Source organism: Apium graveolens, chromosome 4 (genome assembly GCF_009905375.1).
Source record: "Apium graveolens cultivar Ventura chromosome 4, ASM990537v1, whole genome shotgun sequence".
NCBI lineage: Eukaryota > Viridiplantae > Streptophyta > Magnoliopsida > Apiales > Apiaceae > Apium > Apium graveolens.
This window is the reverse complement of record NC_133650.1, coordinates 310,214,963-310,359,141: the sequence shown is the minus strand read 5'-3', so window position 1 is coordinate 310,359,141 and position 144,179 is coordinate 310,214,963. Positions and strand designations below refer to the sequence as shown.

General features: G+C 35.4%; 11 protein-coding genes, 2 long non-coding RNA genes and 1 pseudogene across 14 annotated transcripts in view; 6 read left to right on the top strand and 8 right to left on the bottom strand.

Moving 5' to 3' along the window:
• The window catches only part of LOC141720124 (uncharacterized), a 1,488-nt gene extending 1,164 nt beyond the window's left edge, over positions 1–324 (top strand). The window contains exon 1 of the mRNA XM_074522479.1: positions 1–324. This exon is cut by the window's left edge and continues 1,164 nt beyond it. Coding sequence (XP_074378580.1) covers positions 1–324 — 324 coding nt within the window.
• Positions 325–1,332: 1,008 nt separating this feature from the next.
• Positions 1,333–3,584, bottom strand: LOC141720345 (uncharacterized). Its single transcript, XR_012574245.1, has 3 exons — positions 3,446–3,584; positions 3,291–3,354; positions 1,333–1,489 (listed from the first exon to the last, which is right to left on the bottom strand). It is a non-coding gene; the product is annotated as an uncharacterized LOC141720345 (long non-coding RNA).
• A 10,409-nt stretch (positions 3,585–13,993) lies between these two features.
• Positions 13,994–15,481, top strand: LOC141720123 (uncharacterized). The gene has a single exon (XM_074522478.1). The coding sequence runs from the start codon at positions 13,994–13,996 to the stop codon at positions 15,479–15,481; it is 1,488 nt and encodes a 495-aa protein (XP_074378579.1).
• Positions 15,482–16,489: 1,008 nt separating this feature from the next.
• Positions 16,490–18,741, bottom strand: LOC141720515 (uncharacterized). Its single transcript, XR_012574406.1, has 3 exons — positions 18,603–18,741; positions 18,448–18,511; positions 16,490–16,646 (listed from the first exon to the last, which is right to left on the bottom strand). It is a non-coding gene; the product is annotated as an uncharacterized LOC141720515 (long non-coding RNA).
• Positions 18,742–22,013: 3,272 nt separating this feature from the next.
• On the top strand, positions 22,014–22,511 carry LOC141720122 (uncharacterized). Its single transcript, XM_074522476.1, has one exon. The coding sequence runs from the start codon at positions 22,014–22,016 to the stop codon at positions 22,509–22,511; it is 498 nt and encodes a 165-aa protein (XP_074378577.1).
• Positions 22,512–38,319: 15,808 nt separating this feature from the next.
• Positions 38,320–39,762, top strand: LOC141720120 (uncharacterized). The gene has a single exon (XM_074522475.1). It carries the CDS (start codon positions 38,320–38,322, stop codon positions 39,760–39,762), a length of 1,443 nt encoding a protein of 480 aa, XP_074378576.1.
• Positions 39,763–45,387: 5,625 nt separating this feature from the next.
• On the top strand, positions 45,388–49,214 carry LOC141721733 (uncharacterized). Its single transcript, XM_074524796.1, has 2 exons — positions 45,388–46,780; positions 46,858–49,214. The coding sequence occupies exons 1-2, from the start codon at positions 45,545–45,547 to the stop codon at positions 46,873–46,875; spliced, it is 1,254 nt and encodes a 417-aa protein (XP_074380897.1). The 5' UTR covers positions 45,388–45,544; the 3' UTR covers positions 46,876–49,214.
• Positions 48,203–52,155, bottom strand: LOC141721736 (origin of replication complex subunit 2). Its single transcript, XM_074524800.1, has 7 exons — positions 52,026–52,155; positions 51,074–51,243; positions 50,884–50,990; positions 50,640–50,772; positions 49,531–49,813; positions 48,916–49,143; positions 48,203–48,848 (listed from the first exon to the last, which is right to left on the bottom strand). Exons 2-7 carry the CDS (start codon positions 51,200–51,202, stop codon positions 48,649–48,651), a joined length of 1,080 nt encoding a protein of 359 aa, XP_074380901.1. The 5' UTR covers positions 51,203–51,243; positions 52,026–52,155; the 3' UTR covers positions 48,203–48,648.
• An 895-nt stretch (positions 52,156–53,050) lies between these two features.
• On the bottom strand, positions 53,051–58,397 carry LOC141721731 (26S proteasome non-ATPase regulatory subunit 14 homolog). The gene is made up of 6 exons (XM_074524795.1): positions 58,215–58,397; positions 57,587–57,764; positions 56,535–56,616; positions 55,548–55,724; positions 55,290–55,457; positions 53,051–53,459 (listed from the first exon to the last, which is right to left on the bottom strand). Exons 1-6 carry the CDS (start codon positions 58,345–58,347, stop codon positions 53,268–53,270), a joined length of 930 nt encoding a protein of 309 aa, XP_074380896.1. The 5' UTR covers positions 58,348–58,397; the 3' UTR covers positions 53,051–53,267.
• Positions 58,398–60,119: 1,722 nt separating this feature from the next.
• LOC141721734 (patatin-like protein 2) lies at positions 60,120–62,955 on the bottom strand. Its single transcript, XM_074524797.1, has 7 exons — positions 62,797–62,955; positions 62,224–62,405; positions 61,939–62,131; positions 61,671–61,832; positions 61,124–61,426; positions 60,586–60,761; positions 60,120–60,346 (listed from the first exon to the last, which is right to left on the bottom strand). The coding sequence occupies exons 1-7, from the start codon at positions 62,932–62,934 to the stop codon at positions 60,250–60,252; spliced, it is 1,251 nt and encodes a 416-aa protein (XP_074380898.1). The 5' UTR covers positions 62,935–62,955; the 3' UTR covers positions 60,120–60,249.
• Positions 62,956–65,455: 2,500 nt separating this feature from the next.
• LOC141721735 (patatin-like protein 2) lies at positions 65,456–68,646 on the bottom strand. Its single transcript, XM_074524798.1, has 7 exons — positions 68,465–68,646; positions 68,191–68,372; positions 67,880–68,057; positions 67,492–67,653; positions 67,030–67,329; positions 66,766–66,941; positions 65,456–65,966 (listed from the first exon to the last, which is right to left on the bottom strand). Exons 1-7 carry the CDS (start codon positions 68,597–68,599, stop codon positions 65,882–65,884), a joined length of 1,218 nt encoding a protein of 405 aa, XP_074380899.1. The 5' UTR covers positions 68,600–68,646; the 3' UTR covers positions 65,456–65,881.
• Positions 68,647–72,650: 4,004 nt separating this feature from the next.
• On the bottom strand, positions 72,651–75,048 carry LOC141721730 (patatin-like protein 2). 2 transcript variants are annotated; one of them, XM_074524793.1, is made up of 7 exons: positions 74,738–75,035; positions 74,481–74,662; positions 74,188–74,380; positions 73,904–74,098; positions 73,495–73,797; positions 73,120–73,295; positions 72,651–73,008 (listed from the first exon to the last, which is right to left on the bottom strand). In XM_074524793.1, the coding sequence occupies exons 1-7, from the start codon at positions 74,894–74,896 to the stop codon at positions 72,903–72,905; spliced, it is 1,314 nt and encodes a 437-aa protein (XP_074380894.1). In that variant the 5' UTR covers positions 74,897–75,035; the 3' UTR covers positions 72,651–72,902. The 2 variants fall into 2 exon arrangements, with proteins under 2 accessions (XP_074380894.1, XP_074380895.1); XM_074524794.1 differs by lacking the exon at positions 73,120–73,295 and having other exon boundaries at positions 74,738–75,048.
• A 1,693-nt stretch (positions 75,049–76,741) lies between these two features.
• Positions 76,742–140,790, bottom strand: LOC141720119 (patatin-like protein 3; annotated as a pseudogene).
• Positions 140,791–142,266: 1,476 nt separating this feature from the next.
• On the top strand, positions 142,267–142,822 carry LOC141720118 (uncharacterized). Its single transcript, XM_074522474.1, has 2 exons — positions 142,267–142,730; positions 142,819–142,822. The coding sequence occupies exons 1-2, from the start codon at positions 142,267–142,269 to the stop codon at positions 142,820–142,822; spliced, it is 468 nt and encodes a 155-aa protein (XP_074378575.1).
• Positions 142,823–144,179: the final 1,357 nt, after the last annotated feature.

Below are 144,179 nucleotides of genomic sequence, written 5' to 3'. Positions count from 1 at the left end.
ATGTGGGGAGAAACTAAGGAAGTAGAGGAAGGTAGAACCTTTAACTACAAGGTTATGATTCCACCAAAGACAAAGGTGACGGTACGACTTATGGCAACCCGGGGTACTTGTGATGTTCCTTTTTCTTATACTCAGCGTGATGTCCTTTATACCGGGGAAACAGTTACCACTGAAATGGACGACGGGGTTTACACTGGCGTCAATAGCTATTCTTACTACACTGATGTCAAAGAGGAACCACTGAATATCGATCATAATATCAAAGCTGCAGGATTTAAGAGGGTTGCTAAAGTGTCACCGTCTGGTGAGATTATTCCTATCTAATTAACAATCTTGAATCAAGGTGGCAACTGGCAACATTCCAGGATGCTTTAGTGATGTTGGTTCAGTACTCTAAGCTATATACGCGTTTTATTATAAAATAAAGACTTTGTTGTCTATCAGGATTGTCATAAAACACAGTCTATATTTAAGCTGTATCTCTGTTGCTTCGTATGTTTACAACAGTATGTGTTGCTTGTGCAACTGAGCTTTGCATGCGTATGTATATTTAATTTTTCACTTGTCATTTGTCTCTGCTGTGGTCTTCAATTCAATCGCCTCCCTCCCTCTCTCTCTCTCTCTCTCTCTCTCTCTCGCTCTCTCTGTCGCTCTCTCTCGCTCTCTCTCGCTCGCTCCCTCCCTCCCTCCCTCCCCCTCCCTCTCCCTCTCCCTCTCCCGCTCTCTCCCTCTCTCTCCCATGTTAGACAGCATAGTATATTAGGAATTACAGTAACTCTGGAGTTAGTGCATATAATATCCTAGATGCTGACGAATAGATTTACGTTATAAGGTTCCATTCCACAGGATATTTGACAAATAGCTCAAGTCAAGTTTTACTCAGCATTTTATATTTTATATTTTATATCAGGAAAATTCTCATCATCTGAACAGTTAAAAGTTTTTCTGCAGTAATCTGAAAATATCCTGCATATTAGTACTATTCACCAGACTTGCAAAGGCTTTCAGCACAGAGTTTGCTTCAGTCTATGGCTTTACAGTATTAGTGATTTTCTACATAATAAGGTGTTTCTATTGGTGATTCAGACAACACAGTTTGGAGGTGCAATGATGTTGGGTACATAAACTAACACTACGCGCAACGAGCCAATTATATATATACACGATTAAGTAAGAACAGACAAAAAATCAAATAACGAAACAAAACACGAAGGTAAACAAGAATATAAATCAGTAACTGAATTAACAGAGAGAGGACATAATACTTAGCTCTAACGGAAACTTTAACAAATCTGAAAGAACTATGAACAACTGAGGCACCTAACCATTGAGAAGTCTAGAATGTTCTTGATGAAGAGATTATTGTCCCACTTACGCTGTGTTGGTTTGCAGCAATATCACTTCCAGTATACAACAAGATAGAGCAATTCGTCCACCGATACGTAAATTTTAACAGCGACCCGATCTCAGTACGCCCCGAAAACCTATGCTAATTTATATATTGTGGAGGAGAAAAAGAGAGAGATATAGCAGTTAGGGATTCACAATTCTGTGATTGACATATATCTATTCCAAACGTTTTGTTCAGTATATAATACAACACAAAACGTAAGTGAATACATTATTTTAATTAAAATAAATATCCTAACTTAAATTGCATTTAATGAAATATTTCCAGAATCAGAAACGTAACAGTCAGTATCAGGATTTGTCAAATCCTGATACAACCGGCCCATCAGGATTAACCACAACAAATTATTTTAATTTAACATGTATACTTTAATTTAGGAAAAAAAATTGAAAAATATTTTGTGAACTATCTTTTTTATTAATCTTAAAATAGACGTAAAAGTCAAAGAGACGTGTATTTTGGAACGGAGGGCGTAATATTTTATGTTAAGTGGTGTTACTCCTGAATGTTTTGGCACTAATAATCCTGAATTAAAAAATGGCAAATGCATGTCACAATATGACAACACATTATTGCGATACGTTAAGGAAGAGGGGGAGGTGAAGGGGTTTGTTAAGTTTCATGGTGAAGAGATAGGGAGCCAAGAAGACGCAAAGTTCGAAGTCCACAAGTCGGAAAATGGGAATGGACTGGTTCACATAAGAAGCTGTTATAGCAACAAGTACCTGGTGTTGAACCAGAACAACAACTGGACTGTTGCAGAGGCTGAATATTCCGAGGAAGATCAGTCCAAGCGTTCGTGTACACTGTTGAGGCCTACTTCTGTAGACAGGGATCCTAGAAAAATCCGACTTACTAATGTTCATGTTGAAAATAATCTGTGCTTGTGGCGAGCAGGTGAGCCTTATTATGGATGCGTATATGTAGGTTACTCAAATCCGGATGCCTTGTCATGTGATGTGTTTAATGTGATGGAAGAGGAATCACTGATAACTCCTTACTAAAACCACTTTGAATCAAGGGGTCAACTGGCCAGATAAACATCCCCACGCGAAGCTTTAGTGTTGTCGGATCAGTATTCTAGGCTTTTTTTATTATCAAATAAAGACTTCATTTGTTGTCTATCTGTATTGTTATTAGGAAACAATTTCTATGTTTGATTTAAACTTGTATCTGTTAGAGTATACCTTCCTCCACCACCTTAACGTTTTAGTAGGTTTTAGTACGACTGGTTACATAACATGGTATTAGAGCTCGGTTCTGGGGAGGAACTGAGGTTCGAGTCCAATAATTTGAACTAAATTAAATTTGGATTGTTATCCCAAATAATTTCTATGTTTAAGTGCTTTTATGGCAAATCTGGTGTTGCAAGCTCCTGGAGTGCAGAATGAAGATCCCCAGATGTGTATGATGCTGTTTATGAAGATGTGTTGCTGTTTAAAACGTGTTTATCGTAGGATTGTTATAATTATTTTTCTTATTTTTTTGATACATGTATGAAATTTGGATAACATATGAAAACAACCAACAAGAACCAAATGCATCAATCCAAATATTGAAGTGTGGAGGAAGTTGCAGAAGCTATGCCGGAAAAAATTTCAAATAAAAAACATGTCCGTGTACATATGCATCACATCACATTTTTCCGGTGGGTAAAATATCTCCAAAAATTTCAAAGATTACTATATATTTTTTAATTATTCATGCATGCAATGACTAGTAATCAAGGCCACTTGCGACACTGAACTAAAATGACATAAACTACATACCAGATCGGATTTGCAAAGTACGAAACAACACAGTGGTGTTTTTATAAATTACAACATATGTACATCATAATTTTATAATCAACATCCTAATAGAATTATAAGAAACATACCTTGTAATTAGTCCAACAAAGGAAGAGATGTGCAAAATCATTAGTCGTCATAGCTTGCATCCTACTGCATCTCAATTCAAAAATAAGATTTATTTTAAAAAATTAGGCTTCACTATTTAACCCCAATATAAAATTAAATCGAACTCACTACTTACCCACTTAATAACCGGGCGCATTACTTATCAAATTTAGTTTACCCACATACCAATTGAGCTTTCAAGCTTTAAAGAGTAAGGATTTGATAAGATTGTAACACCAAAATCGAAGCTGTAAGTCACAACTGAAGTCCCAGATCGAAATCCTAAATCATCGTAGAACCCCAAATTAAAAAAACAGAGTGAACTAAAAAATTAAATTAAAGAAGAAATCTTACCCATTTCTAAGAATAACATCACCCAAATATGAGAGAGGGAGAGAGTCAGAAGAGGGAGAATGAGAGATTGGGGAGACAAGGAAATGATTTTGTTCTAGTACTCTTTTTCTTGAACTTTTGGAATGAGCGGGATAATATGCCGCCTCAAAATTTCATTTCATTAGTATACTATTAACTTTATATTATTTTTTAATGGTAAAAGTGTTTAGATTTATATTTAAAAATTACATTTTTTGATTTGTTGAAAAATATTTTAGATGACTTTTTTTGAAAAAACTATAGTAAAAATATTAAATTAAAATGATTTTTTTAAAAAATTTTTGAAATAATAAAATATACAAATCTTAACATCTATACAGTTGGATTATCAAGATTGTTTTAATAAAATTGAAATGACAATCGCTGAAGAAACACTAGAACCGGAAGCGAAGCGCTATGCCGGGGGGAGAATTTTGAAGTCCCAATCATATTACTAGTTAACTATTAAAATCACAAATTAAATAATGTTTATTCTTTATGAAATATTTAAAATATCACTAAAATATGTAGACCTTGACATCTATAGAATTAGATCGTTGAGAACTATTTTTTGGAAAAGAAGAAATTATTGTTTAGTACCATATCAACCACCAGAGAAAAAAATTCAACTAATTTAAAATCTCAACACCATCATGTTTGTGATTTTAAAAAGAAAAATATGAGATAAATACGGTCCAGTCCACATCATTTGGAGAAGAGGCAAATTGTCTGATCCAACAAGTCATATCACAGTTTTAGGTTGTAAACGGTCCATAACAATCTTCGATGGCTCTCCGAATGGACCTAGAAAGCGATAAATAGGTCAAGGAAAAGGCATGTGGGCGTTCCAGACTTACGGGGAGTCATAAGGCCAGGAGGGATTCCAGTATGGTTCAAGGGGGAGCCATACCACACAATAAGGTGACAGATTTGATAGGTGTCAAGTCCGATGTGTGAAGGAAAAATTGTTAGGAGTTGTCCGTAGTTGTTTATGTGAAGCGAAGATTGCTAATATATAAGCAGCTAGTTAACCCCAATAGTATGAGACCTTTTGGGATGTGCCCAAACACAAATTTATGCGTCATTGGCCCATAGCGAACAATATAATACTAATATATATATAGCCCTGCTTAGCAAGCCTCCATTAATATGAGTTCTTTTAGGATATGCCCAAAAATAAATATATGCGGGCTCGGCCTAAAGCGGATAATATCATACAGATGTGGAGTTAGCCAGCATAGAAATCCCAAGTGGTATCAAAACTATGGTTTAACGGTTCCATACAATCTCAAGTGGGCTCCCAGAAATGGAACTAGGAAGCGGAAAATATGCTACCCTAAGATGAGTTTAAGGGGGAGGCGGATGAGCCTTTGAGTATGGGCATATGGGAGGCAGAAATCCAGAAGAATTCCAATATGGGTCAATTGGTAGCCAAGTCGCACATTCAAGTGGCAGATCCAACAGATGTCGAGCCCTATGTGTGAATGAGGAGATTGTTAGGAGTTGCTCTACATCATTTGTGGGAGGGGCAAATTACTATTATATAAGCAACCAAATAACTCAATTAGTATGAAGTCTTTTAGGAGTGAACCAAAAATAAACCCGTGTTGACTCGGCCCATATCGGACAATATTATAATAATATGGAGTTAGGCAGTTAGCCCTATTTGACATGTCCAACTATGTTGACTTAATTTTATGATGGATGGAGTAGCAGTTTCAGTACCGAAACATATATTCAGTGTTACCGTTTCTAAGTCAAAAATAGATAATGATACCATTCATATATCCAAAACGAGACCGTTAAAATTCCAAACCAAAATAAATTTATATTTTCTAAAACATTTGGAAACATATTAAATATATGCATCTTGACATCCACATCGTTGAATCTTCAAGAAAATTCTTTAAAAAATCAAAATACCAATTCGGGATGAAACACTAATTCGAAGTATTAGTCAAAATAAGTAGTTGAATGTTAAAATGCCAAACCGAATAAAAACAATATCGAATATTTTTGGACATTATTAACATTTACAGATCTTGACATCCATACATTTAGATTTCTGAAAAATATATTAAAAAAATCGAAACATCAGAAAAGGAGGTAACACTAATTAGAAAAAGTAACTAATCAATTGTATTGAAAATGGGATTATAAAACTTATTTCAACTTACACGGGTGCTTACAAAAAATTACTAGCCCTAATAGCAAATTAGTTGTGTTAAATATACTTTGAGTTTGATTAGAAAAAAAGTGGAGAAGACTAAAAAAATAATATTTTAATTTTACCAATGAATTAGTAACAAAAATCATTTTAACCGATCTAAAATAGTAACAGTTTAGTAACGGAATTAGTATGACCGATCTAAAATTACAACGAACTACCAACAAAATTACCAATGAGTAGTGTTGTTGGTAGCGCGTTAGTAATTTCTTGGTAAACCGTTGTTTCGTTACTACTCCGTTAGTACTAATCTAATGCAAATCCGTGGGTATTTTCGTCCGTAAATCTGGGCGGGAGATTTGACGCTTATTAATCCCAACCGATATTTTCGTTGGCAAACCATTTGTTGGCGAACCATTACCTATCTGTTATAATATTTTCAGATTTTTAATATTTTGATATATGTTAATTGCCAACAGATAGTTTTCCGTTGGTAATTTTTGTTGGGAAAACTCTTATAGCGCTATGTTGTCAATGCATAGTAAATTGTGTGCAAAAGTCAAATTGCCTAAGTAAATTGATATAGAGGGAGTATAAAAATATTGCAGGCAACAACTACAAAAAAGTGCTATGTAAGCTTTTTATTAAAAGCTTTAATGCCAGTTTAATAATGCCAAATTTATGTTTGTTAGGCTTTGCTTTAAGATTTTGATTTTGATGGCCCCCCTCTAATAAGGTCGAACCTATGTTTGTTAAGATTTTTTTGAAAAAAAATTGTTGTCATCTTAATCAAGTCAAATTTATGTTTGTTTAGGATCTTTATTTAAAGATTAGATGTCACGTCAAACTAATGTTTGATTAAAAAAAGACGAAGACTTCGTGTTCTGGCAAAAACCATCTTTACTCCCTCTTTGAATGTTCAAAATCTTTCAATATAAAATGGGGCGTGAGTGTTTTCAATTAGCCAAAAAATAACATATACTTTAATATATACACATTGAGAAGAAAATGAGTTCAACAGTGGTAGCGTTGCCAAGTGTTATTGCGCTCAGATCACAATATGACAACACATTATTGCGATACGTTAAGGAAGAGGGGGAGGTGAAGGGGTTTGTTAAGTTTCATGGTGAAGAGATTGGGAGCGAAGAAGACGCAAAGTTCGAAGTCCACAAGTCGGAAAATGGGAATGGACTGGTTCACATAAGAAGCTGTTACAGCAACAAGTACCTGGTGTTGAACCAGAACAACAACTGGACTGTTGCAGAGGCTGAATATTCCGAGGAAGATCAGTCCAAGCGTTCGTGTACACTGTTGAGGCCTACTTCTGTGGACGGGGATCCTAGAAAAATCCGACTTGCTAATGTTCATGTTGAAAATAATCTGTGCTTGTGGCGAGCAGGTGAGCCTTATTATGGATGCGTATATGTTGGTTACTCAAATCCGGATGCCTCAGTCATGTGATGTGTTTAATGTGATCGAAGAGGAATCACTGATAACTCCTTACTAAAACCACCTTGAATCAAGGGGGCAACTAGCAACATAAACATCCCCACGCGCGCTTTAGTGTTGTTGGATCAGTACTCATACTCTATGCCTATCAGGAAACAGTTTCTATGTTTAATATAAGCTTGTATCTCAGTTTTGTTTGTTGGAATAATTTGAACTAAAATAAATTTGGATTGCTATCCTAAGTAATTTCTATGTTTAAGTGCTTTTATGGCAAATCTGGTGTTGCAAGCTCCTGGAGTGCAGAATGAAGAGACCCAGATGTATGATTCTGTTTATGAAGATGTGTTGATGTTTAGAAAACGTAAATGTGTTCCTTGTTAAACGGTATAAGTTCATGTTCGGGCCTTCCTCTACTACCTTAGGGTTTTAGTGCGATTGATTACTTAACATTCCTAACTAGTTTCTTGTGCCTTTTTTGTATGCTTTTCTTTAACCATATTCGAGTTTTGTGATAAAACGTGTTTGTCGTAGGATTGTTATAATTATTTTTCTTATTTTTTGGTACATGTATGAAATTTGGATAACATATGAAACCAACCAACAAGAACCAAATGCATCAATCCAATTACTGAAGTGTCGAGGAATAAGTTGCAGGAGCTATGCCCGAAAAAATTTAAAACAAGACCGCCTAAAATTGTTCATCTCCTTCAAGCTGTATTTCTTATGAATGGCCTAAAATGACTAGAGTACGTCACTGGTTACCTTGCAATCAGGTCTTTATGCAAACAATCTAGCCCCAGGAAACTTGAAATGTGATGCAAAATGCTGCAGGAGAGAGCTACCACCCTTCGAAGAATCGCAGCCAATGGGGACACAAGTAAACCTAAAGAAGAGCAAGAATGGAAGGCATTGAAGGATCTATCATCCGTAATGCATGCTCTCGATAGAGAAGACGATTCTGAAGATGATGAGGCTGACAGGAGGGAAATTTGAGAAGGAATATAGTGATTGATGACACAATAGACATGACCTAATCTGTGATGGGTGCGGTGTACTTGACAAAAAGAGTAAGGACCAGCCAGCTGACTGAGTGTATATCTGTTTCTTGTGTGGTGCACGTTAAATGTTAAAAATTTCAATTTTAATGGGGGTTTATCCTGAATGCAAATATGCATGAATGTATTCTCGAATTTTAAATTTGAAACCTAAAATATATTTATACATTTATGTATATTTACTGTCTTCCTTCTCCGGGTTAAACACCTTTGATTTCTTCTTTCTTTTCTTACGGGGATCCCAACATAACCCAATTTTATGTTTTCATCTTCACTTGATGAATCATCAGACCCTAACTCATCACTAGCATAATCATTCTCATCATACTCACTCTCATCACTATCAACTGATATTTTTCTTCTTTGTACTCTAGAAGCAATGAGCTTTTCATCACTTTACTCCTCACTACCTACCTCATAATTAAGATCTTCACTGTCTCCACCACTTGACCATTCACCAATATCATCTTCCAACACATCATCTTCAACATTTTCCTTACCACTGCCAAATGTTTCTATAACATCCTTACCACTACCTGTTTCTACAACATCCTTACCACTACTACCTGTTTCTACAACATCCTTACCAGCCAATTGCGCATTATTCCCCAAATGATCAACAAACACATTCATTTTCTTAAATGTCCTAGAAATCCTAATCAACTCCCTAATTGAATCATCATCATACAAGAATCTGATGCCCCTTTTAAATGTGTGACCATCAGATTGAAAATAATAAAAGTCATCCTTACTATAATTAAACTTCTCGGCATAATCTTCAAAATTAAGAATTGAATGACGATCAGTGTCAACATCATTAATGTGTCAACATCATTAATGATATCAACCTTTCCCCTAACATAATTAGCATTAGATTTGAAGGACCCAGGGGTAAATGAGCCATGATGGTGCAGATGAATTGAAACTCTAGAACTCATTCCTATTTAAAAACGGAACAACGATTACAAAACAAAATAGAACACAAAAGAAACATAAACAACACGAATCGAAGAGGATTAAACAATTTTTTGAAAAATATGATCATGACACAAACCCCACTTTGTAGGACACACAAAACCCCTTAAAATGAAAGTAAAACATATGAATTAGAAGTGTGAGATGATTACCAGTTGTTGTATTGAGTGTACGATTGCAGAATCCTGTGAGAAATCATTGTCTCCCATCAAATCGCAAGAGGGGTTTTCAGAAATTAGGGTTGTCACATCTTCATCTTCCTCTTCATGCTTTAGAAAATTAATATTCTGATTTTCATCTGATTTTCTTTTTTCTATTAAGTCTGTCTATGCCTACATGTCATGTCTAATCAGCGCCAACTTGCTACATGTCAGCATACTAACGGCTCCGTTATTAATTACCGTTAAGTTTGACTACTTACATTTTTGACTCTGACGGATTGATTAATTTAACGTAACGAGTGACTACAAGGAGTCCGTTTTGTAGTCAGTCACCTACTTGAGTCAAATGGACGCAATGAGTCAGCTGATATTTAACCCCCCTTTACTTAATAGTTAGTTGTTTTTCAAATTAAAATTAAATTTATGTTATTTTACTTAATTTAACGTAACATAATAAAATTTTAATATAATTCATAAATTCGGTTAAACAATATTTTTTATTTATTAAAAAATATAGGCAATTGGATGGTGACTAACTAATATAAAATAAAGTTTAAATAAAGTTTGCAAATAATAGAATTCGATTTGTTTAGAAAACAAAGTTTATACAGAATATACGTAACTTATTTCACATACCAAAATTTGGAATTTTAGTATTTTGATACTTTTAGCACCAAATTATACATGATTTCGTTTACTAACAAAGAGTATATCATAAATTTGTTACTATTAAAAAATATTTTTTAACTTAAAAGTAAATAAACGTTGTGATGCACAATAACAAATACAATTGTTAAATCAATAATTTTAAGTTTAAAAGTTAATAAATGTCACTAAAGTCGTTTACTATTATTTAATTATTTTTAAAATAATTTTTATAAGCAATTTTTATCAAGTAATATAAAAATATAATGATTTTAAAATCCATAAAATTTAAAAATTTAAAAAATTCTAACTACCTAGTTAAGAAGAAATACTTATTAATTGAAAGTGTGGCATTAAAATAGAATAAATCCAAATTAACTTTTAAAAAGATATTTAAATTATTCATATTTATTATAATAAATTTTATATTTTTATGAAGAGGTTGATAAAAAAATCTTATAATAACTAAATTTATATTTTTGGGATTTTCAAATATAAGAACATGTACAATTTTGTAATTTTTAAATTATTAATTGCAATAGCTCGCCTATATGGTACGCGGCCAGGGTATTCTTCCACGAGCGTAGTCTATTTAAAAAATTCTCTAAAATATAAAGTGAGAAAGAAAAAGTTCCAAGAAAGAAGGAAAAAAATAATAACTAAATAAGGTGAAACAATTAGAGAGGAAAATGTGGGAAGAGTAAAGAAGGAAATAATAATATATTAATTTGATAAAACGGGAAAAGAGACACGAGGGAATTTGAGAGGGAGTACAGTGATGGAAGACATAATAGACATGACCTAATACTTGACAAAAAGTGCAAGGACCCCAGGTGTGGCTAGCTAGTACTTCTTCGGTCCCTAAAAACGTTTCTTATTTGTGTTGGACATGTTTGTCAATGCACAGTTTGATTGTTAATATCTTTAAATTCGTATTAGTATTAAATATAAAAATATTACTGTATTAAAGTTCTGATAAATACGAATCCAACGAGATCACTCATGACTATGTTTGATATTATAGATTACACATAAATTAATAGTCAATCGATTACCGTGAACAGTACCGAAAATTAATATAGGAAGAACAAAATGGGACGGAGGGAAAATGGGTCGGAGGGAGTAGCTATCTCTGGTATCAACTCTTGTGCGGTGCATGTTAAATGCTAAAAAATGTATTATAGTGACTTTGATTACATAATTCAGTTTTGGATTTTCTCCAATTTTTTTAGATTTAAAAGTTTTTAAAATAATAAAAAAATATAATATAAAAATTAACCGACCCAATCCAACTCTCTTTTAGGCCGATTAAATTATTAAAAAAAAACCGGATTTATTGTTGGGTTAAAAAAAATTCAAATCACATTAAATGAGTTGGATACGGGTTCAAATTAAAAGTAAATAGACGCTTAAATAAATACTAAATAATAAAAATAAAGTTTAGATAAAATAAAAGGTAATTTGCAGCTAAGTATCAAAATTTAGTAATGGGGCACTTCAATAATTTTGTACTTTAATGCAGCAATAAAATATAGTATCACATTCAATATAAATATTCTAGGTGACTGATGGATGAATATGTTGTTTGTTGTTCAGCTACACGTGAACCACACCCGCAGACCCTAAGCAATAGCCTACAAACAGTGAACCACATTTTCATTTTCGCAGGACCCTAGGCTAGCTGTAATTGAACTAGGGTTTGCTAGCTGTAATATATTATATGCAATTGTACATTATACAATATAAATATTTTCATTTATATATATATATATATATATATATATTTCGTGTATGTGTATATGATTTACGACATGATATACATTACTAAAATTTTAATTTAAGCAGATTTAAAGAATAGTAGTATAATCATAATTTCTACTATATAATATTGAATTTTTTTTTAATATAATCATTCAATCCGTTTAAACCAACCCAACCCGACCCAAACCGATGTATGACAGGTAGGGTTGGGTTATGATTTTATATTTTACTCGTATGGTCAAAAAATTTCAAACCGATTTAATTGGGTTGAGTCATAAAAAAGTTCCAAGAAAAGAAGGAAAAAAAATAATAATTAAATAAGGTGAAACAATTAGAGAGGAAAATGTGGGAGTAAAGAAGGAAATAATAATATATTAATTTGATAAAACGGGAAAAGAGACACGAGGGAATTTGGGAGAGGGAAAATAGTGATGGAAGACCCAATCCAACTTTCTTTTAGTCCGATTACATTATTAAAAAAATCGGATTTATGGTTGGATTAAAAAAAATTCAAACCGCATTAAATGGGTTGGATACGGGTTCAAGATTTTTTCGGCGAACTCAAATCCAACCCGATTTGACTTAAGCCTTATTTGATAATTTAAATATAATTTATATATTATATGCAATTATACAGTATACAATATAGATATTTTCATTTATATTTATATTTCATCTATGTGTATATGATTTACGATATGATTTACGACATGATATACTTTACTAAAATTTTAATTTAACCAGATTTAAAGAATAGTACTGTAATCATAATTTCCACTAATTGAAATTAGCAATTATATATAGTATTGAAACTTTTTTTATATAATCATTCAATCCGTTCAAATCAACCCAACCCGACCCAAACCGATGTATGACGGGTAGGGTTGGGTTACGATTTTATATTTTACTGGTTGAGTCAAAAAAATTTCAAACCGATTTAATTGGGTGCGGTCATAAAAATGCCTCTAACAAGGTTAACTTCACCCCAACCCAACCCAACCCAACCCAACCCATGAACACCCCTACTAACTATGTCTGGTTTTCATAATATATATCCAAACTCTTGTGTGGTGGATGTTAAATGCTAAAAAATGTATTATAGTGACTGTGATTACATAATTCGGTTTCAGATTATCTCCGATTTCTTTACATTTTAAAAGTTTTGTAAATAATAAAAAAATATAATATAAAAGTTAATTACATTTATCACTTTCCTCCACTACCACTTTTTTACTAAATAAAAAGTATAAATTTTAATTATACCGAATATGTGTTATTTTAGATAATTTAATATTAATTAATATTATCTTATAATTATTTCATAATTAGCTTTTTCAATATAATTTATTTAATATTAAATAATTATTGATAACAAATATTTTTCAAATTAAAAGTAAATAGACCCTTAAATAAATACTAAATAATAAAAATAAAATTTAGATAAAATAAAAGTTAATTTGCAGCTAAGTATCAAAATTTGGTAACCGGGCCCTTCAGTACTTTTGTACTTTTATGCGCAATAAAACATTGCATCACATTCAATATAAATTTTCCAGGTGACTGATGGATGAATATGTTGTTTGTTTTTCAGCTACAAGTGGTTCCTCTGTAATAGAAATTGGCCGATTTTTCAAAAATCGCCGATAAATCGCTCAAAAATCGGTCAAAAATATTGATACGATTTGAGCGATTCCCGATAAATCATCCGATTTTTTAAAAATCGTACGATAAATCGTAAATCAGTACCTCAACTGAATAATTCCGATTTACGAAATCTGTAAAACTAACCACAGCCTGTAATGCCATTATTTAAAGGACCACAGACAATTAAATTAGAATTTTGTTTAGCAACGTGAATCGCATTTGTGAGAATGAAATCTTCCAAGGACCGGCAAACAGACTAGAGAGAAATCATCCACGAGAATGTTATCTTCTGAGGACCAGCTAACCGACTAGCTATGTCTGCTACTACTCGAATACTTACGATATAAAGAGGTCTTTACATGAAGCTTAATTAAGTGCATTCTTTTATTACTCAAACATACAGTGAGAAGAAAATAATATAGGTACTCTAATATAAACACAGTGAGAGGAAGAAAATGAGTCATACAGTAGTAGCTTTGCCAAGGCTTATTGAGCTGAGGTCGCAATATGACAATACGTTATTGCGATATGTAAAGGAAGAGGGGGAGGTGAAGGGGTTTGTTCAGTTTCGTGGTGAACAGGTAGGGAGCGCAGACGCAAAGTTTGAAGTCCAGAGCTCCACAAATGGGAATGGACTGGTTCACTTAAGAAGCTGTTACAACAACAAGTACCTGGTGTTGAACGAAAACAACAATTGGATTGCTGCCAAGGCTGAAAAGCCCGAGGAAGACCAATCCAAGCGTTCGTGTACACTGTTGAGGCCTACTTCGGTGATCGGGGATCCTAAAAAAATCCGACTTACTAATGTTCATCTTGAAAATTATCTGTGCTTGTGGCGAGCAGCTGCACCCTATTATGGATGCGTATTGGCAGGCGGCTCAGGTACGGATGCCTCGTACTGTGATATTTTTAATGTCATAGATTGGCAGGCAATGGTGTTTCTTCCCAAATATGTTACCTTTGAAGGTGATAATGGTAAATTTCTCCAAGCCTGCTGGTGTGAAGGTCATGAATATCTTCAGTTTTCGGAAGCTAAGATAGATGATAATCCAATGAGGGTGGGGAATGAGATTGTGGAGACTACCAACGGTAACATTTGCATACGTAACTTGCACTGGAAGAAATACTGGAGGTTAAGCCCAAACTGGATTTGGGCCGATTCAACAACTCCCACAAGTTATGGTACAGTTTTTGAGCCAGTTCAAATCAGCGACGACACAATTGCTCTAAGAAACGTAGCAAACAATTTATTCTGCACTAGGCTTACCACCGAAGGCAAAGAAAGCTGTCTTAATGCCAATTCTGGTACAATCAATAGCTGGGCTAAATTAAAGGTATCTGAGCTTGTCATTTCAAAGAAGGTCGAAAATGTCAACTTCCGGCTCATGGATGCAAGGATCTACGGTGAGTCTATCGTCTTGATGGACAGTTCATCTAACACTAATCAAGGCAATGCAACCCAGGAGCAGATATTTGATCTCTCATATAAAGTAAAGACGTCAAGTACTTGGAGCTCGACGGTCTCACTGAAGGCGAGTATTGAAACATCTTTTAGTGTAGGCCTTCCATTAATCATGGACGGCGAAGTTAAAGTGGGGTTTGAGGTTGCTGGAGAGTATATGTGGGGAGAAACTAAGGAAGTAGAGGAAGGTAGAACCTTTAACTACAAGGTTATGATTCCACCAAAGACAAAGGTGACGGTACGACTTATGGCAACCCGGGGTACTTGTGATGTTCCTTTTTCTTATACTCAGCGTGATGTCCTTTATACCGGGGAAACAGTTACCACTGAAATGGACGACGGGGTTTACACTGGCGTCAATAGCTATTCTTACTACACTGATGTCAAAGAGGAACCACTGAATATCGATCATAATATCAAAGCTGCAGGATTTAAGAGGGTTGCTAAAGTGTCACCGTCTGGTGAGATTATTCCTATCTAATTAACAATCTTGAATCAAGGTGGCAACTGGCAACATTCCAGGATGCTTTAGTGATGTTGGTTCAGTACTCTAAGCTATATACGCGTTTTATTATAAAATAAAGACTTTGTTGTCTATCAGGATTGTCATAAAACACAGTCTATATTTAAGCTGTATCTCTGTTGCTTCGTATGTTTACAACAGTATGTGTTGCTTGTGCAACTGAGCTTTGCATGCGTATGTATATTTAATTTTTCACTTGTCATTTGTCTCTGCTGTGGTCTTCAATTCAATCGCCTCCCTCCCTCTCTCTCTCTCTCTCTCTCTCTCTCTCGCTCTCTCTGTCGCTCTCTCTCGCTCTCTCTCGCTCGCTCCCTCCCTCCCTCCCTCCCCCTCCCTCTCCCTCTCCCTCTCCCGCTCTCTCCCTCTCTCTCCCATGTTAGACAGCATAGTATATTAGGAATTACAGTAACTCTGGAGTTAGTGCATATAATATCCTAGATGCTGACGAATAGATTTACGTTATAAGGTTCCATTCCACAGGATATTTGACAAATAGCTCAAGTCAAGTTTTACTCAGCATTTTATATTTTATATTTTATATCAGGAAAATTCTCATCATCTGAACAGTTAAAAGTTTTTCTGCAGTAATCTGAAAATATCCTGCATATTAGTACTATTCACCAGACTTGCAAAGGCTTTCAGCACAGAGTTTGCTTCAGTCTATGGCTTTACAGTATTAGTGATTTTCTACATAATAAGGTGTTTCTATTGGTGATTCAGACAACACAGTTTGGAGGTGCAATGATGTTGGGTACATAAACTAACACTACGCGCAACGAGCCAATTATATATATACACGATTAAGTAAGAACAGACAAAAAATCAAATAACGAAACAAAACACGAAGGTAAACAAGAATATAAATCAGTAACTGAATTAACAGAGAGAGGACATAATACTTAGCTCTAACGGAAACTTTAACAAATCTGAAAGAACTATGAACAACTGAGGCACCTAACCATTGAGAAGTCTAGAATGTTCTTGATGAAGAGATTATTGTCCCACTTACGCTGTGTTGGTTTGCAGCAATATCACTTCCAGTATACAACAAGATAGAGCAATTCGTCCACCGATACGTAAATTTTAACAGCGACCCGATCTCAGTACGCCCCGAAAACCTATGCTAATTTATATATTGTGGAGGAGAAAAAGAGAGAGATATAGCAGTTAGGGATTCACAATTCTGTGATTGACATATATCTATTCCAAACGTTTTGTTCAGTATATAATACAACACAAAACGTAAGTGAATACATTATTTTAATTAAAATAAATATCCTAACTTAAATTGCATTTAATGAAATATTTCCAGAATCAGAAACGTAACAGTCAGTATCAGGATTTGTCAAATCCTGATACAACCGGCCCATCAGGATTAACCACAACAAATTATTTTAATTTAACATGTATACTTTAATTTAGGAAAAAAAATTGAAAAATATTTTGTGAACTATCTTTTTTATTAATCTTAAAATAGACGTAAAAGTCAAAGAGACGTGTATTTTGGAACGGAGGGCGTAATATTTTATGTTAAGTGGTGTTACTCCTGAATGTTTTGGCACTAATAATCCTGAATTAAAAAATGGCAAATGCATGTCACAATATGACAACACATTATTGCGATACGTTAAGGAAGAGGGGGAGGTGAAGGGGTTTGTTAAGTTTCATGGTGAAGAGATAGGGAGCCAAGAAGACGCAAAGTTCGAAGTCCACAAGTCGGAAAATGGGAATGGACTGGTTCACATAAGAAGCTGTTATAGCAACAAGTACCTGGTGTTGAACCAGAACAACAACTGGACTGTTGCAGAGGCTGAATATTCCGAGGAAGATCAGTCCAAGCGTTCGTGTACACTGTTGAGGCCTACTTCTGTAGACAGGGATCCTAGAAAAATCCGACTTACTAATGTTCATGTTGAAAATAATCTGTGCTTGTGGCGAGCAGGTGAGCCTTATTATGGATGCGTATATGTAGGTTACTCAAATCCGGATGCCTTGTCATGTGATGTGTTTAATGTGATGGAAGAGGAATCACTGATAACTCCTTACTAAAACCACTTTGAATCAAGGGGTCAACTGGCCAGATAAACATCCCCACGCGAAGCTTTAGTGTTGTCGGATCAGTATTCTAGGCTTTTTTTATTATCAAATAAAGACTTCATTTGTTGTCTATCTGTATTGTTATTAGGAAACAATTTCTATGTTTGATTTAAACTTGTATCTGTTAGAGTATACCTTCCTCCACCACCTTAACGTTTTAGTAGGTTTTAGTACGACTGGTTACATAACATGGTATTAGAGCTCGGTTCTGGGGAGGAACTGAGGTTCGAGTCCAATAATTTGAACTAAATTAAATTTGGATTGTTATCCCAAATAATTTCTATGTTTAAGTGCTTTTATGGCAAATCTGGTGTTGCAAGCTCCTGGAGTGCAGAATGAAGATCCCCAGATGTGTATGATGCTGTTTATGAAGATGTGTTGCTGTTTAAAACGTGTTTATCGTAGGATTGTTATAATTATTTTTCTTATTTTTTTGATACATGTATGAAATTTGGATAACATATGAAAACAACCAACAAGAACCAAATGCATCAATCCAAATATTGAAGTGTGGAGGAAGTTGCAGAAGCTATGCCGGAAAAAATTTCAAATAAAAAACATGTCCGTGTACATATGCATCACATCACATTTTTCCGGTGGGTAAAATATCTCCAAAAATTTCAAAGATTACTATATATTTTTTAATTATTCATGCATGCAATGACTAGTAATCAAGGCCACTTGCGACACTGAACTAAAATGACATAAACTACATACCAGATCGGATTTGCAAAGTACGAAACAACACAGTGGTGTTTTTATAAATTACAACATATGTACATCATAATTTTATAATCAACATCCTAATAGAATTATAAGAAACATACCTTGTAATTAGTCCAACAAAGGAAGAGATGTGCAAAATCATTAGTCGTCATAGCTTGCATCCTACTGCATCTCAATTCAAAAATAAGATTTATTTTAAAAAATTAGGCTTCACTATTTAACCCCAATATAAAATTAAATCGAACTCACTACTTACCCACTTAATAACCGGGCGCATTACTTATCAAATTTAGTTTACCCACATACCAATTGAGCTTTCAAGCTTTAAAGAGTAAGGATTTGATAAGATTGTAACACCAAAATCGAAGCTGTAAGTCACAACTGAAGTCCCAGATCGAAATCCTAAATCATCGTAGAACCCCAAATTAAAAAAACAGAGTGAACTAAAAAATTAAATTAAAGAAGAAATCTTACCCATTTCTAAGAATAACATCACCCAAATATGAGAGAGGGAGAGAGTCAGAAGAGGGAGAATGAGAGATTGGGGAGACAAGGAAATGATTTTGTTCTAGTACTCTTTTTCTTGAACTTTTGGAATGAGCGGGATAATATGCCGCCTCAAAATTTCATTTCATTAGTATACTATTAACTTTATATTATTTTTTAATGGTAAAAGTGTTTAGATTTATATTTAAAAATTACATTTTTTGATTTGTTGAAAAATATTTTAGATGACTTTTTTTGAAAAAACTATAGTAAAAATATTAAATTAAAATGATTTTTTTAAAAAATTTTTGAAATAATAAAATATACAAATCTTAACATCTATACAGTTGGATTATCAAGATTGTTTTAATAAAATTGAAATGACAATCGCTGAAGAAACACTAGAACCGGAAGCGAAGCGCTATGCCGGGGGGAGAATTTTGAAGTCCCAATCATATTACTAGTTAACTATTAAAATCACAAATTAAATAATGTTTATTCTTTATGAAATATTTAAAATATCACTAAAATATGTAGACCTTGACATCTATAGAATTAGATCGTTGAGAACTATTTTTTGGAAAAGAAGAAATTATTGTTTAGTACCATATCAACCACCAGAGAAAAAAATTCAACTAATTTAAAATCTCAACACCATCATGTTTGTGATTTTAAAAAGAAAAATATGAGATAAATACGGTCCAGTCCACATCATTTGGAGAAGAGGCAAATTGTCTGATCCAACAAGTCATATCACAGTTTTAGGTTGTAAACGGTCCATAACAATCTTCGATGGCTCTCCGAATGGACCTAGAAAGCGATAAATAGGTCAAGGAAAAGGCATGTGGGCGTTCCAGACTTACGGGGAGTCATAAGGCCAGGAGGGATTCCAGTATGGTTCAAGGGGGAGTCATACCACACAATAAGGTGACAGATTTGATAGGTGTCAAGTCCGATGTGTGAAGGAAAAATTGTTAGGAGTTGTCCGTAGTTGTTTATGTGAAGCGAAGATTGCTAATATATAAGCAGCTAGTTAACCCCAATAGTATGAGACCTTTTGGGATGTGCCCAAACACAAATTTATGCGTCATCGGCCCATAGCGAACAATATAATACTAATATATATATAGCCCTGCTTAGCAAGCCTCCATTAATATGAGTTCTTTTAGGATATGCCCAAAAATAAATATATGCGGGCTCGGCCTAAAGCGGATAATATCATACAGATGTGGAGTTAGCCAGCATAGAAATCCCAAGTGGTATCAAAACTATGGTTTAACGGTTCCATACAATCTCAAGTGGGCTCCCAGAAATGGAACTAGGAAGCGGAAAATATGCTACCCTAAGATGAGTTTAAGGGGGAGGCGGATGAGCCTTTGAGTATGGGCATATGGGAGGCAGAAATCCAGAAGAATTCCAATATGGGTCAATTGGTAGCCAAGTCGCACATTCAAGTGGCAGATCCAACAGATGTCGAGCCCTATGTGTGAATGAGGAGATTGTTAGGAGTTGCTCTACATCATTTGTGGGAGGGGCAAATTACTATTATATAAGCAACCAAATAACTCAATTAGTATGAAGTCTTTTAGGAGTGAACCAAAAATAAACCCGTGTTGACTCGGCCCATATCGGACAATATTATAATAATATGGAGTTAGGCAGTTAGCCCTATTTGACATGTCCAACTATGTTGACTTAATTTTATGATGGATGGAGTAGCAGTTTCAGTACCGAAACATATATTCAGTGTTACCGTTTCTAAGTCAAAAATAGATAATGATACCATTCATATATCCAAAACGAGACCGTTAAAATTCCAAACCAAAATAAATTTATATTTTCTAAAACATTTGGAAACATATTAAATATATGCATCTTGACATCCACATCGTTGAATCTTCAAGAAAATTCTTTAAAAAATCAAAATACCAATTCGGGATGAAACACTAATTCGAAGTATTAGTCAAAATAAGTAGTTGAATGTTAAAATGCCAAACCGAATAAAAACAATATCGAATATTTTTGGACATTATTAACATTTACAGATCTTGACATCCATACATTTAGATTTCTGAAAAATATATTAAAAAAATCGAAACATCAGAAAAGGAGGTAACACTAATTAGAAAAAGTAACTAATCAATTGTATTGAAAATGGGATTATAAAACTTATTTAAACTTACACGGGTGCTTACAAAAAATTACTAGCCCTAATAGCAAATTAGTTGTGTTAAATATACTTTGAGTTTGATTAGAAAAAAAGTGGAGAAGACTAAAAAAATAATATTTTAATTTTACCAATGAATTAGTAACAAAAATCATTTTAACCGATCTAAAATAGTAACAGTTTAGTAACGGAATTAGTATGACCGATCTAAAATTACAACGAACTACCAACAAAATTACCAATGAGTAGTGTTGTTGGTAGCGCGTTAGTAATTTCTTGGTAAACCGTTGTTTCGTTACTACTCCGTTAGTACTAATCTAATGCAAATCCGTGGGTATTTTCGTCCGTAAATCTGGGCGGGAGATTTGACGCTTATTAATCCCAACCGATATTTTCGTTGGCAAACCATTTGTTGGCGAACCATTACCTATCTGTTATAATATTTTCAGATTTTTAATATTTTGATATATGTTAATTGCCAACAGATAGTTTTCCGTTGGTAATTTTTGTTGGGAAAACTCTTATAGCGCTATGTTGTCAATGCATAGTAAATTGTGTGCAAAAGTCAAATTGCCTAAGTAAATTGATATAGAGGGAGTATAAAAATATTGCAGGCAACAACTACAAAAAAGTGCTATGTAAGCTTTTTATTAAAAGCTTTAATGCCAGTTTAATAATGCCAAATTTATGTTTGTTAGGCTTTGCTTTAAGATTTTGATTTTGATGGCCCCCCTCTAATAAGGTCGAACCTATGTTTGTTAAGATTTTTTTGAAAAAAAATTGTTGTCATCTTAATCAAGTCAAATTTATGTTTGTTTAGGATCTTTATTTAAAGATTAGATGTCACGTCAAACTAATGTTTGATTAAAAAAAGACGAAGACTTCGTGTTCTGGCAAAAACCATCTTTACTCCCTCTTTGAATGTTCAAAATCTTTCAATATAAAATGGGGCGTGAGTGTTTTCAATTAGCCAAAAAATAACATATACTTTAATATATACACATTGAGAAGAAAATGAGTTCAACAGTGGTAGCGTTGCCAAGTGTTATTGCGCTCAGATCACAATATGACAACACATTATTGCGATACGTTAAGGAAGAGGGGGAGGTGAAGGGGTTTGTTAAGTTTCATGGTGAAGAGATTGGGAGCGAAGAAGACGCAAAGTTCGAAGTCCACAAGTCGGAAAATGGGAATGGACTGGTTCACATAAGAAGCTGTTACAGCAACAAGTACCTGGTGTTGAACCAGAACAACAACTGGACTGTTGCAGAGGCTGAATATTCCGAGGAAGATCAGTCCAAGCGTTCGTGTACACTGTTGAGGCCTACTTCTGTAGACGGGGATCCTAGAAGAATCCGGCTTACTAATGTTCATGTTGAAAATAATCTGTGCTTGTGGCGAGCTGGTGAGCCTTATTATGGATGCGTATATGTAGGTTACTCAAATCCGGATGCCTCGTCATGTGATGTGTTTAATGTGATCGAAGAGGAATCAGTGATAATTCCTTACTAAAACAACCTTGAATCAAGGGGGCAACTAGCAGCATAAACATCCCCAGGCGACGCTTTAGTATGGTTTTTTATTATCAAATAAAGAGTTCATTTGTTGTCTATCTGTATTGTTGTTATCAGGAAACAGTTTCTTTGTTCAATATAAGCTTGTATCTCAGTTGTTCTGTTTCTTGGAATAATTTGGACTAAAATAAATTTCGAATGGTATCCTAAGTAATTTCTATGTTTAAGTGCCTTTATGGAAAATCTGGTGTTGCAAGCTCCTGGAGTGCAGAATGAAAAGCCCCAGATTTACGATGCTTTTAATGAAGATGTGTTGCTGTTTAAAACGTGTTTCTCGTAGGATTGTAATAATTATTTTTCATATTTTTTGATAAATGTATGAAATTTGGATAACATACAACCAACAAAGAACCAAATGCCTCAATCCAATTACTGAAGTGTCGAGGAAGTTGCAGAAGCTATGCCCGAAAAAATTTAGAACAAGACAGCCTAAAACTGTAATAAGCTGTATTTCTGTTTGAAATTCTTCATGAAATAAGCTGTATTTCTTATGAATGGCCTTAAATGACACAGGAGAACAATAATATCATTGATTTCTGTGGCTCCCAATTATACTGTCACTAATAAAAATACTACATCACGCATTTAACATCGGTTTGCAATGTCATTGATATTAAAAGTGTTAGAATTTTCAAACTCTCTAGAATCTAAAATAAATGATAGAGCTGGGTTTGTATAATAAGATAAAGTTGGCAGCACAAGCATCCAATGTGGAAAGAGAAAAAAAATAGAACATGACAACATTGAAAGTCAAGGGTGGTAATTGTTCAAAATATAAAGTCAAGTGTGAATTCTAAAATAAAGGTAGACCATTGACATGTCCTAGATATATATAACTGGATGTAGTAAGTACTTGTGAGGTAAGACATGATATAATTTAGTAATCTAAGCCTATAAATAGGCCGATCCTTTGTATTTGCTGAAATACACAAAAAAAAAGGAAGAGCAGAAGCTCAGAGATAGGAAATAAAGGTTGTAGTCTTGTACTAATATAAGTTGTAGCTTTGTTGCTATTTAAGTGAAATAATATAAAGCTATTTGTTTTATATATCTTTATTCATACGGTCCATATACACCCACATACACATCCTCTGTTTAAGTTGAAAATATTTAAACCTAAGCCCATACACGTTTCCAACAAGTGGTATCCGAGCTAAGCTTACGTTCGTGAAAAATGGCGAATATGATGCAACCCAATATTCCAAAATTAACATCCACAAATTACGGAAATTGGAGTATCCAAATGAAGGTGTTACTCGGTTCTTACGATAATTGGGAAATTGTCGAAAATGGGTTCAACGAGCCCGCTGATGCAGCCGCTGAAGCAGCACTTCCAAATGCCGAGAAGACGGCGTTAAAGGGAATCCGGAAAAAAGATAAAAAGGCGTTGTACACAATTATTCAAGGCGTTGATGAATAAACCTTTGAAAAAATTTCTGAAGCAAAAACGGCAAAAGAAGCGTGGGAGATTTTGCAAAAATCATTCCAAGGAGTTGAAAAAGTTAAAAAGGTGCGGCTCCAGGTGCTACGAGGGGAGTTCGAAAATTTAAAGATGAAGAGTTCTGAAAATATTGGTGAATTTGTTACGCGCTTGAAAGTCGTGATAAATGAGATGAAAAGAAATGGTGAAAGTCTCGACGATGTTCGAGTCATGGAAAAACTACTCCGTTCGCTGACCAGAAAATTTGATTACATTGTTACTTCTATCGAGGATTCAAAAGATTTGTCAACAATTTCGATTGACGAGCTCGTTGGTTCGCTTCAAGCCCACGAGTAGCGAATGAACCAGTATGATGATGCAATCCATTTGGAAAAGGCGTTGCAAAGTAAGGTATCCATTGGCGACAATTCTGGCAGTAGCAGTTCTGTACGTGGAAGAGGTGTCTTTAGAAGTGGCTATCGAGGTGGACGAGGTCGTGGAAGACAGTCTTTCAACAGAGGCCAGAATTTTGAAGGTTATCAACCATCTGGTCTTAGTCAAAATTTCAGAGGTCGTGGAAGAGGCGGATTTCAATAACGAGGTGACAAGTCTCAGTTTCAATGTTATAATTGTAATAAATTTGGTCACTTCAGTTATGAGTGTAGAGTACCAAAGGTGGAAGAAAGAAGTCATTTTGCAGCAGCAAAAGAAGATAAAGATGTTGGAACTTCTATGTTCCTCACTTATAAAGGAGACGAGGAGAGTAAGAAGAATGTTTGGTATCTTGACTCAGGAGCCAGCAATCATATGACTGGCCATAAAGATTTATTTACGCAGATAGATGAGAACATCAGTGGAGAAGTTACTTTTGGTGACTCGTCAAAGATTCCGGTCAAAGGAAAAGGTACAATTACGATTGTGTCAAATAATGGTGAGAAAAAGTATATAAAATGATGTTTATTATATACCTGCTTTGAAAAATAATATCATCAGTCTTAGCCAACTTGTGGAGAAAGGGTATAATATTAAGATGCAGGATAATTCTCTCATCATCGAAAATCAGGTTCGAGTATTAATTGCAGATGTGGAGATGTCAGAATCGCCTGTTCACACTTGAGATGCAGAAAAAAGTGCAGAAGTTCTTGAAATCAGTCATTAAAAATGACTCGTGGTTATGGAATTTAAGATTTGGTCATCATGGATTTTCTGGATTGAAATTATTGTCAAAGACAAAGATGGTAGACGGTTTGCCAGAAATTAACGAACCAAAAAATTTGTGTGAAGCATGTGTCAAGGGAAAATAACACAGACAAAGTTTTCCCGTTGGAAAATCATGGAGAGCTAGGAGAACATTGGAGATTGTTCACACAGATATAGCTGGTCCGTTTGATATTCCATCACTTTGAGGTAACATGTATTACCTAACATTTATTGATGATTTTAGCAGGAAAAGTTGGGTTTATATCATCAAAGAAAAATCGGAAGCTCTTGATAAATTCAAGGAATTCAAAGCACTGGAGGAAAAACAAAGTGGACATTATTTGAAGACACTCAGATCAGACAGAGGAGGCGAGTATACTTCAAATTTGTTCAGGAGCTTCTGTAAGGCACATGGCATAAATCATCAGTTGACAACGGCATATACTCCTCAACAAAATGGCGTTGCAGAAAGGAAGAACCGCATAATTCTTGACATGGCAAGGAGTATGGTGAAAGAAAAACACTTGCCAAGAACTTTCTGGGCGGAAGCTGTTTTGTGTGCAGTTTATTTACTGAATCGCTGTCCAACAAAAAGTGTCAGAAACAAAACTCCAAATGAAGCATGGAGTGAAAGCAAACCATCAGTTGGACATCTCAGAATTTTCGGGTGTATTGCTTATGCCCATATTCCTGATCAGAAAAGGAAGAAGCTGGATGATAAAGGCGAGAAATGCATCTTTATCGGATATGACAAAAAGAGCAAGGCGTACAGACTCTATAATCCCCTAACGAAGAAATTAATAATTTCTCGAGATGTCGAGTTCGATGAATCAGATTATTGGAGATGGAGCGAGGATGAAAGAAAAGTTGCTGGTTTATTTTTCAATGGTGATGACGATGACGGTGATAACCAGAATATTGAAGATGATGGAAATAATGATCAAACTCCTCCACCAAGTCCAAATCAACAAACTCCAGGATCGACACCATCCACGGGAGGAAGCAGTAGTTCAGGGGGAGCACCACGAAAGATGCGGAGTCTTGGATAATATCTACGAAGCTACAAGTCCGGTACAAACATCCTTTGATTACTCTTTATTTTGTTTGATGGCTGAATGTGATCCAGTTACATTTGAGGAAGCTTCTGAAGAAAGTAAATGGAATAAAGACATGAATGAAGAAATTGATGCAATCAAGAAGAATGATACTTGAGAGCTGACAGATCTTCCAGAAGGACACAAAGCAATAGGTCTCAAATGGGTCTACAAGACAAAGACGAATCAAGATGGAGAAGTGGAGAAATACAAGGCGATGCTAGTGGCTAAAGGCTACAAGTAGCGATATGGCATTGACTATGATGAGGTGTTTGCTCCAGTTGCACGAGTTGACACCATCAGACTTCTTACAGCAATTGCCGCTCAAAATTAATGGAAGATTTTTTAGATGGACTTGAAGTCGGCATTTCTAAATGGTTATCTCAAAGAAGAAGTCTACATCGAACAACCTCCAGGATATGTTCAGAAAGGTCAGGAAAATAAGGTCTACATGCTAAAGAAATCCTTATATGGTTAAAGCAAGCTCCGCGAGCATGGAACACGCGAGTTGATGAATATTTTCAGAGAAACGGTTTTGTGAAGAGTCCATATGAGCATGTTCTCTACACAAAAAAAATTCAGGGGGAGATATTATGATTGTTTGCTTATACGTGGATGACATGATCTTTACTGGAAACAATCCTGGTATGTTTGATGATTTTAAGAAAGTTATGACTAATGAATTTGAGATGACAGATATTGGTCAAATTTCTTACTTTCTTGGAGTCGAGGTGAAGCAAAGCAAAGATGGGATTTTTATGTCTCAGAAAAAATATGCGGAGCAAATTTTAAAAAAGTTCAGAATGGAGGAATGCAAGCCAGTGAGCACGCCAGCAGAAGCAAGCATAAAGCTCGGGATTGATTCAACGAGGGAGTCGGTAAATCCGACATTATTCAAAAGTTTGGTTGGAAGTCTGAGGTACCTAACTTTCACTCGTCCAGATATTATGTATGTAGTTGGACTGGTTAGTAGGTACATGGAAAAACCGAAGCAAGATCACTTCATGGTATCTAAAAGGATTTTGAGGTACATAAAAGGTACACTTGATCAAGGTCTGTTTACATGCATTCTAAAAATTCAAAATTAGTTGGCTACTCAGACAATGATTATGGCGGTGACTTGGATGACGGGAAAAGCACATATGGATATGTTTTTCATATTGGTTCAGCGATATTTTCATGGTCATCAAAGAATCAGCAAACAGTTGCCCTATCAATATGTGAGGTAGAATACATCGCAGCAGAAGCATGTGCATGTCAGGCTATGTGGCTACGCTACATATTGGGCGAGTTAAATATCGCAAATGAAGATCCAGTTACAATTTACGTGAATAATAAATCTGCTATTTCTCTAGCGAAAAATCCGGTGTCACACAGTCACAGCAAACACATCAACATAAAATATCATTTTCTTCGCGAACAAGTAAATGATAAAATTATGGAAATGGTGCACTACAAGACCGAAGAAAATTTGATAGATATATTTACAAAGCCTTTGAAGCCGGATGTATTTCAGAAAATGAAAAATAAGCTCGGGATGGAAAGTCGAGTTTGAGGGGGAGTGTTAGAATTTTCAAGCTCTCTAGAATCTGAAATAAATGATACAGCTGGGTTTTTATAATAAGATAAAGTTGGTAGCAGAAGCATGCAATGTGGAAAGAGAAAAAAATAGAACATGACAACATTGAAAGTCAAGGGTGGTAATTGTTCAAAATATAAAGTCAAGTGTGAATCCTAAAGTAAAGGTAGGCCATTGACATATCCTAGATATATATAGTTGGATGTAGTAAGTACCTGTGAGGTAAGACATGATGTAATTTAGTAAATCTAATGCCTATAAATAGGCTGATCCTTTGTATTTGCTGAAATACACAAAAAAAAGGAATAGCAGAAGCTCAGAGAGAGAGAAAATAAAGATTGTAGCCTTGTACTAATATAAGTTGTAGCTTTGTTGCTATTTAAGTGAAATAATATAAAGCTGTTTGTTTTATATATCCTAATTCATACGGTCCATATACACCCACAAACACATCCTCTGTTTAAGTTGAAAATATTTAAACCTAAGCCCATACACGTTTCCAACAAAAAGTAACTGTAAAATCGAACATTTTTAAAGCGATGTTAAAGATCATCTCAGATATCGTTCTCTATAGATTAGCTCTCTACACATGCAAAGACATCGGTTTGGAAAAAAATGTCTAAGGGCATATTTCTAGTAGTGTGTGTATCGGGGTGAATTGGATTTTGGAATCAGGTTTAGTACCTAGCAATCAGGTCTTTATCCTAGACACAAACAATCTAGCTAGGAAACCTGATAAGTGACGCAAAATGCTGCAGGAGAGAGCTAACACCCTTCGAAAAAAATCGCAGCCAATGGGGAAACAAGTAAACCTAAAGAAGAGCAAGAATGGAAGGCATTGAAGGATCCTATTATCTGTAATGTATGCTCTCGTGAGAGAAGGGATTGAACGATTCTGAAGATGATGAGGCTGACAGGAGTGAATTTTGAGAGGGAATATAGTGATTGATGACACAATAGACATGACCTAATATGTCATAGGTGCGGTGTACTTGACAAAAAGAGTAAGGACCAACCAACCGACTCGTCCTGTGTATACCTGACTCTTGTGTGGTGCAATGTTAAATGTTAAAAATTTCAACAAAATGGGGTTTATCATGAATGCAATACTAATCGTGAAACAACATGAGCAACATGATGTTGAAGTCCGAAATTTATATATCAAAAAGTTATATCAAATTGTGTTAAGGTTGAATACCAAAGACGCATAATTAAGAAAATTTGGAAGACATGATTTGATTGTTCACAGGTCTTTAAGATATCAATTATATTTCCTGGGGATTGGTGAGAACAAATCGACTTAATTACTTAAAATTCCAAAATAAAAATTATTTAGTCCCTTAAAAATCTGGGGGCAAAGAAGATAATTACAAATTCTAACTATGCATAGTTAACACGAAGTGCGTATATTAAGGGCGAAAGTAGCATTTTACTTTATAACAAGGTTAAAGCAAATTAATATCATGCTAAGGCATATAACAAGCCGAAGAAGCACAAAGCATAAATCTAAAAGTAAATATGCTAAGGCAAAAATAAGTGTCGAAGACACATAAAAAATATGCTAAGACTTTTTACATGAACACATTTATTTAGGCCAAATACATTCATATTTGCTCAAATATTCAAAGAAAATGAACATCAGGGAGAAGATAAGTCTGTAAGACGTCGACCTGTTACATTCGGAACTCGAGAAAAAATTGACCCGAAATACAAGTTCTGAATGCGAACATCTCAGTACCTTAAATACTTGGGGCCAAGACAATGGTTCTGAAACCGTAATAAAGCCAAAGATGCACAAACTGAATATACTATACTAAAATAACTATTAAGTACCAAAGATGCATCATTCAGTTAATTACGCTAGGTTAAATACCGAGAACGCGTAAATTAAATAAATTACTTTAGGTTAAAAACCAAAAATGCGTAAATTAAATATATTAAGCTAGATTTAAAACCAAAAATACGTAAATTAAATAAATTACGCTAGGTTTAAAACTGAAAATACGTAAATTAAATAAATTACGCTAGGTTCAAAATCTAAAAAACATAAATTAAATAAATGGCGCTAGGTAAAATACTAAAGATACGTAACTTAAAAATTACGTTTGATTAAATATCAAAGATACTTAAATTAAAAATTACTCTAGGTCAAATATCGAAGATGAGTAAAATAAAAAAAATTATGTCAAGGTTAATACACATACCAAAGATGCGTCAATTAAGTAAATTACGTAAGGAAAATGTTAAAACTAAAGGAGCATTAAAATAAATTATGTTAGATATGCACATCATCTTTGTGTGTCTAGGTATGCACATCATGAATGGCTTCTTTGCCACAATAGATTACCTACTCTTACCTGATTGGCTTCTTTTGTGATGGATATTCTTCAGCACTGTTACTTATGTGTTGGTGGTCAGGAAGATTCTTCACACCTGTTTGTTCATTGCACATATAGTCGCTTTATTTTGACTAGGTTGGCTCGTCTGTTACACCTTCCTGGTCCTGCTCAAACATGGCTTCAACTCCTTCATACTTGGGGTTCTATTTCCCACAGTGGTCTTCGCTCTCTTACTCTTCTTACATCTCAGGTTTTTGCTTATTTCATCTAGAGAGAGAGGAATGATCGAGCTCATGGTAAGGGCTGTTTAGGATCATCTACTTTAGTTATCATTATTGTCAGAGATATTAAATTTAGATTGTATAGCTCTAACTGGATTAATAGTTACACTGACCTATACTATAGCTGGCTAGATATTTAATGGGTTGATACCCTCTTATGTAACTTTCTATTTTCAATCTCTCTAGATTGATCATAGATAATCATCTCTATGGTTTGTCATAGAGCAAGGGTCAACCCCTGTTTATTCTTCTTTCCTCTATTTATATATATATATATATATGCAACTTAGCAAAATTAAATTATGTTAGATTAAAAATCAAAATTCTGAATCCGAACTATTCAGTCTCTTAAAATTTTGGATACAAGGATGACAATTTCAAATCTAGGCGGAATACACATATAAAATTTTCTAAATTATGCCAAGGCACGAAAATAGTCGAAGCATCATAAAGGAAGAAAAATTTCAAAGAACGAAGCTGAAATAACGTAAAATTTCCTTGAAATATGCTAAGACAGAAAAAGGGCCGCTTCAATTTAAATATATATTGTCTAGAGATAAACATGCTTTTAAATTGGAAAGAGCGAACGAACACCTATATAGGGGCAGCTCGAAGAAGATAGGCCCTTTATTCCTCAATCTCTAAAAAAAATTCTCCCGCACGAAACACCTATCTAGGGGCAAACCGAAGAAAATAGGTCATTCCTCCTCACAACATTTGTATCCACAAGTCTTTAAAACACAAGAACCTTCATTCGAAAAAAGGGGCGAATGAAACTTATATCCTTTCCAAAAGATGTGCCTAGTCCTTTAAAAAACTTAGGAGGAAGACCGTAATGAAATTTGAAAATTAAAAATTGCTAAAGGTAAATTAAAAATCACAATTGTTTAAAATTTCCAAGAAAAAAGCCAAAGATTCAATTGGTAAAAATTGGTAAGGCAGAAGCGGAAGAAGCCATTGCTAAGTGAAATAAAAGCCAAAGATGCAGTATTTTAAAAAAAATCCTAAATTTTGCTAAATTGCTAAGTTAAATTGAATACTGAAGATGCAATGCAAAGTACAAATTGCTAAGATAATATAAAAGACAAAAAGGCAATGCAAAAGAGAAAAAATATACGCCAAGGCAAAGAAACATCTGAACATGCAAAAAAAACACATGACATAAACTTCCCGAAAGCAAAGAGGTAATTACAGCCCGAAGGCGAAAGTTACAAGTCTGAAGGCAAGAGATTGATAAAAGAAAAATCAATTATAAGAAAGGTCTTCATCCTCTCCCAAGGAGACCAGAAGAGGACCTTCTGGGATAGTACGATCGAATGGATGTTCCATTCCTTCGTTCAAAAGAAACGTGTAATTCCACCTGAGTCAGTGAGCCTTCTCAACAAGCATAGTCAAAATTGAATATGAAACACCACTCTCTGCTCAGTTCCAGCTTCTTCCCCAGCTTGCGAAGTCCCTTCCGAAATTTTTCAGCTAGGCGTTCCTCCGGTCAATACGGCGATGAGACGTCTCTCGACCTTCTTGCAACTTTCATTTATCTTCGATCTCTGCGGATGAGCATCATATCACGATGAGTGACCTTAAGGTTTGTACCCAAAATTGGGCCACACACATTATCTACTGCCCACACACTGGTATGACCGATCGACAGGGACACATTATCTACAATGGCTCAGACTAATTTTGGTTATCAAATTAAGCACTTTTATGTTTATATATTACCTATAAGGACCATTATTGATTTTACACTGTTGGACTGAATGGGGGACAAACGTTTGTATTCTTTTCCTTGCAGGTTAGATTGAAGGACGTTTCATCCGGTCAAATGACATTTTTGTTGGAAACGTGATAAGCTTTACACACAAAATATATAAATTGTACACTAAAGATAAATACTCAAACTTTTATTACTCATTTCACTCGATATATAAAGCTACAGCTTTTTGAACACAAGGCTGCTGCCTTCCTTTCTTTCTAATGAGCTACAACTCCTTATAACAAATATATATTTTTCTCACTTCTGTGTATCTTTAAAATCTTGCTGGGTGTCCTATTTATAGGCTATGTTGTACGTGTCATTGCTTATGTCAATTTTCTAGCTTCTATTAATACATACGCGTATAGCCACCTTATTTTTAGGGCTTCATTCATTTTTCACATGACCAGCTAGTTGTTGCCTTCTCTGTTTAGATGTGCAGCCTACCTTAACTTTAGAATACAAACATATAAGTCTTCACTTCTTTAATTTCCAACCTATACACGTAAGTTGCATGTAGTCTTCTATTTAGCTTCCCAGACTGCCACGTTCCTATTTTATTTATCAGTACACGCTTTTGACCACCACCCTGTATGAAAGATAATAACATATATCAGCTTACCATATTTCCTAGGTTGACTGCTCTTATTTTTTTTTTCATGTTACTGCATTTATAAACCCAGCTGTAATTATTACTGCTTGAGAGTTTGAATTCTAACACTCCCCCTCAAACTTGACTTTGCATTCCGAGCTTCTCTTTCATTTTGAGAAATACATCCGGCTTCAATGGCTTCGTAAAAATATCAGCTAAATTATCTTCTGTCTTACAGTGTACCAGCTCCACAATTCTCTCATTCACTTGTTCTCGAATAAAATGATATTTAATGTTGATGTGCTTGCTTCTACTGTGGGACACCGGATTTTTCGCGAGGGAAATAGCGGATTTATTATCCACGCAAATTTTAACCGGACCTTCCTCTGTAAGATTTAACTCGCCCAATACGTAGCCTAGCCACATAGCCCTACATGCGCATGCTGTTGCTGCCATGTATTCCGCCTCACATGTTGAGAGGGCAACTGTCTGCTGCTTTTTGATGATCACGAAAATATCGTTGAACTAATATGAAAAGAATAGCCTGAAGTGCTTTTCCCGTCATCCAAGTCACCACCGTAATCACTATCTGAATAACAAACTAATTTCAAATCTTGAGAATACGTGTAAAACAGACCATGATCAAGTGTTCCTTTTATGTACCTCAAGATTCTTATAGATGCCATGAAATGATCTTGCTTCGGTTTCTCCATGTACCTACTAACCAATCCAACTGCATACATAATATCTGGACGAGTAAAAGTTAGGTACCTCAGACTTCCAACCAAACTTTTGAACAATGTCGAATTTACCGACTCCCTCGTTGAATCAATCCTGAGCTTTATGCTTGCTTCTGCTGGCATGCTCACTGGCTTGCATTCCTCCATTCTGAACTTCTTTAAAATTTGCTCTGCGTATTTTTTCTGACACATAAAAATCCCGTCTTTGTTTTGCTTCACCTCGACTCCAAGAAAGTACGACATTTGACCAATATCTGTCATCTCAAATTCATTAGTCATAACTTTCTTAAAATCATCAAACATACCAGGGTTATTTCCGGTAAATATCATGTCGTCCACGTATAAGCAAACGATCATAATATCTCCCCCTGAATTTGTTTTCGTGTAGAGGGCATGCTCGTATGGAATCTTCACGAAACCTTTTCTCTGAAAATATTCATCAACCCTTGTATTCCATGCTCGCGGAACTTGCTTCAAACCATATAAGGCTTTCTTCAGTCTGTAGACTTTGTTTTCCTGGCCTTTCTGAACATATCCGGGAGGCTGCTCAATATAGACTTCTTCTTCAAGATAACCGTTTAGGAATGCTGACTTCACGTCCATCTGAAAAATCTTCCATTGATTTTGAGCGGCAATTGCTGTAAGAAGTCTGATGGTGTCAACTCGTGCAACTGGAGCAAACACTTCATCATAGTCAATGCCATATCGCTGCTTGTAGCCTTTAGCCACTAGCCTCGCCTTGTATTTCTCCACTTCTCCATCCTGATTCGTCTTGGTCTTGTAGAACCACTTGACACCAATTGCTTTGTGTCCTTCTAGAAGATCTGTGAGCTCCCAAGTATCATTTTTCTTTATTGCACCAATTTCCTCATCCATGGCTTTATTCCATTTGCTTTGTTCAGAAGCCTCTTCAAATGTAACTGGATCACATTCAGCCATTAAACAAAATAGAGAATAATCAAAGGTTGGTTGTACCGGACTTGTTGCTTCATAGATATTATCCAGACTCTGCATCTTTCGTGGTGCTCCCCCTGAACTACTGCTTTCTCCCGTGGATGGTGTCGATCCAGGAGTTTGTTGATTTGGACTTGGTGGAGGAGTTTGATCATCGTCATCTTCAATGTTTTGGTTATCACTGTCATCGTCATCACCATTGAAAAATAAACCGGCAACTTTTCTTTCATCCTCGCTCCATCTCCAGTAATCAGATTCATCAAACTCAACATCTCGAGAAATGATTAATTTCTTCGTTAGGGGATTGTAGAGTCTGTACGCCTTGCTTCTTTTGTCATATCCGGTAAAGATGCATTTCTCGCCTTTATCATCCAGCTTCTTCCTTTTCTGATCAGGAACGTGGGCATAAGCAATACACCCAAAAATTCTGAGATGTTCAACTGATGGTTTGCTACCACTCCATGCTTCATTCGGAGTTTTGTTTCTGACACTTTTTGTTGGACAACGATTCAATAAATAAACTGCACATTGAACGGCTTCCGCCCAGAAAGTTCTTGGCAAGTGTTTTGCTTTCACCATACCCCTTGCCATATCAAGAATAGTGCGATTCTTCCTTTCTGCAATGCCATTTTGTTGAGGAGTATAGGCCGTTGTTAATTGATGATTTATTCCATGTGCTCGGCAGAAGCTTCTAAACAAGTTTGAAGTGTACTCGCCTCCTCTGTCTGATCTGAGTATCTTCAAATACTGGCCACTTTGTTTTTCCGCCAGTGCTTTGAACTCCTTGAATTTATCAAGAGCCTCCGACTTTTCTTTGATGATATACACCCAACTTTTACTGCTAAAATCATCAATAAAAGTTAGGTAATACCTATTACCTCCAAGTGATGAGATATCAAATGGACCAGCAATATCTGTGTGAACAATCTCCAATGGCCTCCTGGCTCTCCATGATTTTCCAACGGGAAAACTTTGTCTATGTTGCTTCCCTTGACACACGCTTCACACAAATTATCTAGTTCGTTGATTTCCAGCAAACCGTCCACCATTTTTGTCTTTGACAATAATTTCAAGCCAGAAAATACGAGATGGCCATATCTCAAATGCCATAACCATGACTCATTTTTAATGACCGACTTTAAGCACTTCTGTACCTTCGTCTGCATATCAAGTGTGAACAGACGATTCTTTGACATCTCCACATCTGCAATTAATTCTCTAACCTGATTTCTGATGATGAGAGAATTATCCTGCATCTGAATATTATACCCTTTCTCCACAAGTTGGCCAAGACTGATGATATTACTTTTCAAAGCAGGTATATAATAAACATCATTTATATATTTTTTCTCACCATTCTTTGACACAATCATAATTTTACATTTCCCTTTGACTGGAATCTTTGATGAGTCACCGAAAGTAACTTCTCCTGTAACGACCTCGTCTATCTCTGTAAATAAATCTTTATGGCCAGTCATGTGATTGCTGGCCCCTGAGTCAAGATACCAAACATTCTTCTTGCTCTCCTCGTCTCCTTTATAAGTGAGGAACATAGCATTGCCAACAACTTTGTCTTCTTTTGCTGCTGCAAAATGACTTCTTTCTTCCACCTTTGGTGCTCTACACTCATAACTGAAATGACCATATTTATTACAGTTATAGCACTGATATTGAGACTTATCACCTCGTTGTTGATATCCGCCTCGTCCTCGGCCTCTGAAATTTTGACCACGACCAGAAGGCTGATACCCTTCAGAATTCTGGCCTCTATTGAAGGACTGCCTTCCTCGTCCTCGTCCACCACGGTAGCCACCTCTAAAGCCACCTCTTCCACGTGCAGAACTGCTACTACCAGAACTGTCACCAATAGACACCTTACTTTACAACGCCTTTTCCAAATGGCTTGCATCATCATACTGGTTCATCCGCTGCTCATGAGCTTGAAGTGAACCTACGAGCTCATCAATAGAAATTGTGGACAAGTCCTTTGATTCCTCGATAGAAGTAACAACGTAATCAAATTTCCTCGTCAACGAACGGAGTAATTTTTCCATCACCCGAACATCATCGAGACTTTCACAATTTCTTTTCATCTCGTTTGTCACGGCTTTCAAGCGCATAACAAATTCACCAATATTTTCTGAATTCTTCATCTTTATATTTTCAAATTCCCCGCGTAACACCCGGAGCCGCACCTTTTTGACTTTTTCGACTCCTTGGAATGACTTTTGCAGAATCTCCCACGCTTCTTTCGCCGTTTTTGCATTTGAAATTTTTTTCAAAGGTTGATTTGTCAACTCCTTGAATAATTGTATATAACGCCTTTTTATCTTTTTTCCAGGTCTCTTTCAAAATCACCTTCTCCGCATTTGAAAGGGCCGCTTCAGTGGTAGCATCTATGGGCTCGTCATAACCACTTTCAACAATATCCCAATTATCGTATGAACCGAGTAACACCTTCATTTGGATACTCTAGTTCCCGTAATTTGTTGCCGTCAATTTCGGGATTTGTGGTTGCACCATCGTCGCCATTTTTCACGAACGGAACCTTAGCTCTTATGCCACTTGTTGGAAACGTGATAAGCTTTACACACAAAATATATAAATTATACACTAAAGATAAATACTCAAACTTTTATTACTTATTTCACTCGATATATAAAGCTACAGCTTTTTGAACACAAGGCTGTTGCCTTCCTTTCTTTCTAATGAGCTACAACTCCTTATAACAAATATATATTTTTCTCACTTCTGTGTATCTTTAAAATCTTGCTGGGTGTCCTATTTATAGGCTATGTTGTACGTGTCATTGCTTATGTCAATTTTTTAGCTGATATTAATACATACGCGTATAGCCACCTTATTTTTAGGGCTTCATTCATTTTCCACATGACCAACTAGTTGTTGCCTTCTCTGTTTAGATGTGCAGCCTACCTTAACTTTAGAATACAAACATATAAGTCTTCACTTCTTTAATTTCCAACCTATACACGTAAGTTGCATGTAGTCTTCTATTTAGCTTCCCAGACTGCCACGTTCCTATTTCATTTATCAGTACACGCTTTTGACCACCACCTTGTAAGAAAGATAATAACATATATCAGCCTACCATATTTCCTGGGTTGACTGCTCTTATTTTCTTTTTCATGTTACTGCATTTATAAACCCAGGTGTAATTATTACTGCTCGAGAGTTTGAATTCTAACAATTTTACTGTTATCGGATATTTAGTCGTAACAATTAGCTTTCTAGATATGTTTTTTTAAGAGTCTAAGAATACTCATTAATATATGTTCGATATACGTGAGTATTGTGAGAATCGAAAGCAAGACCTTTGCCCGGTTAAACAAACACAAACTATTATAGCACATGCAACCTATTCAGCACAAAATCTTGTGCTACCAGTATAGGGAAACCAAAATAGTTGGAAATAAAAATTTTATTCGAACCAGTCTGGATATTAACAAAAACGACTTTTAATGTAAATAAATAATATTCTCACTATGGCAATGCCAGAGACTTAGAGATTACACGTTAATGCCATAATATAAAGGACCACAGATAAGATAAGTATTGTTTGGTATCCCATAAATAGACAGATTGTTGTTTACCAACGTGAATCACATTTGTCAAGTTTAAGGACCAGTTAGCAGACCAGAGACATCCAAGAGAATCTTATCTTCTGAGAACCAGCTATGTCTCTGGTACTCCAGTATGAAGCTCAAGGGCATTCTATAACAAAAACATACAGTGAGATTTTTTTTTAAAGTATTATATACAGTGAGAAGAAAATGAGTCCAACAGTCGTAACGTTGCCAAGTTTTATTGTGCTCCGATCACAATTTAACAATACGTTATTGAGATATGTAAAGGAAGAGGTGGATATAAAGGGGTGGCTCCAGTTTCATGGTGAACATGTGTCCAGCCCAGAAGCGAAGTTCGAAGTCCACAAGTCGGGAAATGGGAATGGACTGGTTCACATAAGAAGCTGTTACAACAACAAGTACCTGGTGATGTTGAACAAACACAGCCCTTGGATTGTCGCCAAGGCAGAAAAACCCGAGGAAGACCAATCCAAGTTTTCGTGTACACTGTTGAGGCCTTATTCTGTGGATTGGGATCCTACAAAAATTCGACTTACACATGTATATCTTAATAAGAATCTGGCCTTCTGGGAAGCAGCTGCGCCCCATTATGGATGCGTATATGCAGGAAGCCCAACTGAAAATGCCTCGGAGTTTACTCTGTTAAATGTCATAGATTGGGAGACACTGGTCTTTCTTCCACAATATGTTGCCTTTAAGGGTGATAATGATAAATTTCTCCGCGGCCATGGGAAAGACCATCATAATTACCTTCAGTTTGGGGCCGATAATATGGAAGATAATCCAACGACTGTGGGGCATGAGATTATTCAGATTTCCAACGGTAACATTCGCATCCGTAGCTTGAACACGGATCAATACTGGAGGGCAACTCCACGCTGGATTTGGGCTGATTCGACAAATCCTAAAGATGATTTTACAGAATTTAAGCCAATTAAAATCGACAAGCAAACAATCGCTCTCAGAAACGTAGCAACCAATGACATCTGCAAAATGCGGTCCGACGATGGCAAAACAAACTGTCTTGATGCAGGTACTGATGAAATAATCACTTCTGCAGCCAAATTTAAGGTCTCAGAACTTGTCCTTTCGAGGAAGATTGAGAATGTCAGGTACAGGCTCACAGATGCACGGATCTACGATGAGACTGTCGAGCCGGTCTATATTTCAACCTTCAGTAATGATCACACTCAAACCAATCACGAGAAAATTAACGAGACAGTAACAATAAAGACCACAACTACTTGGAGCTCGCAGCTCTCTTTGCAGGTGAATATCGAAACAACGATTAAGACAGGCATTCCATGTATCGCGAACGGCAAAGTTAAAGTAGGGTTACAATTTGCTGGACAGTATTCTTGGGGAGAAGCTAAGGAAGATGAAACAGAAAAAACCTTTGAGTACACCATTAATGTACCACCAAAGAAAACGGTAAATGCACGAATTACAGCAAGGAGAGTTCAATGTGATGTTCCTTATTCTTATAGTCAGCATGATCTTCTTTATAGTGGTGAAACGGTTATCACTGATAAGGACGACGGGCTTTTTACTGGCAAAAATAACTATTCTTGCTTCACTGAACTCAAAGAGGAACCACTGATTGAAGGTGACGTTGGATCAGTACTCTAAGCTAGCTACATTTTATATTATTAATTACTTTGTTGTCTATCAGGATTTTTAATTATCAGTACATGATTTTTTATGTGTTCTAGGGCTGTCAAACGGATAATTCCGATACAGATTTGCCTATATCTGGATCCGAATCCAAAAATCCGTATCCGTATCCGGAAATATTTAAAGAATAATATCTAAATCCGGATCCGACGGATACTATCCGGATACGGATAATATTCGGATCTGAATCCGATTTTCAATCAGATTTTTTATTTTATATTAAAAATTAAAAAATTTGAAAAAATATAGTAAAAATTAAAAATTTATTTTTAAAAATTAAAATAAGAGATAAAGTGATTTAATAATATTTTAATTTTTGAAAAAATTAATTTTATTTTTCTTTTCAATATAATCGTTATCTTTAAATTGTTGAACTCAAATGATTTTTTTCTATGTCTATAAAATTTGTATAAATATAATATTTAATATATATACATATGTATATATATGTATATACATATAAACACACTATAAATTTAATATAATATATTTTTAAATTATTTAAATATTTAAATATAAAATATATTTATTGGGATTCAGATACTATCGGATACGAATATGCCTATATCTGTATCCGTATCCGCAATCGTCGGATTCGAATATGGATAATATTCATTTTATTTCGGATACGGATAATATCCGCTTTATTTCGGATACGAATGCGGATTTGTTAGACGAATATCATATTGTTTACTGTTTAAGCTTGTTTACGAATGCGGATCTATACTATTTTGGTTGACAGTTATGCCAATTGTTGGATTTTTTATGATGTTCTATGTACATGCAATAAAAAGTTATTTGCCAAATTTTAATTGATTTTTCACGTATTGTCGATGAATTCTGCATTCACACAAATTTCTCCAATTCAAATATTTCAAATTCAAAAAGTTGTTTAATGTGTGACAAACTTGTTTTAATTATTAAAAATGAAAGGTATTAAATAAAGAGTAATTGGCAGTTTGTAACCCAGTTTTATTTTCATTTTTGCGATTTGGGTCTAAATTATTTTCTCTGTCAACATGCACCCCATAAAATTATTTTCGCTTCTATTTGCACCCCATTGACGAATTTCCATCCAAGATGACCGTTAACTTTAACGGAAACAGGGGTATTTCAGTAAATTACTAATTAAAACATAAGAAAATAAGAGTAATTGGCACTTTGTAACCCATTTCTTTAAGCGTTTTTTCAATTCGAGTCTATATTATGTTTCCTTACAAGTTGCACCTTTAACTTTGAAATTCGCTTTGTTTTGCACCCCTTGAACGTTTTTAACTTTCATATCAGGGGTAAAAGCGGATATTTAGGGTCTCCAAGAACAAATCGCCGAATCTTTAGATTTTCCAGTCCAAACCAATACATGGATCGGTTGTAAATAACAAGCAAAAACTATCTGTAATATCAAATTTAATAAAAAATTCCCAGAAATTAAACTACCAAATCGAAATAAAAATCCTAGAATCGAGTTTAATTTTTATTTTAGCGGATACAGATCGGCATATTAAATATTCGATCCAGGATTCGATCCAATTAAAAAATCCAATTATAAATGGAGCAAAAATTTAATAGGCCGATCTATATTCGCTAAAATAAAAAATTAAACTCTATATATGATTCTTATTTCGAATTTCGGGTTTGATTTTCGGGCATTTTTCACGAAATTTGATATTACAGATAACTTTTACTTGTTATTTGCAAATGGGGTTGAGCATTCGGTCGGTTCGTTCCAAAACCAGACCGAACCGAATAGACTTAAAAACCGAATTATCAATTTTTCTTGGACTAAACCGGACCGAAATTGTATTATGGACCGGACCGAACCGAAATAATTCTGTTCGGTCCGGTTTTGAACTGAACGAACTGAATTTTTTTTTAAAAAATAAAATTGTAATAAAAATTTCAAACCTAAAAATATGAACTCTAAAATATAATTAAAGTAAATTGATATGTAGAGTTCTACCAGTGTATAAATATAATTACAAATTAAAAATTATGATTATAATTTTTAAGATATATGTAAAATATATAATATAAATTATATTATTTATGATTTGGTCTATTCGATCTATTTGGTCTGGACCGATTTTTTATTAAAAGAACTGGACCGAGCCGATTTTATTTCGGTCTATTTGGTCCGGACCGAATATAACAAATTTCTTAAAAATCAGGACTGAACCGAACTGAATTAGTACGGTCGGTTTAGTTTTTCGGTTTTGGTTCGGTTTTGCTTAGCCCTATTTGTAATCGATTCATGTATTTATTTGTTGGTTTGGACCGGGAAATCTAAGGATCTGGCGATTTGTTCTTGGAGACCAGAAATTTCCGATTTTACCCCTGATATAAAAGTGGGTGCTAAACAAAGTGAAATTTAAAGTTAAAGGTGCAACTTGCAAGGAAACATAATATAGACCCGAATTGAAAAGATGCCCAAAAAAATGGGTTACAAAGTGCCAATTACTCTTAGTTTCTTCTGTTTTAATTAGTAATTTACTGAAATGCCCCTGATTCCGTTAAAGTTAGCGGTCATCTTGGATGGAAAGTCGCCAACGGGGTATAAATAGAAGCAAAATTAATTTTACGGGTTGCAAATTGACAGAGAAGATAATGTAGACCTAAATCGCAAAAATGAAAATAAAAGTAGGTTACAAACTGCCAATTACTCTTAAATAAATAGATTTACATTCCAACTAAACTACTAGAAAAAAAATAATAACATAGGTCTCTTTATCCTCCTGAGTTGAATTTGTCCTCCAATTTTATTTATTAAAAATAAACTAAATAAATAATTTTTTTATCTTCCTGAGTTGAATTATCCTCTTATTTTATTTATTAAAAATAAATTAAATAAATGATATTATATACCAACTAAACTAATGAGTTGTTTACTAAGTAATACATGGTATTCTTTTTCTTCTAATCTTGCTTCTTCCTAATTATTTTATGAATTTTATTTTAAATCCTTAGGCATTATTATATTTATTTAATTATTTAAGTATATTAAATTTATTATATGATTAAATAAATAAAATGTCAAACATTTAATATTTAAATTAAAGATCAATTTATGTGAAAAAAATTAGGAAAATTTATGATTCGGGTTTCTAAAATAAAGAATATATACACACACAAAAATTCTCATTCTTACTTGTTTATAACTTTTAGGTTCACAAAACTTATATTTAATATAAATTAAAATCTATAAATATTAACGAAACCGTGCATCGCACAAGATTTAAGTTAGTATTATTAAATATAATTCAAATCTTGTATCGTTAAAAAATATTCTAATCCTTTACAAAATGTATTTTTCAATATTTTAAGATAACGTATAAAAAGAGTATGGTTAGTTTGACGGCATAATAGTCGAAACAAGACACACGAAGATGGAAGAGTCAAAAGAGTATAACACTTACTGCAGTTTGTTGTTTAGCAACGTGAATCACATATGTGGTCCAGAGTAGAGATGTTCAAAAAATCCGAAACCCGAAATCCGATCCGATCTGGAAAAAAGTCCGAAAAGCACAATCCGAAAAAAGCCCGGCCTGGTTCGGCCCGGCCCGCGGGATTTAAATGGGCCTCCTTTTTGTCGAAAATTCGGTCCGGCCCGAAGCCCGAAAAACAAGGATAAAAGCTCGGATTTAAAAAAGCCCGGATCGAAAAAAGCCCGGATAAAAGCCCGGTTCGGCCCGGATAAAGGCCAGACTTTTTGAAAAGCCCGATTAAAAAACCGATTTTTTTATATAAAATTTAAAATTATACAATACTTTTTATTATTTTTAAAATAATATATCATAATATTAGAAACAATTAGAGTATCTATGATTATTTATATATTATATTAAAAATAATTATTTATTTCGGTGTATAAACTACTCTATCTGATATATCAAGATATTATTTTCTCCGGTATTTAAACTACTCATAATTCGAGTTATAAAATATTAAAATATTTTTTAATATATAAATAAAAAGCCCGGATAAAACCCGGTTCGGCCAGATCCGGCCCGGCCCGCGGGCCTAAAACGGGCCTTATATTTTTGAGGAAGCCCGGCACGGCACGGCCCGGCCCGACCCGATTTTAGAAAAGCCCGGCCCGGTCCGTTTTAAAAAAAACCGGGCCTTTTAAAGCCCAGATAAATAAGAGTATTAAGGACCGCCAGCTAGCAGACCAGAGAAATTAAGAGTATGGTTAGAAAAAGACTCAGCCAAGATCTATATTCTAATACCTTGTTGAGTCAACCAGATCTATATTCTAACATTCCCCTCATTCGAGAGCCCATTTTTGGGTCGAAAAATGGATCACATGCGCCCATTTTGGGGCATTAATTTATCTTTCGTGCCACTAGAAATTATGAGAAATATTGGGGGTGACATGGATCGAACCTAAGTCCTCGCGCTACCTGAGTCTATACCATGTTAAGTAACCAATCATCTAAAACCTTAAGGCGGTACTGGAAGGCCCGAATATGATCTTATACTCTTTAATATAAACTACTCCTAAAATTAACATATATATGTCAACATATGTTAATTAGTTAAGTTTCTTTTTAATAAAATAATATGGATATTATACACATTTAAGAAAATCCTTTACAATAAAATTTTGTTATATTAACCAAATCTAATTATTTAAAGTTAATTTGTTTTTATTTTAATTTTAGCTTGGATTAAAAATCATTTTGATTTAGAATAGATGAGTAGTATATATTACTTTGATTTTTTGACGTCATTATATCGATCAATAAATCTGTAATAGCTGAAATATTAAAAAAAAATTAATAGATCCATGAGTACAAATTAAATTAAAAATAAATGTGAATATATTTAGTTGGATTTGGTCGGTATGCAAAACTAAAATAATTCGTATACTACTGACGTGAGTTAAAATTATAGTATATTATAGATGATAGATTATTACTTGAATTACTAAAATTAATTTTTGAAGTGTTTGGTTCCCTACAGGGGTAACAAAGAAACTGAGTGCAATTAGAAATTAAGTTGGATAACAATTCATAGAGTTTGTAGTCATATTATATACACAATTTAATTCTTTATTTAGATTATATTTGTTTCAACTTTATTTTGGAAGGTGTTAACATACTTTTTAGGAAGGTGTTAATCAACCGATCAAACGAAATCATGTTTCGCTTATACTATGCTTATAATAGTATAGTATAGATAATTCAAAACTTGTATCGTTAAGAAATATATCTAATTCTTTTCAAAATATAATTTTTATCGTGCTTAAATTTGGTTTACCTTGGTTCACGTGGTTTGTAGGTATTACGTGAGCCCGTAGTGTTTAATCAGTGCACACCCGAAGGATAGACGTTACTTATTAAAAGAAAAATGTAATTTCCCATATTTTAAAATAACGTATAAATTTGTGTTAATTGTCGGTCAATCTGACTACATAATAGTCAAAACAAGACCCACTAAGATGGAATAGAGTATAACACTTACTCTAGTTTGTTGTTTAGCAACGTCAATCACATGTGTGCAGTTCCATAGAATAAAATCTTCTGAAATTAAGGACCACCAGCTAGCAGACTAGAGAAATCCACGAGTATCTTATCTTCTGAGGACCAGCTAGCTGATTAGCTATGTCTCTAGTACTCAAATATTTAGTATAGAAAGGGCTCATTACATGAAGCTTAATTAAGTGCATTCTTTTATAACTCAAACATACAGTGAGAAAAAAATACAGGTTCTCTAATCTATACACAGTGAGAAGAAAATGAGTCAAACAATCGTAGCGTTGCCCAGGTTTATTCAACTCCGATCAGAGTATAACCATAAGTTCTTGTTGGTAAAGGAAGGGGCGCAGGAGTATGTCAAGTTTGAAGGTGAAAATTTATCGAGCCCAGAAGCCAAGTTCGAAGTCCATAGCTCGAAAAATGGGAATGGACTGGTTCACATTAGAAGCTGTTACAACAACAAGTACCTGGGGTTTAAGGAACGCGGGTTCGGGATGATTGCTGCAGGGGAAGAAAAACCCAATGAATACGTCAAATCGAGGAATCCGTGTACACTACTGAGGCCTTATTCTGTGGACGGGGATCTGAAAAATATTCGACTTACTCATCTCCGTTTTGATCTGGATCTGTGCTTCTCAAAATCAAGAGATGCTTACTTTTATGGATGCGTAGAATTAACAGACAAAAAAGAGTCTTTTTTTACTTTGTTTAGTGTCATAGCTTGGGAGCCGCAGGTCATCCTTCCAAATTATGTTGCCTTTAAGGGTGATAATGATAAATTTCTCCGTTGCCATGGGAAAGGTGATCACGATTACCTTCAGTTTGGGGCAGAGAATATGGAAGATAATCCAACGGCTGTAGGGCATGAGATCCTTCAGATGTCCAGTGGTAACATTCTCATCCGTAGCTTGAACACGGAACATTACTGGAGGGCAACTCCAGGCTGGATTTGGCCCGATTCGAAAAATCCCACAGACGATATTTTTACAGAATTTAAGCCAGTTAAAATCGATGACATAACAATCGCTCTCAAAAACGTAGCAACCAATAAATTCTGCAAAAGGCTGACAACCGAAGGCAAAGAAGACTGTCTTGATGCCGGTCCGAGTGCAATCGATAAGTGGTCCAAATTGAAGGTCTCAGAGCTTGTCATTTCAAGGAAGATTGAAAATGTCAACTTCCGGCTCATGGATGCAAGGATCTACGGTGAGTCTGTCAATTCGTTGGACACTTTATCTTACATAAACGAAACCAGTGCAGCCCAGGAGGCGACCTTTAAACTCTCATACAAAAATAAGACGTCAAATACTTGGAACTGGCAGGTCTCAGCACAGGTGAACATTGAAACAACTTTTCAGGTAGGCATTCCTCGTATCGAGGAAGGCGAAGTTAAACTGGGGGTTCAGTTTGGCTACATGCATTCGCGGGGAGAAACTGAGGAAGAAGGAAAAACACATTCCTACGACTACACCGTTAGTGTACCACCGATGAAAAAGGTAACGGCTCGAGTTACAGCAACTCAAGGTATGTGTGATGTTCCTTACTCTTATACTCAGCGTGATGTTACTTATAGTGGCAAACCGGAGATTAAACATATGGAGGACGGGGTTTACACTGGCGTCAATAACTATTCTTTCTTCACTGAAGTGAAAGAGGAATCACTGATTCACGATCCCAGTTTACCACCTGCAGAGTTTAAGAAGGTTGCTAAAGCACCATCATCTGGTGAGATGACTCGTATCCCACACGATTCTTAAGTGATGTTAGATCAGTGCTCTAAGCTTAAGTGATCTGCATATGTTTAAATTCCTTCATCTCATTGCTCTGGCTTGTAAGCTGGTATGTCCTAGAATTTAGCGTCCGTTTTCGGAAATCTTAAAATAAGTAACTTATGACTTAAAATTAATAAGTGACTTAAAAGTAATAAGCAGATGAATAAAAATTAATAAGTGACTTAAAAGTGATAAGCAGATGAATACTTATAAGTTATGTAAGTGTTTGGTTAATTTTACTTATAAGTCAGAATTTTTTTTAACTTAAATGAACTAAAATAAATCATTGTTAAATATTATTATCTTAATTCATGACTTTTAAATTAACTTAACATTTAAAAACATATATTTAAAAACTAAAATTAATAAAAAAGTGAAAAATCAAAATAAGTTAAGAAAAAGTACGAACTTACTAACATTCAACTTATCGGCTTATAAGTTGTAAATTCGACTTATAAGTTGGATCGACAAACAGTCCGAGATAAGTACTTATGGGCTTATAAGACAGAAATAGTTTATAAGCCGGAAGACAAACATGCCCAGTTTAGGGTTGTTGTTATCCTAGGACCGGAACTCTTAGAGAAGCTAGTTAAAATCCTATCCTTTTACAAGCAATTTTAGGTGTTGTGGACTCTAACAATGTTGTAAGATAAAATATAAAGCCGTATAGTTTAAGTAATTTAACAATAAATTTATTTAAGAGAAAACCGGGCAAAGGTTGTTCTCAGGCAAATTAACAGAGTTTAAGACATTTTTTTAACTACATAATTTAACATTATTTTTCAATTTAATCTATATTTCGCATAGATTATTATATTCTATTTTATACAAATAATAATCACTTGATATTATTTTTAATCTCGGGCCCGTGCTTCGTACCGGTACCAACTATTATTTTACAAATATGAAGTACACAGTATATATTTCAGTTTGTATTAAACAAAAATTTGTGTATATCTATTGAAATAATTTTCATATTGGTGAGTCTGGAGAAGATAGTAGAGTTTTGAAAGTGGCTCCAGTGTTGTACATTTTTAGTCCACACTTTTGTAATAACGTTATGATAATTTTAATTCTTTTAATAATAATTGAAACTTGCTTATTTGGACATAATAGATTATCCTGACAATATAAACATAATACATCTATTTAATAATTTGTAAATATATCTGGATAAAATTAATGTTTATGATGTTTTTAAGTTCCGGTAGAAAATTTCAACATCATCATAAACTTAAATTTTCATGCCCAGAGACACTTGGGCCAGTCTCACGTTTGCTGATTACAGTTACATATGGCTGAAACATATCCGGTTCATGAATATACCATATCTGCATGCACTGATGTTGCTAAAGAAGCTTTAACCACCAAAATGGTTAATCAAAAGCTAAAGAAAGAGAGTGAATCGGATCTTTAAAAGGAGTACTACTCGTGGTTCTTCTCTACAAGGAAACTAGCGAGTAGAGACAACCAACTTGTCAGTGATTACCTCACCCATCATAAGCTGAGAAGAAACTAGCGAGTAGAGACGGCCAACTCGTCAGTGATTATCTCACCAAAATACGCGATGTCATTCACACCGCTTATATTGTCTATTGGCTAATTTCCTCGATAACCTTTTCAAGTGCTTCTTTTGTCAGAGGAATGTACAGGCAGTCCTGACCATCAGAATTTTTTCTGAACTTCACCAGCTCATGATCTTTGAATTCGGTCAAATGAGAATTCAGTGTAACCTGGCTACTCACCAGAAACTGCTCTCGACAGGTTGAGTACAGATTATTGACAGGAAAACCTGCTAAAACAAAAATTAGCAACATGAAATAATAGGAGGGGTTAAATAAGCTCTGGAGTTTATATACCTTCTTCATCAGGATGGGCAAGTTGATGTTCTGCAAGAACTTTGAATACACTCTGAGCATTAGGCGTCAAACTTTGCAAAACTATGGTAGCAGTCTTGACAGTTTGGGTGGTTCCACCATGAGCAAGAATCAATGGGAAAAAGGTTCCTTCAACTTTGTATGGTGAAAAGGTAGGAACATGATACCAACACCAGTTGAACTGCGTATGAACCATCTTCTTGTCCCACACTTCCACAAGTAACAAGCGCAATCAGAATTGAACTTGATATGATATAATATATAATTGATTATATTTATCACATACAGTTCCAAAAAGTGTGAGCATACATATGAAGCACATATATTGTGTCACTCGAGATATGAACCCTCATGCTTTTCTGAGACTTGTGTCACTCAAGATAATATATTTTGCAGGAGTCTAGGTTTCATCATAATAGACAAAATTGATTAACCTCAATCCATCAAAATAAGTATATTCAGCCAAGACACGCACTACCCCCTATACCATATAGTTATATTGCTAATTTTTAAGAAGACTGAACTATACTAATAGAATAAGCTTAAAGACAGATTACTGCACACATATATAAATTGCAGCGATTGGATAACACTTACAAAGTGGTGCATTCACGTTATCAATGGAAGCCACCATATGAACATGAGAACAAGCAGCAATTCTTGCAAGATACTGTTGACTGTCAGTGTCCCGCAATCCAGGCCCATCAATATTGTGAATGACAACACAAATGGAGCATTCGTTCCCCTCTGAGTGAGGTCCATCTAGAAAAGCGATGAGATCATCCATGGACAGGGTGTTAAATGGTCGTTGGCTCCCTGAAGGAGTCTTTCGCTGTGTCTTCAACTGCTCCGCGAGCAGTTCACATAATGTTATTAAGACCTGAAATACAACATTCACATCAGGTATGACAATACCAAGAACATTGGTATATGTTGGAAAGCCTTCTGAGACATAAAAATTAAACAAGGAGAAAATACAATTGGACCAAGTATGTGTATGTCACAAAGCATTTGCTGACCAAATTGATAAACAAAATACAGTGACAGAAGTGACTAAATAAAGAGCCACAGGAATTAGCTTAGTGGCATGTTTCTGTGTTGTGTGTGAGTTTTAATATCTCTACCACCCAACAAATGCAATGAACCATGATGATAAAATCAGGTACACAGCTACCAGATAAACATTAGGAAACACTTCTGCATGGACAAATTAGGCCAGAAACAGCAAACCAGGTGATACAGTGTTGAAGAAACACATAGCATATCTCATAACCCACAAACTTTGCACAGGGAGCTAGAAAATGCATCTGATTCTTCGTTGTACCTTCTTGGTATGACAAACTTAAGCATCATGCAGATTGCAGATTCTACCTACACCATAGATCTTTTAATTTTTTTTATGGCAACTGTACAAATGCTACATTGTTTTTTCTAAAAATCCTGCAATACATACCAAGTTCCAAAATCTATACAACGAGCTACAAGGACTAATTATATTATAGCACATGCTATATATCTACATTCTACTCTCCTTTTAAACTATAATGTTACACTAAAACGAGAAAGGATATAGGAAAAGTGTGTGGGGGGGACAAGGTTCCCCTTTATCTGCTTTTCTAAAAAATGAAAATAAACGTGGATTAAGAAGTAAAATTACATAATATGCCACTGATGTACTAGAATTCCTTTTACGAGGCTTATGTTACCTGTTTTAGATTAATTGACTGAAGATAGCCGTTAATCACCACAACAGAATATTCAGTCAAGGTTGTTGAAGCAAAATCCTCAATCAACACCTTCTTAGATCCAAAACCGTACAATAGGAGACCAAACCCAGCCCTGGGCAAGTACAGAAGCATATATTAACATAAATTAAGTGATTGCATGCCCAGCAGTATCTCCCCCCAAATTGCAAACAATCGAATAAACAATTTTCAAAAGATTGAACACCTTAACTCAAAAGCCCATTCTGAGTAAAAAGTTTTATAACTTTTTATCAGTGAAACAATTTCTTTCTCATGTTTAGGCTCGATATTAAAAACTGCCTCCCGAAGCTCCTGCATATAGATATTTGTTAGCGCATATCTCATCTTAATCCAATGATGTTAATAAAAAGTACATTTGAAAACTGAGGCAGAACCTGCTCATCAACAATATTAATATCAGAAAGCTTATGAGTGGATCTCTTCGTAGAAGTGCCCGACTCTTTTGCTAGAAAATAGTTTCTTGAGAACTCAAACTCCCCTTCATCAAAATCAGTACCATCCATGGTTGTAGCTCTTGCTTATTCTTTCAAAGGTGTCACTGCACCTGGACAAACAAAGAGATGAACTCAACACTCTCTGAAGCCAATCACATACTCCGATTTGGTGATATTGTTTCTACTACATGAGCCACAAGAACATATTTAAACTACACAAAGATTCATACCGAGCTCGAAGTTTCATCTATACTAACAGATATTCCTAGCGTCTGAAACCGTGAGTTTCTCAATATCTACGCTACCTCTACCATGTTGTCATTAAGTACTCAGTTTTGGTCACCTGTCCTGTCCATACTAATTGATAAGCACTGTGTCAAACGTATAAATTCCATTTTGTAACTTCTCTAAACACCTTAATCCCAATCCCGCGGACCTTAGCCATCTAACATGACCTTACATTTAGTAGAAGGCTCATATCTGAACATTACTACCGCACCCTCAAATTCTATAACAAACATAAAACTCATTACACTCTTTAATCCTAAAAATGGGGTTTCGAGTAATTGCTCCAAAATAAAATCAGCCCTTTTAATACAAAAGTAAATGCTCAAAATAATTCATTGGGGACTTTCATCAAACACCTAACACACTATTTAAAAACTTACATTTCTTATTTATTTCTTAAAAAATGAAATCTGGGCATCATCAATTTCTATACCCTTTATCATCAATTAAACAAAAATTACAAAACAATTTCACTAAATTAAACAAACTAACAATCTATTGAACTCTAAATTGACTTAGAATCAACATATATAAATATATAAGCCAAAACAACACAGATATACACAAACACACACACACACACCCGAATGAAGCAGTGCATTACCAGAGAAGTAAGATGAGAGCTAGGGCACCAAACAGCTAAAGAAGATTAACAAAGAAACTCGCGCCAAAAGTTTTGGTTTATAATGTTATAAATTTAAATTTTGTTTTTATATTAGATTCTTTACAACAATGGACCGAAATGACATTTTTTTAGTATTAAATAGTTCAAAATATCACTTTTGAAAATAATGACCCAAAATGTCACTTCATAACGGTACTTCGTCTTCCGTTTTGTATTTTTAATGTACTTTATTTTATTTTTTTAATTTTTTTATAATATGCAAAACGGAGGTTGAAGTAGCGTTTTGGCTCAAAACGGTACATCATATAGCGTTTTGTACCAAAACGGTACTTTATCTTCCGTTTTGCGCATAAAAAAAAATTTAAAATGCCAAAACGTTACACGAAGTTCCGTTTTAGGTGATTTGCATAAACGGTACATGATGTACCGTTTTGAAGTGACATTTATGACCATTTTTAACCCCATGTGACATTTAGGGCCACCACCCGATTTTTTATTGGGTCTTTTTTAGAAAAATTATTATATTGATTATGTATTTATGCGTCATATTTGTTTGGCAGGTGACAATTGGTCATTTAAATAATTAGTATATTTTTACAGCATTTTTTATTTTCTTATAAATTCAAATCTATAAATATGAACATTAATTTGTCGAAAATGGATATAATCATATGAAAAGTAAAATTTAAATAAAGTGTGCACCTGAATATATTATATACACTAAAAAACAAACACAAACACTAAATTATTTTAAATTTTCGTGTCGTTTTGTATAAGTCATATTATGTCCAAAATTATCGAGTCCAGCTAAAGTGTTTTTGCAACTTCAAACAAAATGCAGAATTTTCACAACTTCCCGAAATACCGAACATGTGCTAAATTGTTTGAAAAAAATAGAAGTGTATGATTCGATTAAAAAATCAGTTTAATGACGCATTTTATCGCCAGGTTATAAGCCTAAATACGTTTTTTGGATGAAAATGAAATCACTGGTCCTTTACTCCTTTGGCAATCATGTTCATGGTCAATCCATTATTGTTGCCTGAGAAGAAAATCTTACTTGCACCAAAGTCATTACAACCCTAAATGAAAAATGGAAAATCTCACCAATAAGAAGAATATTACTGAATCCTATCAAAGAGTAACGTAGTGACAACATAGAATCATTTAAAGAACAATGCATTTTGGCCATTGAGACAGGTTACATGATTCTCCCAAACTCTAGAAGACGACTGTGTCGAGCATTGTACCCAGAGTTTGGATAATGTTTGAAGACATCAGGTTGGAAACATGCTCCTCGAGATGCTTTTTTGCATCTTGCCTTCCCACATTAGCAATGGCAAGCTTCTCCGGTGACAACTCATCCTCCTCTTGAACAGCTTTGTTATATTTGATTGCTAGACTTAGCATCTCCTGCATTTTCATTAAACAATAAATTATCATTAATTAGACTTGGAACATGCATATGTATGTTGTGGCTAATAATTTGTAATTATTATTCAAACAAAAACAGCACACCAAGTTTATGAGTGAATAGTATAAAAGCACACTAATTTATTTACTTAGCTCTGTTCAGTTAGGGAGTAGGATGGAATGAATATTTAATTTAACAAAAAGAAAAATGAAAAACAGTGGAGGTAGTATGTAGAGGAAAAAAACAGAGGGACTACAAAATATCTAGAATAGAATTTTTCGGGTAAACATGTACCCACAAATTTGTACAAATTTATTATATTCCCTCCCACCAACAAAACACAACATAAGGTTAAGTTAGTTTAAAAAGAGCGAGCTATTGTATAAAACACAAGTATACAAAATACAATCTACTCTTTTTAAGAAAAATATATGGAAGAAATGTAAGTTACAAAACAATAAGAACGAAGTAGAACTTACATGTGGAGTTCTTTTAGCGAATCTTAAGAAAATCATATTCAACAGTAATGCTATAGATCAGAAAAACACTGGTAGTTATTGATAAAACTACATTTTATATACTGTTCATCTGATTGTTCATTGCAGAAATAGACCCAATCGGGTACAAGCTTTTAGTAACTTCCAAATTAGTAAGAAAGTAATAGCTATAATCCTCACTGTACTTTTATTCAGGGAAATTTATAAATCAGCATAAATAACTATAAAAATGTAATTGAATTTACAACCATGGGAATAAATGAAAATAATAATTATAACGTAGTTATACACATTTTGCTTCTTCGACAAATAGATGTCCATGAATGAACTGGAAGTTGGAGGATGCTTTCATAATGATTATCTTTTTGGACATGGTAACAGACACATGGCAGAATAAAATAAAAGATATAAAGGCCCAAGACGATTCTTTGTGCATAAAAGTTTGCTATATTTAGTAAAAATTAAACAAAAACATAATTAACAGGTTTAAAACACAAGCACACATAATACTTTGTAATCTCACAATAATAGTGATGTATAAAACAAGTATTCTAATTACAAAACAATAAAAACATATAGATTCTTGGATAAGTTCTTACATAATAATGAATAATTTAAGTTTCGGGCTGTTTTAAATTGGTTTGTGTTACCAGGGTTTTTATGCTGCATATTACTATTTTAGGGCAGGTTTAAATTTAAGGAATTTTCACCATGTGTGAAGCTTCATGCTGCGCCATGTGTTAGTGTTAGGCTTCAAGCACCAACCAACCATGGCTTGTCAATAGTCATTCCTCAACAGGCGACCAAAATATAAAAAGTATGCCTAGATAATTTTCCCCAAGGATGCAAAAGAGGAGCCCACAGGTAAAAAAGATAAACACCCCTAGCATAACGGAAGTCGAAAAACCAAGTAGACAGCATTTGGAACAAAGAGTCCCGGGCTAATTTTCTTTAACAAACAAGTTATAAATTTTCTTATGGGGAACAGGTCCTCTCCATAATTATCGCTCCAGAAAAATAGAAAAATAACTTTAAACTATATTTAAGAGATTCTGTGGACGCAAACAAAAACATTTCCTTAAGAAGTCTAGAAGACAAGAAATTTAGCAGATAGAGCGTATTAGTGTAATATTTATTTCATTAACTTACGAGTACATATGTCAACCTTTCCTAGTAGGCATCATATAAACATCATGTATAAAAGCACAGAAAATTTTATGATGACATGAGTAGTAGTTCAAACTTTCTCAAAAGATGCAATATGCAAATAATTACCATGACAAAACATCCTACTAAACTACATGTTGAATGCATTACTATGCTTTAACTAACCTGAACTGTCTGCTCATTGGTTTTGGAATGCGTATCAAAGCGCTGCAGTGTCAATCCATCAGTCCATTTCTTCTTGTGAAGGTTCAATAGCATCTTCTCCTCCAGTTCATTTTTCCTGTAATTTATTGCTATCGAGTAATAGTGCCTGTTGAGTCCATGAATCAGTGCCTGCAAAACAGTTCATAGGCCGAGGGTAAATATCTAACTAAAACAACACAAGTATGTGACAGATGAGGGAATAAAAAATGTGGCACTCACTTGAATAGATGGTTTATTGAGATGCCCCAGGTTAGATGTTGTCTGTCGTGGCTCCTGGCCAAGCATCATAGTTTGAGGGTTAATCAATCGAAAAGCATCAATCACGACTTTTCCTTTAACACTCTGAATGGGATCCACTACAACTGCCACAGCTCTTTGATTCAGAGCTTCAAAACTCTGCCACATATATTATATCAGGCTATCAGCACAGGAATCTCCTGATAAAAATTCATACCAAATCTCTAACTGTCTTTCAGGAAAAAAAACAATGTTCACTTCTAAAGAGTCGTATATAATAAAGTGGAAGCAACCAATTAGAACCAACAGAAATACTCTGACAAAACTACTGATGCTTGGAATATATATTGACACAAACAACTCGTAAAAAGTCCTCTTGCGTTAACATGTTTTGTAACTTTTGAACTCGTCATAATTTATATCAGAATAAAAACTTGGATGTTAAAAGTCAAATAATTTGAGAATTATTTGCTCTTTGATATTGGATCTTTTATGTTATTGCATATTTGTCTCTTTGAATTTAAATCCATCATAATATCCCTGTCGGATGAAAAATCTTGCTTAACAATGAATCCTACTCACAAAGAAACTATAATCAAATATGTTGAGCCAGCATCCATCCCTCATATTTTACACATCAGTAAAGGGCCTGTCTCTATGCAACATATTACGATGCTTCCAATATTTTGGGTGATTGAAGATATTAGGGCAGTAAAAAGGATTTCTACGACCAATATAATACTAATTAATATTGCGAATGTATGAATATCGAATGTTCTTGGATTTCTGAAGGTAGAAGCATCAGCATTAAAAAAGTGCATGGGTAATAGATTTGAAAAGGAAGCATTTAACTGAAAAGGCAAAGAAAAACCACTTGGTTTTAATGTCACGATTTGCAATTAAGTAACCAGATACGAATGTCAATTAGCTCTATAAAGAATACAAAAGCATCAACAGACGGAGTACGACCTGCTGCGTATTAATGTCCACACCAGAGAGCCAACAGCCAAATCCAGGATGTGAATGGTACCAACCAACCACCATCTCAGGTCTAGACAACACCAAAGAAGAAGAAAGAAGCAAAACCATGTGAAATATATCTATACATAAAGCTAGAGAAAAACTAGAATAAGAAAAAATTAAAGTCTACCCCAGTCTCCTACTTAAAACTTCATCATACTTGATCTACTTAAGCGAATTCAAAAATATTTTGAAGGAAAACTTAAAAACCACAATAAAATATCACATCTAATATACCTCAACGTGATTAATAATCATGAGTAACGACGTTCAAACCTCAAGATAAATGAAAATATTTATTGCCAAATCTCAAGATTAAAAACAATAAGCACTACACTTGAATACCACTATAAACTATCAAGCAAACATTTAAGTGTAAATAAAAAAACGTTTTTGGATGATTTTCACATTTATACTTGAAATTCAAACATGTAGCCTGAAAAAAGGTTTTCCATCACGGCATAACATATAGCAGGATCAACAGAAATGGTCAATTCTACAAAATTTAAGAAACAGCTTACTCATGTTGTTATTATAAGTGGAGTGAGAACATTAAAAATTTTAACCACTATGAAGAACCAACACATGTACAACTTTCCCTTGAGAAAATGAAATCCATATATTTATATACTTGATATATTAATGAAAATTTCTACTTCCACGCTTCTCAAGTTGTCTTCTTCTCAGTAGTGGTTGTTATTTCTATTTGTAAATTCTTTAACTAAATTCCTTTATCAAGATAATTTCTTATTGTACATGTTAATTAACATTGCACTCTACCATTCTAAAACATCTACTTGCTTCTCCTCTCTTTAGCTTCCAAATAAGCTCAATTAAACTAATCCTATGGTTGACTACTCCGAGCCTGTGCACCTCAATGCCGCCAAGTACCTACTAGCCACTACGAACTCACCAAACATCCAAGATACACTTACAAACAAATATATACATACAAGTCTGATTAAACTGAAATCAAACAACATATAAAGATTCAATTCTACCTCCCAGTTTGCTTCAGCATATCGAGCATATTAGTCTGAAAAACATGATCAACAGCTTCAACACTAACTCCAGTTCCACTCTGTGGCATAGCAAACACGTCAACAACACGGACTGTATACTCATCCACAAATTCTCCCAACATCAATCCCATAACTTCCATCGGAACTCCCGCTCTACCTATACATCATTCACATACATATAGTCATATAACACAATTCACTACATATATAGATATAAATATAATATTCACTATTATGAAGTATCATTATTAACCTAGTTTAAACTCTGTATGCTAAATTAAAATCTCTCTCTCTCCCTCCCTCCCTCTCTCTCTCTCTCTGTGTCTATGCTAAATTAAGTTCTCTTCCCCCTCTCTCTCTGTCTGTCTCTCTCTCACACTCTCTTTCTGCATCTCTCTCTCCCTCTCTGTCTCTCTCCCTATCTGTTTCTCCCTCTCTCGCTCTATCTCTCTCTCTCTCTCTCTCTTTCTGCATCTCTCTGTCTCTCTCCCTCTCTGTCTCTCTCTCTCACACACAAATTTTGCTCAAATTGAATCTTACAAAACTGAAACCCTAAGTAATTAACAAAGAGAAACAAAACAATTGAAATATAGAGAATAGAAATAACCGTGTTTAAGCATCTTGAGAAGAGCGAGAGAAGAGATGTACACTTGCTCCGATGAGTCAAGAGTCGGTGCGTCGGCCGGCGGGTGACTTAAACCACCTCCGGCGCCGGCGAACATTCTGTGAAGCCTCTCCATTTTTCACTAATTTCGAAAAAGTGTTATTTTGATTTCTTTGGGAACAAGATACAAATACAACCAGAACAGAGTATACAAAATTTTTTTAATTTTTATTAACTAAATATTATTACAAATAATTAAAGAGCCGATAAATACGGGAGTTAAATCTGGCTATTGTTGTGTCGAGTATTTGATTATTTGATAATAAACTTTAAATTATTTATTTCGTGATAATAACATAACTTCAATTGGGGTCTAATTGAGTTTTTTTTGTATTATTAATGAAATCTGCTATAAATTTGGAGAAAAAAAAACTTGTAACTACTTAAAAAATTATAACCGGTTGATTGTATTATTGTAAAAAGTGTCAATCGAACTTTATAAATATATGAACCATCCAAGAATTTATCGAATAATCGAAGAATAATCAAAACGATTGATCACGTTAATATTTACCACTAATTTAGTATTATTTTCAATTTTCAATATAACTATTTGCTTACAAAGTGTCAATCAAACTTATTTGAATGTATGAACCATCCAAGAATTTATTGAATAATCGAAAAATAATCAAAACGATTGATCACATTAATAATTACCACTAATTTAGTATTTTTTTTTCAATTTTCAATATAACTATTTGCATATGTGTGATTATTTAATTATTTTAGTTGCATATATAATTATCATATACTCCCTCCATCCCAAATTAGTTGTCCCTTTGACTTTTTACGCGTATTTTAAGGTAACTTGACTACATATCTCCTGTAATTATTTTTAAAATTTTCTTTTTGTGAATAAAACTTTTATTCACAAAAAAAAATTAAAAAATAATTATTGGAGATATGCAGTCAAGCCATCTTAATATACGCATAAAAAGTAAAAGGGACAACTAATTTGGGATGGAGGGGTATTTTAACAAATATATTTAATATAAATTTATTAAAATGAATATAATTTCTAAGATATGACCTTTGAATCGGGTCAATTTAAGAGAAACCCTAACAAAGTTTATGATTTTAAGGGCCTGTTTGGAGAACACAAAAAAAGTGATTTATTGACTTATAAGCATGTAAATATTTATTGATAAGTAATTGTCAACCCAACTTATAAGTTGAATTTACAAATAAACTGATAAGTTGAATGTTACTAATAATGTAATTTTTTCTCAACTTATTCTGATTTTTTTATTTTTTTATTAATTTTAGTTTTAATTGCAAATGTTATTTAAATTGATTATTCATGAATTAAAATAATTATATTTAAAAATTATTTATTTTAATTTATTTAAGTAAAAAATATTGAATTATAAATAAATTATCCAAACACTTATATTAGTTTATAAGTTTTCATCTAATTATCACTTACTCCTATAAGTCATTTATGCATTTTAAGTCATAAATTACCTATTTTATTTTAAAAATTTTCAAACGACCACTTAATCTTTTATACTAGTCATATTGTGTGCCAGTATAAAAAATTCGTAATCTTTACTCAATATTTTATTTTTGAATGGTTTATTATTTTTCCACATATTTTTAAATTTTTTTCTACCGATTTTTAACTGATTATTCCGATTTTTGGCTGACTTATTTATCAATTCTACATTTCGTCAAAAATGATTTTTCAACATATTTAACATTATCGATTCGATTAGTTACGGTTTAGCGAATTTAGATTACATGTTTTTTTAAAGAATTAGGTATACTTTACAAATGAATACCGGCTCTGTAAATTTAGGGATGAGCTGTAATGGTAATACATAAGCTGCGTGAAAAAATTAATAATCAAATTGGGTAGTACCATTACAAATGACAAAAGAATAAAAATGGTGACATATTAAGTTTTAAAAAATGGTTACATATTAATTATCCACGTATGATTTAGCAATATTACATAAAATTAATTAAAAAAATAAAATTACACAAGATTATGCATTCTTGGATTTAAGGTTGTCTTTGTGTGGGGAGACCTGAGCTCTCTCAATCTCCTTTCCTTTGATAATAACTCAGCAAACCTGCAACATTAACATAAGCTGGTTAATTTTTTTTTTTTACTAATTTGACTTATATGCCTTACAATTGAGTCCTAACAAATCTCGGGATGAGCGAGAATAAAACCCAGAACCTGAGACGAAAGAAATAAGCACTTAACCACTTGAACTATCTTATGCTCATATAAGTACCAGTGATACTTTATTTCAGCAGTTTATGTCTAACCAATAATGTTGATAACTTGTACAGTACTTATGCAGACCTTTTCAAGGCTTCTTCATTAGTACCACCATTTTCAGCTTGTTCATAGATACCATTTTCCAAATTTATTCTGGAAACTGGCTTCTTCAACAGATTTTCTCCGATTTCGACGAGCTTTTCCAAGTTCCCTTTTGTAGATATATCTACTGATGAGTCTATCCCTGTTAATGTGTCATCCTGAATATCATACACAGAGTTATGGTTGTTAAGAACTTTCGAGCCTTATACCAGGGGTGAAAAAAAACCGATCAAACCGCAAAACCGACCCAACCTGCCCCTTATTTCGGCCAACGGAGTCGAACTATCCAAAACCTGAAGTTTAATTGGTTTAATTTTTTCAAAATCGACCCAACCTGCCCCTTATACAATTGTAGTTGAAAAAATTTTCAGCCAGGAGTTTTTAAGATGGAATTCAAAATTTATTTTATACATGATAAGTTACCGGTCCATCTAAGACGTGTAAAGTGTCAGAGGAAAGGTCCCAAAATGATATCATGCTATTCAACAATGTGCATTATGAATTGAGTATTATTATTTACCTGAATTCTGAGATAGTTTTCTTCACAGTGAAGAGCTTGAGTAAGTACTGAAATATGGTAATCAACCATATCTCCACTAGCTTGAGTAAAAACATCAACTAATGGAGTTGATCCTTGATGAAGTAACCATCCCAAAACACCCCATTTGGCTGCAGTCTCTGCACAATATTTCTCTTCAATCTTTGCACAGCCAGTGCCTAATGAAATGATCAGAAACCGACCATAATCCGCTGGCTTTATTGGGTAGAAATCTGGATTGCCATCGAATATCTGTTTCGTTACTTCAGTCATGGCAACCAATGTCTGCAGGAAGAAATTTAGTCTGTATAATTTAGTATTGCATGCATAATTAAAGTTTTAGTTGTATATTTTCATTTACTAAAAGAAAAGTTTGGGAATTATTCCTTTAATTATGCGGTCAAAATACTTAGAAATGTGTGTAGAAAAATCAAATGTCAGGTATAATGTCAGGTATAAAGAAGGATTTTTCTAGTGTGTGCCCATGGACACATGCTAAGAAAGTGTGATAGATGATGTGTACACGTACAGGATTATTGGCTGCAACACCACCGTCTATAAGATTGAATTCACGAACGTTCCCATGGTTATCGCAGTTATTGAACCTATATGCAGGAAGGTATGTTGGAGCAGCAGAGGTGCTAATGCATATATCGGATAGTCGAGCATCAAAACATGGGTACTTCTTGGCCTGCAGGCAGATATACAATCAAAAGATCAATCACACATTCAGAAATATCAAGTAGAATCTGAATATATATCTGAAACAAGATATTACGTATTTCTATTTAGATGACCTCATAAGAAGAAAAGATTGTGGGCTGCAAACGTTTGATATCGAAAGTTGGAATAACCACATTCGTCAATGTCTGATGCAGCTTAGTTTCTCTTAACTTCTCCCTCACAACACCATGAAGGTATTTTCCGTCATACTTAGGACCCCGAAATATTTTGAAAATTTTCTTCAGAAACGCAAATATGCCACTGACACTGAAACCAAATAATACGGCAATGTTAACTGATCAACATTTCTTGATTCCACAATTTTCCTGCAAAATTGTGTTAAAATCATAAATGTGTACCTCTTCTGAGGGAATATTTTAGGGCAGTGTTCGAGATAAAAAGGCTTAATATCTTTGGCAGCAAAAAGAGGACGCTTGTTTTCATCAGGAACAGTTAGCATGGCTGTTACAAGACCGCCAGTGCTCGTGCCTCCGATGATGTCAAAGTAATCAGCAAGTCTGGCTTCTTCACCATCGAGCTCCTGATATAATGCAATATATAATCGCCAAACATAAGTATCGAATAATTAACTAGTAGGTATTCGTTTTTATAGCAGGGAAGCACCCGCTATTCTTCGGCTCCGCACTGGGTAAACCCCACGGCTTATGCAATAGCCTGCAAACCACTTGAACCAAGATAAACTGCACTTAAGCGACATGCTCTGGTTCAGGAGACATAATCATAAATTCTCCTCCCGTGAAATTCGAAACTATGACCAAGATGATAATTATTCCCTCTTTAACCAACTAAGTCAACTCTTGCGGGCAATTAGCTATAGTAGGTGTATTAGTTATTTAGTAACTACTTAACATATAGTTAGTTTAGTACTACTACTATTAGCTTCTGATACAATACAACAGATGATTCATTACCTGAAGTTGCGATTCAAGAAACTCAAGAATGGTGGCAGGAATGAGGCCTCGAATTCCGCCTCCGTCGATACTGAGAACTGTAATAAGGTTCCCGTATGTTGGGGGCGGAATTTGAAGTAGAGATGATTGTCTCTCCATTCAATTACTCGAAACAGATGTTTAAGAACAAATTTGCGAGAATTCAAATATTCGGAGTGAGGAATAAATGAGGCTTAGTTATGTATTAGGTGCAGGTTTAGTTGATCATATATACTTAATGACCTCAGTTCAATCTAATTTATAGTACTACTACTTAAGAACTACGTGTTAAAGCTTCTTTTCATTGCTTACTATAAGACAGCAGTGATGATGCTTACTATAAGACAGCAGTGATGAAGAAACCAAGTTGGTTCAAAGAACATGCACAGTAGTTTCGGTTTTGTATGAACACTCAAATAATCTCGATTCCGTAAATTCCCTTACACTACAAGAAATTAGGCCATTTGTGACGGAAGTTTTTCAATCTCAGGGTATGTAGGGTGATTGACCTGGAATATAGTCACAGACGCAAAGTCTCAACATGACTGTGAAGGACTTGCGTACCATTCTTCTCCACGAACTTGTTTCGGGTTTGAACGATCTGTGATGCAAATGGGGCCACATTATTACACTAGGTCCCTTTGAGAAATCTTAAATAACTTATGATTTAAATGAATAAGTAATTTTTAACAGGTAAGTTAATGTATATTTAATAATTTTTATAAGTAGGAATTTTAATAATTTTTTAAATGTAATTATTTTAGTTTGTGAATTTTAAATTAGATTAACATTTGCAAACATATATTTTCAAATTAAAGTTAATTAAAAAGCAAAAAATCAAAATAAGTTGAAAAAAGTATGTTAATACTGACATTCAATTCCTCGGATAATATAAAGATAATTTTCATTTCCTGTTGAAAAGTTAGATTCGGTCGCTGAAATTTTTTTCAAGATGAGTAATGTTAGGTGTACAGAATTTTGTACAAAAAAATTGTACAGAATGACATGACATTTGATGTGTGGTGTTTTAATTGGTGTTGTTGAATGCATGGGTTATTCCAATTAAAATCCACCGCATGTCATTATATACAAAATTTTGCACACAATTCTGTACACTAAATATTTTCCTTTCGAGAGAGTAGAGTCGTATGTTTTGTGCCCAACTTGTTTTGTGCCCAACTAATCCGAGTGGAAGAAAATAATTGTCAGTCGAAAAATGTTCGTCCTAGCTAAAATTTGATTGAAAGTTAAAAATATCTGCCGATGACATCAAGATTTGTATGCCATACATTTTGAGATGTGATAGTTTGGAATTCGAAATATGTTGGGGAACAACAGGCTAAAAGTCTTTGCTTGAAATTTCAAGAAAGGCACCCCTTGTCCTTGTGTGAGCCTAAAAGCTTGACCGAGTATTATGCTTAAAATCGGGAATCGGTATTATTCGCTAGAACAATTTTTTAGTGATTAATCAAATAATTGATGATTAATTGGATTAATTAATAGGTACATTAATCTAGATAAATTTAATAAAATATAAAAATAATTAATTTATTACTAAATATATAAATTTAAGAAAAAAGTGCAGTGATGAACCGGATTATAAAATCGAATAGACGGAATATATTAAAATGACTAATCGGATAATTAATCAATTAAATCAGCAATTTTTCAGAATAGAGCTACTACATATAAAACAAAATTTGTATTCATGAAGAACGACTAAACGTAATGAAGGATACAAATATGCTAATTAACGAACACAAAGTATCCACGCATGAACCACATATTTAAACAAAATTACAAATATATAAGGTTTTCATGCGCTTGTGAGGTAGCTGATTTTATCAAATTAAATAGATTTTCCCGTTTGAAAACACGAGGATATAAAGTATAATTGTAATTATTAAAAAATCACTATATTTATGTGGTAACTATAAAAATTGATCCATAAAATTGTTTGTTTCACAGGTTTTATAGTTATGTGATAACTTGAAATTTCATGGTATAAAATCATGAATAATGCTAAAGAAATAAAATAATTTATAATAAAACCATGAGTAATGCTAAAGATATAAAATAATTTATAATAAAATTGTTATAAATTGACGTAATGGATGATGTGACAATATAAAATAATTTAATTGATGTTATTATTATGAGTACCACAAAGGTTCAGTTTACATTTAGCCTATAAACATATAATACCTTATATTTTGTAACTATTTTAAAATATAGGAGAGAATTGTATTTTGCACCCCGTTTTTTGGCCAAAAATCAATTTTGTATACTTATTTTCATAAATTGCAGTTTGCATTCCCTACTTTGAAATCCGCTTCAAGTTGCACATTTTTTGTCAAATTTTGTCAATTTTTTTGTCCAAATTATTGTTTTCAACAACTTATATAATTTATTATTGAAGAGAAAAGATGAGATATATTGTTGGAGACAGCAAATAGGGCTAAAAATTTAGGAAAAAAGATGTATGTTGAAGCGAATTTCAAAGTAGGGGATGCAAACTGCAATTTATGAAAATATGTATACAAAAGTGAATTTTGGCAAAATACGAGGAATGCAAAATGTAATTCTCTCAAAATATAATTTTGTATCCGAAAAACAACAGTAACTCAATTGCTATGATCTCTAACAACAGAATAAAACACCCTCCATATATTCAAGGCTTTCAATGATACAACAAATAATCATAACATCCAATTTTACACAAGTCTTCTGATCAATATATTACATATTGAGTTCATCATTAAAATATTACATATCAAATCATAAATAATTAATACAACCTCCGTCCCGTTCGTTTATATACGTTTACTATTTGCACGTATTTTGAGACTTCTATAAAGTATAGTTTCATAATATTTTTTTCAATTTTTTTTTTGAATAAAAGTTTAAACATGAAACTTTTATTCAGAAAAAAAAATTAAAAATATTATGGAGTTATACTTTAAACGAGTATTGAAAAACGTGTTCAAAAATAACGTATAGAATTGAATGATACAAAGGGAGTATATAGCAACACACAGGAGGAGGGTGGTAGCATGCATGCATGCGGTTATTTATAAGCTGGTGGTGACGGCAACTGGAGTTCATAGTTTTTCACTCTTCGTTTCTTTTCATCCAACAGCTTATGCGCAAAACTGCAAGAGTAATTGTAGCTAGTAAGCTACCAATACACAAACATACATTTATCTCGATTTACAGAGAAAAATATAAATTATAGTTTTATTATGATAAACTTGTTGTCAACTATGTTAGAAAAAAGATAGAAGAAAAGTTTTATTATAATATACTTGTTGTTAATTATGTTAAAAAAATGATTCACATAGGACAGCTCGTAAACAAAAATAAAGGAGTTAGAATTTCTTATAATAAGAACCGTGAGAATCGATGATTTTTTTAGTTGAAATTGGTAATTTTTTAAAAATTTGAATTCGGTAAATTGATAAATTTATGTAAACAAAAAATTTAAATTTTATAAAATTATTAAATTTAATTACGAAACTTACTTAGTTTTCACTGTTATTTATTTGAGTAAAAGTCATAATAATAATAATATCGTGTTAACATATATATATATATATATATAGAAATTTGTTCAAATAAAAATAAAGGTTAAAATGAAAACTAGAAACTAAGGTAATCAATCTAATCTAATGGTCCCTACAAGCAGCGCACAGAATTAAACTACACCCTATCACACAGAATCTCATTTTTCCTCTCCGTTCTTAATTTGATTTTTTCCGTCAAACGATAATTTTTTTTAAAATCCGACTTCACTCTATTTTTTCCAGTCTCCCAATAATAAATTTGCATATCATATATGTTATATTTCGACATGATTTAAAAAAAATTATTTTAATTTCTAATTTTCATTATAAGGATATTTGCAGTGTATATATGTGTGTACGTGAGAGTCAAGGTTTAATATGGGAGAACCTTATCAATGCTTGTTTATTAGTACCACCATTTTCGACTTCTTCATTAGCGCCGGTGTCCAAATTTATCCGGCAAACCGGTTTGTTCAACAGATTCTCACCAATTTCAACTAGCCTTTTCATGTTCTCTTCAGTACATAAATCCATTGATGCATTTGTCCCTGTTAACGTGTCGTCCTGAATATTTTACAAAGGTAAAAGAATCTCAGTTAGAACTGTATGATCCTAGAGTACTCCGGAAAAATTTGATTATATGTTATGTTACCTGAATTCGGAGATAGTATTCTTCACAGTCAAGAGCTTGAGTAATTGCAGAAAGATGGTAATCAACCAAATCTCCGCTGGCTTGAGAGAAAATATCTATTAATGGATTGCAGCCTATTTTAAACAACCATCCAATGGCACCCCATTTGGATGTAGTTTCCGCATCATATTTTTGTTCATCCTTTGCAGAGCCTGTGCCTAGTGAAATAATCCGAAACCGACGTTGGTGCACAGGCTTTTCCGGGAAGTTCTGATTATGGTTGAATATCTCCTTCATCACTGCATGCAGTGCAACCAATGTCTGGTGCAAAAGTATAAGATTCATTACAACGTGTAGATGAAAGTATATTGCATTACGGAGTACTCCATCTGTCTCATCCAATTGTATACAGTTCATCTCATCCAATTTATTTTTGAAGAACATAGGGAGTATCATTTAATGAGTAAGTTTATGTATACGTACAGGGTTATTGGCTGCAACACCACCGTCTACAAGATTGAATTCACGAACTGTGCCATCGCTAAAGTAGGTATCGAACTTATGTGCAGGAAGGTATGTTGGAGCAGCAGAGGTGCTAATGCATATATCAGATAGCTTAGCATCAAAAGAAGGGCACTTCTCTGCCTGCAGGCAGATATATATTTAAATTAAGTATAATCGGTTTTTCTATCATGTGCGTGTGGGTACACAGTAAATGTGAAAATTTATAAATTTTGATCATTTTGATTGAGATTTTTTCTGTGTATATAGGGGTCCACTGTTATTAAAAAGAAAGAACCAATCAAAACGACTTAAACTTATGAAATTCCGCGTTACATGGAACTGAAACAAAATATCCGAGTTTTTATACCTCAAAAGTAGTAAAGATTGTGGGCTGCAGTAGTTTGACATCAAAAGTAGGAATAACCACATTGGTTAATGTCTCATGGAGCTTAATCTGTCCTAGCTTTTCTCTCACAACCTTATGAAGGTGTTTTCCATCATACTTAGGACCACAAAGTAGGTGAATCCAAGAAACACAGGCACATCTGATATTCATGAAAGCAATCAGTACTTTGTTAATCACCTAGTCTTGTTGTGTTCATGCAGTTACAGTGGCTAGTTTCCAGATACGAATAACTAATGGAAAGCGTAGATTTATGTGTGTATTGATCATCTCACCTCGTTGGGAATATTTTGGGGCCGTGTTCCAGATAAAAATCCTTAATTTTTTCGGCAGAGAAACGAGGACGCTTGTTTTCATCCGGGGCAGCTAGCATTGCTGTGATGAGACCACCAGTGCTGGTTCCAGCAATGACGTCAAAGTAATCAGCAAGTCTCGCATTTGGATTATGATCAATCTCCTAATGCAATCCAAAGACATGATGTGAGATTATAACAAGACAGATAATTTGAGATGGGAGGGAGTGAAAGCAGAAACTTAATCGATAATAACCTGAAGTTGGGATTCGAGAAACTCGAGAATGGTGGCGGGAATGAGGCCTCTAATGCCACCCCCATCTATACTGAGAATAGTAATGTAATCTCCATGTTTTGGGGGCAGGAGTTGCAGAGATGATTTCCCCTCCATTCTATAATATCTATGAAATAAATGTCCAAGAAATACTTGAGAGAAATAATATAAAGTGATGAATAAGGATGAGCTTGAGTTCGTTTACTTATATAGCCATTTAGGTGTGGACACTAGGCACCATTAACTGACACTTCAATGATCTTCCTGTGCAAACTGTTTGGTATGTCATAAATGTTCTTTGCTCTTAAATGGCGTGAATCACATTTGCTGTACTTATTTGCCGTACTTTTATTTTTACAATTTGAACCCAAACCGTCCCTAAAAACGTTTCGCACACTTTTATTTCATAATATTTGTTAAAATTTTTCTTTCTAAATAAAAATATTAATTTTATTGAAACTATATTTTATAAAAGTCTCGAAACACATGTAAATAATAAACGTCTAGAACCCGTTGGAACAGAAACAGAAAGAGTAATAGTTTGTTAAACATATAGTCTAATTTTAGTCAACCCAACCCAGGATTTGTTAAAATATGCCCTAAACTGTAAGTTTATTAGTAAAAACATAGATTTTTTATATTTAAATTTGTAATTTTTTTTCTAAGAATGTTATTATTTAAAAGTATTTTAACAGTTCTAAATATTTTATGCTTTAATTCCCATTTTTTGAAACTCGGTCTTAATATTTTAAAAATAGTAATTTTAATCAAAGCTTAATTTTAAAAATTTAATAAACACGCAAGTGTGTTGAACATAATTTTATGATTTTATCACGTATGTCATAAATGTTCTTTGTTTTCTAGGGGTTCGATTCGTGAATCACATTTTTGAAATTTGTGCTAAATATAGTAGTAGTTGAAATCCCTGCTGTCCAGGACTTAGGTTTGATACTCCCTTTAAGGTGTGATTACAGATTTCAGAAATTGAAATTATTCGGTTGAGTTTTCGATTTATGATTTATTGGATGATTTTTAAAAAATTTGATAATTTATCGATGATTTATCAAGAATCGATCGAATCGGATAAAATTTTTTGACCGTTATTTAAATGATTTAACTGCAATTTTTGAAAAATTGGTCAATTTCTATAACAATGATATATTAGATGCAATTAATATTGATAAAAATATAATTTTTTTACAACATTCACTTTTCTTCTTAATATAAGTGTCTTTTTTTAAGTGAACATCTATTTTAAAATTGAGGGAAAATTACTTTTAGTTTTGTAATGTGATCCCAAAATATATTGTTAACAAACTTTTAGCTTCTAATTATTTAAACTTTATTAAGAAAATCTCTTTCGAAAATGTTATTGTTATTTCTTTTCGAGAAAAATGTCACTATTTAAAAGTAAAATTAAAAAAATTATCTATCTTACATTTTAGCCCTTTTATTTTTGCAATATATAGTCCTAATATTTTATAAGTAACAATTCTAATAAAAAAACACATATTCAATACAGTAATGTACATAAAACTGTTGAAACACAGTGCCAGTTAGGCTTTGAAGAAAATGACTATTATTGGGCCCAAAGCCCATTTATACCACATATGGGGCAAAACAGGAAGTTGGAAAGTTGGCCCACTAAGTGCATGTTTGGCAAGGTATTCATTTTGCTTAAATGGATACAAAGTCAGTTTATAATTTCTACTAGCTGTTTGGCAAAATTATGGCAACAGTCATTTGTTAGCATTTATGCTAAGAATGAGAAAGTTTGTCCAAAGGTATATTGCCACTTTCTGTCTGCATTCTATTCTTTGTTCTAGACTTCTGGTCAGTGTTACACATTTCACAAATCAGAATTATTCGAGGGGTACCGATTTGCGACTTAGTGAACGATTTTTAAAAAAACGGATGATTTGTTGGCGATTTATCGGAAATCCGTCAAATCGGACAAATATTTTTGACCGATTTGTCGGGCTGTACGGTGTATATTATATAGTAATATCCTGATGTCATTATCCTTATTTTTATTTTTTTTTCTATTTTTTATTTTTATATTAAATTAATAGCTCATGTTAAAATAAAATTGTAATTTACATTTTGATTTTGTTTCAAAAGACAAAAATAATAAACTTATAAGTGATGATTTACAAAATACATTATCAACTTGTAACTAATTTATATATAATGTTATCCTAACAATATTTATGTCAGCGACACTTTTTCAACTTTAAATCATAATTTACATGAACCTCAGTTGGACCACCAATACTTTTACATTCCAGCTTTCTGTTAAATCTCATCTAACAGCTAAAGAGCAAGCATAAATCTATACTATACTATTATAAGCAAAACATGTTTTCGTTTGTTCGGTTGGTTAATACCTTTCTAAAATATTTGTTTTCATCTTCCAAAATAAAGTTAAAATAAAAATAATTTATTTAAATATATTTAATAAGATATCTAATATAATTACAAACTCTTTGAACTACAATTCATCTTAATTTCTAATTACCCTCAACTTCTTTCTCGTCTATTGCACGTGAAACCAAATATTTCCAAACTTAATTTTAGTAATTCATATTTTAATATTAGAAAATAATTCATATTGTTAATTTATATTTTAAATCCATCAGTATCACCATACATACAAAAATTTAACTTCTTTAATTTCAATAATACCTACTTTTTATCTTTTATAATTTATTTTTTATATAATAAACAAATTGCAAATATTTTAATCAGCCCGTGCATGCTAGTATATCATATATGTACATATAACATAAATTAGTCTTCGAAGTAACATGTAACACGTGTGTGACCCGTGGGATTTATCGAGTACGAAGGGTAGCGCCTGCAGGTTCGCTGCAATAGATAAAACACCTAAATTTTATATTATTTTTATTTTATTTTATTTTATGTTTCAAACAAGTAAATCTTTCTATAGTTTTCTCATATATAAAATAATTAAAATATGTGGTCTATGAATTTTAAAACTCAGTACACAAAATCAATTCATTATAAGAATCAAAAATGTATTTTTATTTGTCTTTTTAAATTTATATATGTGTGTGTGAATTAAAAAGTTGTGCTACAATTTTAATTTTTCAATAATAAATAGTTTAGCTTAAAAGTTATAATTTACCAAATATATTATTAGTTTATAAGTACTTTATATGTAAATTTATCCAAACACCTAGATAACTCATAAGCTAAGATGTTTATATCATTTTCAACTTTAAATTACAAATTACATTTTTTAAGAACTTCTAAAATAGTCACTGATCATCATCAAACACAAACAAAGAACACCAATTCAACAACCACATATAACTATTAAAATTTAAAATAACTTCTTAACAATATTATATCATATAAAATAAAATATTAAAAATAAAAGAAAGATAACAAATTTAGAAATAACATGTGCATGAACTTGCACTTATTGTATTGTATCCTGTCTTTTTTTAATATTTAACACTTTAATTCTTGACACACATTTTCAGATTATTTGACCGTATAGATAAAATAAACTTTTTAATTTTTTTTTGTGAATATATAAATACTATTAATATTTTAATTAAAAAAGAAAATTAAAAAAATTATAACTATATAGTCAAAACATCTAAATATGTAAACAATCTTGTGTTTTTTAATCAGAAATTTCAAATAATGTATTTAATTAGCATATATCATCATTTGTTTTTGTTAAATAACATATATAATTATTTATACGGAAACAAAGAAATTTAATTAAAATAAAATAGGAAACACTTACATTTATTATTTGGTTATTATATTTTATGTGATAACTTTTAAGAAAACAAGCTAAACTCATAAAATATTCGTGAACCGTGAATCATAATTTTTTTTAAAATTCGGTAGTTGTTTTTAAATAGATTCGCAATTAACTTTTTTCAATGAACAAAAATTTTGATTCAATAAAAATTCGAGTTCGGTTCAAGTTCTATAAATGTTAATGAGTTCAAACATGTGCGTTTGGCTCATTATTTTCATTATTTTTAAGGAGTTCAAACATGTAAACTTAAGTTTTCGGCTCAATATTAATGAGTTGTCTGTCAATCATATATAATTGTTGAAATAATTTCGTAAATATTTCCGCAAATAACTTTTCTTAATGATCAAAAAAATTAACTCAAAAATTCGAGCTCAATTCAAGTTCAATAAATTTTTAACCTAACAAGTTTAAACATGTATGCTTGAGCGCGGGCTCATTTACCCGGTATTGATCATTTACACACAACAGGCTCAAATAAATAGAAATGGACTTGCCAAAAAACAACAATGTTTCTTAATACTTCTCCAACATCTTATGTAAATTTCATGATAAAATTTCCAATTATTTCCTGATTTATTCATTTTGTTTCCAGTATTGGAAGGTAGTCACACAATCCAGCTAGTTACGCAAAAGATGATAACTCTTGTGATTCAAGGCTTCGTTGGTAGGGCGGGGAGATCTTAGCTCTCTTAATTTCCTTTCCTCAGACAACAATTTTGCAAACCTGCAAGAGAAATTTGTGCTACTTGAAACACTGTTTGCACGAAAGCACAGCAGTTTATACTGCACAACAATATAATGGTATGAATTTCTACATTTAAGATGACAGATGAACCTTATTAAGGCTTCTGCATTCGTGACACCCTCTTCGACTTGTTCATGGACACCATTTTCCAAATTTATTCTGGAAACTGGTTTTTTCAACAACTTTTCTCCAATTTCAACCAGTTTTTTCAAGTTCTCTTCTGTAGATATGTCTATTGATGAGTCTATCCCCGTTAACGTGTCCTCCTGAGATTTAAGCATACAAATTTATGTGTACTTAAAGCATGTAACGAGAGAACTAAGGTTAAATATATGATCCTATTGGAGACTTTCTCTAACACCTTAAGGTTTTAGATGAGCTGGTTACTTAACAATAATACAAGAACTCAACGTGCACTTTGCATATAAATTTTCAGGGTACCATGAATGACGATTTGTATATTACCTGTATTCTGAGATAGTTTTCTTCACAATGAAGAGCTTGAGTAACCACCGAAAGATGGTAATCAACCATATCTCCACTAGCTTGAGTAAAAACATCAACTATCGGAGTTGAGCCTTGATGAATAAACCATCCCAAGGCACCCCATTTGGCTGCAGTTTTTGCATCATATCTCTTTTCAATTTTTGCAGAGCCTGTGCCTACGGAGATTATTAGAAACCGACCAAAATCCGTGGGCTTTATTGGCGAGAAGTCCTTATTGTTATCGAATATCTGTTTTGTCACTTCACTCAAGGCCACCAATGTCTGGTGGAAGGAATGAAGTAGCATGTAAATGTTATTACTGCAAGTAAATTTGGTTGCTAATTGATATTACAGAAATATTAATATGGTTGATGTTAAGCATACTTACTGGATTATTGGCTGCAACACCACCATCTATAAGATTGAATTCACGAACATTCCCTTGGCAATCGTGATCATAGAACGTATATGCAGGAAGGTATATGGGAGCTGCTGAGGTGCTTATGCATATATCGGATAGTTGAGTATTATTACATTGGCACTTCTTGGCCTGCAAGCAGATGCTTAATTTGCACTTCTTGGCCTGCAGGCAAATTTTTCATTATCAAGCTCTAATTTTAACTACTTCATACGAAAAACTTGACTATGAGTGTGTTTGTATATTGGTCTGACCTCATAAGTAGAAAAGATTTTGGGCTGCAAATGCTTGATATCAAAAGTAGGAATAACCACATTTGTTAATGTCTCAGCTAGCTTAGTTTCTCTTAACTTCTCTGTCACAACACCATGAAGGTATTTTCCATCATACTTCGGCCCCCAAAACACTTTCCATATTTTCCTGAGCAAGCCAAAAAATCCCCTGCAACTGAAAACATGAGGTAGTACTGAGTAGTCTGCGGGTGGAATATGTAAACAATACAAATCGATTGATTATGTGTACGTGTGTTTGTAGATTTAGTTATTACTTCTTCTGTGGGAAAATTTTGGGGCAGTGATCGAGATAAAAAGGCTTAATATCTTTAGCAGCATACAGAGGACGATTGTGCTCATCTGGGACGGTTAGCATGGCTGTCATGAGGCCACCAGTGCTAGTGCCTCCGATGACATCAAAGTAGTCTGCAAGTCTTGCATATTCACCATCTAGCTCCTGGTGAGGAAGTGTTAGTTAGTACTAATATTTAATTATAAGAAAAGTTTTTACGTAATTAGGTCATATTATTACCTGAAGTTGTGCTTCAAGAAACTCGAGAATGGTGGCAGGAATGAGGCCTCTAATACCACCTCCATCAATACTGAGAATAGTAATTAGTTTCCCGAAAGACGGGGGTGGGATTTGAAGTAGAGATGACAGCTGCCTCTCCATTCGATATGTTCTAATCATTTAGGCTGAATTAGTTGATCATATAGGTATGTTCTAATCAGTAGCGGAACCAGGATTCTAAAGAATCAGAGGCTATATAGCTAGCTTCTTTTCATTAGCTACTAAATATTGGTTACTCATCTAAACAATCATAACAGTTGTAATATATACTGGTCACTAGCTACTCTACTATTTCTATGAACTATGATATGTTGATATCCAGCTCATCAAAGTAACTTTAAACAGAATTTCTAACAAATTCGCTTCAGCCTGCGAGCGTTCTGTAATGCAAATGGGACCACACTGAAGAACCATCGCGCTTACCAGGCAGTATCAGATTCATTCTTTCGCGACTGTGATCAGACTGGTTTGTGTTGATTACTCTGTCAACTTAAGCTAACCTACTTATCTACTCATCTATGTACTTAAAAAATTATATGTAATATTATTTTAAGTTATATTTTGTTAGAATTTAAAATACAATCCAGTTCTACCTTCGTCTAACACCATACGATTTTAGATGAACTGATTATTCAACGTGGTGGTATCAGAGCATCTCTGTCTTCGACTTAAAAATGGGTTTTCAAGTGAGGGAGTGTTGGAATATAATATAAGATCAAGTTGGGTCTTCCTGTAACATCTTAAGGTGTGTTAGATGAGTTGGTTACTCAACATATTATTCTCTGTTCTCAGCACAACGAGAATAAAAATCCATCTTCAGTTAGGTGTATGTTTGTTCTGTCGCAAATTATTGCAGTGGAATACAGGTCACACTGCATATTGTAACTCACCAAGTCACTATATCAAGTAGAATCTGAAATTTATCGATGACTTTACGACTTAGTAGTACTGTACATCAGGATCAGGATTAAGAACTAGGAGCAGCCTGATTGTTCAGTAAAACCAAAAAAAAACCAGAATTGTCAAAAATATTCTCCAGCCAATTATTGTTCAGTTCAATCTTTACTTCTGAAGTAATGATTATCGCGGTCTAGAAAATGAAACCTCGTGTTTCACATTGGAATATTAGAAATTCGATTGTTTACTGGCCATTCATTGTAATGTTTTCTTTTCTCTGCAGATGCTTGTGGTCTGCCTTTAACCTTTTATGCTTTATGCTTGTAGTTCAATCGTTGAAAGATGAAAGACTTTTCTTCAGCATCTAAAAGGACTGATTGAGTATACTTATATATCGGAAATAGAGATTTGTTGAATATATTTCATCTTTCAGACGATAAAGAATAAGGAGGAATAACAATCGCCCAAAATACCCATCAGAATTTTAGACTGTCCAAAATACCCACTAGATACTCCATTTCAGTGGAGTATCCGGTTGATACTTCACTAACACACGAGTATCAAGTGGAGTATCCACCCATAAACTCCTTTGTCAGTGGAGTAACATGTGAGGTACTCCTTTGTCAGTGGAGTATCATCTAAAATTTTACTTTTATTTTTGAAAAAATAATTTTTTAAAAAAAATACAAGTGATACTTCAGTGGGAAAGGAGTATCAGTCCTCCATTGACTGAAGAGTATCTGCCATGATACTCTACTGACAAAGTAGTATCACCCTGATACTCCATTCAAAATATTCAAAATAGCGTATCATCCTGATACTCCATTATCACTGGACAAAAGGACATCTAAAAAAAGTATTTTGGTCATTTTTTCGAAGGTCATTTTTTCGAATGAGGAGGGTCGACATCTGTCACATTTCAGAGCGTTCGAGATCTCCCATTTAAGATTCAAGACGCAAATAAGGATGTTAAAGAACCTAATTACCGAAAACACAAGATTGTATACTGGAACTGGAACAATTTATTCTGATCGAAATGACTGAGAATACAATCACAACCTTATTTGACAGCTCGACAACTGAATGAAGGTTCAGACAAACAAAACTAGAACTAATAGGAAAATTTGACTCCCTTAATGCTTGGTTGTTCCAGTTAAAGCTTTATTAGTGCGCGGAGATTTAAGCTCTCTCAATCTCCTTTCCTCTGACAGCAATTTCGCAAACCTGCAAGAGTAATTCTAGCTTGTTAGCTACAGATTAGACTCAAACACACAAATGTCTGACGAAATCTCACATCACGTGATCTGTCAAACAGTTGAAATGTATAATAATATGGTTAATATCGTCAGATTAACAGGCACATTCACCTTTTTAATTCTTCTTCATTGGTTCTGCCATTTTTCACTGGTTCATGGTCACCATTATGCAAGTTAATTCTCGAAACTGGTTTCTTCAACAGATTCTCACCAATTTCAAGTAGCCTTTCCAAGTTCTCTTTAGTACATATATCAGTAGATGCGTCTGTCCCTGTTAACGTGTCGTCCTGTGAAATGTGTTTGTTTAGAACAGTATACAAAGGTGAAAGATCCTGCAGTTTTAATATTTTTTGCACATGCACACACAAAAGCCGGGGGTCTTTTGGTTACCCTTCCCAAACCCTGCGATAAGCGGGATTTACTGGATATGTTTGGTTTGGTTTGGTTTGAATGTTACCTGAATTCGGAGATAGTTTTCTTCACAATGAAGGGCTTGAGTAACTATCGAAAGATGGTAATCAACCATATCTCCGTTTGCTTGCATAAAAACATCAACCAATGGATTTGAGCCTTGATGAAGCAACCATCCCTTGGCACCCCATTTGGATGCAGTTTCTGCATCATATTTTTGTTCATTCGCTGCAGAGCCCGTGCCTAGTGAAATTACCAGATATCGACCATAGTCCACAGGCTTTAACGGGAAGAAGTCCGGATTACCCTCGGATATCTCCTTCGTCACCAGTCATTGCAACCAATGTCTGGTGCAAAAAGTACAAGATTCACTAACATTTAAGAAAATACCAGTAATATTGCATAACTAATTAATGGCTAAATTTATGCAGACGTACGGGGTCATTGGCTGTAACACCACCGTCTATAAGATTGAATTCACGAACTCTGCATGGCAAGTATAATAGTAACACAGCGCGCCAATACCAAAAAACAATATAAAAAGGGCTTAGAATTTCTAAAGTCGATTATAATTTTTTTTAATTAGTGCATTAATTATCTTATATAATAAATTTTTTCAATTCATGTTAATATTCAGTTAATATATTGTTATATAATTTTTTTTGTGCAAATTAAAGTTGTATAGTCTTGATTTTATAAAGAAAGTATTTTCTTATATAAAGTGGTAGAGATTGTTCATATGTTTTTTTATCAAAAAATGATTAATCAAAATCATTAAACCATTTAAAAATTTACATACTTATTTACATATACTATATATTCACATCAGTACTATAAATTTATGATTTTTTACCTAAATATCTAAATATTATGAACCACTAATAAAATACTTTTTATAGGGACCTTGAGATCCTCTTTACCCATACAAAAATACATAAAATTTGAGACGGATATGTAATATTAATAAATTAGAATACTTCCTCCATCCACGGTCCATAATAGGTGTAATTTAGATTTTTACAAGTATTTTAAGTTGTAATATATGGCTTTTAAATATTAGTTTCTAAATCTTTTCAAAATATTTAAGTAATAACTTTTTTTACAGAAAATAATTAATAATATACAAGTCAATCTTACTTAGTGTTGGTTGATATAATGATATTGAGCTAAAATAAAAGAAGATATACTACTTATCTGGGCTAAAAATAATATTCAACTCGTGTAAAATTAAAAACAAATTAAGTAATTACCAAATTAAAATTTAAAATATATCCAAATTAAACATTATTTCGTGAGTTTCGCTTGTGTAAAATCATCAAATTTTGATTTATATAATTCAGAATAGAGCCGAAATAAAATCAAATTATTATTTAAATTTTCATTAGTTTATCACTTTTCCTTAATATCTATATTATATTATAATAGACGAAACATTAAAAGTTTGGTAATCGGTCGGTCAGTACTTGCTGAAATCACTTAATTACCCTTACTTAATTATTCTAATTCTAATTATTGGGTCGATCAATTGTAATTCTAATTGATATATTGAAATCAACTTTCTCTATTATTTTACCAATTTCAATTCTATTTTATATCGAACTCTATATTACTATAATTTATATTAAATTCAACTTCTTCAACCAATTTAAATTTTAATTCATATCGAATTCTATATCATTCTAATTTGTTATTTCGGGCTACATTAAATTTATACAAACTAAATATAATTCTTAAGATTTAGTTGATATATAATGTGATTCGGGTTAAGATAAAATATTAATATTGTCAATCCTCCTAAAAAAATTATACTAATGAATTTGGATAAATAAAATATTTATCCAGGATAAAAAAAATACATTATACAATTGATTTAGACTAACACAAAACTAAAATAAAAATAAAATTCGACCAAAAAAAAACTTATTTACTAATTATTCAGTCTAAAACAAAATAATCTTATTGATCCGGACTTTAAAAAAAATAAAATTAAACTAAAAATAATTAGTTTGATTTTGTCGGTGTATTGGGCATCGGGCTAAAATAAAATAATGTAAATCACTGTCCGAGATAAATCAAATTAATATTATAATAAGTATAATTCGTATCCTATTCATGTGAAATAAAAAATTAAATTTTTATTTAAAATATAAATATTTTTTTTTAAACACTTATAGTTATAAATAAAACTATATCGTTCAAAAAATAATATTGTCTTTTTCATATATCTTTTATAGAGTTATATTCAATCGATTAAGTAATAACCATGGTAAAATAATTTTTTTTAAGGTCCCAACATAATGGAGACATTATATTTTTACCCTAAATAAAATAATAATTTCATTATAATAATATTTCTCCTTACCAATGTTATCACTTTAAATAAGTTTAAATGTTCTAAAAAGTTATGAACATATACGTTTACTTTTATAATTATCATGAAGTGATATCATTTAAATTTTTAGTGAACAAAATTAAAATTGAATTCAAGTATAATATTAAAAAATATATGTGTAGTCGGTGCATCCGGTTTTAAGTTAGTATATACTAAATTTTGTTTATACTTAACATTTTTGTTTTGCACTTGAGGTCTTAGAAGTTCGTTCTTTTTTTTTAAACCGGTCCAATTTGGCGTTCTTTGTGATTTATAACCTTGAAGGAATAAAAAAGTAAAATTGCATGGTTTCATGCGGGGCGGATTCAAAGATTTAGAGGTAGTTTGGGTGATACTTCTGGGTGATACTTGTAAGTATTTTTTTTTGTTAATTGATTACACACGCACACGCCGGAAGTGGAATTTCTAACCTCTCGTAAGGGGTACAAGAGCTCAATCACGGCATCAACACCTTGTTGGTACTTGTAGACGCACAAGTCGGGAGTCGAACTTCTGACCTCTAGTAAGGGGGTACAAGAGCTCAATCACGGCATCAACACCTTATTGGTACTTGTAGGTATTTAGACGGGCATTTGAAATATGCAACCAACATTATTTGGCTAATTAAAAGATGGATAGTAAAAACACTACAAGAAAAATGTCCATAGACATCGGTTTTTTGCCGATGTCTATGTTATTTGGCAACCGTTGTTGATGTCGGTGATGTCTATTCTATACATCGGCCATAACCCGATGTCTTTACTTGCTTAGACATCGTTTCTGGCAAAGAAGCTGATGTCCATGCATTATTTTCTTACAAAAAATGTTAGAAATAAATAATTTAATAAATAAATTACACCTATTAAAACATATTAAACATATAATGAGTTATGTTTTTTTCACATAAATATCGAGTATTTTCATTTAGGTGATGTAAAATCAGATATTAAATATCGATTTATTTAGTGAAAGGTGATGTCTATATTGGGACATAGACATCAATTTTATCCCAAACAAAGTGATGTATATGTTCAATTTAGACTTGAACATGTCAGTCTTTGACATCAGTTGTTTATCTAAAAGTGATGTACATTAACTTTTTTGATATCAGTTTTTCTTCTTTAAAAGTGATGTCTATATTGGCACATAGACGTCAATTTTATCCCAAACAAAGTGATGTCTATATTTAATTTAGACTTGAACATGTCAGTCTTTAACATCGGTTTTTTTATGTAAAAGCGATGTACGTTAACTTTTTTGACACCAGTTTTTCTTCATTAAAAGTGATGTACAATTGCTTTTATAACTAACATATATCAAATATACTGAACTTGCACTCAGGTAAACTAAATAAATAATAGGATTTGAATACATGCTTAAATACATAGTTTGGTCCTTTATCACCATCAAAATAAACTACATCTTACATTGAAAATTTTATTACTCAAATGAATTCCCCAAAAAATCAGCTTTCATACTAAAAGAAATAAATAAGTAAACAAGCGCCATAACAACTTAGCTCCAAACAGAAGTGAAGGAACATGAGTTTTGTGTTTTGACTCAGAACACCCTGCGATCTTCTTTGAAATATTGATAGCTTGTACACGTATACTCATATTAGCGCTTTGACGTCATGACTCTGGCGTTGTATACAGGTGGATCAGACGGTATCTGCACTTTCTTCTATGTTGGCCTCTTTGAGATCCGATTGAATGAAAATATGGTGTTTGGAGGAGGTAGACGACTTTCACTAGAGCTTTTAATCATCCCCTTCTACAATTTCAAAATGGTTCAAGATCTTCTTAAGTTTTATTTGACAAAAAAAGGGAATATATTAACTCTTAACTTATCCAAAGTAATAACAATAATAATTTTCAAATTTTCAAATTTGTGGTCTCTCCTTGAATTCGCTTCTTGCTCAATTGGCTTAGGTACCTAATCTCTTCACTTTATTGAGGGTAAATATCTAACTATAGTTTTACAAAAGATATGAAAGTAATTCACAATATTATCATAACCGGTGTCAATATATCTACTACAAATGTGTCACGTCTGCTCATATAGTATTTGTTATATTTGAACTGTCAAACCAATATATGTATTAGCTGATGGGTTCCGAGGCATAAAACGCAGCGGATAAATGTAAATAAAACAAAAAAAATTTCGAAACCCAAAAACAGGATCCATGTATAATTGTGGGCATATTATGGAGATAACGAATCATACCTTTCAAGAGCCTGACTTTCACGAACTCAACGGAGATCCTAGCTATCACGCTTTGTGTCTACCTCTCGGAGAAACACCTCTATGGTATCCACACGAGCACTTCCAAGAACGTCTCACGTACTTGACTACGGAATGGATGTACTAGCCTCCTTCTTGATGATCCGAATTGCCTCTGCCTCTCTTGCTGCTAGGGTTTTCTCCAAAACGTACAAGCCTTTTTAACCTATCATTATCTATTTATAATGGTAGATTAAAAGGCCCATAACAGCAAAGCCCAACCCTAGTAGGTATATGATTAAATAATAAAAATGAATTTCTATTATTTAATTAATAACTAAGTCATACTTAATTATTATGGGCAAAAACATTCCCTTTAATTCAAATTTATATTATCTCAATTAAGTCTTACTTAATTATAATAAAATTCAAATAATCATCAATTAATTTAAATCCATAATTTAAATTAACTATTCCATTAAGTGCTCTATTTGTGCGACCCTATAGGCTATTATTTAATTGACAATAATTTTATTCTCTAATAAAATTATAAACAATTAGCGGTATCTAGTAATATATCATTGTTACCCAATTAAACAATAATTAAATTGTGATTAGATAAAACCTTTCATGATTAATGTTTTTCGTGTAATATAATCCCTTTAACCATACATATTATAGATTAAACTCGAGGCATGTATTTAGTCATCCTTTTTCAACATTTAATCCGGGTTTACTTGATCCATTAGTAGACTATCAAGACAAATCATTATTTGAGCATGGTCATGCTTTTTATAATCTCACTCAATCAAGAGGCCAATAATATCTCTCCTAATTATAGGAGGGTTAAATCCTTTATCTATCATTCATATTTCTCATATGACTCATGATATACCCGATATCCACTTTTATCATCACCCGATCAAAAGTAACTTTTAATGTAGTCAAAGTATATTAATCCTCGTATAGAAATATAATGATTTCAAGTCAAAGGATCATAACACCATTATCACTGTGAGTCTTTCTTATGACTTTATTAAACATGAAGAATCTCATTGCGGGCCTGTCCAATACCATGTACTCTCACATGTACCTATGTATTGACTTTAGTATCCCCATACTTATAACCAATGAGATGTGGTTATCTTGTCAAACAACATACTAGTCTATCTATATATTATTATTGTCCTATATAATAATACTCGACTAGGGACCTTTAAAAATATGATATATTATATAATCTCAAGTTCAAGTCATGTACTTAAACTATACAATGTGTATCATGATTTTAAGGATATTTAATATGCTAACAAAATATCGCAGTAATTAAGGTCATAATAAATATATTTATTGAATGATCAACTGACATAAAGATTTGAAAGAATAATGTATTGCACTAGAGCCAATCACCCATATATCTAATACACATGGAACTAGTGTGACCATCGTGCTTCTGCTGCGACAAGCCTTTGGTCAGTGGGTCTGCAATGTTATCATTTGTGTGTACATTACATATGTGTATATCACCCCTTTCATTAATCTCTCGAATAAGGTGAAATCTCATGAGTATATGTTTGGCCCGGGAGTGTGATCTAGGTTCTTTAGCCTGTGCAATGGCTCCATTATTATCGCAGTATAGATCAATGGGATCTGCGATCGATGGAACCACTCCCAAATCAGAAATGAACTTTCGAATCCAAACGGCCTCCTTAGCTGCTTCACAAGCTGCAATGTACTCAGCCTCCATTGTAGAATCATCTACCGTTTCTTGCTTTGAACTCTTCCACCTTACAGCACCTCCGTTTAGACAAAACACAAAACCAGACTGTGATACAGTATCATCTCTATCTGTTTGGAAACTTGCATCGGTGTAACCTTTTACAATGAGTTTCTCTTCTCCTCCATACACCAAGAATGAATCTTTAGTTCTTTTCAGGTACTTAAGAATATTCTTGACTGCCGTCCAGTGACCTTCACCCGGATTAGACTGGTATCTGCTCGTCATGCTCAAAGCATACGAGACATCTAGGCGAGTACATACCATTACATACATGATAGATCCAATTGCTGAAGCATATGGAATTTTATTCATGTGGTCCTTCTCATCCTATGATTTCGGACACCGGTCCTTAGAGATCGTTATCCCTTGAGATATGGGGACATATCCCCTTTTTGCATTTTGCATTCCAAAACGATGCAAAACCTTATCAATGTATGTGCTCTAACTTAGACCGATCATCCTTCTAGATCTTTCTCTATAGATCCTCATTCCTAAAATATAGGATGCCTCTCCTAAGTCTTTTATGGAGAAATTGCTCCCTAACCAAGTCTTAACAGCCTTTAGAGAATGTATGCCATTCCCCATTAGTAGTATATCATCAACATATAGTACTATGAATGCCACATAGCTCCCACTAACCTTCTTGTAAACACACGGTTCATCTTCGTTTTGAACAAAGCCATATTCTATGACTATTTTATCAAAACAGATATTCCATCTCCTAGAGGATTTCTTTAATCCATAAATGGATTGACATAATTTACATACCTTGCCAGCATTTCTTGGATCGACAAAACCCTCAGGTTGTGTCATGTACACATCCTCTTCAAGGCTTCCATTAAGGAAGGCTGTTTTGACATCCATTTTCCAGATTTCATAATCATGGAATGCTGCAATGGCAAGTAAAATCCTTATAGACTTGACCATAGCCACTGGTGAGAAAGTTTCATCATAGTCAATACCATGAATTTGTTTGAAACCTTTTGCAACCAGCCTAGGTTTATAGGTCTGAACATTTCCATCCATGCCTTTTTTCTTCTTAAAAAACCCATTTGCACCCTATGGGTTTTACCCCTTCAGATGGATCAACCAAAGTCCATACTTGGTTTTCGTACATGGAATCTATCTCGTATTTCATGGCTTCAAGCCATCTCTTAGAGTCTATACTGTTCATAGCATCTTGGTATGTGAGAGGCTCATCTTCATCTATGAGCATTAAATCACCACACTGAGTCAAGAGAAATCCATATCATTCTGGCTCATGGCGAATTCTACCAGATCTACGAACAACCTGTGTTTGTTGAGCATTATCATTATTATGCTCTTATTCCACTTCAGGTTCAATGCTATTTTGTGGTTCTCGATCTTCATCGAGATCTATAGTTCTCCCACTGTTTCTTTTGGAAACAAAATCTCTTTCCATGAAGATAGCATCTCGAGCATAAACACTTTCTGCTCAGAAGGACTATAAAAATAATACGCCTTTGTTTCATTAGGGTATCCCACAAAAATGCACTCTTCGGATTTAGGTCCAAGCTTGTCAGATTCTTGACATTTCACAAACGCCTTACATCCCCAAACTTTCATAAAGTTCATGCCTGACCGTTTCTCCTTCCACATCTCATATGGAGTCTTTTGAACCTTTTTAGTAGGAACACGGTTAAGTGCGAAAGCCGCTGTTTCTAGAGCGTAACCCCAGAAACTTATTGGAAGATCTGCATGACTCATCATCGATCGCACCATGTCCAACAAGGTGCGATTTCTCCTCTCTGAAACTCCATTCCATTGAGGTGTTCCTGGCGGAGTGAGTTGTGATACAATACCACACTCTTTTAAATACTCTCTAAATTGGGTGCTTAAGTATTCACCCCCACGATCGGATCGTAAGATCTTAATACTTGCACCTCCGCCAATTTGCTTCTCTACTTCAACCTTGTATTCTTTAAATTTTTCAAAAGAATCAGATTTGTTCTTCATAAGATATACATATCCATATCTACTGAAATCATCAGTAAATGTTATGAAGTAGTAGTAGCCTCCTCTAGCCATCACACGCATTGGGCCACATACATCACTATATATTAACTCCAGACGTTTAGTGGCCCTTTGACCCTTACCAGTGAAAGGGGCTTTAGTCATCTTACCAAGCAAACAAGATTCACATTATTGGTATGATTCAAAATCAAACTTATCCAAGTATCCATCCTTATGTAATTTGGATATGCGTTTTTCATTTATGTGGCCTAGACGACAATGCCAGAGGTATGTTTGATTTGAGTCATTCATTTTAAGTCGTTTGTTTTCTATATTACAGACAGGATTATCTAAATCAAGAACATATAAACCATTAAATAAACACGCAATACCATAGGTTAAATCATTCAAAGCAAAAGAGCAACTGTTGTTCTTTATTTTAAACGAAAAACCTTTCTTGTCCAAACAAGAAACAGAAATAATGTTTCTGCAAATCGCAGGCACGTAAAAACAGTCTTCTAGTTCTAAAACAAGCCCAGAGGGCATAGATAAATAATAAGTCCCTACAGCTAAAGCAGCAACTTTTGCTCCATTGCCTACTCTTAGGTCCACTTCTCCCTTAACCAAAGTTCTACTTCTCTGTAGGCCCTGCACATTTATACAAATGTGAGAAGCACATCCAGTATCCAATACCCAAGAAGTAGAAATAAACAAATTGACTTCTATAACATAAATACCTGATCCAGAAATCTGAACTGCTTTCTTTTTCTTCAGATCCTCCAAGTAAATTGGACAGTTTCTCTTCCAGTGACCATCTTTCTTACAGTAGTGACATTCACCCTTGGCCACACCACCTTTAGGCTTTAAAGCCTTTTTGGGACCTAACTTTGGCTTGGGTGTAGAATCAGATCTAATCTTCTTCTTACCCTTCCACTGCCCTTCCCTTTGGCCTTACCTTTTTTTGCCACCATCAGTATGGGAGCAGGTTCAGCTGTCTTCATGTTGGTCTCATATGTTCTCAACATATGCAACAATTCCGTAGGTGTTTTGTCAAATTCATTCATATTGTAGTTCACAACAAACTGAGTGAATTTGTTGTTCAAAGAATTCATGATTAGGTCAATACCAGTTTTCGGACTAATCGGGAAACCCAAAGTTTCAAGGTACTCAATATAACCAATCATCTTCAGAACATGTGGGCCAACTGGTTCACTTGCCCCTTGTTTGCAATTAAAAAGTGACTTACTCGTATTGAACCTTTCTTGACGAGTTTGGCTTGCAAACATGCTTTGCAAGTGCTCATTGATAGTATATGCATCCATATGCACATGCTGTCTTTGAAGCTCAGCACTCATAGTTGCCAACATAAGACATGCAACATCATTTGCATCATTCTCATCCCTTGTGTGTGCTGCTCGTTCATCAGCAGTATCACCCTCAGGTTGGGGGCCTAGAGGAGGAATATCAATGACATGAAGCTTGCGCTCTTGCCTGAGGACAATCCTCAAATTCCTCTGCCAGTCTAGGAAGTTGTTTCCTCCTGTCAGCTTGTCCTTCTCAAGGACTGAACGTACGGATAATGTGTTTGTGTTGTTTGCCATTACTCAGTATCTACAATAATAAAAGCACAAAATAAACATTAGATTGTCTGAGTTAAAATTTTATGTTAATATGATTATGATATATTCAAAATATATCTCCCACTATTTTTTATCAAATTAATAGCCCTAACTATTAATTCGGAAAGTATATCCCATAAATCTTTCTAGTGAGCCAAGATCCATATTTCGTCATGTCCTAAGTTAACCACTGGTATCCTTAAAACATGATTATTTAGGTAGACAACAATTGTCAATTATATCATATATAATTCTTGGATAGTTTGGTGAACAACAATTGATCTTATCTATCTAATAGATTTTTAACCAAACTCTATGCTTCTAAGTTCATAATAGTTGAATATAACCATTTATATTCACCTTATTATGATGACTCAGTTAAGTTAGACCCAATGATACAACGTCCGAATATAACGTTTATATTCGTCGCATTTCACCACGATAGATAGGAGTCCCCTGCCACTGACAGCCCTTCCCCTTATCGATCTAGGATTCAATGAGTGTTCATTCATTGGAAAGCATCTGATTAAAACTTAATATTTTTACTTAGGGATTTTTAATTTAGAACGATCATGATCCCATCATAAAGAGATTCCCAATTTTTCCTTGAATAAAATACTTCTATTCTAACGAATGTCTAACTGGAAAAACAGCAGAAATTACTTGCTACCAGTATGGAAAGAAAGGGCATATCACTAGGAATTGCAAAGGACCAACAATGGCAGCTAGTATTCCGAAAGTGTTGGCATTACCTCCTCCACCACCGCCTAATCAACCCAGAGCAAGAACTTTCAATATGACTATGAAAGAAGCAGTGCAGAGTCCTAGTGTAATTGCAGGTACGCTTTTGGTGAATTCCGTAAATTTAAAAGTATTAATTCATTCTGGAGCTACTCGTTCATTTATTTCTGAAGAACTCTTTGATAAGTTATATTATGAAATTGAATGGTTGGGCGAGATGTTAATTATAAAATTAGCGAATGACGACCAAGTTCCAGTAGATCGAGTGTGTCCTGCTTGCGATATCGAAATAGCCGGACATCATCTCTCCGTAGACTTGATTCCTTTTGAGTTAGGAGAGTTTGACGTCATTTTAGGAATGGATTGGTTAGCTTGTCATAATGCTCAGATCGATTGTGCGAACAAGAAAGTAAAATTGCGAACTGCGGAAAATGCAACGATAATATTCAAAGGCGAAAAACAGCGAAAGAAATTTCTGACAGTAATGTAGACCAAACGATTGCTTCGATAGGGATGTGAGATGTACATAGCTTACGTGTTAGATACTAAGAAGGGAAGTCCTAGAATAGAAGACATTCCAGTTGTATGTAAATTCCCTGACGTCTTTCCAGACGAGCTTCCAAGGTTACCGTCAGATCGAGAAATTGAATTTATGATTGATCTAGTGCTAGGTACAGAACCAGTTTCGAAAGCTCCGTATCGAATGGCACCAGTTGAGATGAAAGAATTGTCAACGCAAGTGTAAGATCTTCTAGATCGAGGCATCATAAGACCCAGTGTATCTCTGTGGGATGCACCAGTATTGCTCGTAAAGAAGAAAGATGGCAGCATGCGATTATGCATTGAATATCGGGAATTAAATAAGCTCACTATCAAAAAAAAATATCCTCTACCGAGAATCGATGACTTGTTCGATCAGCTAAAAGGAGCCGCATGGTTTTCGAAGATAGATTTATGATCGGGCTATCATCAATTAAAGATTAAAGCTGAAGATATTCCCAAGACTCCATTCCGTACTAGATATGGACATTATGAGTTTCTTGTAATGGCATTCGGTTTGACCAATGCGCCGACAACATTCATGGATCTGATGAACAGGGTATTCAAAAGGTACTTCGATAAATTCGTGATTGTATTTATCGACGATATCTTGATTTACTCAAAGACCAAAGAAGAGCATGCTTAACACCTAAGGATAGCTTTGGAAATTCTGAGAAAAGAGCAACTATACACGAAATTCTCAAAATATGAATTCTGGTTTAAGGAAGTACAATTTCTAGGGCACATCATCAGTAGAGAAGGCATTCAAGTCGATCCAGCGAAGATTGAAGCTGTGTTGAATTGGGAAAGGCCGAAGACACTGATAGATGTTCGAAGTTTCTTGGGATTGGTAGGATACTATAGAAGATTTGTCAAAGATTTTATGAAAATAACAACGCCACTAACCAAGTTAACTCAAAAAAGTGAAAAGTTCGTATGGGATGACAAATGTGAAGGAAGTTTCCAAGAGCTGAAGAATCGGTTAGTAACCGCACCGGTACTCGTATTGCCAGACGAGCATGGAAATTTTGTCATTTACAACGATGCTTCATACCGTGGATTAAGATGTGTACTGATGTAGCATGGTAACATCATTGCATATGCTTCGAGACAGCTAAAACCTCATGAACAGAAGTATCCTACGCATGGTCTGGAATTAGAAGCAATCGTATTTGCGTTGAAACTTTCGAGACATTATCTCTACGGTGAGAAATGCGAAAACTACACGGATCATAAAAGTCTGAAGTATATCTTTACGCAGAAGGAATTGAACATGAGACAACGTCGATGGCTGAAATTGATTAAAGATTACGATGTTACAATCAGTTATCATCCAGGGAAAATGAATGTTGTGGCAGATGCGCTAAGCCGGAAAGAGAGATTGAATTTGTTAACTTCATGTGAAGAATTAGCCAAGGAATTTGATAAGTGGAAATTGAAATTCGTGTTCCCAATGAATCTACTGAAGGTATCTACACTATGACTTTTCAACCGGAATTACTAGAGAAGATTCGACGCTGCCAAGAAGAAGTGATGAGTCAAGATGAAGACTTAACAGGAGAAGAAATTACAACTCAGAAGGATAACGAAGGAATCCTACGCTTTGCATCAAGAATCTGGATCCCCAACATGGCAAAACTGAAAGAAGAAATATTGCGAGATGCGCACAATTCGAAGTATTTCATTCATCCAGGAAGTACAAAAATGTAACGCGATTTGAAGAAAAACTTTTGGTGGCCAAATATGAAAAAGGAGATAGCCGAATGGGTAAGTAAATGCTACACATGCCAGCGAGTTAAAGCAGAACATCAACGTCCGAGTGGACTACTGCAACTATTGGATATTCCAGAATGGAAATGGGAACATCTAGCGATGGATTTTGTGGTAGGACTTCCAAGAACTAAATCAAATCATGATGCGATATGGGTAATAATTAATAGACTAACAAAGTCGGCACATTTTCTACCAATTAATGAAAGATTTTTGCTTGACAAGATAGTGCACTTGTATCTCAAGGAAATTGTGATGCGACATGGAGTTCCAATATCTATCGTGTCTGATCGAGATCCCCGATTCAATTCAAGATTTTGGAGATAATTTCAAGAATGCCTTGGAACTAAACTAAACATGAGTACTGCTTATCATCCGCAAACCGATGGGAAAAGTGAGAGGACTATCCAAACAATCGAGGACATGCTACGAGTTTATGCGATCGACTTCGAAGGCAGTTGGGATGAGCATTTACCTTTGGTTGAATTTTCTTACAACAACAGCTATCATGCAAGCATTGGAATGCCACCGTACGAAGCGTTATATGGGAGAAAATGCAGATCACCAGTATATTGGGATGAAGTTGGAGAACACAAGGTTTTGGGTCGAGAATTAATCCAACAGACTAAAGAAAAGATAGAACTTATTCGAAAGCGATTGAATGCAGCATAAAATAGACAACGCAAATATGCAGATCAAGCAAGGAAGGATATGGACTACCAGGAAGGAGAGCCCGTGTTACTCAAAATATCTCCATGGAAAGGATTAACCAGATTTGGCAATAAGGGTAAATTGAAGCCACGATACGTAGGACCATTTGAAATTTTGAAGAAAGTAGGAAAAGTTGCGTACGAATTAGCCTTACCGCCTCATATGCAACATATTCACAATGTGTTTCACGTGTCGATGCTTAAGCGATATAATCCTGATTCTAAGCATGTAATAGAATATGAACCGGTAGATATCCAACCTGATTTGTCTTTTGTAAAACAGCCGATAAGAATTTTAGATCGGCGAGAGAAAGTTTTGAGAAATAAGTCTCTGTCTTTAGTACGAGTATTGTAGAGAAACCCTATGGTTGAAGAATCAACCTGGGAACTTGAGAGTGAAATGTTAGAGAAATATCCTTATTTGTTTTCATAGTGAGATTCTGAGGACAGAATCCTATTAAGGGGGGAGGATGTAACGTCTGGGAAATTTACGTTTGTATTATATCATATTTATAATAAATTATGTGTGTTAATGTGTCATTTATGTGGAATTAACTGTCAAACCCTAATTGCTATGTGTTACGTGCATTCTGTGTCGACCTGGTATTTTTTAAGATATTTTTAAGATATTTTATTTTTCATTTATAGCTTGCATTTCAAAAGATTTACGACCCGAACCATGATTTTAAAGCAGGTATTTCAAATAAAACAATGGGCCTTATTTTTCATCAAACGGCTTTTACCATCGCAATATTCAGAACATCTAGGTATTTTATAAATTTTCTCGTTTTGCGAAAAATGATTTTTCCGGTCCCCATTGGGTCTTAAAAACCCCATAAAAATCACATTTTTATTTTTATAAAATTATAGGACTTTCATTTATACCATTTCTTTGTATTTTTGCATTATTCACAATTTTGGAAATTTTGGCATATATATTGTATATATAAAATATTTATAAATTAAATTTTAATACTAAAAAATTATAAAATTAGGGGCCTATTAATTTTAAAAAATGTAGAATTAGGGCCTTAATTTTATTTAGGAGTATTAATTTCACTACTATAAATAGACTAATTTTAATTTAAATATTATTAATTAAGTAATTAAAAATCAGAAAATTACAAAATTCTCTGCAAATCGGGTCGGGAAGAACAGGGTCGGGTCGAGAATTAAACCGGTGATTTCGAGCAAATTACAACCTCAAATCAAGTGATTCCAGTACCCAAATCGAAGGTTTTGATCTGTTCTTTCTGTTTCTAACATCAATTTCATGATTTAGTGCATCGTTTTTTATTTTCAGTTTCTAGGGTTTATGTTCGAATTAGGACTTTTTGATTCTAGGGTTATTATGATGTTTTGATGATTGATATAGCTTTGTCAGATGATTTACAGTCGATTCATGGTGTTTAATTGAATGAACGATGTCTGGATAATAATATTCGATTACTAGGGTTTATGTTCAATTTTCAAAACCTAGCTTCGTGATTTTGGTGAATATTTGGTTCCTGAATTGTTAGGGCTTTGATTATACGTGTTCTTAGCTTTGTTTTGCACTATAAATCATCGAGTTTCATGTACAGATGAGTGATTTCGTATGTTGGTCGGAGTTCATGTCATTTTTGGCCGGAGAAGTTGTTGCAGGGATGATTTTGATGAATGGATTGTTGGACTGAGTTGTTGATGTGATTTGCAATCAAATGCACCCAAAAACCGTACCAAACGGTGTTGATTTGGGACTGTTTTAGACTCACCAGAATTCGGTAAAGTCGCCGGATTCTGGAAATAATCCGGTCATGTTCTTTATGACCCGAATTGTGACCCGGTTGACCCGTTTGGTTAACCCGGTTTTGATCTGAATTGTCAGATGTCTGGATTCTGACAAATGTTTCTGGAATTTTGTTCTATTTTTATTTTTATTGATTTTAAAAATCAGTTTTATTTATTTTATAAATTGATTAATTAATTATTTAATTAATTAATTTATATTATAAATAATTTGGAAATTGTTATGGATCAAAACTAATATATATAATTGCTGTGTTTAATACTAAGGAACGTGAGCTCCAAGGCTCGATTTGACTGCTCTTGTGTTTCGTGACTCAATCTGCCTTAACAAGATGCCTACGTACCTTGCTGATTGCCAAGGATCAAGTCAAAAAATGTAGTTCTTGGTGATACTTGCCCTCGGGACTATGGCGGCGAGGGCTACCAAGGACGTAGTGACTTTCATGTCCTCCAAGGACTAAGTCTAAAACGTAGTTCTGATGTGTGGGGTGAGACCCCTTATATAGATGTTGAGAGTCCTTGAATTGGACTTGGTATAGGAGACTTGGTGGGCAAGTCTCATAATTAGAATGGACTTTGGAGTCCTAGATAGTTGGAAACTGATTCCTTATCCTTTTAGGCCCCCTTGAGGCTAATCTCTAAGGATTTATATCCTTATCGGGACTCTTCTTAACATCTGATTTTTCCCTTATTAATTAATTACGAAATTAATTAATAATCAGGGCTTTTGGGCCTTTTTTATTCCATCAGGCCTTATCTGGTCCATCAGGCTTAACCTTTCTGGTCTGAGTATCATATATCTTTTTATTGGGCCTAGCAGCCCACAGCTTGTACAATTAATGCAGTATTTAATTATACAATCATAATTTATTTATCCCTATCATTTGCCCCCCAACTTTTGGGAAACATTGATTAGGTTTCGCAGAAGTTAAGTCTATTCGTTCCCTTACAGGGTTTCGTTTTTGTGCAAAGTGTGGAGCGACCTACACATTTACAACGATTTTTCCTTTACTTCTGGATTTTTCCCTAATTTTCTGGGACTTATCCTTAATTTCTGAATTTTTCCCTAATTTTCCGGGATTTATCCTTAATTTTCTGGGATTTTATCCTTAATTTATGGACTTTTCCCTAATTTTCCGGGATTTATCCTTAATTTCTGGATTTTTTCCTAATTTTCAGGAATTTTCTGGGATTTATCCTTAATTTCTGGATTTTCCCCTAATTTTCCGGAATTTTCTGGGATTTATCCTTAATTTCTGGATTTTCCCCTAATTTTCCGGAATTTTCTGGGATTTATCCTTAATTTCTGGATTTTTCCCTAATTTTCCGGAATTTTCTGCCTTAAAATCGATCAGGATTCAGACAAAATCGATCAGGATGCAGCCAAAATCGATCAGGATTCAGACAAAATCGATCAGGATGTAGCCAAAATCGATCAGGATCCTGATCGAATTAGCTCAGGATCTTACACTCTGGTCGACAGGATTCCTGATCGATTTCGATCAGGATTCTGTTTGGCCTTCAAAGTGACACCCTAGTCGATTGTTACACGGGCTTAATCGACCAGGATTCCTGATCGATTTCGATCAGGACTCTGATCGAATTAAGCGGCTCTCGTCCATTCTGATCGAATGGAATATCGATCAGGACTCTCTTCTGCGTCGATCAGGACTCTGATCGATCTTAGGGGATTTCTTCCCTCCTGTTCGAATAAGATATCGATTAGGTTTCTCTTCTGTGTCGATCAGGACTCTCTTCTGCGTCGATCAGGACTCTGATCGATCTTAGGGGATTTCTTCCCTCCTGTTCGAATAAGATATCGATCAGGATCCTTTTTTGCGTCGATCAGGACTCTAATCGATCTTAGGGGATTTCTTCCCTCCTGTTCGAATGAGATATCGATCAGGATCCTTTTTTGCGTCGATCAGGACTCTAATCGATCTTAGGGGATTTCTTCCCTCCTGTTCGAATGAGATATCGATCAGGATCCTTTTTTGCGTCGATCAGGACTCTGATCGATCCAGTTTAAAATTCAGGTCGATTTTTGACCATTCATTTTCCATAGGAGCTTCTAGATTATTCCTGATATTTCTGGTAGATGGGCTTTTAGGTTGGGCCTGGCTAAATGGGCCTAGAAACGCCTCGTATTCCGAGCTTTTCGCCTATATAAGTGTAGTGTGAAGTGAGAATCCTTACTTCACTTCTCATTCCTCATTTCTCATTTTCTTCTACAAACTTCTCTAGAGTTCTTCCTTTGAGTAGGCGATTTCCGGCGAGCACACAGCCACCGTAGCTCCACCATTCTCAAGTATTTCTGGGTTTCAAGCTTTTAAACGAAGCATATCAATGGCGGACCGTGACCTGGCTCGTTTGCAGAAGATGAATGTCTCTAAAAGAGGTACAAACATTCAAATTCAATCTCCATATACTTCTCTCATTGACATGATTAACTCGAGAGGTGATGAATATCCTTCTCTATCTGAGTTAGATTCGTATAATCATGGTAACACTTTTCATGAGTTAGATGGTAGAATAGAGTCTATGAACACCCTGTACAGACTTCCACCCCACCTTAGGATCACTCCAGCCGCCTCTGGGGATAGGACTTGTAATTGGGAGGGGGATACCCTGTTCATTTATCGAGGAGCCCTGACCGCAGGTCTTAGGTTCCCATTCCATGAATTTATTCCTCGTTTACTAGCCGATGTACGAATCAACCCTTGTCAACTCCCTCCTCACGCCTGGAGGAACATTATCTGTTTTATGGTTCTTTGTCTTAGGAATAACTTCCCTCTTTCCGTAGCTGTCTTTAGGAAAGTTTTCCAATTCTATAATAGTTCCATGAGTCAGCCGGGCTGGGTTTTAATTCGCCAACGGCCCAAAATTCCCCATATCTTTGATAGTAACTCTATAGTCGAGAACAACCCTAAATGGAGGGATGAGTTTGTGAGGCTGACCTGGGCTGGGGGTGATTGGGCCACACTCTTCCGTAGGCCATTTTGCAAAGTATCAGATGGTAGTCCTGGTAGTATCAGATTAACTGATGAGGAGGAGGTGGCCTACCAAGCCTTAATTTCAGATGATGGGAAAACAGACACCTGGACCCTTTTAGAGGAGTTTTCCTTGAAGAAAGTTGGTCTCTCCCAGGCCAGTGATAAGGGTAAATTTATACCTGCGTAATTATTTTTCCTTCTCTTTAATCGCACTTTTTCTTTTTTTCTGGATTTTAATAATCCTTCTACTTTTCCTTTCAGCTTGCGAGGCCATCAATAATGTTAACAGGCCTAAGGAGGGGGAGTCAGGCCGTCAGAAAAGGGCCAAGCTAAACAGGGACCCTAGGAGCAAACCTGACGGTCCTTCTTTTCTTAAGCCCCACGTCCCGGTGGTCGAGCTGGGGGACGATGTGGATCCTCCACTTAAGGCACATTCCTTCAGGCCTAACTGGGGCTTCAGGAGGAGCGATACGGTGGTTGGATCCACCAAACACGCTAAAGATTGGTCTTACCACTCCGTCACTCCCCATGACTTTACTGACATTGTTACGGGGAGTGATATTGAGACTATTGAGCTTCTGGGTTCTCAAGCCCAAGCTGCGGTAATTTTCTTTTTTCTTCTCTTCCTTTTGTGAATTTCAACTTTTCTTGTATCCCAATGAATTTGTGCTAACTCATACATATTTCTTTGCAGAGTAATACCTATTTCCAGGCGGCCCTTCATCAGGCTAGATCCTGGAAGGGTAACTCTGATGATTTTGAGAAAGAGATGAAGAAGTGGGAGGAGAGAGCCAAGGTCCTGGAGAAGAAGCTGGACACGAAGAAAGAGGAGCTGGCTAAGGCTCATTCCGAGCTGGTGAAACTTAGGAGCGATAAGGATAAGCTCATTGATGACTACATGGATTCTGACAAGTTTAAGAATCTCATGGAGATTCATGATGATGGTCTTTATTCCCTACAGTTTACTCAGGGATGGGATGCGGCCGTAAAGGCGGTTTCTGAGAAGCACCCGGGCTTAGTCGACCCTAAGGACTTTATAAGTCCCGAGCAGGCTGAGTCGGAGGACAGCATAGACGCCCTCTTCAACTCCCCTCAGCCAGATGATCGCATCTTGGATCCTAACACTGCTTCTCCTCCCGCTTCTCCTGCGAAGAACGCTGAAGGCGCTGATAAGGAGAAAGAGAATGAAGGCTCCCACATGGAGGAGTAGTTTTTCTATTCTGTAATTTTATCCTCAATTTATGTCTGGACTTTTGTTTGTATCAGATCTTATTACCCTCCGGGGTTATTTCATATGCTTCTTTCCTTATTCGCATTTTTCTCCTTTATCTTTCCGATACTTTAATATGCATTCAAGCTTGAACTAATTGGCCACACCAGTGTTATCACAACTCAAACATCCATAGGTTGAAATAAATTTCGAACTCTTCAATTTGAAGTCTGGTTTTTCAAAACCTTACATAATATAGGTTCGACCCTGATCAATAATAGCTAAAAGTAAAAGTCCTACGCAAACAAAGCTTCAAGGTGCTTGTAAACCTACTTGTCACAATGACAAGTAAGAATCGTTCTTCGACCATCTTACACGTAGTAAACCATCAAGTTTTGTGCGTGCCAGGTTCTCGGGACTTCAAAACCATCCATAGTCTCCAGCTTGTAGGTTCCTCTACCCTGAACACTCTTGACTTTGTACGGCCCTTCCCAATTTGGGGCAAGTTTCCCTTTCTGTCCTACCCCAGAAGCTTCTATCTTCCTTAATACCAAATCTCCTTGCTTGAAGAATCTCTCTTTAACCCTTAGGTTGTAATAAAACGAAGCTCTTTTTTGGTATTCCACTATCTTTGCATGCGCCTCATCTCGCACTTCATCAATTAGATCCAGGGCTAACCTCTGCCCTTCCTCATTTTCTTCAGCATTGAAAGCCTGAATCCTTGGAGAGGAATGTGATATCTCCACGGGAACTACTGCTTCTGCCCCATATGCCAACATGAAAGGAGTTGCTCCTGTCGTGACTCTACAGGTAGTCCTATAGGCCCATAATATGGGAAGTATCTCGTCCACCCAATTATTTCTTGACTTCTCGATCCTCTTCTTTAATCCATCCAGGATTATCCGATTTGCTACCTCCGCTTGCCCACTGGCTTGCGGATGAGCCACAGAGGTGAACCGTAACTCAATTTCATTTTCTTCACAATACTTCTTGAATTCCTCGTTGTTGAATTGTGTTCCATTGTCAGTGATGAGGATACGGGGAATTCCATATCGGCACATAATGTTTTCCCACAGGAATTGTGCAACCTGCTTAGTTGTGATTTTGGCCAAGGGCTTGGCTTCAATCCACTTAGTGAAATAATCAATGGCTACAATCAGAAACTTCCTTTGTGCCGTGGCCATAGGGAAAGGCCCTATAATATCCATCCCCCATATAGCAAAAGGGAATAGGTGAGTTGATAGAGGTCAGCATCTCGGGGGGTTGTCTAACAACTGGTGCATGCTTCTGACAGCGATCACACTTCTTCACATACTCTTTGGCATCAGCCATCATTTCTGGCCAATAGAAGCCTAAACGTGTTATCTTATGAGCCAAGGCCCTGCCCCCCAAGTGTTGCCCACAAATACCTTCATGCACTTCTTCAAGAGCCAAGCGTGCCTCATCGGGCCTGAGACACCTCAAGTAGGGAACCACGAAAGATCTTTTGTAAAGAATCCCATCTATCAAAGAGTACCTTAGTGCTCGAACAGTTAACTTCCGTGCTTCAGTTGTATCACTTGGCAACCAACCGGTTTGAATGTGAGCCTTGATAGGGTCAATCCATGACGTCCCCAGGCCTATAGGAGCCATAAGCTTAATATCTATGCTTCGTGTCTTCAAAACACGAAAGTACACACTTCCTGAACTTTCTTCTATCTCGGATGAAGCAAACTTTGATAGCGCATCTGCTTTAGCATTTTCTTCCCTTGGGATGTGTTCAACATGGCATTCATTAAATTGGGTCATCACAGCCCTTACTAGGCGAACATACTTAGCCATCGTATCATCCCTTGCTTCAAATTCTCCCTTTACCTGGGATATGATCAGCTTCGAGTCTCCACGGACCTTTAAGTTTTTGACTCTAAGTGTCCCAGCTAGACCAAGGCCAGCAATCAGGGCTTCATACTCTGCCTCATTGTTTGTGGTTGGGAAGTCTAGCTTCATGGCATACTCAATTAAGAATCCATCAGGGCTTTGCAAAACCAACCCTGCTCCACTGGAATTTGTTTTTGATGCCCCATCAAAATAGAGAACCCAATATTCTTTATCATCCTTCTCTTTGTCCCCATTGTCGACTCCCTTGTCTTGAGGTATGGTATCTTCCTGCCCCCCGACTTCTTGGTTGGGTATGGTACATTCCACCACGAAGTCAGCTAGTGCCTGGGCTTTTATAGCCGTGCGCGGCTTATACTTGAGATCGAACTCTCCCAACTCTATTGCCCACTTAATTAGTCTCCCACTTGCCTTGGGACTGTGAATGATGTTTCTCAGTGGCTGATTTGTTAGCACTTCAATCTGGTGAGCTTGAAAATAAGGACGCAGCTTTCTTGAAGCCATTACCAAGGCTAAAGCGAATTTTTCAATAGTTGAATAATTCAGCTCAGCACCATGCAAGATTTTGCTGACATAGTATACGGGTTTCTGGACTTTCAGTTCCTCCTTAACCAACACCGCGCTCAAGGCGCTCTCTGAAACAGCTAAGTACAAGAACAAAACTTCACTCAGAACTGGCTTGGCCAACAACGGGGCCTGGCCCATATACTTCTTTAACTCTTCAAATGCCTTCTGATTTTCCTCACTCCATACAAAGCCTTTAATGTTCTTTAGTGACTTGAAGAATGACAAGCACTTGTCTCCTGACTTGGAGATGAATCGTCCTAACGCAGCAACCCTTCCTGTGAGATTCTGAACATCCTTAATAGTTTTTGGTGATTCCATGTCCAGGATCGCCTTTATTTTATCGGGGTTAGCCTCAATTCCTCTTTTTGAGACCATCAATCCCAAGAATTTTCCAGATCCTACTCCGAAAGCACACTTCGTAGGATTCAACATCATCTTGTGGTACCTCAGGACCTCAAAAGCTTCCCTTAAATGGGCTATATGATCAGTCTTTACTAGACTCTTGACTAACATGTCATCAACATAGACTTCCATAGTCTTACCAATAAGATCCTTAAAAATTTTGTTTACCAACCTTTGATAGGTGGCTCCTGCATTTTTGAGACCAAACGCCATAACAAGATAACAATAAACACCAAAGTCAGTGATGAATGATACCTTTGGAATGTCATCTTTATGCATTTTGATCTGGTTGTATCCGCTAAATCCATCCATGAAACTCAGCATCTCATGCCCAGCGGTGGCATCAATCAAAGTATCAATTCTAGGCAGCGGAAAACAGTCTTTGGGGCATGCATCATTCAGATCAGTGAAGTCTATACACATCCTCCACTTTCCATTAGCCTTCTTCACCATTACAGGATTTGCTAACCACTCCGGAAATTGAATCTCCTCAATGAAACCAGCCTCTAAGAGCTTTTCTACTTCCTGTTTTATAGCCTCTTGTCTTTCCGGGGTAAAATTTCTTTTCTTTTGTTTTACTGTCTTCCGGCTTGAATCCACGTTTAGCTTGTGAGTAATTAACTCCGGGTCTATGCCTGGCATATCAGCTGCTGACCATGCAAACACATCACTATTTTCTTGCAAAAATTTCACTAACTTCCCTCTAAGGGGCTCCTCTAATGTGGCTCCAATGAAAGTCATCCTCTCAGGATTCTCGGGGTCTAAAGGAACCGAAACCAATTCTTCTGCTGGCTTTCCTCTATTCTCATCATTTTCTTGAACATCCATATCTTCAATAGGAAGAACCTACCCCCCGACTCCATCTGCCCTCAAAGAGGCCACATAACAGCTTCTAGCCATTTTTTGATCTCCTCTCTCTTCTCCAATCCCGTTCCGGGTGGGAAACTTCATGACTGAATGGTAGGAAGAGGGGACTGCCTTGAAGGCATGTATCCCTGTTCTCCCCATGATAGCATTATAAGTTGAACTAGCCTTTACCACCACGAAATCCAGCATCTGCGTTGCTTGCCTTGGCTCTGTACCTATGGTGGTCGGTAATTTGATTATCCCTTCCACAGGACATTCTACTCCAGCAAATCCATATATCGGCATGTCGGTTGGTGTCAACTGGGAGTCATTATACCCCATCCTTAGAAAGGTGTCGTGGAGCAAGATATCCACAAAAGCACCATTATCAACAAGGACCCTCTTGACCGGGCTGTTTCCTATCATCGGTGTTATGACCAGCGGGTCGTCATGAGAAAACTTGACTCCCTCTAGGTCAGAATCATCAAAAGCCAATGTTACTTCTGTCCTGGCCCTTTTCGGGGCTTCTCCAACAATATGCATAACCTCTCTAGTATATGCCTTTCTGGAATTTTTGGATAATCCAGCAGCAGTTGGACCTCCAAAGATCGTGTTTATTACAGGCCCTCGAGGTCTCGGCCCTCCATAAATGGTGTTTATAACTGGTCCTCTAGGCTGGGGGTTTCGCCCCTGATCGTCTTGGTCCCTCCGACGATCCTCAAAGTTCTTCCTTCCATTATTATTCCTGTCCCCTCCTTCTCCAGTATATTTATTCAATCTTCCTTTTCGAATCAAAAACTCAATTTCATCTTTCAATTGCCTACACTCATCGGTGTCATGGCCAACATCTTTGTGGAATCTGCAATACTTGCCCTTATCTAGTTTGGCGGGATCAGCCTTCAAGGGCTTAGGCCAGCGAATATCTCTGTCTTTCTCAATTTCCATCAAAATCTGACTTCTAGGAGCATTCAGCTTAGCGTATTCAGTGAACTTTTGCCCAGGTCCTCCCTTCTTGGGGGTTGAATCAGGATTTTGTTCAGTTCTGGGATACTTGTCCTTAGCGATATACTCCAGATTTGTTTTTCGCTTCTTGCCTCCAGTGGGCTCATTACTTACTACGGTCTTCCTCATGCTTTCTTCAACCTTGATATACTTCCCTGCCCTCTCCTGGAGCTGCAACATATTTTCAGGGGGACGTTTGGCCAAGGACATCTTAAAAAACTCATCCCTAGTTCCTTGTTGCAGTGCTATCATTGCTACCTTATCATCAAGGTCCGGGACTTTTAAAGCCTCCTTTGTAAAACGATTCAGGTAATCTCTCAAGGATTCCTTAGCTCCCTGCACAAGACTCATAAGGGACGCTGAACTTTTCTCATGGACTCTTCCACTGATGAATTGCTTAATAAAATCCTGACTTAACTCTCTGAACGATCCAATAGAATTTGGGGGCAGGCGACTGTACCATCTTTGAGCCATACCCGACAGGGTTTGAGGGAAGGCCCGACATTTTATAGCATCATTCACGGGTTGCAGCAGCAGTGCATTAGAGAATATCCTAACATGATTAGCGGGGTCTCCCGTGCCATCATAGGCTTTGATAGTGGGCATCTTGAATTTCCTTGAGATATGGGCATTCATTATCTCTTCTGTGAAGGGTGGAGTTGGATCATCAGGATCTCCAAGGGGAAGGAGATTGCTTGGATCAGTTCTTAGGACAGCAGCCCTTCTTCTTACCGGACCATCCAGGTCTATGATGGGAGGAGGATTTCTCCCCCTAGGAGGTATGTGGGGTCTGGTGGCCTGGTGAGCCTCCAAATCACGCCTTAGCCTTTGAATTTCAGCCTCATGATCCCTGATCCTTTCCTGCACTTCTTGGGGATTCGCCCCTGGGGTGCTTTGGGGGCGTTGCCTTCCATCGACCATTGGCTCTTTTCCAAGACGCCTCCTTCTCGGGGCCACTTCATCGTCCGAAGATTCGGAGTCTCTCTCAGTGTAAGGACCAGAAAATTCCCGATCCTCAGGGATAGGATCCAAACCTCGTATATAGGGGGGCGACTACCCTCGTGCTATGTTTCGCCCAACATATCCGCTTCCTCCAGCCTCGGGGTAAAGGGGCATCCCATAAGGGGGGTTAGTGGTAACAACAGTTGAATACTCATGCCCGACGGGTCGAGAATTCACAGGTATATGTACTTGTTGAACTTGAGGATTCGTACCTTGAATAGTCAGGGGAGTCGTCCCTTGTGGCTGAGATTGAGTTGCCCCTATCTGGGTTTCCCCCTGAGTAGATGCATAAGTTGAATGTGAAGGAACCTCCACGGTTGATGAAATCACCTGGGTTGTCTCTGATGGTGTTCCTTCCTCCAGAGCACTAGTCGTTCTCCGTGTTCTCGCCATGGTTGTTGTTGTGCTTTCCCACAGACGGCGCCAAATGTTATGGATCAAAACTAATATATATAATTGCTGTGTTTAATACTAAGGAACGTGAGCTCCAAGGCTCGATTTGACTGCTCTTGTATTTCGTGACTCAATCTGCCTTAACAAGATGCCTACGTACCTTGCTGATTGCCAAGGATCAAGTCAAAAAACGTAGTTCTTGGTGATACTTGCCCTCGGGACTATGGCGGCGAGGGCTACCAAGGACGTAGTGACTTTCATGTCCTCCAAGGACTAAGTCTAAAACGTAGTTCTGATGTGTGGGGTGAGACCCCTTATATAGATGTTGGGAGTCCTTGAATTGGACTTAGTATAGGAGACTTGGTGGGCAAGTCTCATAATTAGAATGGACTTTGGAGTCCTAGATAGTTGGAAACTGATTCCTTATCCTTTTAGGCCCCCTTGAGGCTAATCTCTAAGTATTTATATCCTTATCGGGACTCTTCTTAACATCTGATTTTTCCCTTATTAATTAATTACGAAATTAATTAATAATCAGGGCTTTTGGGCCTTTTTTATTCCATCAGGCCTTATCTGGTCCATCATGCTTAACCTTTCTGGTCTGAGTATCATATATCTTTTTATTGGGCCTAGCAGCCCACAGCTTGTATAATTAATGCAGTATTTAATTATACAATCATAATTTATTTATCCCTATCAGAAATATTTTCTAAAAATCAGATTTAATAATTTTCTTAATTATTTATTATGTATTTATTATTTATTTAATAATTATTAATTCTTTAAAAATGATTAATTATTTTGATAATTAATCAAATAATTTTCAATAAATTAAAATAAATTCATTTTAATTCCAAAAATTATAGAAAAATCATTTTCAGTTCTGATATTTCTTAAATAATTATTTAAAAATTATTTTAGGGTTTAAAAATTAGTAATAACTATTTATATTGAATAATAAACTGATTTATCTGTATTTAATTGATATTAATTAGACCGTTAGTCCGATTCGAGCGAAACAAAAGCCCTTTGACTCAGAAAAATGAATTCTTTATATTAAAAATAATATTAAAGCCTAATTTCTTCTAGAAATTAGTTGACTTTGTTATTTTTTTGATTATCAGTCGAATTGCATGCCGATCGGAGTCCGAAAAATTTCGAAAAATAGGAAACGAGTCAGATAATGATCAGTTGAGCGATCAACGAGTCGATTTTGATTCTAAAAATTATTTTAACTATAAAAATGATTTTGTGCTTATGTGCTTATGTGTATTATGTGGTTAATCGAGTCTTACTTGTTAATATATAATATACGAGTCAGTCATAAACGCCTGGGTAGACAATAGGAACGATGTGAAGTCGGTTCAATACGCAATTGAAGTACGAAATTACTAAACCAGTTTATTTCTCTAACAGAAGCTAAGTCAGCAAGGCAGGTTGAGTCGGTGATAGACGAAGGTGACATAATTGCAGTGAGTCGCGCAGAAGGCAAGTTTTTCCCCTATTCTAATTTCAGAATAGTGATATTTCATCAGATTCTTATCACGCTTGCACTCTTTTGATTCCCTTGTTCATATTTTATTTCGATTCTTGATTTCTCCTTTTCATTTGATTTCATTGTTCATATTCCAATTTTTACTCACAAATATTGATATATTCTGGTGATTAAAATATATCAAAGCATACCGATTGTTCCGGTTGCTACTCCATGGACTGGATAGTGATACTTTTGGGGATTAAGTTTACTTTATCCTAAGGACCGGGACATAATCGGATCCTTGAGATGGGCCGTAGTGTCTGGGTGCCCGACGGGATCTATATAGTGGGATATAGATCTGCACTGTATCCTGGCTGATCAGTAGGGTATAGATGCGAACTTGTGTCCAATTTAGTTCGTTTGTACTCGCTAGTAATGGCCTTCTTTCTATTCTCGCGGGGTTATATCTTTGCAGATATACCCAGGTTACTGATTCATTTATACTGCTTTAACACTGTTTATATTTTGCGGACATGTTGAGCAATATTTGGCTCACCCTTTTTGTTGTTATTCACCTCATTGTTTTCAGTTAAGAAGGAATATGAAACCCATCAGGACTCGAGTGGTAAAGAAGCGGGTCAAGCCTCGGGATCCTCTCATATCCAAGGTGTTGATCCCAATCCAGGAAGAAAGCTTTGAGTTTCCCGAACAGATGGAGTGTAGATAGTTAGTGTGTGTGTTTGAATAAAAGATGAAATTAGTTTAAAACTGGTTAGACAATGGTTTGTAATAAAGAGAGTTTGTAAGATTTTGAATTTGGGTTGTAATAAAGTAGTTAGTGGTTCTTGTTTTCATACTTCAACCTAAAAAGATCTTGGTTAGTGTTAAAGGGGTTTAGATTCATTTCTTTATTATTTATTAATCAGATTGTACAGGTTTAGTGATTAGCTAGTAACCCCCAGACTTATGCCCCGGGTCTGGAGGGCGTTACAACTTGTGGATGCTTGAATAGCTGTTTGGGTGTCATGAATAAGCTTGAATAAGGTGGATTAGAGATGTGAATATGAACATTCAGCCAATTCAAGGTCACTACCAGTTGTGGATGACATAGCAGTGATGGCATCCTTTGCCCTTTGCATTGAGGTAGTTGTATGCACCAGATTCAGCATCCCCATTGCCCTGTCCAGCTAGAGTTTGATAAGCTGAAACAGGATGAGTAAATGTCTCAGCATCCAAAGAGATAAAATCTATGACAACTTGATATTCTTGCTGAAATAATCTCTCCTTTTCTGCCTCACTGACATTCATTAACTCACTAGCAATGGTTTCCACCCTTATATCTCCTGTACCTGCATTTCTCTCATTTTATCTCTTTTGTTACATCAAGGGATCCCCTTGGCTCACCACCCTCACACTCTCACCTTCACCTGCTAAGGTGGAACTCCTCTCACTCTCTTTTATCAGGCTAGAAGAAATAGCCTGCATGATTTCACTCATTTCCTCTCCTTTTTCCTGGGAGCAACCCAGCCTCTCACTCAATTCACTCCCTTCCCTCAAACCTAGGAGTGATTGTACAACTACTAACTCATCTACACTTGTAACAATAGTTGAAATTTCAAGGTGTGTAGTGAGTACCGATGGATGAGAAACATCCATCGGGGTAGTAGTTATAATAGCCGACGGATGACTGCTGTTAGGCACATCTGTCGGGATACAATCACTAACCGATGGATGAACAATATCCACCAAAATAGAAGAAATGAATGAGTTTGGAGTGGAAACTATTGTAGACTCTATGCAGATTGATGATAATTTTGGCACAGATGTCTCAACAGTTCCTGAAAGAATTGGCAAGTAAGCCAAAAAATCATCTAAAAGATGATGCTCACTTGCACTAGACTTTGGCTTCTCCAACAGAGTTAAAGAAGGAGAATCAGGAATTGATGTGTTGATCATATCCACATCTAGAAAATTTATGGGAGAGTATGGTGTTTGTGGTGCTTCTATTATTAAGGATTTTGGCTGTGACTCCACATTTATTGGAGCCACATCAAGGTGAATTTGAGATGGTGCAGTGACTGAGTCTTTAGTTCCAGTTTGCACTGTGTGTGTTCCCTGTGCATCCCCAAGGGTTTTAGATTTCTTCTTTCTGGCATAAGTTTGGGGTGAACTTGTGTCCCTTACCCTCTTGGCCTGTGCTCCTGGTTGGGATCTTGTTTCAATAGTAACATCCTTTTGGGAGGATAAAACTAGAGTTATGCTAATTTCCTTATTAATCATCACAGTCTGTTGGGAAACTGTGGTGTGGCTAGGCTTCGGTACACTCACCTCTCCATCCTTATTCTTGGGGTTTCTTTGATGTTCACCCTATCCCTCACCTACCTTACCACCCTTCACACTCCCCTCTTTAGGTTTGGTAGTTTTTGCAATTGGTTCCTTTTGAGAGAAACCAGAGGGGGTTTTCTTTGTTTTGGATTTGGAAATTTTTGTTTTGGTAGCTTGGGTAGGCATCTGTTGGGTCATTGACACATATGCCATAGCTACACTCAAAGGCAAAGAAATCTGGGAGGTTGGAATAGTAGAGACAGTGGTGCTTACCTTACTTACCTGAGCGCCCTCCATAATTGGAAAATAGAAAAGGGGCACCTCCTTGTGATGATTGGTTCTGTTAAGATCTGCTAGCACTCTCCTTTCTTGAACCCAACAATCCAGTTTGTATGTTGGGTTCTCAATAACAATATTCTCAACAAGATGGTTAGCAAGAATCATAAAGAATCTAGCATAATAGACATTTTTAAATCTCTTTTTAATTTCCCCTAACTTATAGCCTAATTCAAACATAACCAAGTCACTGAAATTGTGATAATTATCAGTAACCAACATATAAAGCATGTTAAGCATGATAGTGTTGACAGAATCAAAATTACTTTTCTTACCAGAAAACACTTTGGTAACTACATCACACACATAACTCCATTATTTTCTAAGACCTAGCCTTCTGTGTGCGGTACAGTAGTAGTGTTCTCAGGAATCTTAAAGCATGCTTGAATTATGTCACTGTTAATGCAGAATTGCTTACCTTTAAGAGTAAAAGTTATGGTTTTTTCAGTAGACTGGTACACAACAGTAGTCCACATCTCTTCCACAACTTCACAGTAGATTGTGGGTGATTTCAGCATAGCATAACTGAGTTTGCATCTCTTCACAAAGTACGTCATTTTTTGAAAATCTTTAGATGCCGGAATTGCCTTGTTCCCAAGAGCTACGAAATTGTTCTTCTCATAGTTGAATCCAGACTGAGACATGATGTTGACTACTGGTGTCATTGTTAAAGTGAGGAATTTGCAGAGAGAGAGTATTTGCTTTGGAAAAGAAGAGAGTTAGAGAAATTTCTTTGAGAATGATAAAAGAAAAGAATGAAAATGAATTTTGCTTTTATACCATCTCATAAATAAACTGTCAAAAGTAATAAAGTAAAATAAAGTAACCAATCAAAGTAGCCCAAAATAGCCGTTTAAAATAAAATAAACTGTCAAAATTCTGTCAATCATCCGTCGTGATATACTTACAGACTGTAAGTATATCCGATGGATAATGTTTAGAACTCCAACGGCTAAGATGTAGGCAATTCGACGGATAAGAATAAAGCAATTATCCGTCGGGTATAAAATAATCCAGAAAAGTAATTGATTTTTACTAAGCTATTCTACTTCGACGGATGATCAAACTCGATGGATAATGAACATCCGTCGAGATGTAAATTTTGATTTAGCCAAAATTCCATCTGAAACAGAAAAATCAGTTAAATTTCTGGCTGCATTGCCACTTGCAAATTATCAGAAATAATTCAAGAATAATTAAGCATACTTAACTCACCAACCTAGTAAAGGTGGATTCATCAAGTGGCTTGGTAAAGATATCTGCAAGCTGCTTTTCACTTGGAACAAAGTGAAGTTCCAGAGTACCATTCATCACATGTTCTCTAATGAAGTGGTACTTGATATCTATGTGCTTTGTTCTTGAATGATGTACTGGACTTTCAGTGATGGCAATTGCACTTATGTTATCACGGAAAATAGGAATTCTGTCCACTCGTAGACCATAGTCCAATAATTGGTTTTTCATCCATAAAATCTGTGCACAACAACTACCAGCAACAATATATTTAGCTTCAGTTGTAGAAATAGAAACTGAATTTTGCTTTTTACTGAACCAGGATACAAGTTTGTTTCCTAGAAATTGACAGGTTCCTGTTGTACTTTTTCTATCAATTTTACAACTTGCATAATCTGCATCTGAATAACCAGTTAGATCAAAACCAGAATCTCTAGGGTACCAAATGCCAAGTTTTGGTGATCCCTTGAGATATCTGAAAATTCTCTTAATAGCTACTAAATGAGATTCTCTAGGATCAACCTGAAATCTAGCACAAAGACAAGTAGCAAATATTATATCTGGCCTACTAGCTGTTAAGTACAGAAGCGAGCCAACCATGCCTCTATAGCTTGAAATATCCACAGACTTTTCAGTAGTGTTTAATTCAAGTTTAGTGGCAGTGGCCATGGGAGTTTTTGCAGATATGCAATCCATTAGATCAAACTTCTTTAAAAGATCATAAATTTATTTGGTTTGACTAATGAATATTCCATCACTAACTTGCTTGACTTGTAAACCAAGAAAGTAAGTTAGTTCTCCCATCATGCTCATTTCATACTTACTTTGCATCAGTTTGACAAACTTTTTGAAAAGTTTTTCATTTGTAGAGCCAAATATAATATCATCTACATAAATTTGAATAAGTATACTAGAGTCATTAACATTTTTAAAGAATAAAGTTTTATCAACAGTACCTCTTGTGAAGTGATTTTCTAAGAGAAACTTTGACAAAGTGTCATACCATACTCTAGGTGCTTGCTTCAATCCATAAAGTGCTTTCAAAAGATAGTAGACATATTCTAGAAAATTTGGATCTTCAAAACCAGGAGGCTGACTGACATAGACTTCCTCCTCCAAATCTCCATTCAGAAAGGCACTTTTGACATCTATTTGATGGACTTTGAAATTGGCATGTGCTGCATAGGCTAAAAAAATTTTGATGGCTTCAAGCCTTGCAACGGGAGCAAAAGTTTCATCAAAATCTATTCCTTCTTGTTGACAGTAGCCCTTAGCAACAATCTAGCTTTGTTCCTGACCACTATGCCATTTTCATCCATCTTGTTTCTGAATACCTACTTGGTGTCAATTGGATTCTTTTCTTTAGGCTTGGGTACCAGCTTCCAAACCTTGTTCCTTTCAAATTGGTTTAGCTCTTCCTGCATAGCTAAAACCCAATCAGGATCCAACAAAGCTTCTTCTACCTTCTTTGGTTCTTCCTTAGAAAGAAAGCTGTTATACAAACATTCTTCTTGAGTTGCTTTCCTTATTTGAACTCTAGAAGATGCATCACCAATAATGAGCTCAAAAGGGTGATCTCTAGTCCATTTTCTTTGTTGAGGTATATTAGCTCTAGATGAAGAGGCCTCATTGTTGTCTTGATGTGTGACTGAGTTTTGATTATAAGAAACTCCCCCTGAGTTTGTAATTCTTTGATTTGAGGAAGGGGTATTATCTGTAGGTGATCTGTTTTGACTCTCACTCTCTCAGCTTCTCTCATTGTTCCGATGGATGATGCACTTTGTATCTCGATGGATGAAGCTGATTGTCTACCGACGGATGAAGCTGATTATCTACCGATGGATGAAGTATTCTGTAACTCGACAGATGTTGAGTTATGTTATGGATCAAAACTAATATATATAATTGCTGTGTTTAATACTAAGGAACGTGAGCTCCAAGGCTCGATTTGACTGCTCTTGTGTTTCGTGACTCAATCTGCCTTAACAAGATGCCTACGTACCTTGCTGATTGCCAAGGATCAAGTCAAAAAACGTACTTCTGATGTGTGGGGTGAGACCCCTTATATAGATGTTGGGAGTCCTTGAATTGGACTTGGTATAGGAGACTTGGTGGGCAAGTCTCATAATTAGAATGGACTTTGGAGTCCTAGATAGTTGGAAACTGATTCCTTATCCTTTTAGGCCCCCTTGAGGCTAATCTCTAAGGATTTATATCCTTATCGGGACTCTTCTTAACATCTGATTTTTCCCTTATTAATTAATTACGAAATTAATTAATAATCAGGGCTTTTGGGCCTTTTTTATTCCATCAGGCCTTATCTGGTCCATCAGGCTTAACCTTTCTGGTCTGAGTATCATATATCTTTTTATTGGGCCTAGCAGCCCACAGCTTGTACAATTAATGCAGTATTTAATTATACAATCATAATTTATTTATCCCTATCATTTGCCCCCCAACTTTTGGGAAACATTGATTAGGTTTCGCAGAAGTTAAGTCTATTCGTTCCCTTACAGGGTTTCGTTTTTGTGCAAAGTGTGGAGCGACCTACACATTTACAACGATTTTTCCTTTACTTCTGGATTTTTCCCTAATTTTCTAGGACTTATCCTTAATTTCTGAATTTTTTCCTAATTTTCCGGGATTTATCCTTAATTTTCTGGGATTTTATCCTTAATTTCTGGACTTTTCCCTAATTTTCCGGGATTTATCCTTAATTTCTGGATTTTTTCCTAATTTTCAGGAATTTTCTGGGATTTATCCTTAATTTCTGGCTTTTCCCCTAATTTTCCGGAATTTTCTGGGATTTATCCTTAATTTCTGGATTTTCCCCTAATTTTCCGGAATTTTCTGGGATTTATCCTTAATTTCTGGATTTTTCCCTAATTTTCCGGGATTTATCCTTAATTTTCTGGGATTTTATCCTTAATTTCTGGACTTTTCCCTAATTTTCCGGGATTTATCCTTAATTTCTGGATTTTTTCCTAATTTTCAGGAATTTTCTGGGATTTATCCTTAATTTCTGGATTTTCCCCTAATTTTCCGGAATTTTCTGGGATTTATCCTTAATTTCTGGATTTTCCCCTAATTTTTCGGAATTTTCTGGGATTTATCCTTAATTTCTGGATTTTTCCCTAATTTTCCGGAATTTTCTGCCTTAAAATCGATCAGGATTCAGACAAAATCGATCAGGATGCAGCCAAAATCGATCAGGATTCAGACAAAATCGATCAGGATGCAGCCAAAATCGATCAGGATCCTGATCGAATTAGCTCAGGATCTTACACTCTGGTCGACAGGATTCCTGATCGATTTCGATCAGGATTCTGACCGAATTGGCCTTCAAAGTGACACCCTAGTCGATTGTTACACGGGCTTAATCGACCAGGATTCCTGATCGATTTCGATCAGGACTCTGATCGAATTAAGCGGCTCTCGTCCATTCTGATCGAATGGAATATCGATTAGGACTCTTTTCTGCGTCGATCAGGACTCTGATCGATCTTAGGGGATTTCTTCCCTCCTGTTCGAATAAGATATCGATCAGGACTCTCTTCTGTGTCGATCAGGACTCTCTTCTGCGTCGATCAGGACTCTGATCGATCTTAGGGGATTTCTTCCCTCCTGTTCGAATAAGATATCGATCAGGATCCTTTTTTGCGTCGATCAGGACTCTAATCGATCTTAGGGGATTTCTTCCCTCCTGTTCGAATGAGATATCGATCAGGATCCTTTTTTGCGTCGATCAGGACTCTAATCGATCTTAGGGGATTTCTTCCCTCCTGTTCGAATGAGATATCGATCAGGATCCTTTTTTGCGTCGATCAGGACTCTGATCGATCCAGTTTAAAATTCAGGTCGATTTTTGACCATTCATTTTCCATAGGAGCTTCTAGATTATTCCTGATATTTCTGGTAGATGGGCTTTTAGGTTGGGCCTGGCTAAATGGGCCTAGAAACGCCTCGTATTCCGAGCTTTTCGCCTATATAAGTGTAGTGTGAAGTGAGAATCCTCACTTCACTTCTCATTCCTCATTTCTCATTTTCTTCTACAAACTTCTCTAGAGTTCTTCCTTTGAGTAGGCGATTTCCGGCGAGCACACAACCACCGTAGCTCCACCATTCTCAAGTATTTCTGGGTTTCAAGCTTTTAAACGAAGCATATCAATGGCGGACCGTGACCTGGCTCGTTTGCAGAAGATGAATGTCTCTAAAAGAGGTACAAACATTCAAATTCAATCTCCATATACTTCTCTCATTGACATGATTAACTCGAGAGGTGATGAATATCCTTCTCTATCTGAGTTAGATTCGTATAATCATGGTAACATTTTTCATGAGTTAGATGGTAGAATAGAGTCTATGAACACCCTGTACAGACTTCCACCCCACCTTAGGATCACTCCAGCCGCCCCTGGGGATAGGACTTGTAATTGGGAGGGGGATACCCTGTTCATTTATCGAGGAGCCCTGACCGCAGGTCTTAGGTTCCCATTCCACGAATTTATTCCTCGTTTACTAGCCGATGTACGAATCAACCCTTGTCAACTCCCTCCTAACGCCTGGAGGAACATTATCTGTTTTATGGTTCTTTGTCTTAGGAATAACTTCCCTCTTTCCGTAGCTGTCTTTAGGAAAGTTTTCCAATTCTATAATAGTTCCATGAGTCAGCCGGGCTGGGTTTTAATTCGCCAACGGCCCAAAATTCCCCATATCTTTGATAGTAACTCTATAGTCGAGAACAACCCTAAATGGAGGGATGAGTTTGTGAGGCTGACCTGGGCTGGGGGTGATTGGGCCACACTCTTCCGTAGGCCATTTTGCAAAGTATCAGATGGTAGTCCTGGTAGTATCAGATTAACTGATGAGGAGGAGGTGGCCTACCAAGCCTTAATTTCAGATGATGGGAAAACAGACACCTGGACCCTTTTAGAGGAGTTTTCCTTGAAGAAAGTTGGTCTCTCCCAGGCCAGTGATAAGGGTAAATTTATACCTGCGTAATTATTTTTCCTTCTCTTTAATCGCACTTTTTCTTTTTTTTCTGGATTTTAATATTCCTTCTACTTTTCCTTTCAGCTTGCGAGGCCATCAATAATGTTAACAGGCCTAAGGAGGGGGAGTCAGGCCGTCAGAAAAGGGCCAAGCTAAACAGGGACCCTAGGAGCAAACCTGACGGTCCTTCTTTTCTTAAGCCCCACGTCCCGGTGGTCGAGCTGGGGGACGATGTGGATCCTCCACTTAAGGCACATTCCTTCAGGCCTAACTGGGGCTTCAGGAGGAGCGATACGGTGGTTGGATCCACCAAACACGCTAAAGATTGGTCTTACCACTCCGTCACTCCCCATGACTTTACTGACATTGTTACGGGGAGTGATATTGAGACTATTGAGCTTCTGGGTTCTCAAGCCCAAGCTGCGGTAATTTTCTTTTTTCTTCTCTTCCTTTTGTGAATTTCAACTTTTCTTGTATCCCAATGAATTTGTGCTAACTCATACATATTTCTTTACAGAGTGATACCTATTTCCAGGCGGCCCTTCATCAGGCTAGATCCTGGAAGGGTAACTCTGATGATTTTGAGAAAGAGATGAAGAAGTGGGAGGAGAGAGCCAAGGTCCTGGAGAAGAAGCTGGACACGAAGAAAGAGGAGCTGGCTAAGGCTCATTCCGAGCTGGTGAAACTTAGGAGCGATAAGGATAAGCTCATTGATGACTACATGGATTCTGACAAGTTTAAGAATCTCATGGAGATTCATGATGATGGTCTTTATTCCCTACAGTTTACTCAGGGATGGGATGCGGCCGTAAAGGCGGTTTCTGAGAAGCACCCGGGCTTAGTCGACCCTAAGGACTTTATAAGTCCCGAGCAGGCTGAGTCGGAGGACAGCATAGACGCCCTCTTCAACTCCCCTCAGCCAGATGATCGCATCTTGGATCCTAACACTGCTTCTCCTCCCGCTTCTCCTGCGAAGAACGCTGAAGGCGCTGATAAGGAGAAAGAGAATGAAGGCTCCCACATGGAGGAGTAGTTTTTCTATTCTGTAATTTTATCCTCAATTTATGTCTGGACTTTTGTTTGTATCAGATCTTATTACCCTCCGGGGTTATTTCATATGCTTCTTTCCTTATTCGCATTTTTCTCCTTTATCTTTCCGATACTTTAATATGCATTCAAGCTTGAACTAATTGGCCACACCAGTGTTATCACAACTCAAACATCCATAGGTTGAAATAAATTTCGAACTCTTCAATTTGAAGTCTGGTTTTTCAAAACCTTACATAATATAGGTTCGACCCTGATCAATAATAGCTAAAAGTAAAAGTCCTACGCAAACAAAGCTTCAAGGTGCTTGTAAACCTACTTGTCACAATGACAAGTAAGAATCGTTCTTCGACCATCTTACACGTAGTAAACCATCAAGTTTTGTGTGTGCCAGGTTCTCGGGACTTCAAAACCATCCATAGTCTCCAGCTTGTAGGTTCCTCTACCCTGAACACTCTTGACTTTGTACGGCCCTTCCCAATTTGGGGCAAGTTTCCCTTTCTGTCCTACCCCAGAAGCTTCTATCTTCCTTAATACCAAATCTCCTTGCTTGAAGAATCTCTCTTTAACCCTTAGGTTGTAATAAAACGAAGCTCTTTTTTGGTATTCCACTATCTTTGCATGCGCCTCATCTCGCACTTCATCAATTAGATCCAGGGCTAACCTCTGCCCTTCCTCATTTTCTTCAGCATTGAAAGCCTGAATCCTTGGAGAGGAATGTGATATCTCCACGGGAACTACTGCTTCTGCCCCATATGCCAACATGAAAGGAGTTGCTCCTGTCGTGACTCTACAGGTAGTCCTATAGGCCCATAATATGGGAAGTATCTCGTCCACCCAATTATTTCTTGACTTCTCGATCCTCTTCTTTAATCCATCCAGGATTATCCGATTTGCTACCTCCGCTTGCCCATTGGCTTGCGGATGAGCCACAGAGGTGAACCGTAACTCAATTTCATTTTCTTCACAATACTTCTTGAATTCCTCGTTGTTGAATTGTGTTCCATTGTCAGTGATGAGGATACGGGGAATTCCATATCGACACATAATGTTTTCCCACAGGAATTGTGCAACCTGCTTAGTTGTGATTTTGGCCAAGGGCTTGGCTTCAATCCACTTAGTGAAATAATCAATGGCTACAATCAGAAACTTCCTTTGTGCCGTGGCCATAGGGAAAGGCCCTATAATATCCATCCCCCACATAGCAAAGGGAATAGGTGAGTTGATAGAGGTCAGCATCTCGGGGGGTTGTCTAACAACTGGTGCATGCTTCTGACAGCGATCACACTTCTTCACATACTCTTTGGCATCAGCCATCATTTCTGGCCAATAGAAGCCTAAACGTGTTATCTTATGAGCCAAGGCCATGCCCCCCAAGTGTTGCCCACAAATACCTTCATGCACTTCTTCAAGAGCCAAGCGTGCCTCATCGGGCCTGAGACACCTCAAGTAGGGAACCACGAAAGATCTTTTGTAAAGAATCCCATCTATCAAAGAGTACCTTAGTGCTCGAACAGTTAACTTCCGTGCTTCAGTTGTATCACTTGGCAACCAACCGGTTTGAATGTGAGCCTTGATAGGGTCAATCCATGACGTCCCCAGGCCTATAGGAGCCATAAGCTTAATATCTATGCTTCGTGTCTTCAAAACACGAAAGTACACACTTCCTGAACTTTCTTCTATCTCGGATGAAGCAAACTTTGATAGCGCATCTGCTTTAGCATTTTCTTCCCTTGGGATGTGTTCAACATGGCATTCATTAAATTGGGTCATCACAGCCCTTACTAGGCGAACATACTTAGCCATCGTATCATCCCTTGCTTCAAATTCTCCCTTTACCTGGGATATGATCAGCTTCGAGTCTCCACGGACCTTTAAGTTTTTGACTCTAAGTGTCCCAGCTAGACCAAGGCCAGCAATCAGGGCTTCATACTCTGCCTCATTGTTTGTGGTTGGGAAGTCTAGCTTCATGGCATACTCAATTAAGAATCCATCAGGGCTTTGCAAAACCAACCCTGCTCCACTGGAATTTGTTTTTGATGCCCCATCAAAATAGAGAACCCAATATTCTTTATCATCCTTCTCTTTGTCCCCATTGTCGACTCCCTTGTCTTGAGGTATGGTATCTTCCTGCCCCCCGACTTCTTGGTTGGGTATGGTACATTCCACCACGAAGTCAGCTAGTGCCTGGGCTTTTATAGCCGTGCGCGGCTTATACTTGAGATCGAACTCTCCCAACTCTATTGCCCACTTAATTAGTCTCCCACTTGCCTTGGGACTGTGAATGATGTTTCTCAGTGGCTGATTTGTTAGCACTTCAATCTGGTGAGCTTGAAAATAAGGACGCAGCTTTCTTGAAGCCATTACCAAGGCTAAAGCGAATTTTTCAATAGTTGAATAATTCAGCTCAGCACCATGCAAGATTTTGCTGACATAGTATACGGGTTTCTGGACTTTCAGTTCCTCCTTAACCAACACCGCGCTCAAGGCGCTCTCTGAAACAGCTAAGTACAAGAACAAAACTTCACTCAGAACTGGCTTGGCCAACAACGGGGCCTGGCCCATATACTTCTTTAACTCTTCAAATGCCTTCTGATTTTCCTCACTCCATACAAAGCCTTTAATGTTCTTTAGTGACTTGAAGAATGACAAGCACTTGTCTCCTGACTTGGAGATGAATCGTCCTAACGCAGCAACCCTTCCTGTGAGATTCTGAACATCCTTAATAGTTTTTGGTGATTCCATGTCCAGGATCGCCTTTATTTTATCGGGGTTAGCCTCAATTCCTCTTTTTGAGACCATCAATCCCAAGAATTTTCCAGATCCTACTCCGAAAGCACACTTCGTAGGATTCAACATCATCTTGTGGTACCTCAGGACCTCAAAAGCTTCCCTTAAATGGGCTATATGATCAGTCTTTACTAGACTCTTGACTAACATGTCATCAACATAGACTTCCATAGTCTTACCAATAAGATCCTTAAAAATTTTGTTTACCAACCTTTGATAGGTGGCTCCTGCATTTTTGAGACCAAACGCCATAACAAGATAACAATAAACACCAAAGTCAGTGATGAATGATACCTTTGGAATGTCATCTTTATGCATTTTGATCTGGTTGTATCCGCTAAATCCATCCATGAAACTCAGCATCTCATGCCCAGCGGTGGCATCAATCAAAGTATCAATTCTAGGCAGCGGAAAACAGTCTTTGGGGCATGCATCATTCAGATCAGTGAAGTCTATACACATCCTCCACTTTCCATTAGCCTTCTTCACCATTACAGGATTTGCTAACCACTCCGGAAATTGAATCTCCTCAATGAAACCAGCCTCTAAGAGCTTTTCTACATCCTGTTTTATAGCCTCTTGTCTTTCCGGGGCAAAATTTCTTTTCTTTTGTTTTACTGTCTTCCGGCTTGAATCCACGTTTAGCTTGTGAGTAATTAACTCCGGGTCTATGCCTGGCATATCAGCTGCTGACCATGCAAACACATCACTATTTTCTTGCAAAAATTTCACTAACTTCCCTCTAAGGGGCTCCTCTAATGTGGCTCCAATGAAAGTCATCCTCTCAGGATTCTCAGGGTCTAAAGGAACCGAAACCAATTCTTCTGCTGACTTTCCTCTATTCTCATCATTTTCTCGAACATCCATATCTTCAATAGGAAGAACCTGCCCCCCCCGACTCCATCTGCCCTCAAAGAGGCCACATAACAGCTTCTAGCCATTTTTTGATCTCCTCTCTCTTCTCCAATCCCGTTCCGGGTGGGAAACTTCATGACTGAATGGTAGGAAGAGGGGACTGCCTTGAAGGCATGTATCCCTGTTCTCCCCATGATAGCATTATAAGTTGAACTAGCCTTTACCACCACGAAATCCAGCATCTGCGTTGCTTGCCTTGGCTCTGTACCTATGGTGGTCGGTAATTTGATTATCCCTTCCACAGGACATTCTACTCCAGCAAATCCATATATCGGCATGTCAGTTGGTGTCAACTGGGAGTCGTTATACCCCATCCTTAGAAAGGTGTCGTGGAGCAAGATATCCACAAAAGCACCATTATCAACAAGGACCCTCTTGACCGGGCTGTTTTCTATTATCGGTGTTATGACCAGCGGGTCGTCATGAGGAAACTTGACTCCCTCTAGGTCAGAATCATCAAAAGCCAATGTTACTTCTGTCCTGGCCCTTTTCGGGGCTTCTCCAACAATATGCATAACCTCTCTAGTATATGCCTTTCTGGAATTTTTGGATAATCCAGCAGCAGTTGGACCTCCAAAGATCGTGTTTATTACAGGCCCTCGAGGTCTCGGCCCTCCATAAATGGTGTTTATAACTGGTCCTCTAGGCTGGGGGTTTCGCCCCTGATCGTCTTGGTCCCTCCGACGATCCTCAAAGTTCTTCCTTCCATTATTATTCCTGTCCCCTCCTTCTCCAGTATATTTATTCAATCTTCCTTTTCGAATCAAAAACTCAATTTCGTATTTCAATTGCCTACACTCATCGGTGTCATGGCCAACATCTTTGTGGAATCTGCAATACTTGCCCTTATCTAGTTTGGCGGGATCAGCCTTCAAGGGCTTAGGCCAGCGAATATCTCTGTCTTTCTCAATTTCCATCAAAATCTGACTTCTAGGAGCATTCAGCTTAGCGTATTCAGTGAACTTTTGCCCAGATCCTCCCTTCTTGGGGGTTGAATCAGGATTTTGTTCAGTTCTAGGATACTTGTCCTTAGCGATATACTCCAGATCTATTTTTCGCTTCTTGCCTCCAGTGGGCTCATTACTTACTACGGTCTTCCTCATGCTTTCTTCAACCTTGATATACTTCCCTGCCCTCTCCTGGAGCTGCAACATATTTTCAGGGGGACGTTTGGCCAAGGACATCTTAAAAAACTCATCCCTAGTTCCTTGTTGCAGTGCTATCATTGCTACCTTATCATCAAGGTCCGGGACTTTTAAAGCCTCCTTTGTAAAACGATTCAGGTAATCTCTCAAGGATTCCTTAGCTCCCTGCACAAGACTCATAAGAGACGCTGAACTTTTCTCATGGACTCTTCCACTGATGAATTGCTTAATAAAAGCCTGACTTAACTCTCTGAACGATCCAATAGAATTTGGGGGCAGGCGACTGTACCATCTTTGAGCCATACCCGACAGGGTTTGAGGGAAGGCCCGACATTTTATAGCATCATTCACGGATTGCAGCAGGAGTGCATTAGAGAATGTCCTAACATGATTAGCGGGGTCTCCCGTGCTATCATAGGCTTTGATAGTGGGCATCTTGAATTTCCTTGAGATATGGGCATTCATTATCTCTTCTGTGAAGGGTGGAGTTGGATCATCAGGATCTCCAAGGGGAAGGAGATTGCTTGGATCAGTTCTTGGGACAGCAACCCTTCTTCTTACCGGACCATCCAGGTCTATGATGGGAGGAGGATTTCTCCCCCTAGGAGGTATGTGGGGTATGGTGGCCTGGTGAGCCTCCAAATCACGCCTTAGCCTTTGAATTTCAGCCTCATGAGCCCTGATCCTTTCCTGCACTTCTTGGGGATTCGCCCCTAGGGTGCTTTGGGGGCGTTGCCTTCCATCGGCCATTGGCTCTTTTCCAAGACGCCTCCTTCTCGGGGCCACTTCATCGTCCGAAGATTCGGAGTCTCTCTCAGTGTAAGGACCAGAAAATTCCCGATCCTCAGGGATAGGATCCAAACCTCGTATATAGGGGGGCGACTGCCCTCGTGCTATGTTTCGCCCAGCATATCCGCTTCCTCCAGCCTCGGGGTAAAGGGGCATCCCATAAGGGGGGTTAGTGGTAACAACAGTTGAATACTCATGCCCGACGGGTCGAGAATTCACAGGTATATGTACTTGTTGAACTTGAGGATTCGTACCTTGAATAGTCGGGGGAGTCGTCCCTTGTGGCTGAGATTGAGTTGCCCCTATCTGGGTTTCCCCCTGAGTAGATGCATAAGTTGAATGTGAAGGAACCTCCACGGTTGATGAAATCACCTGGGTTGTCTCTGATGGTGTTCCTTCCTCCAGAGCACTAGTTGTTCTCCGTGTTCTCGCCATGGTTGTTGTTGTGCTATCCCCACAGTCGGCGCCAAATGTTATGGATCAAAACTAATATATATAATTGCTGTGTTTAATACTAAGGAACGTGAGCTCCAAGGCTCGATTTGACTGCTCTTGTGTTTCGTGACTCAATCTGCCTTAACAAGATGCCTACGTACCTTGCTGATTGCCAAGGATCAAGTCAAAAAACGTAGTTCTGATGTGTGGGGTGAGACCCCTTATATAGATGTTGGGAGTCCTTGAATTGGACTTGGTATAGGAGACTTGGTGGGCAAGTCTCATAATTAGAATGGACTTTGGAGTCCTAGATAGTTGGAAACTGATTCCTTATCCTTTTAGGCCCCCTTGAGGCTAATCTCTAAGGATTTATATCCTTATCGGGACTCTTCTTAACATCTGATTTTTCCCTTATTAATTAATTATGAAATTAATTAATAATCAGGGCTTTTGGGCCTTTTTTATTCCATCAGGCCTTATCTGGTCCATCAGGCTTAACCTTTCTGGTCTGAGTATCATATATCTTTTTATTGGGCCTAGCAGCCCACAGCTTGTACAATTAATGCAGTATTTAATTATACAATCATAATTTATTTATCCCTATCAAGTTATGTGCTTCATTAGTTATATATTTTTCTGCATTATCCTTAGCCACTGTTTCTTGATCACTTTCATCATCACTGTCATCACTAACCATCTCAACATTATCAAATTTGAGGCTTTCATGGAAATCTTCATCTTGTAGTCCTTCAATCTTTTTATCATCAAACACAACATGTACTGATTCCATAACAATGTTGGTTCTTAGATTGTAGACTCTATATGCTTTTCCAACAGCATATCCAACAAAAATTCATTCATCTGCTTTGGCATCAAACTTTTCATGTTGATCAGTTTGATTCCTTAAGATATAGCATTTGCAGCCAAAGATATGAAGAAAATTTAGAGTTAGCTTCCTATTCTTGAACAACTGATAAGGAGTCATGCATTTGGCTTGATTAACCAAAGAAATATTCTGAGTGTAGCATGCAGTATTCACAACTTCAGCCCAAAAATATGTTGGTAACTTTGATTCTTCAAGCATTGTTCTTGCAGCTTCAATAAGAGATATGTTTTTCCTTTCCACAACTCCATTTTGTTGTGGAGTTCGAGCTACAGAAAACTCATGCAGAATCCTATTCTCTTCACAAAATGATCTCATCACAGAATTCTTGAACTCAATTCCATTGTCACTCCTGATTCTTCTAGCCTTGAAGTCAGGATGACTGTTTACTTGCCTTATGTGATTGATGATGATTTCACTAGCCTCATCTTTGGACTTTAGAAAATATGTCCAAGAGAACTTTGAAAAATCATCCTCAATTACTAGGAAATATCTCTTCTTAGAGATGGACAACACATTGACCGGTCCAAATAAATCCATGTGCAACAGTTGCAAAGGTTCTTCAATTGTTGAATCAAGCTTCTTTCTGAATGATGCTTTAATCTGCTTTCTTTTCTTGCAGGCATCACAGAATCCATCCTTACTAAACTCCACTTGAGGAATACCTCTAACCAATTATTTCTTGACTAGCTCATTCATGTTCTTTAAGTTTAGATGGGACAGCTTCTTGTGTCATAGCCAACTTTTATCTTGACTTGCTTTACTGAGAAGACAAGTTACTGATTCTGCATTTGATGAGTTGAAATCAGTGTTGTAAAAAGCGCAAATCGGACCTAAGCGGTGAGGTCACCTTCTAGCGCTTAAGCGCTAAAGCGGGCGCTTAAGCGGTTTTAAAAGCGGACGCTTAATCGGATTATAAATAAATAAATAAATAAATATGTATATATTAAAAGTAATGAATATTTTTTTTGAATAAAGAGATAACATTCACGTATTATAATAAATCAATAAAATAATCATTCACAAAATCATAATCAACTTAAAAAATACAAGTAACATTTAAAAATATCAAATTATACCTTTTTTAAAAATAAGGTTTATTTTTTTCTAATTATTTTTAATTCCCCTTTTAATTGGTCAAAAATCGCTTAATCGGTCAAAATCCGCTTAATTCCGCTTAGAGCCGCTTAAACCCGCTTAAATTTTATTAAATGCTTAAATATCCGATTTTGCACTAATCTAAGCGCTTTGACATCCGATTCCGCTTAAGCCCCCACTTAAGCGTCCGCTTAATGCGCTTTTTATAACACTGGTTGAAATCAGCTAAGTACACATTTCCTTTTCTCACTCCAGTGAGAACCACTTTATTGCTCTTCTTGTTGGTCACAACACAGGCTTCAGAATTGAAAGTGACTGAGTTGCCCTTATCACAAAGTTGGCTGATACTCAACAAATTATGCTTGAGTCCATCCACTAGGGAAACCTCTTCAATGATGATATTATCCTTTGAAATTAAGCCATATCCCACAGTATAACCCTTGTTGTCATCTCCAAAAGTAATACTAGGGCCAACTCTTTCCTTAAACTAAGTGAGCAGGGTAGAATCTCCAGTCATGTGCCTTGAGCAACCACTATCCAGATACCAAAGATTCTTTCTGTTTCCCTGCACACATCAAAATCAAATCAAGTTGATTATGGTACCCAAGTTTCCTTGGGTCCTGCCTTGTTAGCCTTTTTCTTTGGTTTATTAGATTTGACCTCATTTGACTTGGGGATTTCAGATTCATCCTTAGTCATATGAGTTGGAACTTTGAAACCAGTCATTAAAATAAAATTATCATGCACATTTTGGTTAACATGAAAAGGCATGCTATTTGCAAACATGTTATTCCTGTAAGGCATGCTAAATGGCATTTGAGGCATATTAAATGCAGCATAATAAGGATTAGGTGCAAATGGCATATAAACAAATTGTGCATTTATATTCTGAGCAGGCATATCATTCATAGGCATGGCAGGCATGGCAGTCATGTTGGGAAAAGAAGGAGATGCGGACATGAGAGTAGACATGGCAAGTTTGCAATTAACAGACAAATGATTAACACTACCACACTTAACACAAATTTTTCTTGGAGCATATTTATCAGGTGTGTAGTTGTTGTGCTTGTTAATTCCTACCTTCCCATTCCTATTATATTTCTTTTTAGATTCTATTTTAACCTCAATCTTTTCCAATCTGTCATTCAATTGCTTGATAGAAAGATGTCCAACATTAACTCTCTTATCTTTCCTCACTTGACTTGATTCTCCTGGAACAAATTTTTCAGAAACTGATCCATATTTATCATTCAACTTAGCTAGTTTAGCTTTGCTAACTGGCTTACTAATATTCGACGGATGTGGCTCATTATCTTTCGACGGATAATCTTTTTGATTACTCGACGGATAATTTTCATCATCTATCGAGTCCACATCTGTCGAGAGTCCTTCAACCAGATTAGAGTCTAGTTTTCTTTGTTCTTCTTCCAGGCTGCATCATAGAATGACTCTATCCCTTGAACTTTAGTGATTTGTGCATGAACATCTCGAGAAGATTTCCATGCTTTAATCACTTCTTGCTCTCGTTCAAGCTGCTTCCTTAAAATCCTTTCTTTCTTCAAAGATTCTATTAGTTCATCCTTAGCAACCTTACATTCTAACTTCAATTTCTCAAACTCAATAAACTGAGTCTCTAGCATAGTATTCCTCTCACTTAAAAACACATTGTTCTCTTTAATTTTACTGTTTTCTTTGGTGAGAGACTTAAGTGTAACACACAAGTGATATAATTCAGTAGACATGTCATTTATTGCATCATTACACTCATCTTTAGTTAAGCTAGGTAAGTAGTGATTACCTGGTTGCTTGATGAACTTGTCTCTGTTGCATCTGACTTGGCCATTAGGGCTAGATTGACGTAGTTGATTTCTTCATCTTCATCCAATCCATCTGCAGCCCAGTCATTCTCCTGAGTAATGAAAGCCCTTTCCTTTTGTTTGAGCAACTCAAAGTATTTCTTTTTATAATCAACAGGCTTAAACTTCTTTTTGCTAGAATCAGACTTCTTCTAGATTCACTGGAAAAATGACCTGCCAAGCCACACTTGAAACACTTGAATTTGGACTTACCAACCATGTTTCTGTTAGGCTTGGCTGCTCCAAAATTCTTATTGAATTTAAGCTTAGCAAACCTCCTAGATAAGAATGCTAGATGCTCATCTATATCATCCATTTCATCTTGGCTCAATTGTTCTTCATTTTCAGCTACCAGCCCTTTACCCTTATTTTCACAGACCTTTGATGTAGATTCAACAGCTTCCACCTTCATCTCTTTCTCCTTCTCTAACTCAGCAATAAGTGCTATGGATCCTCCTTTCTTCCTTCCTTTCTCCATCCGTTAATCTTGCTTTATTTCAAGATCATAGGTTTTGAGGATGCCATACAGTCTCCAAGGTGAACTCCTTATAATCTTGTGAATTTCTCAATGAAACTGTCATTGGCTTCCACTCCTTTGGGAGAGATCTAAGGAACATAAGGTTAGAGTCTTTAGTTTGAAAGACCCTTTGATGCAACTTCAGAGCATTTAGTAGCTTTTGAAATCTACTAAATATATCAGTTAGTGACTCACTTTCTTTACAGTGAAAATGCTCATATTGCTGAATCAGGAGCCCCATCTTGTTTTCTCTTACTTGCTCAATTCCATCACAAATGATTTGAATTGTGTCTCAAACCTCTTTGGCTATTTTACAGTTGACTATGTTGTCAAACATATCACCATCAACACCATTAAACAATATGTTCATGGCCTTTTTATCTTTCCTGAATTGCTCAATTTCAGGATCAGACCATTCATGTCTGGGTTTTGAAACTGATGGTTCATTGCTAGTTGCAGCTCTCATTGGTACATGAGGACCTCTCTCTATGCAGTCCACATAGGCCGCACCTTGGAAAAGAAGATGTAGGTGCATCTTCACCTTCCAGTGGTGATAATTATCCTTATCCAGAAATGGGATCTTCACTCCAACATCATTTTTGTTCATCTTGTTGATTGTTGTGATCTTTACACTCTTTGTACTTCAAGAGCTTGCTCTGATACCAATTATTATTCCCTAACAATATAACAAGAATTACAGAAGGGGGGTTGAATGTAATTCTGAGTCCTTTTTAATATTTTCAAAATGTTCTTACTCAATATATATAACAGTGTTTGATTTGCAGTAATGCAGAATGGAAGAGTAATAGAAATCAAAACACTAAGTAATAAAACACAAGCTTTAAAACTTTCTGGTGGATTTGAAAGTATCCACCAGATATATATATATATATATATATATATATATATATATATATATATATCAAAGTGAGAACTTTGTGATGCTTTGAATAGCACACAGCTGCTTTACAAGTGAATAAACTATAGAGAGATTCTTAATAAATACAGCTTTTTCTATCTCTCTTAAAAATATGCTTGCTTAGTTATTTGTTTTACTTGCTACACTTGGTTTATATACCACCAAGTTACATGACAGTAAGACAAATTAATAAGACAAACTATATCTAGTCTAACGCCATGCTGTTTCACTACTCTATTCCAGCATCTTTGAATATCTTCACATTTGCATGGAAATGGTAATGCTTCTTTGTTCTCAAAATCCTGCTTAACAGACTGCCACATTCCTTTTGCAAACACCCGACGCATGTGACTGTGTTGTCACTATCAATACCTATTTTGAATTTGATCATCCGTCGGGACTATGTTGGTCATCCGTCGGGAGCCCTGTTGATTATCTGTTGGGAGCTTTGGTGATCATTCGTCGGGAGCTTTAATAGATTATCCATTGGGAGTCTTTCTTCCACTTGACTCTATTTCATTTGTTCAGAATTACAAGACATCTTATATTTACAATTAGCCAACCTATTCTGTACATCAATCTATTAGTCATTATGACTTACAGAATCCTACAACATCTACTCAACTAAAACATGTTGTTTGCAGAAATGTGCTACAATACTTATTATTACATAAGCTACACTCTCGATGGATGTTCAGTTGTCATCCGTCAGGACTATAATAGAACATGCATCGAGAGCTACAAATTTCACTAAGTTAAATCTACTAAGGTGTTTTGTTTAACTTATCATCAAGTTCACAACATATTCCTAACATCATTTATATGAAGGTTGTTGTTGATCCTAGGTATAAATTAAGGTTTCTTGAGTTTTAACTTTGTCAGGAATATAAAAAAGGTGTTGGTTGGAAGTTGGCAAGTGACACAAGTATAGTGAACAAGCTCAATCTTCAACCACTTCCTCAAGCATGCATTCAACCAAATCTTCAACTTCAAGAACGGAATCGGAATTAATAGCTAAATTTATGAAACAAAAATTGAAGTGTGGTGAGGTAGAATCCAAGCGTGAATTAGATATTTATCTTAAAAAGAGTGTCTTTGTTACGAAAGATGATGATGAGTTTGATATTTTGAAGTTATGAAAAGTCAATATAAGCAGGTTTCCAGTCCTCTCACAATTTACCCATGATATACTAGCAACTTCTATTTCCACCGTAGCATCAAAATCCGATTTTAGTATGGGTGATAGAGTCCTTGATCCATATAGGAGTTTTTTTACGGCTAAAGTTGTTTGAAAGTTTAATTTGTGCACAAGATTGGTTACGAGGGGCCAAACGTCCAAAAACAGTCGAAGAAGATCTTGATGATATTGAAAAGTTTGAAGAAGCTATATTTCTTATATGTATTTTTGTATTTCACTTATCACTAATTAATACTTGTGATGAAATTGAATTAACATGATATCGAAGAAGATCTGTGATTTCTTGTCAGATAGTTTCTTGTTAGATGAGTGTTTGTACATATTAAGATAGTGGAAGTACCTGTAAATAGCTTGTGAATACTTGAGGAGTAAATGTGTCTTTTTCTTTTTATATGAACAATTCTCAGCTTCTGCACTATCTTCACTAATGGCATGAATCAAAAGTGTTTACCAGATTTAACATTTGATAATGATTCTTGAACATGGGTGGTACTAGCTTCTGTGAGTTCTTGTGGATTTGGAGTTGTTGAGCTTAAAGATATTATATTTGCTTCACTTAGAACTCATTTAATAGTTGTACTATAACTGCACATAAATTATACAGAGCAGATTCCAAATTGCATGACGAAATCCATCATAAAATTTGATTCCAGTTCAACTTTCTTATATCTTCGAATTGAATCTACAGTCTGCAAACTATATTATGTACTTAAATGAATGATATTGATATGGACTTTGGTAGATGAATTTATTTATTTGCTAGCTAAATTTATTTCAACTAATAATTTATTAATTTCGTTTGAGACATGTGTGATGTGTGGTAGCTTTCTTCTTTTGTGGAATGGTAATCACTGAATTATAGAGGTCAGAGAAGCAGCAATGACAATAACCAAAGACTCGCATCAGCTGGAAAATTGATAGTACACTATCCTTAAAGTTTAGGGGTGTTGATACCGTGATTGAGCTCTTGTACCCCCTTACGAGAGGTCAGAAGTTTGACTCTCGGTGTGTGCGTGTGTAATCAATTAACAAAAATATAGTTATGGGTAAATAAGTTACTATATTTTATCGGTATTTCAAGATTCTAGGTATTATTTCACTACAATAAAAAGTTGAATAGACATCACACATTAGACATCGGTTGCTGATGCCACTGATATTAAAAGAGGTAATAACATCACCCTGTGTTTTTCTAATGTCTTTGTTATTTGAAGACATTGATTATTTAACAACTGATGTCTAAAGTTCCCTAAAATAAATCAGCGCGGGCCACTTCAATTTGTTTCCCCCTTAATGAAATTCTACAAATCTCTCTCTCGTCTCTCAACCCACCCCCACGGAATCTCTCTCTTTCTCTATGGTCTCTCACCACTCTATCGTCTCTCACCACTACAACCTTCGCTACTCTAATGACCACCACCACCACCTCCGCTGCTTTAGTAACCACCACCCCCACCTACTCCGATGGGTTCACCATCACAATCACCTTCACCGGCCTGCTAACAATCTCTCGATGTCTCCTTTGCATGAATACTCTTGTGGTCTTCTCTGCTTTAATAGTTAAGTTTTTTAAAATCAAAACTCTAATTTCTTAAATTGGGGATTTTTAAAATCGAAACCCTAATTTTTTAAATTGGGGTTTTTAATTTTAATACATTTTGTTTGTTATAAGGAGTATATTTTGGGTAAGAATTAGTATGTTATTTTCGTTTACTTGGATTTATCTTTCATTTACTAATTTTTTAATTTTGTTTTTATACATGATACAACTATTATTTGAGGTAATCTTTGGTTTATATTTAAGGTACTTTGATTGTTTGTAATTTTTTGCAGTTGTCTTGTATTTTTTTGCAGTTGTCTTGTGTTGACCCATGTTTCTCTTTGGTTTCTGAAAAAAATGGAGACGTGTTTCCTATACGAGAATGAGTATTTTTGTGTGGCGCGGCCGGAACATTGGAACCATAATGAGAGATGCAGTGAATAGAGATAATAGAGATGATGGCGATAAAGCTTGAAATACATGAGATCAACAAGGTAATTTCCAATACTATTTGAACTTGATTTGAAAAGTCAATTGTTGCAACTTAGAACATTTAATCACTTATGAAATTTCCAGTATAGTTCTAATCCAGCAGAGTTTTACTTGATATAGAAATCTGACATATTAGTTTTGTTTTAATTTTATTTTTGTGAAACGAATTATATATTTATCTTATGAACCAGATATTTTTTTATTTTAGATAATTTAATTTTAATTAACATTATTTGAAAATTATCTTATAATTAGCTTTTTTAATATAGTTTATTTAATATTACTTAATTATTTATAAAAAATTATTTTTTAAATTAAAAGTAAATATATATATTTATTATACTGAATTTAACAACTTGGAGAAATTTCAATTAACACAATTTCAGTTTCAAAATGAAATGCAGTGAATAGTGCTTAGAGCACGATTAAATGTTTTAATTTCACTTTTAGCAACATAGAAACCTTGATTGGATTATCCATCTTTTAAATATAATAGGGGTGATCAGCCCGTATTGACCTCCATCCGGTCATAAGGTACCTATGGCATTATTTCATCCTATAATGTTGGACTAGCCCCGCCAGCCTCTTATATTACTGGACTAGCCCCGCTAGCCTCTACGTCCCTATCCAATCTTTAGGAATTCATAGGAAACCTTTATATTGGAAAACATAGAAATTTCAAACTAAATTCTTTTTAAACATTACCACCCTTTGAAATCATTTGGAATCTATCAAGTCGAAAATCATTCTTAGATTCAATTCAAAAATTTAGGTGGAATAAACAAATGTACTTGAAAGGAAGGTAAGTTGGGGCAATGATCGAGATCAAGTATAGGTATTATCATGGTTATTAAGCAAAGCTATATCAAGAAACGATACATTAATAATGTATATGTTTGTGAAGAAGGGGATCTAGGTCAAAGAATTTATTAATTAGGAAAACTATTCATCGGGAAGTATAGGGTAAGAGGTTACTATAGAAAATAAGATATCCATATAAAACAGGGTAAACGTACTTGAATTGAAAAGAAATGAACTAATATCATGGTTAATCAACAAGATTCAATAACAGTACTACTACAGTCATTCTCCTTATCAATTCATATCATAAACAATCTTTGTGATCATATCACAAGAAAAAGGGAAAGTTAATTACCGTGGGAGCTTTCATTTTTCACACGGATTGAGTTACTACCACCTAGAATTTCCTTTCCTTTCCTAGTTTACACGCCTTCACTTTCCAAATCTACAATATCAAGCAGATCTTAATTAGGAACCTCGCAAACAATCGACGTGTCTCTAAACGTCTAATTTCTACCCCATTTATGTTACTCAACCCAACTTATATATAACTCTAACCATATAGAACACATAACACTAAGTCATATACTTTCACATATATCTCAAAGTCCTATTATTCTCATTCTGACTCATTAGGTCAACCCGAACCATCTATATATCTATATAAAGTAATATCACAGGCGGATGATGTGGCATACCAGAACATTGCTATCTGATTTTCCTATTTTTCTATGTACTGGAGTTTGGTTATAGTTGAGAACTCATTCATTTATGTTATGTTAACTTTCTGCATAGCCGTAACGGTCATTTTAAGCTATTTACTTGAGGATATTTCAACAGGCAATCTCAATTATTTAAAGTTTGTAACCGCAACCACCTTCTCAGCTTCCATCTCACACTTAAAGTTGTATATATATTCTGTAAGACAAAATTGGGGGGGTCACTACTTTTTCACAAATGTCTGGTAGGAAAAGATTAATAGTGTTTCATTATTTCATGAAATCAATAGAATGACATTTGCATCTAAAGTGCTACCATTTTATTCTGTTTGCTTCACTGCTTTAAGATTTGAATTGGACTTTTAGCAATGAAGAAGGTTCACTGTCTTAATTTTAACATCTCTTTTTATTTCCAGTGTGCAAGGAACTTTAGCAGTGGTCAAATGATTCATTTTGATTTTCGTACAACACAAAGCTGATATGCTGGATGAAGCAAATCAAATGCGCTGAAACTCTATCTTGCAGAACCTTACATTTTTAGTTAGTTTTTTCACTGCTCAATACTAACATGTGCATTTTGATATTTTTTGTCTATTCTTAATTTCTTATGCTCAAATCTGATGCTACGATTTGCAAAGGTATAATACATAAATTGCTCCCTATTTTTGTGATTTACAAAAAAAATACTATCAAATATCAATCGGTAGAAACGTAAAATTTGAATTAGTTTGTTTGCTTATTAGCGCAGGCCAAAGGACAGCCTCCAGCTTCACGGTTCCGATCGATTCAATCCATATATCTATATAAAGGAGAATCTCAGGTGCTTACGTGGCATGTCCTAAAATTGCTTCTCACCCATTTCTCTCATTTTACAGAATTTTGGTATTTTATATTTTTTCAGAAAAGATTTAATGTGAAGCACTAGCATCTACCAAAGAAATTTCAGAAGTCTCTTCATTAAGATTCTACTTGGCTTTAGAAATTCAGCATTAAAAGTCATACATCAATTTATAGTTTATCATACAACTTTTCATTTGCCTCCTCCATTCATGTATACAGTATATATACACATATTTCACAAGTGGTCCTCTTTATGTCATCAAGCCGTATCTTTTTTTTTAAATCCTCTCTGCTTCTTTTTTAAATTGAATGGCAGACCCTTCTCATGTCTGATAGCATTATCCAAGCATGAAGTTTTCTCAGACATGACATCTTAAATATAAAGATCATGTATCGTAACGTTGTTAAACTTATCTAGCATTTTGATTTACATGTCTTTTAATTTATAGCATGTATAGTTTGCAACTTTTCATCCTTCATTCCTGTATATACTCATTTCTATGTATACCCACATTTCTGATGTTTAATGGTTATGATAATTGCAGGCAGAGTCGGGGACGTAATAAGGTACGACTAACTTGCAATTTGAGGATTATGTGAATTATTGGCACATAAGAATTTAGACAAAGTTTGTTTCAGGTTTGAGAGATTTATATTGATATCACATAATATATATTTATCAAATATTTTTTATATTTACCGAAACTCGAAAATTTACCTGAATGAGTTGGTTTAAAGTTACGGGAATTCCAATTAGTAAATTAGTTTATCATTAGTACAATATATTAAGTGTAATTTTAACACCCAATAGGGCCCGGAAAAATCATTTTTCGCAAAATGAGAAAATTTATAAAATACCTAGATGTTCAGAATATTACGATGGTAAAAGTTGTTTGATGAAAAATAAGGCCTATTGTTTTATTTGAAATACCTGCTTTAAAATCATGGTTCGGGTCATAAATCTTTTGAAATGCAAGCTATAAATGAAAAATAAAATATCTGAAAAATATCTTAAAAAATACCGGGTCGACACAGAATGCACGTAACACATAGCAATTAGGGTTTGACAATTAATTCCATATAATGACACATTAACACACATAATTTATTATAAATATGATATAATATAGACGTAAATTTCCCAGACGTTACACAAGTGCCAGCACAAAAAGGTTACTCAAAGCATATATGAAATCTCTACAGCTGCACAAAATTCGGGCTCTCCAACACAGTCAGAATGTGGATGAAATTAAGCAAAAAAATTCAGAAGTCAAACAAGATTTTGTAGCAAGGTTGGATGCTAGACTTCCTGGAACAAATATGACTGAAATAGCTCAAAAATTAAGAAAATAAGCCGATTTGAACAGGAAGGTTGAGGCTATGGACTCTAGACTAACAAATGTGGAGAAGTCAGTGGCCAAAATACTTGCCAATCAGGAAGCTCAGACTGCTCTGCTCCAACAGTTAGTGGCTGCACAACTTCCTACTTCTCATCAACATGATGCTAACAAAAAAGGGGAGAAAGACTCACTCATCCCAGTTAGTCAAGGAGACTCAACAAGTGAGGGGGAGAAAGTACTCAACATCCAATTCAGTAAAGTAATTGTGCCAACAATTGCTTTCACTAAGCCACCAGCTATGGATAACATTGATCTGATCAATCTAGCAGCAGCAATACTGGAATCAAATGATAAATTGAAAAAGATTGATATAGCAGCAGTTGAGAAGGAATTAGCTGATAAATGGAAGAAGATTGATGATGACATTCAGAAGTTCAGATAAAGAAACCAGACAAGATCTTTCATCACTACTCTCAAGTCAAGCAAATCTCAGTGAATAAAATGAGTCTAGGTAGCTTGGAAAAAGGCTAAACTTCATACATCAAGTCTCCAAAAGCCAATATGATTTTGAAGCCTAAAAAGAACTATCCAAAGTCATCAGACAAGAATCCCTTGGATCTCATGTTTGAGACTCCAAAACCAGATGAAAAGAAGCTGTTAGCAAGGTCCGTAGTATTTTTCAAAGATCCATCTGATTCAGTACAAAAGAAGAGAATTGCCAAAATTTACAGGAATGGAAAAAAGATTTGTGTGGTGGATGGACACCCTAAGTTTGCATTAGCTAAAAGGGAGGAAAAAGAAAGGATCAAGCAGGAAAAGAAGCAGGTTGCTTTAGATGCTAAAAAGCTTAAACAAAAGAAGAAGCAAGCTACTATCTTGGCCAAACTTCAAGCTGTAAACACTGCAACTGAGATCAATGAGAAACCACCTGTGATTGATGAAGCTCATGATCAGAAAATGCTCAATGAACCTCAATAGAAAAGAAGATTTAGATACAAGCTCCATTCCAAAAGAAAATTGGATTTCAGTGATGAGGAAATGGAAGATTATATTCTTAAACAGTCTACAACTTCAACTCAAGCATCCAAGCCCTCAGTGGTGCAGGAAGAATTCAAGGTAGATCCTACAAGGAACTTTTTTGAGGAGCCAATAGTTCGCAAGGATGAACAAGTAGACTGGGACAGTTTGCCAATTCCTGAACTTAACTTACCAATTTTCAACAAAGCAAAGAAGACATAGATTAGAGCAACCAAGAAGGTAAAGCTTGTGTTCAGAACCAAGACCCTAACCAAATCTCAACCAACAGTCAACAAGGGAGATCTTCTATACATCTGTGACATCAAAAAATTTTCTAAAATTAATCTCTACATAGATGAACTAGAAGAAGTGAGAGCAATTGATGCTTATAGAAATCTCCCTGAAAGACTGGTGTTCAAGTACAAGGGAGGGAAAGAAATCATATGGACACTTCACAGGATTCTTCAAGAAAGCCAATCTGTACTAATAAAGGTCTACTCATCTTTCAAGAAAAACTTTGGATTTAATGTAACTGCAAGGAGATTAGTCCTAAGGAAGATAGAAGATCTAAGGAGTAATAAAGTCAAGAATGCACTTCCAAGAACTCTAACAATTCCCTTTACAGGAAAGAGAATGCATTTGAGGCCTTATTGGCTGATGGAATTCATGGATAACAAGGGTGTTAGAAGATTCTTCAGACTAGATGACCAATTGAATATCTCTAGCAATGACACTTTATTGGAAATGCAAGAAAAGCTGGATCTATCAGAAGCTGATGAACTTGAATTCCACTGACAACTCCAAAATCAAATAGAAGAAAATAACAGGAAGCTTGGGAAGAAGTCCAGACAATCAAGGAAATAGAAATCATCTGCTCAGACTAGAGGAGCACCTTGATAATGATTGTGAGAACTCTTTGTACACTTTACTTTGTTCAATTTCAATAAATTGCAGCACTTATCAGTTTTATTTGCTATAATTCAATCGGTACATTTAGAGTGTTTTGTTATCATCAAGTTTCTCTTAATTTATGGCTACAATTCCAATAGACATAAATTGGGGGAGATTGTTAGGAATATGTTGTGAACTTGATGATAAGTTAAACAAAACACCTTAGTAGATTTAACTTAGTAAAATTTATAGTTCTCGATGGATGTTCTATTATAGTTCCGACGGATGAATTTTATAGTCCCGACGAATGACAACTGAACATCCATCGAGAGTGTAGCTTATGTAACAATAAGTTTTGTAGCACATTTCTGCAAACAACATGTTTTAGTTGAGTAGATGCTGTAGGATTCTGTAAGTCATAATGACTACTAGATTGATGTACATAATAGGTTGGCTAATTGTAAATATAAGATGTCTTGTAATTCTATACAAATGAAATAGAGTCAAGTGGTAGAAAGACTCCCAACGGATAATCTATCAAGGCTCCCGACGGATGATCACCAAAGCTCCCAACGGATAATCAACAGGGGTCCCGACGGATGACCAACATAGTCCCGACGGATGATCAAATTCAAAATAGCTGTTGATAGTGACAACACAGTCACATATGTCAGGTATTTATAAAAGGAATGTAGCAGCCTGTTAAGCAGGATTTTGAGAACAAAGAAGCATTACCATTTCCATGCAAATGTGAAGATATTCAAAGATGCTGGAATAGAGTAGTGAAGCAGCATGGAGTTAGACTAGATATAGTTTGTCTTATTACTTTGTCTTACTGTCATGTAACTTGGTGGTATATAAACCAAATGTAGCAAGTAGAACAATTAACAAAGCAAACATATTTTTAAGAGAGATAGAAAAAGCTGTATTTGTTAAGAATCTCTCTGTAGTTTGTTTGTTCACTTGTAAAGCAGCTGTGTGTTATTTAAAGCATCACAGAGCTCTCAATTTGATATATATATATATATATATATATATATATATAGTGGATACTTTCAAATCCATCAGAAAGTTTTAAATCTTGTGTTTTATTACTTAGTGTTTTAATTTCTATTACTCTTCCATTCTGCATTACTGCAAATCAAACACTGTTATATATATATTGAGTTAGAACATTTTGAAAATCTCAAAAAGGAGCCAGAATTACATTCAACCCCCCTTCTGTAATTCTTGTTGTATTTTTAGGGAACAACAAATGAGTTTGTTTATACTGTGTACATTACCCTATAATTTGTCATATTTTTTCTTTCTGTTTTCACTTATTGACTTCACCTCAAAAATATCACTCTTCACCCAATCTTTTAATAAATAGTTAACCTTGCTAATCTCATGATAGAATAAATTATATGTGACATACAAAGAACCCGAAATTCTCAGAGTAAGCTCATAAAAATGAACTAGATATCGATCATACATTTAACATTACCCCAATTCCAAGAAGAGGGCAGCCCGTCGGCCTCAATAAGCTCCTTTACAAAGTAAGGATCCATTATTTTAAATAATTCAAGTGCACTTCAAAATTTTTGAGCTACATCTAGCATAAAATAAATGAAATTTCATCTTGTACTTACGTTCAAATACAAAATAGATTTAGAATTAACATTCACTAATTCAATGCACTCCTTAAATTTGGCTAGTCTAGCCGGAGATTGTCTTATGTACTTAACCTCCTTTCTTACTCTCATAACGGGTGGATCTACTTCTTCAAGTCCACCTTTCACAATCAAATTAGTTATGTGTACAATACATCTCATGTTCATATATTTTTCTTTCAAGAAATCACACCCTCTTGAAGAAAATCTATCTTCTAAAAATTGAATGAAAGTATCATTTGAGCTTGCATTATCAATCGTAATTGCAAATACTTCGAAAATTCCCCAATCTTTCAAGCACATGTCAATGTCCCTAGCTAAGATCTCACGCTTATGACCTAGGACAAAAGTCAATTTTTTTAGCAAGTTCCAATTGTGATCAATGTAGTGAGCCGTGATGCGCATATAATTAATCTTTTGTATTGAAGTCCAAGTATCCGTTGTGATACTAACTCTTTGACCCGAATCTTAAAATAAGTGATTAACTTCTTCTTTTCATCAGAAATATTTGGTAACAATCACGTGTCACGGTAAAATGAGATGGCATTTTAAAAAATGGTTGAGTGATTTGCATGAAATCATTAAACCCCTCACCCTCAACAGATGTAAAGGCAAGTTCATGTATAATGATCACGGAAGCTAACTTATATTTAAAAGTTTTTTGATCAAAACGCCTATTTTTAAAAATGCCATCATTATCTCTGAAGAATTGTAAAAACAATTGTGTTTATTTTGATTCACCGTTAAGTGGTAATTTTTTACAAGATCAGATATGTTTAAAATGTTAGAAATATGTTGTGACCTTGATGATAAATTAAACAAAATACCTTAGTAGATTTAACTTAGTATTTTTGTAGCTCTACAATAGTCCCAACGGATAAACTTAATAGTTGTTGTGAATATGTTGTGTACTTGATGATCACTTAAGCAAAATATCTAAGTAGATTTTACTTAGTGAAATTATGTAGCTCTCGACGGATAAGAATTATAGTCCCGACGGATAACTCATTATAGTCCCGACGGGTGATTAACTGATTATCCATCGAGTGAGTAGCTTATGTAATAATAAGATTGTAGCACAGTGATGTATGCACCTTTGTATAGAATCTGTAGTAGCATATAAGCCATGTTGACTTTAACTAGATATGCAGAATAGGTTGATTAACTGTACATAAGCAATGTCTTGTAATTCTGTATAAGTGAAATGAAGTCAAGTGCCAAAATAGCTACCGACGGATGATTAACAAAGCTTCGACGGATGATCAAATGACTATCAACGGATGTTTAACATAGCAGTCGATGGATGATCAATTAAGTCATCGACGGATGATCTGAAAGTCGACGGATGATCATATCAAGATTCAAACATCAGTTGAACAGTGAAAGCTGACACACAGCCGTCGAGTTGGATACAAACACACTGTGGAAGCTCAATAACTGGGTAATAGAGGACGAAAAGCAGCAAAGATCAAGACTGTTAGATTTTACATTTGTTCAGTTCTTTTGACTTTGTAATCTTGGTAATATATAAACCAAGAGAGTAGCAAATAGAAAAATAACTAAGATAGCTGAGAAATATAAAAACAGAGAAATCTTTGTAAGCACAATCTTTAGCATTTCCTGTATTCTCAGCAGTTCTATTTTGTAAGCAGTTGTGAGCATTTCTGCACACAGAGTCCTCTCGATATATTATATATATCTCTGGTGGAATTGTTTAAATCCACCAGAAAGTCTTTAAAGACTCTTGTTTTTAATTACTTATATTTTAATTCATTCAAGTTTATATTCCGCATTGTGCTAATCAAAACAAATATATCCATAATCGAGTTGAACATTTTTATTTCAAGAAAAAGGTTCAAGAATTCCATTCAACCCCCCTTCTGTAATTCTTGCTATATTGTTAAGGGACTAACAATAGTCCCGACGGATGATCATTGAACATCCATCAAGAGAGTAGCTTATGTAACAATCCCCGTATCTCGTTGCGTGTGACATTATTTCAACTGAATTATAAATGAAAATATAAAATTAATTTTGTAAGTAACAACACAACAGTACCGCCTGCACAAAATATTTCAATTAATTACATTATTTACACCAAAAAACAAAATACAAAAATACGTTATATAGCTACTGTAATCAAGAAAGAACTAAATAAGTGTAAAACGTAAAACCTAAATGAAATCAAGTATTAATTAAGAAATTAACAAAAGAAAATTAACAAAAAATTTAAAAGATAACCTTAATTCTGCAGACTCTAGTAAAGAATTAAGAAAACTAGTAACAAAACCTATGAGTAAAGTAATAAGAAAACCAAGATATACATATGCTTATTTGTAAAATTACCTATTATGATTTAGGAATGACAAATTAAGAAATAATAAGAGAAAATCTAATAACGTTTATTGATTTTCCAATAAATAAGTCGATGAAGAGGTTGAACAAATATGAATATTTGATTTTAAATTGAACTCCTTCGTGAAATGATTCATGATATGGTTGTATATGTTCGGTTGTGGTGTATTTGTGCTACTTTGGTAAGTATTAACATTTTAAGTATGACAGGGTTCAGGCCTTCAGGGTTGTGTGAATAAATTTTTTAAGTATATATATATTATAAATATATAATATATTTATAATATATAAAATAAAATAATGTATAAAATATATAATTTGATCTATTCGGTGTAGAAGCAAATCAATATATTTCGGTCATGGATCGAATAGACCGAAGACCCAATTTGCTGAATAGTTGGAACCGAACAAAATTAGCAAATTTCAGATCGATTTTTTATTTCGATTCAATTTTGTTCAGCCCTAATTGGTTGGTAACCCACCAACTCGAATATGTAGGCAACCAATATTGTCTTACCACATTAAGTTTGACAAACTCTTGGCAACTCCTACTAAAAATTCTTTTAAGCAATCCAAAATATTTTTCAAATAAGAAATTTTAAGTAATGTAATTGATGCAAATACACGAAAGATTATTATTATTATTATTATTACTAATATTACTATAGTTGTAAAATTTGAAAAAATGTTAGATATTATTATGATCACAGAATAAAATTTGATAGAAAGATGAAAATATTTTTTTTCTAATAAATTAAACTCACACACGGGGTCAAACCCTTGAAAAGTTAAGAATATTTTTTAAATCATTGCATGTTTCTATGAATTAAGTAATAAAACTTATCCTTCGTTTAGAAGCAGAGTTATGAAAATATTTAGTGTTGCGATCACCACTCTGTCTCCAGTAAACCTCCTTTTGGTGGTAGATATCTGCGAGATTTTACCTGATTTCCTTGTATCACAATATCGAAGCACTATCCCTTCTATTCCTCAACTTTTTTAACAAACCTTTACATCTTTCTAACTTCTCCAGAATAGAATTCGAGAGCCCATTAGTCCAATTTTCCTTGACTATGTCCATACATTTTGAATCCGTTAACCAGGAATTTTCAAACCGGAAACGATGCACATGACTATAGCTCTTTACTTCTACAGGCTACATGAAAATGGGACAATGATCTGACATAGTAATTTCTAAATTAAACAAATGAGTTGACTGGAACGCGTCCCACCACTTTGAATTGACCATGACTTTATCAAGTCTAATTTTCGTCCAACTTGGAGAGCCTCTTCTTTTTTCCCAAGTAAATTGATGTCCAATCAGAACCAAATCTGTGAGATCGCAATCAAACACTGCATTATTATAACCATCTAATAAAAAAATCGGGTAAGGCTTCCCACCCCTCTTTTCACCATTGTGCAAAATATTATTAAAATCGCCTATGACACACCATAGTAAAACTGATAACTCTTTTAATTTCTCAGGAGCGACCAAGTATTGTGACGTTGAGTACGATTTGGTTCCCCGTAAATACCAGTAAGACGTTATTCGATCATATTATGGATTTTAACCACAACGTCAATGTGATTCACAGAGAAACCTAAAATATGTGCATGATTCTTATCTTTCCACATCAACACCGTACCCCCACTTTGACCTCTGGCTTCCATACAAAAGCATCATTCATACTCCATCTGCATAGCTATTATTTCCATAGTATCTTTATTTGAACAAGTCTCACTCAAAAAAATAAAATTGGGTCTCTTTTGATAAATAATATCTTTAAGAAATTGAATAGTCTGTGGGTTCCCAAGCCCACATCAATTCCAACTCAACGTGCTCATGATGAATGGCGGGCCTGGAGTCCCGGACCCGCCCCATACAAGTTTTTTGGAAGCCCATCAACTTCGGTATCTAGCCCATCTTTGATTTTATCTTTACCAACAATATCCATTTTTCTCCTTTTTGGATCAGTTATCACTAATTCCTCATTTAATTCCTGATCATCCTCCTCTAAATTAACAACCTTATCATGAAGCATAGTTATACTCCCATCAATCTACATAGAAAGTGCTTCATTTGAAATTTTAGAATTCTCCCTCCCATTTTTATCACCTAATTTTCCTCCCTCTATTACGCCAGATCCCGAAAATCTCTCCTCCGGTAATTGCACCCCATCCTCTCCCACGACAGTCGTCTGCAATTCTAATTCTGCAGCTTTTTCTGGATTCTTCATTAAAACTAGTTCTGGCCGATGCCACTTCGATCCAATACTTAACACAGCCCATTTAGGAGCAGCTCGCAACCATGAGCCATAAGGTCTCTCCGTAGTATCTCCCTCCTGCTGAAATAATTTTGGACAAAAACGTTCTAAATGACCAATGATACCCCAAATGAAGCAGAACATTGGGACATGCTCATATTTAAAATTAGCCCAGACCCATTCTCCACATTTTTTCTTCAATTTCGTCTTTCTGCGAAGAGGTTCATTGATAACAATCTTGACACGCACCTTAAAGAATTCTCCCCATACCTCTGAAAAATTATTGACATCATTCTGAACAAAAGTACCGATATAGTTGCATATATCCTTGATAACTCTTTCTGATCTGAAACCCGCCTGCAAGTCATGAACTTGAACCCACATATCAACATGATTCAGTTTAATATTTATACGATTATCTCCCTCCTTTAGTCTCTCGAAAACTTATAATGCCATATTGAAAGTCCAAGGGCTCCCCTCCATTACTCTTTTGATATCCAGTTCATGATAATACTGGAACAGATAGAGATTTGTTTCCAACTCCTTCACATACATCCCTTTACCCGGTTTCCACAAGCCTACTATCGTGTTCTGGCATTGAAGTCGACTGGAATATCCACTAAAAAACGACCAACTAAGCTCCATCTCGTGTCTATACTCACTGTTTCCTCTAGATCCTCATCATATTCGACACTTTTATCATCTTCTTCGTCAATGTTCAGAGCTGCATATTTATCCTCGATTTCTTTCATATATTTAGATTGTTGATCCATGGCTGTTAACAAAACTTGATTTGACAAAACAGAAAAACTTCACAGTACGTACGAGAAAAAAATTAATGTCATAAGAAAAGACTAATTTATTAATAATTATGATGCAGACACCAAATGCTAGTTTTTCAAGCAGAATGGGAATTATTCTGTTAAAAGTGCGTACAATTTACTACAGAGAAATCATGGCAGATGAGATGTCTCTGTAGACAGTGAACTTTGGAAGGATCTTTAGAAGCTGCAAGTTCCGATGAAAGTGAAAGTGTTCCTGTGGAGAGCTCTAAATAGCTGCTTGCCAACAAAATGTAAGCTGCAGTCTAGGATGGTCCGGAAAGATAATGTATGTTCGCTCTGCGGGAGTGATACATAGACCACCGATCACTGTCTTATACACTGCTTATTTGCAAAAAGTTGCTGCAACATTGTTTTCCCGGGAGTGACTTTTGACAGCTCAATGAACTTAATTTCCTGGTTTCTTCTTGTAATGGATCAGATGAAGGAGAAATTGTCAAAAAGTAGTATGGTGTGTTGGAGTATTTGGAAAGCTCGGAATGATGTAGTTTGGAATAACAAAAGTGTGCGAGCAGGTAATGTGGTGTCTTCTACAATTGCTTATCTTACACAGTGGGAAAAAGTTCAGAGTATGGGGAAGGTTACTTCTCATTTGCCAGTTGTTTCAAAAGGTAGTACTGAACAATGGACTAAACAAGATCCTAGTAGTGTTAAGGTCAATTGCGACGCTGCTTTATTCAAGAGAGCTGGTCAGTATGGAGTGGGTTGTATAGTGAGGGACGACAAAGGCGAGTTATTATATGCAGCCAGTATATGCTTTGTAGGTAGATCAGGGGTTCATTATGCTGAAGCGATCGGGAAAAAGGAGTCGTTAAGCTGGATTAAGGCTAAGGTTGACAGTGTTGAAGGTAGTGGTGATCCCATGCCTCACCTGCGGTTTGTGGTCGAATATGATAGCCGGTGGGTAAAATTATTTATTTTAATTTATTTAAGTAAAAAAAATCTGACTTTTTTTTTATCGTAGGTAACCCGTAGCCGCTGCGCACTGCAAAACCCGTGAACCAAGGTAAATCGCATTTAAGCGACAGGCTCTGACTCAGGAGGCATAATCATAAATTCTCTTCCCGTGGGATTCGAACCTGTGACCAAGAGGATATTTATCCCCTCTTTAACCAGCTGAGCCAACCCTAAATTAAATTATCCAAACATTTATATAAATTATAAGTATGTATCTACTTATCACTCACTTATTCATTTTAAGTCGTAATTTACTTAATTTAAGATTTACCAAACAGGCATTATATATATTTCTCTTTTCACTTTCTTTTATTTTCTATCGTTATAAACACGCGAGGGGAGAACGAATATTTTTCTTCTCGAAAAAAATTCAGTACTTCACCGATTAAGCTGACTTTTTCCTACCTACTTCATTCTACTAGAATAAAACGTTTAGATATTTGTTTTGACCAAGATAAACAATATAATTAAATACTCCAAGTTGTGACTTATACGGGATTAAAAAAATTATAGGAATTTTGTCTGCTCATTTGACAAAAGTATTCTCCAATTATTGAGAAGCTCAAGTCAAATGTAAGTCGTTAGGTACCTAGGTCGTGTGTATCATGATCTTTGAATTTTTTTGTTTAATTATTTTTTAATAAGCTAGTTAGTTATTGTAAAATATAATTGGTTGCCAAATGTCAAATATTATGCTCCTTAACAATATTTATATAATGGTTAACGTATTTCTCTCTCAAATTCTAAATAGCACATATTAAATTTTCTAGAACATTTTTGCTCAATGATTAATCTAATATCCAATCGAATGAGAATTAAATTCAAAATCTGGAACATCAACATATAAATGGTAGGGTTTTTTGATCGCGCTCAAATTTCTATAATTAATAAACTTGAATAGAACTAGAGTATGCTGCAACTTGATTTACATATTTACAAATTATGGTAGGTTTAGTGTATTGTTTGTGATTATTGTTAAAAATTTATATGATATAAGAAACAGTGCTCATAAAGTTATTTTAAAAATTAGATAAATGTGGGGTAATATTTTTGATGTCTATATGTTTTGATGTAAAGAAATAAAATAATAATATTTTTGATTAATTTTGATGGTAAAATCACTGTATGCTTCCCGAGGAAAATAACTTTTTCCAAATGTACAGAAGACTCTTGCTTTGTTTAACAATAACTTTTATAAGTAGTTTTTAAGTCAAAATACTTTGTAGGAAAAATAGTTTTAAAATTATCAAACTAATACTTCAAAAAAAATTATTAAACAGTTTTTAACTGTTGTTCAGCAAAAAACTGATATTATTATTTGCAACAGCAATAAGAAACATACGGAATTCTCTAACCAGACAACATAAT

Bases quoted from the DNA above. Each gene is read 5' to 3' on its own strand.
- LOC141720123 (XM_074522478.1), top strand. From the start codon at position 13,994: ATGAGTCATACAGTAGTAGCTTTGCCAAGGCTTATTGAGCTGAGGTCG.
- LOC141720122 (XM_074522476.1), top strand. From the start codon at position 22,014: ATGAGTTCAACAGTGGTAGCGTTGCCAAGTGTTATTGCGCTCAGATCA.
- LOC141720120 (XM_074522475.1), top strand. From the start codon at position 38,320: ATGAGTCCAACAGTCGTAACGTTGCCAAGTTTTATTGTGCTCCGATCA.
- LOC141721733 (XM_074524796.1), top strand. From the start codon at position 45,545: ATGAGTCAAACAATCGTAGCGTTGCCCAGGTTTATTCAACTCCGATCA.
- LOC141721736 (XM_074524800.1), bottom strand. From the start codon at position 51,202: ATGGATGGTACTGATTTTGATGAAGGGGAGTTTGAGTTCTCAAGAAAC. The intron at 50,773-50,883 runs GTGTTCAATCTT...GTACTTGCCCAG, and splicing joins GAATGGGCTTTTGAGTTAAG to GGCTGGGTTTGGTCTCCTAT. The intron at 48,849-48,915 runs GTATATAAACTC...TTGTTTTAGCAG, and splicing joins TGCCCATCCTGATGAAGAAG to GTTTTCCTGTCAATAATCTG.
- LOC141721731 (XM_074524795.1), bottom strand. From the start codon at position 58,347: ATGGAGAGGCTTCACAGAATGTTCGCCGGCGCCGGAGGTGGTTTAAGT. The intron at 57,765-58,214 runs GTTATTTCTATT...AATGATGTATAG, and splicing joins TCTCAAGATGCTTAAACACG to GTAGAGCGGGAGTTCCGATG. The intron at 53,460-55,289 runs GTTAGTTAAAGC...ATGAAAATGCAG, and splicing joins CCAATGAGCAGACAGTTCAG to GAGATGCTAAGTCTAGCAAT.
- LOC141721734 (XM_074524797.1), bottom strand. From the start codon at position 62,934: ATGGAGAGACAATCATCTCTACTTCAAATTCCGCCCCCAACATACGGG. The intron at 62,132-62,223 runs GTACACATTTAT...ATTTGGTTTCAG, and splicing joins AAAATATTCCCTCAGAAGAG to TGTCAGTGGCATATTTGCGT. The intron at 60,762-61,123 runs GTAAATAATAAT...TATGATATTCAG, and splicing joins AAAACTATCTCAGAATTCAG to GATGACACATTAACAGGGAT.
- LOC141721735 (XM_074524798.1), bottom strand. From the start codon at position 68,599: ATGGAGGGGAAATCATCTCTGCAACTCCTGCCCCCAAAACATGGAGAT. The intron at 68,058-68,190 runs GTGAGATGATCA...CATGAATATCAG, and splicing joins CCCAAAATATTCCCAACGAG to ATGTGCCTGTGTTTCTTGGA. The intron at 66,942-67,029 runs GTAACATAACAT...TAAAATATTCAG, and splicing joins AATACTATCTCCGAATTCAG to GACGACACGTTAACAGGGAC.
- LOC141721730 (XM_074524793.1), bottom strand. From the start codon at position 74,896: ATGATTAGAACATATCGAATGGAGAGGCAGCTGTCATCTCTACTTCAA. The intron at 74,099-74,187 runs GTCAGACCAATA...ATTTGCCTGCAG, and splicing joins AAATCTTTTCTACTTATGAG to GCCAAGAAGTGCAAATTAAG. The intron at 73,798-73,903 runs GTAAGTATGCTT...TCCTTCCACCAG, and splicing joins GTGTTGCAGCCAATAATCCA to ACATTGGTGGCCTTGAGTGA.
- LOC141720118 (XM_074522474.1), top strand. From the start codon at position 142,267: ATGGATCAGATGAAGGAGAAATTGTCAAAAAGTAGTATGGTGTGTTGG.